The sequence below is a fragment of the Harpia harpyja genome, chromosome 11, assembly GCF_026419915.1.
Source record: "Harpia harpyja isolate bHarHar1 chromosome 11, bHarHar1 primary haplotype, whole genome shotgun sequence".
Lineage (NCBI taxonomy): Eukaryota > Metazoa > Chordata > Aves > Accipitriformes > Accipitridae > Harpia > Harpia harpyja.
In genome coordinates, this window is record NC_068950.1 from 4396862 (window position 1) to 4535952 (window position 139091).

The window sequence follows — 139091 nt, forward strand, 5'->3', positions numbered from 1 at the left end:
TAGGGTATCTTTCGTGTCTGAAATCAGCCTTGCCACACTGGACCCAGAGCTCCAGCTCGCCACCCTGCCTGACAGCAAAGAAGGCGTGTTTGCTATCCGCATGCCCTCAGACCAGCTTTCTGAAGACACTTGAGCCATCTTGAGCAGTGGGTGCAAATCTGGTTCATCTAAATGGACTCAAAGCGAACGATCACTGAGGTCTCTCTGATCAGAAATAATGGTGATGTGATCTCTGGAGATGCTTGAAGATACTTTAGTGCTGGGGATGTGGGGTGCCTGGGGTCTTGGGGAGAGGGGGGGGGTTGGCTGCTTGCAAGACCTGGTACCTCTGACGATGCACCTTGCAGTAGCCCTGCACTTGCTTTCCTATTTTTTTAAAAACTGGAATGTTTTTCCTGGTGGCCACCTAGTAACTTCCACTTGGATGTCCAAGTAAGTCTGATTCTTGCGGCTGTGAGCGTCTTTGCTGTGATGAGGCTTCTCGTCACCCCGTAGCAGCCTCTCCCTTTAGGAAGAGATAGGAAATAGCAGGTTAAGGGATACTGCACTTCTGTCAAACTCCATTTCGCACTGTACAGAACACGTTCAACCAGTATCACTGTGATGCACCTAACTCGGCGTTCCCCGGGAGACCGTGTTAGCCTATATATTCTCAGGGTCCTTCTGCTAGCCAGTACCAGCTCTGGACAGTTGCCTCAGCGCTAGCCTGGTATCCGCATCCTCCTCCTCTTTCCTTTTCAGCATGAAGAAATGTGCATTGATCAGAAATCCAGCTCTCTCCCACTCGTGTTTATGCTCTGCGGGAGCACAGATGGTGCCGCAGAGCGTGTGTCCCCCCACCCCGCGGTGGCTGGAAGGAGGAAGGGGTGGATTCAGCCAGGTGTAGCTCTCCGCCGGAGGGTTTCTGACCCCTTGCCCACCCTTCCTCTGCCTGGAGGTGTTCAGCCGGCACATCCGTTGGCTTCTGGGGAGTGCTGGCCCCGTGGCATCCAAGGGATGGTAACTGCTCGGTGCTGGGTGCTGGAGAGCTGTGCTGGGGCGGGAGTAACTGCTGTTCCTCCTGCTGTTGAGGCTCTCCACGGGTGCAGACGCACTGGCACTTTGTGGCGTTCCCGGTGGTTGCTCTGGGCAATCTGTCGGCACCCGGCGCTCGGAGGCGAGACTCGCAGCGGTTCCTTCAGAGGAGGGGTGTGTGTTGCAGCACATCCGAGTTTCTCTTGCTTTGTTCTGTCCTTGCTGTTGTCTCTTGCATTGTACAGTAGCTGTAACCATTCGGAGAAGAACTAGTCCTGTAAAATGCAAACTGAGTAACTTATAAATGTTAAAGGAATTTTTAAAAGAAATTTCAGAGCAGCAGTTACTTCTAATTTTTCCCTGCATTTTTAGCAGATCGTATGGATTTTATATTAGCCTAGTAACTGTCAGGTTTTGATTGGTCAGACTAGTCCCAGAAATAAGGATCTCCAGCCCTTTTGTATCTTTTGTTACAAAATTTGGATAAAACTTTTAATAAAGACTTCAGTTTTTAAAAATCCATTGCAATGAACGTTGTCTTCGCTGCCTCTGCTCTAGGAACATCCGAGCTGCAGCCAGCCTGCAGGAACACTTGGTGGAAGTTTTGGGGCAGTTTTTCTTGAGTCTCTTCTGGCAGCGGTGACCGTTCCGTGCCCGCAGCGTGGTCTGCTTTTGCTCTGAGCCGCAGCTGGGTGGATGCTTGGTAAGTGCAGCTCGGCTGGTGGGGCTGATTTGGACATGTCAGGGCTGCTCGTGGGGTGGGGATGGGGACAGAGCGGGGGCTCTGGCGTGGGCTGGAGTACCACAGACCGGACTGGTGCAGAGGAGTCCCAGCACGAGTGCGTCTGCAGGACCTGCGCAGGATGGAGCAGCCCCTGCTGTGCTCGCTGCCCTCGGATGTGGCTGTAGCTGGGCTCACAGGGTCAGGGAGAGGTTGGGGAAGGGTCCCGTTGCTGGATTTTAGGGTGGGCACCTCCACTAACTAGAGGAGGAAGCTGGGTGTTCGGGGTACAAACACACGGCAGGGAGGTGGAAACCTGCTGCAGGCTGGAAGGATCAGGGCAGCTGCCTGTGCCTGCTGGGGCTGGAGGGGTCCAAGCTGTGCCCGATGTCACGGTGCTCCCCCCGTCCTGGGGGCTGGGGTGGTCCTGCTTGGCTTTGTAATGAGTTGCTGCTCCATTAGGTCTCAGCAGGCAGGGGCTTCAGCTCAGGCTTCTCACTTCAGCGTGTCTGTGCCCCTGCTCAGAGCCTGGGGCAATGGGGGGGTCCATGCTGGACCGGGGCGGGGGGGCAGCCCCTGGCCCTGCGTGGACCGGAGCCAGAGCAGTGCTGCGGCTGCTCCCAGTTCCACTCCTTGCCGCTGGCTCGAGGGGCTGCTGCACCCCAGTGTTGCCCATGCAGCCCCCCCAGCCCTCCCACCTTGGGTGAGGGGCTCCCCTTTCAAATACAGCCTCGCTGCCCCCTCCCCACCCAGGTGGGTGGCTGCGGGGCTGCCCCACTGCAGTGGGGAGCAACTCGCTCCTGTGCACGGAGGCAGCAGTGCTGGAACTGCAGCTCCATCTGTCCGTCCAGCTGGCTCTCCGTTTCTCTCCATCCTTGTCCGTGGCCGGTGCTGCCTGTGGCCAGCGACTCCCCCGGGACGCAGTCCCCACTGGTGTCTGGGGAAGGCATCGTGGCGAGGGGTACAAGCAGGAGTGAACCGTGGCAGTGTGGGATGCTGCTCGGCCGTGCGCAGGGACTGCAGCCGGAGGAAGGCGCCTCTACTCCAGCCAGGCTGCCGTCGGACCCCTCTTGAGCCCCCATCAAGGGCAGAGCTGCAGGCAGTGGGGCTTGGCTTTGTGTCCCCCCCGGTTTGGTGTACCCACGGGAGGCTGCACGCTTGCTGCTGGCAGCAGGGGGTGGGTGGGAAGGTGAAGCTCCCCTCCCCACCTGGGACTTGTGTTCGGCGGGGGGGGGGGGGAATGTGTCTGGGAAAAGGGCAGCTCTGTGTGCAAGAGCCAGGGGAAAAAAAAACAATTCCCCTGGGATTTGTGTCCCCTCCTGGGGCTGGCGGCAGCACCCGACCCAGCGGTGCAGAGCAGCAGGGTGCTGGTGCTCCGGCGGCAGCTGGCGCCCGGCCAGAGCCAGCGTGGGCACTGGCATGTAGCGGCACGCCTTTGCTCAAACCAGTTTGGAGCAAACTTTTCACCTCGCTGGGATGGGGCTGGCACCTGCGCAGGCAAAGTGGGACCTGGGGAGCCCTGGGGTGAGAATGTGCGGCCGCTTGGCTCCCACGGGGGGGGTGTGTGTGTGTGTGTGCAGGGGGTTGTGCAGCCCCCCTAGGGCTGGGGACCAGGGCACAGCAGAGCTGTTGGGATGGGGCAGGGGCCCCGTATCTCCACTTGCTGCCCAGTGCTGAGTGGCCTCCTGGCACCTCTGCCTGTGGTGGGGTTGGGACAGGCACGGAGGCTGGCTGGGTGCTGGACAAGGAGACTGGAGCTCTGCCCCAGTTTGGGTGCCTAATCTGGGTGCTGGGATGCAGGTGGCAGAAGCTGCAATTCTGCTTCTCAGGAGCTCTTCACGGTTTGGAATGTGTTGATGGGCTGGGGGGGGCGGCAGGCAGCACCCCTTCCCTTTCCCATTCCCCAAACCTGCCCTGTGCAGGGCCAGCCTGGGAGCAGAGTCAGGCTGGGAGACATACCCCCTGCCCCCCCCCCATCTGCCCCCTCCTTAAGGGTAGCATCACTCCCCCATCACCCCCAGCTGCCGCAGGGACTGACAGAGGCTCTCCCAGCAGCTGCTCCTGTACAATTCCCATTTATTATTAGGAGACCTTATTTCAGAGAAGTCCACTAACTCCTGAGCAACCTACCGGGCTCCCCCCAGAGCCCCTGGAGCTGAAGCAATGAAACCTTTAGGGGAGGGAGACACGGGGTTCCAGGTGCTTAGAGTTTCCAAAAACAAAAGGGAGGGTAGAAATTCAAGAGAAAAAAAACCCATCCGCCCCTCTGCCACCCCGTGCTGGGGGATGCTCCTGGTACCCAGAAGGGGTCCCTATTCCAGCACAGTGGCATGGGGCTGTGCAGTGCCCCCGTGCCTGGCTGAGGCGGGGGGAGAGGGATGGGGAGGTGCAGGAGCAGTTCCATGGGAGCCGGGGGCATCAGAGCTGGGAGTACAGGGAGTTCTCCATCTCCGGCGTCAGCTTGGCGTGGAAGGAGGCGAGGCCCACCCCAAAATCTGAAGGGAGAGGGAAGAGAGCAGTCAGAACTGCGGCCCAGCCCCTTGCACCCTGGCTCCCACGGGAGGCTGCTCGGGGGCTGGGGAGGGCATACGGACCCTCCCGGGGCATCACTGCAGGCTGGGAAGCCAGGAGCCGAAGCCCAGCGTCCACCCCAGCAGCTGATCACCCCCCTCCAGGACAGAGGGACCGGGGTACGCGTTGTCCATGCGGGGCAGATCAAACCCACTCCCCACCAGTATCCCAGCAGTCGGGGTTCCCTCCTGCCACCACCCCCCCCCAGGCCGTACCCATCTCTGTGTCCAGGCGCCCAGGTGGCGGGGGGTTCTTGCGGTGGTCCTCGATGTGCAGGGTCATCTCCTCCCGCGAGGCGGTGGAGTAGGGACACTGCATGCAGGTGTAGCGGCCCCGCGTGTGCTCCCACACGATGCGGCTGTTGGAGGAGTGCCCTGCAAGGACGGGCGAGGAGGGAAGCACAGTGCTCGCCCGTCGGCCCCCCGCCACGGCCGGGGGGGGCTGTGCCCAGGAGCCCCCACCACCGGCGGGAGCCGTGCGAAGCGGTGCGGGGCAGGCGGCCCCGGGTGCCGGTTGCATCGTGCTGGGTGCCGTGGGGCTCAGATCGGCTGGTGCTATGGGGGCAGGAGCCCCCCTCCGCTCCGAGTCCCACATGCACGGAGATCCCGTTCCCAAGGGAGGAACCCCAAATCTGGGAGTGGGGAGCGAGGCTGTGCCCCCCGGTCCTGACCTCCCTTTGGCCATCGTCTCTCCGCATCCCATGGAGCAAAGGGCAGCGGGTTCCAGCCTGGCCTTGGGGCTGGGGCGATCGGTAAGACTCAAGCCCAAGCAGCTGCTGCAGCTCCTTCTCCTGCTGCTTCTGCCCTTGGGTGCCGGAGGAACCAGCCTGGGCGATTCCTGCGGCTGGGGGGGGTGCAGCTGGCAACCCCCCCCATCTCTGAGCCTACCTGGGCAGCATCCCCTCTCCGCTTGGCTCCCAAAAATGAGAGAGCCTGCCCTCCCCCTCTGCTCTCGGGGGAGCATCGCGGCACCTCGTGGGGCCTCTCCCATCCCCTGTGGCCCCCCCCTGCCGCCCACCAACCCTCCCCCAGTGACAGAAAGCAGCCCCCAACCAGTAGGTGCCAAACTAACCTGGAGTCACTCCTGAGCCAAAGCATGGGAGGAGTGGGCTGACACTCACACCTGCGGAGGGAATCGAGGGGCAAGACAAGCATTAGGTCTTCCCCTCCCTGGGGGGGGACACGTGGGAGGGCAGGCCTGGCCCGGCCCCCCCGCCTCACACCCCCAGCACGCCGGGGAGCAGCAGGGCTGGGAAAATTTAGAGGCTTGTTTTTAGTGGTTGCTGGTGCTTTCTCCAATTGAGCATCCCTATGGGTGGGATGGAGGGGTGGGGTGGAGGTGGGATGGGGCCAGGGGGGGGCCAGGGTGGCCCTGCGTGGGGCCAGGAGGAGGGGGATCCTCGGCTGGCCGACGGTGGGTCCTCCTCCGGGAGCTGCTGGTCAAGGCGGGAGCAGAAGAAGGTTTGCCCGAACGGCCCCGCGCGCTCACCTTGGCTTTTCTTCCAGACGGCGTTGGAGATGGGGGGGCCGTGGCCCGGCACGTAGGGCCGGAGGCGATGCTGCGCCGGGGGCTGGGGCAAGCTGTAGGGCGAAGGGTGCACGTAGGACAGGAACGGCCCCGGCACCGAGGAGGGGGGTGGCCCCGAAAACCGAGTCAAGGACGACGGCCCAAAAAGGCTGGGTTCCAGCAGCGGGAAGGGGTGGGGGGCCGGCGAGACCAGCGGCAGGGCCTCCAGCGAGCCAGGCAGCTCGGGGAGGCTGGTGGGGAGCGCGGCAGGGGCCGCCGGGGCAGTGTCCGCGCCAGGGAGGATGGCTTCTTTCTCCGGGGGCCGGATAACGCTCGGGAGCTTGGGCAACCCCTCGGGTGGCTTGGCCGGGGGTTCCTTCTCCAGGGCAGAGGTAGCAGGCAGGACGGGCTTGTCGGCTTTGGGGGGTGGCGCGGGGTTGCTGGCGCTGTCGGAGCAGACGTGCAGGTGCTTGAAGAGGGAGCGGTGCGTCCGGAAGCGCAGCATGCAGTTCTCACACCTGCGGAGCCGAGGAGGCAATGTCAGCGGCGACGCTCCCCTCTGCATCATCCCCCCAGCCCCGGCAACCCCGGCCCCGGGGGTCTGCCGCTGAGATGGTGGTGGTGGTGGGGGCGGTCTGCAAAGGTGGGAGCCCGTGTGCTTGGGGCTGTTTGAGAGCTGCCGGGTGCCCCCGGATAGGTCACGCCGTGGGAGGTGTCTGCAGGGAGATGGCAGGGTGGCACGGGATGGGGATGGGGACCAGCGGGACTCACTTGAAGTAGCGGTTTGGCTTGTAGTGCACCTTCATGTGGGCCATGAGGTCCTGCATGCTGGGGAAGGTCTCTGTGCAGCCCAGCGTGGGACAGTGGAAGGTTTTGCCTGAGCAAAGAAATAGGGCAGAGATTCAGCAACAGCCCGGCTGTGCTGCACCCCCCCGGGCTGGGGGTAGCCCCACCGGTGGGTCTCCAGCACCTCCCACGCTCTCCCCATTCCCATCTGGTGCTGTGCAGCATCTCCCGGAGGTACAGGCACCACCACCAGTGCTGCCTCAGCTTCAAGCCCCGCTTTGCCACCTCCCAGGCGAAAAAGGGCACCCTGGAGCGACGCGGGGTGTCCCAGCCTTACCCTCGAGGGACTGCGTGGGTCTGTAGTGGACCTTCAGGTGGTCCATCAGCTCCTGCATGCTGGGGAAGGCCAGTTTGCAGCCGTAGCTCGAGCACTGGTAGTGCTTCCCTGGAAGGAGACAGAACCGTTGGCCTCGTTCCCTTGCCCCGGCCATTGCTGTCACCTCCCCGGGGCAGGGCTGGGACTCGGCTCACCTGGGACAGGTCTGCGCTTCAGGGGCCGCAGGTCCAGGGCTGGGGTCCCTCCGCTCCCTGCCACCGGCATGGGGCCGCCGGGCAGAGCCACTTCGCTGCAACCTGCCGGGGAGAGGCCGTTAGGCAGCGGGCGCCGGCTGCCGCGGGCAGAGACAAGCCTCGGCCCCTGCCTAAACCACCTCCCTCTTTGCCCTCCTTCCTACCCTTTACAAAGAGGGGCTCAGGCAATTAGGGGGGGCTGGTGGGGCCTGGCTTGGAAGGGGCCAGAGAGGCAGGAGCCCTCCAGGGTGGTTAGAGACGGGCGGGTCTTTGCTCTAGAAAAAGCTGCTGGTATGAAGGCAAAGCTTGCTGGCGTCTTGAACACACGGGGTGATGCCACGTGCACACCCCTGCACAACCATGTGCACCCATGCACAGCCATGCAACCCCTCAGGGTGCTCCCAGCCACCCCTCTGGGTGGGATTTGGCCAAAGGGACCACACAGCAACAGGACTGAAGGCTTCTCCTCCCTGCCCTGCCCTGACTCCTCTCACCAATCCCCCCCCCCCGTGGCACAAGAGACTCACCTGCCCCCTCTCCGGCATATTTACCCCCCAGGGAGAAGGTGGGCACAGCCTCGTCCTTCTCTGTCTTCATGGTGGTGGGCACGGGGTGAGGCACGCACTGCCGACGGCGTCTTCTCCCGGCGATGCTATACCGAGCACAAGGGTGAGAGGTTAAAGCCTGGCAAGGAGCGATGTCGACTGCCTCTTCTTCCTCCTCAGTGCCCCGCGGCTGTGGGACCGACCCTCCTGCCTGGGCACCTCCAGGGCCAAGCTGGCAGGAGATCCCGGCTTCACAAGGCTCTGCAGCATCTCTGTGGGGCGGACGCGCTGCAACGGGGCTTTAAGTGTGGCCCCCCATGGGGAGCAGTGGCCCGGCTTTGAAGCCAAAGCTGTCATCATCCCTTCCCGCTTCTCCCGCCCCAGGGGTGGTCCACAAAGCCCCCAAAAGGTCCCCCGCCAGCTGCCATCCGGCACAGCCTGCCCCACGCATCACCAGACTCCCACTGTGTGGTAACATACAGCCCACAGCGTCTATAGTCAAAAATCCCCCCCCAAAACCACAGGACCCCCCCCAAAGCAGGGACTGCAGGAGCTGCTCCAGCCTCTCTTGCTCCCAGCTGGGCTGGGGTCTCGATGGATGCTCCCCCCACCCGCTCCCACCCACAATTTCAAAGGGTTTTCCAGCCGAGAAGAGCAGCAGGTCCCACTGCATGATCGGGAGCATCGGCAGCAGGGCCCGATGCTGAGGCGTGTGTGAGGACAGTTCCTTCACACAAGCTACGTCAGATGGGCCCCAAAATTAAATCGGCTTGGCCTCAAAGAGCCTCGTCACGAGGCTTCGACACACAAAAGCCAAACACTAACTCCCAGCAAAAAGCATCCAAAAAGTCCCTCACTTTGGGAGATTTCTCATAGTGTCTTAATGTCAAAGTTAAAAAGAAAAGAAAACAACAATAATAATAACAACAACAATAATAATAATGATAATAATAATAATAATAAATAATCAGTGCCAGGGCTGCCGAGTGGCCGCAACAAGTACATCTGCAGTTGGTTAGAGGGTTAATGTTTCCCCAAGAGCTCAATGACTCCCAAAGCAAATGTCCCTTGGGAATCTCCCCAGAGATCAGCCTTGCTGGGTGCAATGAGGTGCGCCCGCATCCAGCCCATCCCTCCTGGCCTTGCTGGACCTGACCTGCCCGTTAGCATCTATTCAAGAGGCATTTTCTGAGCTTTTCCGCTCCAGCCCAGCTCCCGGCCGGTTGCACACAGCCGGGCTTTAGCCTGGCAAAGACAGGCTCAGCGGCTGTTACTGCAGCAACCGGCAGTGCTGGGATTGCAACCCATCAGGCAATAAATCAGAGGCGGGGGGGGGGAAATCCATGTGGGATTATTTCTCCGGCTGCCCCCAGGCTTGCGGCTTTGTTTGGGGGTTGCATTGCTTTTTTTTTGTTTTGTTTTTGTTTTCTCAGCTCAGCGGCTTCTGCCGGCCCTGTGGGATGCAACCTGCACCGAGGCCGGGACCAGCTGGAGGGTGGGTCGGCCACAGAGAGGGGGGTTTGGGGCAGAGCCAGGGGCTGATCGTGTCCCAGGAGGGGAAATTCAGCCCTGACCAGAGGGGTTGGTTTGCTCAGTCTGCACAAAGCAGCACAGCCAAGACGGGGTAAACACGGCGCAGAAAGTTCACGGCAGTTTTGATGGACCTTTGTTTTATCAGGAGGGGGAAATGCAGTTTTTGGTGGGAAAAAAGGTCTTGGGAATCTTCTTTTGAGGGAAAAAGCATTAAAAGAGTCGAGGCAGGGCTGCATCTTCCTGCTCAGCCCCTTGTGCAGCAACCGTGCGGCACCGCCACGTTTCGGTGGCCGTCCCTGAAGCCACTGAGCTTCGGTGCTCCTGGAGCACTGCCTGATAGCACGAGTCCTTGAGACTAGTGAACCTCCCCCCAGGTCCCCACTTCCCCACTGGAAACGCTGACTCCGGATCAATCCCTGATGCCACTGCCTGTCCCCAGGGCCTGCTGACAGTGCCCCGGGGACCGATGGTCTCTGACAGCCTCCAGATGAGGCCGTAAGGCAGCAGGATGCCCGTGCCCACTCCACCAAGAGCTCAGCTGGAGCACAGGCAAGTTTTTTCAAGAAACCAGGAAATTCTTCCTTGGCAGCACTGCAGCAGGGCTGTCGTCTCCCGGAGCAGGGTGCTCCAACCTCCCGGTGGTGCTCCAGGGTCAAACCCAGCGGTGCCTTCAGATGTTACAGCTCTTGCTGAAACCTCCCTCCGCTCCCTCTCGGATGTGCTGTCTGATGCCGCTCTCCATTTCCCCGTTGCAGGCGGTACCCCAGTAATGCATTTTAAGCTCATTTTTTTTTCTCCAGAAAAGCTGGGAAAATGCTTCTTGAGCAGATGCTAATGGGCAGGTCCGGTGAGGGCAGGCGGGATGGATGCAGGCACACCTTGTTGCAGCCAGCATGCCTGCACGCGCCTGCACCCGGCTTGCGGCCCCACCAACGTCCCACCAGAGCAAAGCTGTTCAACGCAGGTGCGTTTTTGGCAGCAAACGTGACAGCAGCACCGTAGCATCGCGGTATGCTCGGCCCAGGCCCTGGTTTTCAGGGAGCTGGTGCCACCTGTATCATTTTGCTGTCATTTGTCACCTCCCACGGGATGGTGTCCAACACTTTTCATTCTCCAGGACCCTCTGTTCTGCAACCCTGAGCACGATGCTCTGGCCCAGGTGCCACTGACCTGCGACTGTCCCCAGCCCCAGTGACCCCACATGGCCACTGGAGATGTGACTCCCCCAGCGCTGGCGCAAACCCTGCTCTGGAAACCCAAATCCTGGAGCCACGGCAAATTCGGTGTTGCTTTTCGCAGGGTTTTCCTGCCACAGGTCCAGTCTCCCTGAAAACCCGCTGGCACCAAACTCTCTTGCTCTGGCTGCTGCGGTGAACAGGGACCCTGGAAAAATCCTTTCAGGGAGCTGACAGCAACGAACGTGAGCAGGAGGGTTTGCAGCTACTGGTCACCCAAGAGCAGCCTCCTGGTGCTGATTCAGTTAATAATTAATACAGCTCATCTCTCTCAAATGAACCAGGGGGTTTATACATATCGCCAAGCACAGAAGACTTTTACAAACCCTCTCCGGGAGGATAAATGGGACAAAGAATCCTATTTGAGCATCTCTGCGTGGTCTATGGCCAGAGGTTGCAGAAGCTTCCCAAAATGCAGCTCCTCAGCGTAGGAGATGAGAGACAAAGACTCCGAACAAGGGGCTCATGTGATCGCTCAGCCGGTGAGCGCCGAGCGGCGCGGAGGGAGGAAGCACAGGCTGTGACAGCAGCACGGCTCCTGCCAGCGCGGCGAGCCCCCCACCCACCCCGGCACACGCTCCAGCCACCGGTCACGGGGGTTAAAATGCATGTCATAAATTAAAATGTACATCATAAATTCTCCTGTTGCCTTCAGGCATCACAGAGAGCCCTGCAAGAGTTGCTGGGGGGTGGGGAAGATGCACTGGGGCATCTCTGCTGCCCGGCAGCCCCTGCTTTGCGATGCCCACTGCAACTTGGGTGCCCTAATCCCAACTTGGGCTGGAGCAAAGCTGCTGCCTTGATGTTTTAATGTTTTATCCCTCCACCTGGCTCCGAGGGCAGGCTCCCTGCTTTCCAACTCAGAAAATCTGCCCGGAGAGCCCCGCAGAGCCCACTCCGAACCCTGCCGCAGCTGCTGCCGGTGGCAGCGTGGGCATCCAAGGGGGTGAGCGCTGAGCCTCACGCACAGCCACCATGCCACATCCCCACGGCGGATGCGGGGGCAGCTTGGCCGAAGCCTTTCAGTGGTTCCTTGGGAAACATCTTTCAGCCTTCCCCCCAGAGCCACCCTGGGCAGCCTGGGGGTCTCTGCCATCCCCCCGGCTTTCTCCAAGCCATCAGCGACCTGGATGGCATGTGAATGGGGAAGAACCGTGCTGCCATTTCCCCACATCCCCGCACCATCCTGGCGCCCACCTTTACCTGCTTGCCCACGACCGGCCGATCCACTGGGCTACATCAGCTCTTCAGCTGGAAAAAAACCCCCTCTCTCCTTTCGGGAGCCATCTGGGGAGGATGGACCTTCCTCCCTGAGCCTGGACAAAGCTGCCCCCCCGAGCCGGTGACCCTGGCCCGGCTTAAGTTCACACCATGGCCAAGGTGTGGGAACCCCCTCGCTCCAGCAGCAGACGAGCAGCCGCATCCCCAGCCCCTGACAGCAACAAAGCGGCTCCCACGTGTGTGGGAAGATGGAGAGACCGTGGGGAGACCCCGGTGGGCGCAGCCCCGCGATGCTCGGGGTGGTGAAGCGGGTCCCGGCGCTCCCACGGGCCACACACGCCTCCAAAGACCGGGGGGCTAACAGCTCCCGTGGCTAGCTGTCCTTGTGCTACTAGCCCCACAGGTGGTAACCCCCTGGCTAGCAGCCCCCCATGGATAGCACCTCCACGGCTAGCCGTTTCTGTGGCTAGTAGCCCCCCATGGGTAACACACCCGTGGCTACTAGCCCCTGTACACAGCAACACAGCCCCCATGACTAGTCGCCCCACGGCTAGTGGCCCCCATAACCTAGAGCCCCCCCGTGGGCAGCAGCCCCACGGCTAGTGCCCCCCCTCTACGGGCAGGGCAGCTTTACCCGGACCCCCTCCCCAAATCCCCGGTGCACGTCCCAGCTCCCTGCAAAGCCCCGGTACCCGGGGCCCGGTACCACGGCTGCCCCACCACCCCCGGGGCCGGTACACCCCCCTGGGGCCGGTTCTCCTTTCCCAGTGCCGCTCACCCTCCCTTCCCGGTGCCCCCCCCCCCCCTCCACCTCCCTTCCCCTCACGTACCGGGGCTGCGGCGGGGCCGGCGCCGCCCGGAGCGCGCATCAGCGGCGGCGCGGCCGCGGGGCCATTTTCTGTGTGGAGCTGTCGCGAGAGCGGGGCGGGGGGGAGAAGAGGAGGAGGAGGAGGAGGAGGACCGGGGCGGGGGGGGGGGAGCGGGTGGTTCGGCCCGGCCCCGCCCCGGCCCGGTGCCCCCCCCGGCTGTTTTTCCTGTGTGTTTTTGCCCCCCCCCCCCCCCCCCCCGCCGAGCGGTTGGAACGTCCCAGGGGGCTCGGAGCACCCCGGGGGCCTTCAGAGCACCCTGACCCCCCCCTTAGAGCATCCCAGGGTACCCCCAAGCCTTCTGGAGCTCCCCCAACCCCTCAGAGCACCCTGGACCCCCCCCTTAGAGCACCCTGACCCCCCCCTTAGAGCATCCCAGGGTACCCCCAAGCCTTCTGGAGCTCCCCCAACCCCTCAGAGCACCCTGGACCCCCCCCTTAGAGCACCCTGACCCCCCCCTTAGAGCATCCCAGGGTACCCCCAAGCCTTCTGGAGCTCCCCCAACCCCTCAGAGCACCCTGGACCCCCCCCCTTAGAGCACCCTGACCCCCCCCTTAGAGCATCCCAGGGCCCTCTGAGCACCCAAAGTTCCTCGGAGCACCCCGGATTCCTGGGAGCACCCCGAGCCTGTCAGATCACTCATGGCCCCTAAGAGCAGCCCAAGTCCCTTGGAGCCTCCCAGGACCCTCAGAGCAACTGAAGCCCCTCAGAGACCCCCAAGTCCCTCGGAGCCCCTCGGAGCACCCGGAGCCCTTCGGAGCACCCCAGTGAGTGCCTGAGCTGGCCCAGCTCCCGCTTGCCAGCAGGGCCGAGTGGGAGCATCCCACTTGGACAGCACCCACTGCCAGGGTGCTGCCCCCCCCCCCCCCCGCCTCCCCCCTCTCCCCCAGCCCCAAGGACGGGCTGGAAGGCACAGGAAGGAGTTTCCCTAAATCCCCAGTTTCCAAAGCCCATTTTTTTCATTAAAATAAAACCAGAGGCTCTGACTGCTTCCCCCGCAGCCCGCTGCCCCCCCCCAAGCTCTGCAGAGCAAGGGCTCCTAAAAACCCGTGATTTACAGGAAAAAAATCACCCCAAGGACCACAAGGATTGTAGAAACCCGTAACGGGGAGGCCCAACCACCGTTTGCAGCGTGGGGCCGTGGAGGACTTCACATCCCAGCAGCCTCCTGCCCTGGGCCATCCTATCCTGGGGGAAACAGGGTCCCCTGAACCCCTCAACTGCCCCCCCATTTCTGGGGCTGGGGGTCTGCCTGGCTGGGGGGGGCAACCCCGGTGGGGGCTGTGGGAGGGAGAGAGGAAGAGGAGGGCTGGGACGTGAGGCCGAGGCAGGGCCGTGTGGGAGCAAGCTGTCGTCACTTCCTCCGGCTGTCCGGCGCAGCGGGGGGAGCGGGGGGCAGGCAGGGACGAGCCCCGACATGTCGGCACCGTTCGTCCCTCTCCCTGCTGCAAAACTCCTGGAACAACCCCAGGTCGGACTCAGCCTCCCCTCCCAAGACCTCCCCCCCCCAGCCCCAGCTGTCCCTCTGTCCTGGGGGGGTCAGAGCAGAGAGGGGTCCCCAAATCCCAAAGCCGGTGCAACCGAGGATGCCGGTTTCCACCCCATGCGTTGACCCTGGTCCCCCACAGATGAGACTCCCCCCTTGCCCTGCAAATCGTGGGGGTCCCAGCAGCCCTCTGACCACCATCAAAAAAAGCTGCTCCAGCTCGGTGGGCTTTGGCTAAGTGGTCCTCGCGGCTTTTCCTATAAGAAATCAGGGAACGGCGATGGCACCCCGATCCTGCTGCGCCCCGTTGCCCTGCTTTGCCTCGCCGCTGCCCCGGCAGCTCCCGGCCGGCCGTGCTGAGCGGCCCGGAGTCACGCTGGGATGTGGAGATGCCTCAGCCAGGTTCCTGGGGGAGTTGGTTTCCGTATTCAGCTTCTTCTGGAGGGTTCAAGGTGGGGGGAATGGGGCTGCCTCCGACGTGTGTCTGCCCACGTCCCCACATGGGGACATGTGAGTGCAGGGCTCTTGTCACGGGGCCAGCGGGAACCATGGGCTGGCACCAGGGTGAAATACAAACTCCAGGCTCAATTTCTGAGTCAGACTGAGATTTGCTGAGTCTGATTATTTACGATAATTATTAACAATAATCCTATTTATACCCCAGAATCACCGGAGCAGTTCCACTCCCAGGGTACGAATAAGCAGCAAAGAGCCAGTCCTCGCTGCAGGGAGGCCACATCTAAAGCAGCTGCGGGATTCAGTGGTTGGCACCGGCACAGCCCAGCTGCCAGCACAGGCCAGGGGGGCTCGTGAGGCAGCACCCGTGAGATGCCAACGTTGGCGGAGAGCCGCCGCAGAGCCACCACCGGCCCCTTCGGCACTGCCTCGGTGGAGGTGGGGGTGGGAGGATGGCGGTTCCCTCCTTGCCTCCGGCCATTGTGCCCGGCTCAGATCTTCTGCACGTAGTTCCCGGGGAAAAGTCCTTCCTTGCCATGTAGCCGGCCTTTCCACCAGCCGGAGATATCTGGGAAGGGGGGAAGAAAAGAGCCGGGTCAGGCGTGGTGCTGCCACAGGGCACAGTGGGGAGAAACTGGGTAGGGCAGGAGTCCGGCCGTACCTTCCAGCAGGATGTCGATGATGTCCCCCACATTGAAGCTGAGCTCATCCACGTCCTGCCCGATGTACTGGTAGAGCGCCTGGCAGCGCGGCACGGCCGCCTTGGGCTGCGGCTTGGGACGCCTAGCCGGGGGCGGCCGCTGGCTCAGGCTTCGCCGGCGCTGCATGCTGCGGGGCCGGGAGAAACGGCGTTCACACCGAGGAGGGCAGGAAGGCGCGGGATGCGCTGCACCCTCCTTCCCGTCCTGCTCTCCCCCACCAACAGGATGCTCTGTGCATGCAGCGTGGGTGGGTCTTCCCAGTGCGGGGACTGGGAGAACTGGGTTGTGCAAGAGCCTGGGAGATGATGTCCTGCCAGCAAAGCTAGATTGCCCGGACCTGGTTGGGCTGTTGCTCCATTGGGCAGTCAAGCTGCTCAGAGGGGAAAGAGCATCTCCCAGGGCTGGCAGTAGTAGAGGGGAGGATGGGGCAGGGAGGGGGATGCTGGCACCGGTACAGGACCTACCCAGCCACCCCCTGGTCAGGCACATTGAGGAAATCCATGTTCTGCTCGGACGGGGGTCGCGTCTTTGTCTGGCGGCTGGCGTTTCGGGGGGGAAGTGCCGCGGCCGGTGGCCCCCGCGCCTGCTTCTGGGGTGTCGTGTAGGTGTCCCGCTGAGCCCGGCTGTTGCTGCGCGGGAACTGGGGTGCCCCGTTCCTGCAGGCTCCTGGAAGATCCCGCCCCGGGATGGTGCATTACAGGGGGCCCATGCTCAGCCTACACCCCCCCCCAGGAGTGCAGCACTGGCTGGATCCAGGCTGGGGTCTCCCCTCCACAGCACCCCCCCCCCTTGGCACTGCCCTTCTCACCTCTGGGTGCTGGTGGGGCGCTTCGGGAGGGTGCTGGATACCTGCTGCCACCTCTGCTCTGCGTTGCTCCCTTCCTCGTGGGCTCTAGGGGGGACACGAGCCCCCCGTTAGGTGATGGTCTTCAGAGCCAGCTGGAGGGGGGGGCTGTCCCCGCAGTTTGTACCCAGCTGCCCTTTTCCCCGAAACGCCCTGTGCTGCCCCATCACCCAAGCAGAAGCAGGTCTCTCCTGGGTGAAACGAAACCCCGCAGGACCGGGGCACACGCTGGCTCACCCCGATGTTCCCAAGCCTCCAGCTGTGCCCTGAGGCCCCAGCGCTCCTGTCCCCCCTCCCCACCACCCCCCCAGGCACCCCAGCACTCACTGGCATTCCTGGGGAGCCCATCCCCAATGGTGACCGTAAGGGTTTTGCCTCCGGCTTTGAGGGTGGCCACGTCGCCCTGTCCTCTGACAAAGGTGACGTTGCGGGTGCCGCCACCGCCCCAGCCCTCCTTCTTCACCCGAAACTGTAGTCTAGGGGAGAGAGAGGCCGTGAGGCCACAGTGACAGGACTCTGTCCTCCTTTGTCACCTCTCCCGGCCTCCATCCTTACGTGTCCTTGAAGGAGAGGCACAGCTTGGTGTGGGTGAGCTCCTCGTAGCGTTTGCACAGCAGGCTGATCAGCTCCGTCTTGAAGATGGACTCCAAGAAATTGTCGGCATCGTTCTCGTGGAGGATGAAGAAATCATCCTGCCTGGTGCTGGAGGAGCAACCCCAGTGCGGGGCCATCAGCAGGGGGGGGCAAGGCTGGTACCAGCCAGTGCTGGGGGGGAGCTGACACCCCCGTTGGGCCTGGATCCACCCCGAGGAAATTTGGAGGGCGATTTAGCTGGAAATCTCCCTGGCTTCCAAAGCCCCATCTGCAAAGCACTCTGCGAGGAGCCTCCTCCCCACGGCCTGATGCCCGCCTGCCTCCATGGGCGAGGGGCTGGGGCCCGGCCGGTGGCACCAGAGGATGAAGAGGCTGGTGGAGCTGATGGGTGAAGCCTGACTGCGTGGACCCCCCCCGTGCGGAGCCCGTGCTAAGGGACGCACCTCAGCGAGACGCCGCTCACCGCCTGGAGCTCCACCTTCTTCTTGAGCACCTCCTTGATCTGTCCCTTCTCAGGACCTTTCTTCACCTTCTCCCGCCCGATCAGGTAGAAGTACTTGGGGGTGAGGATGAAGTCCCGCTTGATGGGCTGGGAAAGAGCAGAAGCAGGGGGTGAGGGGGTGTTTGGAGGGGGGGTACAAGCCCCCCACACACCCCCCACACAAGGGTAGCCACCATGAGCCACAGCTTGGTCTGTCCCAAGCCCCTGGCATGTCTGCGTACCTTGAACCTCCGGTCGTACTTAGTGACGGAGTCGGCAAAGTCTATCCGCTCCCGCTTGGCCAGGAATTGGCGCAGCTCCGGCCGCTCCTCCATGCCCAGGTAATCGCCCACGAAATTCCTGTTGATGCTGTTCCTCCTCCTCTCTTTGAAGTTGTAGAGGATGTTGGAGGCTGTGAGGGACCCCGAAGCGATACTGGTCAGACAGGGCTCTGTGCTGGCAGCTCAGCCCTCAGCCCCTGCCCACCTGCCTGGCCAGTGTCTGCTCTCCCAAACTGGCTGTGGGAGCTGTGGGAACTGTCACAGGGATCGTGGCAGCAAGAAGTGGGACTTGTTTTATGCCATGGGAGGAATCCAAGCTGCTTGAGCTTGGCTGGCTTCGAAACCCATTAATTGCCTTCAAAAAACCTTGTCCTGTGGGAGGGAGGGAGGGAGGGAGGCAGCTGCTTTCTGGGTTTTCCTTGATTTTTCACTGCACACTTGGGAGGGTGGGCTAACACCCATGATGGGGTCAGGCAGTGACCACTGGCCTTTCCCATCCCTCTGCAAATGCTGACTCCCAGCTACTCCTCTCCATCCCTTTGCAGGCAATGAAATGCAGAGTGAGACAGTGCAAGGATCTGGTTTCTGTCCTATGGCCCCTCCCAGGGCTGGAAATAGGAGCAAGAAATCCATGTCCTCCTTTAAGATATAGGAAAAGACCCCGGGCGTCTCATGGTCCGGTCCATCCTCACCCCCCTTCCTTGTTAGTGCCACAATTACGAGCCAGGCTGCCGCTTTCCTGCCGCTCTGGCAGCTGGGCTGTCCCCAGCAAAGGGCACCCTAAAAGGGGTGCTGGGGTGCTGGTGTCCCCATCCTTGCCTGGCCTTACCCTCCTCTCGCATCTGCTCATACTTCCGGATGGCAACGTGCCGGCGCCAGGCCTTCTGGATCACCCGGGCGAAGCCGTCGAATTTCCGCTCCCGCATCTCTTCGAGAAGGAAGAGCTGGGAGGGACACGGGGTGCTGAGCACGGCCGGCCGGGGGCCACCAAGCCCCAGCTGCGTTGCTTCTCCTGCACATCGGCACCCCAAACCCTCCCCAGCGTTGCCCAAAGCGATGCTCAGCTGCGTGCAGTGTTCCCCGGGGATGCAGGGATATGGGGCGAGGAGCAGAGCCGGATCACCTACCGATTCGGGGTTCTTGACAAACACCTTGCTGCGACCCATCTGGTACTGGTCTGGGTCCATGTTGACGGAGCGCAGCAAGTGCTGTACCCCTTGCCGCTCGTCCCCGCGCCAGGACGGCCACGTCTCGGGGGTGAGGATGGCATAGCTGTGGGGAGAGGGGATGTGAGTCACGGCCAGGCTGCGGGAACCTGCCATTCCCCATCCCGGTGGTCACTCACCGTTGCAGGAATTTGTGGAAGAGGCGGCGGTAGGCGAAACCTGCCCGGCGCACCCGGATGTTTTCCTTCAGCCCCAGGTACTCGACTTGGTGCTTCACCCTGTGGAGCCGGGAGGGACAGGCTCGGCGTGGGATGGCAGGTCGGTGGGGGACCTGCTTGGGCCCTTCAGCCGCTGCTTTGCACAGGGATGCCCGTGGCTGTGCATGTGTGAGAGCTTCTTTGGGCTCAGATGGAGCCTCTGGGTGATGCACGTAGAGGGGTATGTGTCCCCCCGCACGCTCCTCAGCACCCACCTTGTGGTCCCCTGGGTCTGCGGGCAGCACAAAGGGACCGGCCCGGGGGTGCAGTTTTTGGAGGAAGGCCAGTCCTGGCCACATCTCCACGGTTGGGTCCCATTCCCCGGGGCTCTGTGGGCTCCCTGATAAATCACGAGGGGCCTCTGTTACCTGCTCTCCTCCCAGTCCCGGGGTTTCTTGGTCTCGTTGGGCTTGATGCAGCGGATGTAGTGTGGCGTGCACTTCATTAGCGTGTTCACCAGGTCGTTGGCCTGTTTCTGTTGCAAGGATTGACCTCTGTAGCATTAAAGGCATTGGTGGGAGCCCATCACCCTGCTGCTGCCCCAGAGGCAGCTACTGTCCTGCAGCCTCCGGGACGTACCTTGATTTTGGAGCCTGCGGTGGTCGGTCGTCCCTTTTTGTCAGAATCAAGCTTTTCTGGGAAAAGCATCCGGATGAAACCGCTGAAAGGCAGGTGACAGTCCCCAGGTGAGAGCTGCCAGGGTCCCCAAGCTCAGCACGTGCTGAGCTGAAACCAGCTCCAGCTCTGCTTTCTGCTGCTTGGAAATCCTGCACCGTGGCTGAGCCCGTCCCCCCCGACTACCCCCAGGCTGAGCAGGATTGGTGCTGGTGGATGAGCACCCCTCCACCCAGCCCCGCAGCCCCTGGGTGCCACTGTGCTCGATGGGGGGATGCCGCCGGTGCCCGCAGGGTGATGCAGGATGCTGAGCACCCTGAGCTGTGGCTCTGGCAGAGGCAGGACCAGCAAAGCTTTATGGTCTGGATGTTGAGGGTGCTGCCCTCTGCCCCAGCCCTTTTGGGGTGGCTTCTGGGACCACAGCGCTGCCAGGACTCACTATTCACTGCTCTGCATGAGCTCGATCAAGTCGGTGAAGAGCACATCCCGGTTGCGCTCACAGAAGCCGTTCACGTCATAGGAGACCTGGGGACAAGGAGGGGAGCTCAGCCCCGTGCCGCTGTGGCCAGGGCCGTGGAGTGTGGGATGTGGGGCGTGGGATGTGGGGCGTGGGGTGCTGTACCTTGCCTGCATAGTGGTGGATGACGAAGCCTGAGCTCCAGCTGTTGAAGTGCTCGTGGGTGCCCACGGCCGCCTGCAGCTTCTGCAGCAGGGTCTGGTCCGCCCCCTCGCCAGTGGCGTGCATGGTGGCACAGACGTCGTCCAGGACGCTCATGATCCCGGGGGGGTTCTGGGAGAGGGTAAGTGAAGCCATGGGTGTCCAAAGGCTGTGGGCAGGGCCTAATCCTGCATCTGGCTGTGCTCAAGTGCCCCACACTGGTCAAAGCTGCTTCATGCTGAACTGCAGCTTAGATGAAGGATGCAGAGCTGCTGCTCTCCCAAGGATGCTCCCTGGCAGGACCGGTTTCTGCCACCCATCCTTGACAGCACCCAGCCCATCCAGCACCCCTCTCTCTGGGTGCCTCAGCTCCCTGAGAAAGCCTCCCCCGGAGGAGGGGACCCCACTCACCAGCTTGTTCTCTATCAGGTCGCACACCACCTTGTTGTTGAAATACTGGATCTGGGTCCACTTGATCCCCTCCTGCACGTATTCCTCCTGGGGAAGCACAGGGAGAGTTGGGTGGGCCCCTGACCCATGGCATATGCTGCAGCCCCCCCTGCTCCAGCCATGGTGCCGGGACCGGCTGGCGGCAGGGGTGCGCAGGGTGCAGGAATCGGGGCGCTGGTGCAGCCCCGCGGCCCAGCCCCCCATACCTGCTCTGCCTTCAGAGTCAGCTCTATGAAGATTTGCTGCAGCTTCTCGTTCACAAAGTTAATGCAGAATTGCTCGAAGCCATTTTTCTGCAAAAGGACAAAAGATGAAAGAGAAGATGAGATTCAGTTGGCTTCTGGTCCTCTCACCGCATTGAGGGGACCCCAAACAGCAGATAACAGCCCCCTGCTCCAGCCGCTCTCCTTGCTGTGGGAGCAGGGAAGGACATTGCCCAGCTGGGCTCCTACAGCAAAGCAACACATACCTGGAATATTTCGAAGCCATAGATGTCCAGCACCCCGATGCTGTACTCCTCATATGGCTTCTGCATAGCCCGGTTGATAGACTGCAGGGAGAGACGGGATGAGCCACCTTCATCAGGGCCGTAGAGCAGTGGGGCTGGCTGAACGCAGGAGCGGATGGTGAGCATCCCCTCCGCGCTGCAGCCACTCTTGGCCCAGCCTGCCAGGACCACACACCTCCACGAGAAAGTCGAAGATGCGTGCGTAGAGCCCCTTGGCCAGGGCATCTCGGGTGTAAGCCGCCTGTTCCACGTTGAGGGTGACGGTGATGGACTCGGAGCGGCCGCCCCACTTGCTGTCCATTTTCCTGCTGGTGACCTTCTCGTTGAGGCGGTCCTGGTCGATCCCCAGCAGGTAGGCAGGGAAGGCCAGGGCTGGGCAGAGTGGGGGAGGGCAGTCAGGGCTGCCTGCTACCTGTACGCCCCTGGCACGCTGCCCGCAGGCGCTGCTGGACCCCCCCAGCCCCATCCGAGTGCAAAGGACAGCAGCGGTGCAGCGACCGGGGATGTGGGACGTGGTCCTCCTTCTGCTAAATCACAGCAAGGGACTCCTGGCATCTGTCCCCTTGCTAATTAAGCGCTGGTTGTGCCATTTGCTTGCTGCCTCAGTTTCCCCATGTCTAACGTGGGGAAGATGCTGACACTGCCTCTCTCCTCTGCCAGGGCATTTGTGCTATAAAGAGTCTGCAATTCATTGCCAAGGGCCTCTGCGAGCGTCCCCACTTGCCCGCCCCGGAGCAGGGGAAGTTGGCTACTCACAGTCAGCATTTTCCACTCGAGCATAGTTGCCTTCCTCCCGAAAGCTGATGTTTCCCAGGTGGAGGATCCCAGCCACGATCTGCAGCACCAGCTGCTGCTCCTCACCCCGGATGCCGACGACCTGCATGGCGTTCTGGGGGTGGGGGGAGCCCGTCAGCCCCTGCCCAGCTGCAGCTGGTTTTGGGGACTCCCCCTCCCAGGCACTCACCATGGTCTCATGGAAGTCACTGTGGTCATCTGTGCCCTCCACCTGGTACGTGTCCGACTGGTTTAGGTAGTAGTAATAATCAGGGCTCATGACGCCCAGGTTCTGCCGCTGCTCTTGGGACGCCCCTTCGATGAGCTGGGAGAGAAACGGGAGCTGAGGTTACCCAGCCTCTGGCCCCCGCGGCAGCCCAGCTGGCTCTGTGCCCCCCATACCTGATAGTAGATGTGGAAATTCCTCTCGCACTCATTCTGGCTCACCACCCGCGACTTCTCCAGCAGAAAGTTGGAGATCTTCCCCCCGTCGGGTTCGCCGCCCCGGCTGAACTGGATCTCGAAGTACTTCCCCTGCCCCAGCACAGCTCCCGCTCAGAGCCATGGCCCTGGCCGGCGGGACTCCTCAACCCCCCCAGCCCCGGCTCCTCTCCCGCTCCTCCCGCCACACTAGGACCATTGCTGGGACAGATCCTGGCTGTGGCGCTGACCCTCTGCACCCACCCTGGTGACTTACAAAGCGGCTGGAGTTGTTGTTCCGGACGGTTTTGGCATTTCCGAAGGCTTCCAGCAGCGGGTTGGACTGCAGGATGATGTCCTTCACATGCTGGGGGCAGAAGAGGGAGAGGGCTGAGCAGGGGGGCTGCACGCCTGCACCCCACTGCAGCAGCCCTGCCTTGGGGCTGGGGACAGACCCAGGGCTTTGCACGTCCCCAGCCCTGGAGCTGGGGCTGCTCCGTGTGCCACCATCAGATGGGTGGTGGGGAGCGGTTGGGAGGTGAAGCGATGTGTGGCTTTAGGGGTGGGGGTAGACATACCTGTACTTTCTCGCCACCCCCAGACACTTTGGAGATGTAGCCCATGATGTATTTCGCTGCCACTGTTTTCCCGGCCCCGCTTTCTCCACTGTGCAAATGGCAAAGCAGAGGAGACATGAAACGGCCTCACCAGGGTCGCCCATCCTGGGGTGCTTCGGGGTGGGATGCTGGAGCAGGGCTGGGGGGTGACAGTGGGTGACAGCAGGTGACGGGGGCTGTGGCCTCCCTCCTGCTGCGTAATCTGAGCGTGTGGCAGCACTAATGCCAGGGACGGGGCTGCCCGGGTGCTCTGGGATGTAAGCAGGGTTGGAGCAAGGCTGGGTGAGGAGCTGCTCCAGGAGATGTTGGATTTCTTATTGCTGGATTTTGGAGGGGAGGAGGGACACTTGGGAGCCTCAAGGGGAAGTCTCTGGCCTTGCCCCACATCCTGACCATTTCCCTTGCAACACTCAGCCGGAAAGGTGCATTGCACAAGGCTCGGTCCCTGCCTGGGACAACCTGGTCACAGCCCCGGCTGGTGCTCATGGCTCAGGACGTGGGGGTCCCTCCAGGCATCCCCACACGCTGGGTCCCCCAGGACCCACCACTGGGCTTCAGCCACCTCTTGCTGCTGCCCAGCTGCTGTGTTTAGCCGGGGTGCCCCCAGGGTGTGGGGAGAAACAGTGATGGGGGCAGCCGGCCCCATAGTGGTGGCACAGGGTCCCCAGCTGCGCCCCGCGTACCCCCTACCTGATGATGACGCACTGGTTCTCCCCATCGATCAGCATATTGCGGTACATGTTGTCGGTCAGGGCGTAGATATGGGGGGGATTTTCGTACTGAGCCTAAACAGGGGACAAGGACAGCAGCGCTGAGCACAGAGTAGCCATCAGCTCCCCGCCCTGAGTCCCCTCCCCAAATCCCCTTAACTCTGCCCATGCGTTACACAAGGCAGTGGCACACAGCAGGAATGGGGAATTAGTCTCTTGCCACAAACATGAGCTAATCAGCAGCATGTCAGATGTTTTTTCGACTCTCCCCTCCTCTTTGGGAAGCTCGTTGTGGCAGAGCTAGTCACTTGGGCTGGATTTTACCATGTTTGGGTTGCTCTGGTGTGTATTTATGAGCTGAATTTCCCAGGAATGTGGATTTGCTCCTAAGTCTCGTTACTGACTCTCCATCAATATGTTTGGGAGCACTGACCCCTGCAGCACCCAAAGGGCTGGGGAGGATGGGGACACTCATGGGACAACCTTCAGGTGTTTTGCACCAAATTAAACCAAATGAACCCTCGGCCAGCCCCGCCAGCTGGCACGCAGCAGCCTCACCGCCCCCTGGTACAGCTCGATCTCCCGGTCGGTGAAGTACGGCATCTGCTTGAAGGGGTTGACGGAGATGAGCACCGGCCCAATGTAGGTCTGAGTGGCAGGTTAAGGTCTGTGTGTCCTTTCTTGTGTCCCCCCTTCCCGCTGTCCCTTCCTGCCCTGGAGGCAGCGTCGGTGAGAGCAATGGCAGGAAGGTGGTTGGGGAGAGTCCCTGCCTCATCCTGGAAGCTGCACCAGGAATACCACGAGGGTTTTCAGCTCGGGTGCAGGCAGAGGTGCTCTCCTGGCCACGGGGCCCCAGTGTTTCACTCCCTCGGCCCCGAGGTGTCCCCCACAGAGTGATCAGTGCAGCAAGAGTATCCCCTCAGCTTCCTGGCCTCTGGCTGAGGATCGGCCCCAAAACCGGCATTTCCAGCATCCCACATCCTCCTGGAATTCACCCTCTGCTCAGCCGCTCATGCTCCATCTGTGGCTTTTGCAGCAGGAGATCGTCTCCATTTTACAACGAGGGAAACTGAGGCACGGAGAGGAAAGAAACTGCCAGCTTCTGCCTTTCCCTGGCCATCCAGCCACTCCACCTCCCTCAGTCCCTGCCTGCAGCATCCCCCAGTCACCCAGGTGTGGGCAGGGGAATGGAAAAGCAGGGAATTGTGCCTGGAAATGATGCAGCAGCAAGATGGGGATGAGCCCCCAGCACCCCGGGGCAGGTGCTGGGGAGATGGAGGTTGGGGACAGAGCAGTGCCAGTGGGGTTACCCTGAGCCCTTGATGTCCTATTTTTGGCCCACCTGACAGTGCAGTGGGGAAAGAGCAGCTGAAGGGCAGGAAGAGGGGCTTTTCTGGGAAATGCAGAAGCGCGGGGCATTGAGTCATGGCTAGACGGGAGCCCTGCGTGGCAGCACAAAAAAAGGAAGAAAGAGGCTGCGTGGGGTATTTTTTTCCTCAAAAAAAAAAAAAAAAAAAAAGCCAACCCCAAACCCAACCCCTAAACACATTTAAAGCCCCAGGGCTGCCGAAAAGAGCGGGGAGGATGGCTGCGTCACTGATGGCCCGGGACAGAGCATCGCCTTGTAAGGACAGAGCCGCATCTTCAAGGAAACCACAGCCACTTGCAGAAGCGTGAGCAAGTGGCTCAGCCCTGTGCTCAGCCCCACTGCCACCCGAGCCCCTGCCATGCCCTGCTCTGCACGACAGGGATTTTGTCCTCTTCCCCATCAGAGCCGGCCACACACCAGAGCTGGGGTGCAGGCGAAGCGTGTGCAATGGTGCCGGGGTGCTGAGCCGGCCACATCCCCAGGCAGGTGTGGGGTGAGCAAGGCAAGGGCTCAGCACCTCAAATCGTGGGTGTGGGGATATCCCCCCCATCTGCACCGCAGAGCCTGAGAGCTGCCGAGCCTCGTGCACGGCGCTCAGCAGGGTCAACTCTGTGATGGGAGCCAGTGACTGCAAAAGCTTCTGGGCTGGGGGATGGCGCAGCAGGGGCAACACTGGGCAGGGTGGGAGCTTTGCACCCTGTGCTGGCTTGATGGTGTCCCATGTGGCCTGACACCAGTGGAGAGTGATGGGTGGCACCTCATCCCCATGTCTGCAGAGATGCTCCTGCTCCATCCAGGCTTTGCTTGGATTTGCTGTGGGTGCGGAGCTGCCAGGGCATGCTGTGGGCATCGGGGGGGTTGGGTGACAGAAACAGGGGACGATGGCCACTACTGCCACTGGGGTCTGGCCCCCTTGGCACAGGCAGGTGGGTCTCCAGTGTGCAGGAGCAGTGGGAAACAGCAGATGAGGGGCTTTGCTCAGTGCTCTTTGCCTAGGGCTTTGTGGCCACAAAGGAAGGACCAAAGTGGGTCCAGGGCACGGCAGGATGGGGGTCACCGTTGTGGTCTCTCTGTCGAGTGCAACTCAGCTTGGGAATGGTGGCATTCCCGCAGCCGATCCCAATCTTGTCCCACCACAGTGTAAGGATGGGATACTCTGCAAGCATTGGGGCAGCCCCAGTTTGGCCCACGCCCTGGCAAAGCCTTGGAGCACAGCCCTGTCGCTCCCTGTCCCTGTCCCGCTGCCCCGGGAAGGATACAAAGATGTAATCGTCCATAAATCGCTTCTTGAGGTTCTCCACGATGGCCTCCTCGGAGATCTTGGAGAGCAGGACCATGTCGTCCACGCCGCTCTGCTTGACATTGTGGCTCTGCCAGTGGAAGCGCTCCTTGCTGCCCTGCGGGGAGAGGGCCACAGTGACTGCACTGGGGCCACCACCGATGGGAATGGGGCTCCAGGCCTGGATCTGGCCCCAGCTCCCCCTGAGCTGCTGGTAGCTATAACTGGCCCCTGCTCCAGCTGTGGCTCCAAAAAAGGGTGCAAAGAGGGGTGTTTTGGCCACGCTGGGAACTTGCAAAGCTCAAAATCCCAGCGCTGCTGCGCCTGGGCTTGCCCCATTCCTCTGGCTGGATCCTGCCTCACTGCAGGTCCGGCACCCTGGAGAGGAGCCGGCCTGGCACTGACAGCCTGCAGGCATGTTTGTAACATCACCCCTGCTTGCTATGGCGGTAACGAAGGACTAACGAAGCAACTGCTGTGCAGGCTCTGCTTATGAGTCAAAGGGGCAGCAAAAATAACCCAGGGGAAGGGCAAAAATTGCAGCTGGTGGGGGCATCCCCGGTACTGCACATCCTCCGCACCCCCACATCCCCTTTGCACCAGGGCAGAGGTGCGACTGTATCCCCATCACCTTTTCCTCTCTGCCCAGGGAGATACCATCACCCGCTTTCCAGCCGTCCCCCAACTCGCCTGGCTCTGTCCTCCGGGGGCCATGGGGCAGCAGGAAAACTGTGGGCTATGATTTAAGCCATTGTGGGGCTAAACACAGCCTTGGGCTAGGAGGGGAGGGTAAGATTTCACTGTGCCCAAAGAAAATTACTCAAAGGTTCCTTGTCTTTGATGCTGCAGAGGAAACTTGCTGAACACAGCTGCGATGCCCGTGCGGTCTCTGGTGCGGTGCCCAGGAGGGGACACCTCATCTGGACCCGCCGGCGGCTCCTCTGTGCCTGTCCCGCAGCCCCCATGGTTCCGCTTTCACCCCAGTGCTCCCAGCACCGATTTCACTTCTCCTCTCCCCATCACCCCCGGCCTCTTACTCTTTCCATTTCCCTTTTCTTCTCTTCCCCTTTTGCTTCATTTTCCTGCTGGCTCTCAAGATTTGAGGCCTCCAGACCCCCATGCCTTTGCGCCCTCCTGTCGACCCCTGATTTTCGCAGGCTGCCTGCAGCCCGCTTGCACCCACCCTCAGATGCTCGGCACAACCCGGCACCATCGCGATGGGGGACGGAGGGACCGTCATGGAGCGTGGAGGAGCTCAGCAGCATTGTGCTGCTCCCCCCGACCGCCTCCATCGCCACTGGGCTGCCGGGCTTTGCAACCCAAAATACCATCCGTGCCCCCTCAAACCCCAAGTACAACTCAAGCTCCTGTAGCTGGTGGAGGGGCTTTTGGCTTCATTGTCCCACCACCTTCCCTTGGGATGCATGGACTTAGGTCAGCTCAGGGAGTCCAGAGGGGATCAGGGCTGCTCACGCAGCCTGAAACCACGTGGGGAGCTTCTCCTCTTCCTCCTGTTTGTTGTTTATGGGCCTTTTTCTTGCCTTCCCCTCCTCTTCCTCCCCTCCATCCTAATAAGCCACTAGAAACGCCACCCAGAAAAATGCAGGGGGGCTCAGTCATCCACTCCAGGTCACTGTGCTGTCACCCAGGGAGCTGTCAGTGACGCCAGGAGCTGCCCAGCTTCAACCCAACCTGGCCAAAATCTTGTGCTTCAGGTGGAGAGGAGTGGGTTGGGAGGAGCCCGTGGGGAGCCCGACACCTTGGTTCCCCGTCCCCTGCCTGCATTGCCCTGAGCCCTCTGGCACAGGCACCCTGGCCTCACGTGGCTGGTTATGGCACCAAATTAAGGCAAATATAGGCATTTCCTGTATTGCAAGCTTGGTGCTTTTGAGCTGACAACCGGAGTTTCTCCTTCAGTCAAATGACTGCTCAGAGCTGTCAGTGGCAAGTGCGTGCCCTTGCAACACCTCCTCTTCCTCCGGGCGCAGGTTAGGTGCTTTCCTGGCTCAGCTGGGGCACCTGATGCAGCACAGCTGCAGGGAAAACACCAGCTCACTTTAAACGAAGGTTTTGTCCCGGATATCTGCAAGGCTGTGGGTGTTTCTGCCCTGTTTCTGGGAGCACAAAGTCTGCCTGGCTTTCCTCAGCACATCCCGAGAGGCGGCATGGGTGCTTCGCAGGGCCAGGGCTCACTAAGCTTGGTAAAAGTCTTGTGGGGAGGATGAAGAGGAATGATGCTCCCTCAAAACTGTAGCATTGCCCAAACTCAGCATCCAGCGAGCCCTCGTGGGGTGGGGGCTGTAGGCAGCATCCCTGTGGGGAGCGGGGGCACAAACTGAATTTGTTTTCAGAGGTTTGGAGCAGCAGTTCCTCAGTCCCCTCCTCTGTCCCAGGCCAAAGCGAGTGATGAGCCAGAAAGCAGCAACTCGACAGCCTCCACCATGGGGGTCCCCAGGGAAGGGGACTGATGAGTGGCCTGGACCAAACACCATCCGTGAAGCCATTTAATCCTCAAGCCGAGTGGCGAGCAGCTTTCGGCAGCCCTTGGTCTGGGCTTCCAGGTGCAGTTTGCAGCCACTTTGCACGAGGGACTTCGCTCTGACGGTGGTCCCATGCATGAGGGGTGCATTAATGGGGACCCCCAAGAACACCCCAGCCAAGGGCTGCGGGATGGGGACTGTCACCATCACAGCCACCGCCTGTGCCCGGGGCTGTGGATGCACCCGGTGCTCATGATAGGATCGCTGAGGCAGGGAGTGGAGTAGCCCTGCAGCAGCAATTGCAAAACATCCTCTGTTTTTCTTCAAAGCTCAGGTCTGAACCATCAAAAAAACCCTGCATGCCCCGAGTGGGGAGCGGACACAGCCCAAGGTGGCACCTTTTTTCTCGAGATAGGGCAAGCCCAGATGCAGCCAACACCTTAAAACCACCGGAAGCCTTGAGAAGAGCGGTGCGGGGTGTTGCATTGCTGTCACAACCCTGCAAGGTCCCAGGCACAGGCAGGGTTTGGGGATGGGGCATTTCCCCCAGTGTTTTGGGGATGGGAGCTGGCCCCAGAGCTGGGCCCCGGCAGGGTTCAGGGTCGTGGCTGCACAGCCCTTCGCGAAGCCACAAAGCTTCTTCAGGTCTTGGGTGGCAGTGTGGAGGGGACAGTGTTTGCATCTTGTGGGGGACAGCATCTGAGCAGTCTCTCAGAAGTGGCAACCGCAACTATGGGTGGGAGAAGGCTCTGTTTCAGCCTGGCCACTGTCCCCTTCCTGGCTGGGTTGAAAAATTTGGGGACAGCATCACTCCGAGACACGGAGGGAGCAGAGCCATGGGCTGAAGGACATGGCTGCAGCCCCACCGTGCAGACCCTTACTCCATGCCTGAGCATCTCCCCAATTTTGAGAGCTTTCGCCTTTCGCTTCTGCCTCCAAATCAACTTCCAGCCCTGGCCACCACCCTTTCAGCAGCCCCACGTCCTGCCTGCAGCCCATGTTCCCTGCATGTTCCCGGGTGCAAGGTCCAACCCTGGGCACCAACACCCAGAGGGTCCTTCCTGGCTTGAGCTGGCCTGGAGGGTACAGCTGCCCCCAGCAGCCCCTGCCACCCCACTGCACTCTGCCTGAACACCCTGCCGGCACCATGAGCGCTGAAACCACAAACACTGGTGGGAAGTTGGGCCAAGAGGAACGCAAGGGTTCTCCTGTGGGTACCGTACCAGCAACAGCAAAATCAAAACCACTTTGTGTCAGCCCAGCCTCACCGCCTGGTGCCCTCCATCCTGCTCGGGTCAGTGCTCCTGGGAGCACCGACCCTGCACCCAGCACCCATCCCCAATCCCCGGCTGCTCCCCACCACTGTACCCTGCTCCAGTGCCTCACCCAGCCCCAGCTCTGCTCCCCGTCCCCAACCCTAGGTAGCACTGTCCCCACTCCAGCAGGGACATCGGGTGGGCTCCTGCCACCTCCCAGAAAGCAGCAAGGGACCAAGATGGGTGCAGTAGAGGACAGGGCTAAGATAGCCCTGAGGTGGCAGGAAGAGAGGGTGACATCCCCAGGGTGCCGAAGGGAGACGGGGTTGGGGGGGAGGCCAGCAACGGCCCCACTTGCACTCACCATGGTGTCCCTGTGTCTTGCCCCCCGGGGACGTGGCGGGTCGGGGCTCTTGTCACCGAGGGCCCAGGGCCATCCTGAAACACTTGGCTTTTGTGTTTCTGCTGCAACTACAAACCTTTTCCTCCTCCCACTTCCTCATTTTGTGCCGGTTTGCCGGGGGTGGGGAGGATGAGGGTGGCTCTCTGCTGCCGGGGGTGGCCCTCCCCAGGGTGACCCCATCTCTGCTGCAGACGGGTGCTGCCGGTGCCAGGGGGCACTGATCTGGGTAAGTGGGTGGGTGCTGGGTAGAGTCCGGCAGGGATGCTCAGAGCCTCCACAAAACCTTTCCCCACGCTCCGACGTGACAGCTTGAGGTGCCCCCCTCCAGCGGTAGGCAGTCAGTGCTAGGGGATTCTCTGCTTTAAGGTACTTCTAGGAGCATTATGCTTTGGTAGCTTGTTTTTTAGGTCTTTTGAGTAAAAAAGGCCATACCTAAGGAAATGTTATGGCTACAAATGGGCTGAAACCATTTCAAATAGACCATTGCGGGAGCTGTGTGAGGAACAGCCGCGATGGTGCCCCCACCACAACTGCAGAGCTGGTGCTGCTGCAATCCTGCGCGCACACACAGACCCATCTTCACGCAACACCCCTGGGGAGAAAATGAATCTCTGCAAGCCCTGGCTCATTGCGATGGTACCGCAACGCCGATCCAAGGCTATGCGTAAAGAAGGGAGCCCGTCGCGATGAGCAGTTCTGGCCCTACTCAACAGTCTATTGGTGTGGGCCCAACTACGTGACAGCGGTCAGACAATAAGGCAGCCCTGCACCCGCCAGCAGCACCAGCAGTGGAGAGGGACAGGAGCAGGGAAGCGTCAGGCAGCGACTGGCACCTTCTGGGTGCTGCGTCCCGACGCCCAAGGAAGCTGCCAAATGAAGTGCCGGGGCAACTAGAAGAGGTGCCAAAGCACAGAGGACGTGTGGAAGCTCTTTGGTTGGGACGACACGGAGCCCATGGAGGTTGACCCAGTGGGAGGTGGGGAGGAGCCCATGGAGGTCGATCCAATTCCAGCAGACCTAGCTGGGCTCTGCACTGCTGGTTCCAGGCGATGCCCGAAGAAGGGAGCCCGTCGCGCTGGGAAGATCTGGCCCCACCCAAGACTCTACCGGCGCGGGGCCAGCTCCTCGCCAGTGGGCAGGTATGCTTGGGGGTGGTGGGAAGCCGCGGCCTTGGTGGAGCCGGCCTGCGCGTGGCTCCCAGGCATCACTCGATCATCTCCTCTCCATCCATCACTCTCCCTTGAAACGTGGCGGAGCTTCGAGCGCTGCTTGGGCTCTTCCTCCCCACCCTGCACTCCCCTGCTGCCCCAGATATTCATCGGGTATCTCCCCTTTCCTTTCCAGTGTGTGGGTGGCACAGCACCGCAGGGTCACGCTACGGAGACCATCCGCGGCGAACACCCGCCCCGTGCTGGGCACCACTCTCACCAGCAGAGTTTGCAGAAGCCAGAGGATCAAAGCCTTCCTCAGATCCCTCCTCCTCAAATAAACCTCTTCTAACCTTGGCCTTGTGGCACTTTCTGGGGGGGGGAAGAGCTGGAACAAGAGGGGGCAACGCTTTGTCGAGGCCTAGCACCCAAGACCGGCTCAGGGCCCTGAGCTTTGGAAACGGCCTCTCTCTTCTTGTCAAGACCATCATCTCAGTCACTCGCAGCCCGGTTAGATTCGGAGAATCGTAGACTCACAGAATGGGTTGGGTGGGAAGGGACCTTTCAAGGTCACCTAGTCCAACCCCCTGCCATGAGCAGGGACACCTTCAACTAGAGCAGGTTGCTCAGAGCCCCGTCCAACCTGACCTTGAATGTTTCCAGGGATGGGGCAGCTACCGCCTCTCTGGGCAACCTGTGCCAGTGTTTCTCCACCCTCACTGTAAAAAATGTCTTCCTTGCAACTAGTCTGAATCTCCCCTGTTTTAGTTTAAAACCATCACCCCTTGTCCTGTCGCAACAGGCCCTACTGACGAGTCTGTCCTCTGGTTCTCCAGAGCACGAGACACGGTGCAAACCTTTGTGTCAATCCCCACGCGAACCACCCCAAGGGATTCAGGGAAGCATCGGCGGTGCTGCAGACACGTAGTTCTTCAAAGAGTCCCCCCCGCCCCATTAAAATCCCAAACCAGCACCACCAACACAGGGGGTCTGTGTGCCCCCAGGCTGGACAGCCCACCCGTGAGGGGTCTGCCAAGGGGAAGCCTGTTCCTACGTGCCACGCAGGAGCTCTGAGTGAATCTCCACCTCTCCGACCCGCTCCGGTCACTCGGGGCTGCCGGGAGAACCCTCCCCTGCTGCCCAAACCTCTCCTCCAGCGTGAGCACAAGGAGCACTGTGGTGTGGGGCTGCCCAGAGCCCAGGCTTGCTGCTCGAGAAACAAGACTGGGACCAGAAGCTGCGCCTGGGATGGTAGCTACTCCTTTATTATAAATCATGCCGTTACGTCGCTCCTCCTCAGAGTTAGTACGTTAAACATTTTTCATTATATATATATCTCATCTATATAAAAAGGTGAAAACACCCCCTCCCCTCACCAAAATGTCAGAAGGGAGCGTGGCACCGGGAAGGAAGACAAAGGAAGGCCCGCTCGACAGCCAAGTGGGATTTGCTGAGCACCAGAGAAGCTGCGATTGGCTGACGAGCGGGTAAAAATACAGATGGTAGACTAACACATGATGGCTGGTAGGGCAGAGAGGTTTGTTCTGGTTAAAGAGGGCTCTCCCCCTCCCTGCACCCTAGGGATGACCCCTAAGGGGAACAGAACATAGCTTGGACAAGATCTCCCGTCTTTGTGATGCAGAAAGGCCTGAAAATAATAATAATAATGACAATAATGATAACAAAAACCACATGCTTTGTTGACTGGTAATTCAGGTCTGCTCCGCAGGCCGTGGTGGCCCATGGAGAAGACATGTGTCAGCCCAAATTTGGCCAGGAGGTGTCCTGAAGGAATTTCAACCCTGCTCCTTTCCCATCACTGGAGGTCTCCTGGGGGCAGAGGAGCGGGTGGCACTGGGACCGATAGCCCAAGTCCACAGCGGCGTGCAACAAGGGTGCCTTTGGAGGCAAAGCACCTTTCGGAGGCAAAGCACCTTTCAGAGGCAAAGCACCTTTGGAATAAAGCACCTTTGGAGGCAAAGCAGCCGTGGAGGCCGTGGCGTTTGCTGGGGAGGGCCCTGCCAGGACCAGGCAGAGTGGTCCTGCAGTTACGGCTCGGCAATGGGGACACAGTGACCAAGACAGTTCTCGTCCTGCATCCTCCTTTGCTTTGCTTCCTGCAGCCCGGCATGTCCTTGATGCCCGTTAAGTGACTGCAACCCTGAGCACGACTGGGCCATGACCTCAGCTCATGCTTCGAGGTGTTTCTGGAATAAAAAATGGTCATAATAGTGATAAGGACTTTAAGGAAAAATAGGGGGACACCCCAATCAAAGTAGGTTGTTAAGAGAGTTTGAATAACCCCCTCTCCCAGTTAAACTGGTGTCACTGCTCTGCTCACTGAGTGACCTGCTCTCTGTCCCCTGCTGCACGTCCCAAGGTGACAGGATGCAAACCAATAAAACAAAATTCCTGCTCCAGCCCCACTCCCCACAGCAGCTCATCTTTATCCATCGCCCAGAGGCCACAAGCCACGCTTATCACCCGTGGCACCTGAAACCTCCTCCCTGTCTGCCTTGGGATCCCCGAGGGAAAGGCAGCAGCCCCCGGTGCGCTCAGCCTCCCTGGGGAGGCCCCGCTGTAGGCCACGATGCCCCATGATGCCCTCGGGACACGGGCGCGGAACAGGACAGGGCAAGAGCAGGGCGAGTGGTGCCGCTTTGGTGGCTGTCTCGGCGTCTGCAGGACCTGGGTCCGCTACTAATAAATAACAATGTCAGAATTTCAAGTAATGTCCCTGCTGCCGCGCTCTGCCCAGCTTCTCCCTCTCCCACCGTTCATCGACCGGCTCCTGTCACACTGGACCGTGGCGGTGTCTGCAGCGGCTGGCAGTGGTTTAACTGGGAACCTGCCATTGTGAAGCTCGGGGGCGAAGGGTGCATGTCTTTGGGGGACGGGTTTGGGTGACGCCGGCTCCCACTGGAAGCACGACCAGTGTCTGTGTTGGACCCAGGGGAGATTGCCGGGGCGGAGAGGAAGGGCGCAGCTCGGCAGCCCTCCGGCGTAGTTTTTGTCTTCCAGTTTTCCCATGGGGGTCACACTGTGTCCCTAGTGCCCCTGGCATGTTTTACAGCACATCTGTCGGAAGTAGGTCCGGCTGCAGAACTTGAACTTCAGGACGAGAGGGCAGTAGGCCACCTTGTTCACATCCTTGCACTCTGGATGGGCGATAGAGGGAAGCAGGGTTACAGCTGCCTTGAGGACCCCCAAGGGGGACTTCTAACCAGCACTATGCAAGCTCTTTTTGCACCCTGATGCCCAGCTCCTGGGGGCTTTTCGCCAGGAAGAGGCAGCCGTGTTGAAGAAGCTACTGAGAACCTCACTACTGAAAGCCTCTCTTTGCCAAGGTGCAGTTACTTCATTTTATCAGCGTCACGGCATGCCAGTTTGGCCTGGGACCAGAGGGGACAGCACCAGGTCTCCCCATGAGAGCCTCACCCCACAGCACCTAGACCCCAACTTGGGCTGTGCTGGCTCCAGTGTCCCTGTACCACATAGCCCCCCGAGGCTGGCAGTGCTCTGCATTTCCCTCCCCAGTCCCCCTGTCTCCCTCATACCTTCAGGGTTGTCCGTAGGTCCCGATTCGCACTTGGTCTCGCACTGCTGCATGCCGGGTGGCTGCAGGGTCTCTACACAGTCGCTGGACGGCTGCCCGGTGTGAGCCAGGCACTGGACGGATCTTCTTTGCTGGCCAAGGCCACACTGCGCAGAGCACTGCCGGGAAACAGCACAGCACGGAGCTGTGGTGGCTGCCATGGCTTTAATAACGTGGGGGGAGAGGGCACAGCCAGGTCTTAGGAGGTGCAAAGGGTGCTGGATGCAGTTGTCCCTTCCCTCACCAGCAGCTGCAGGGACCTCGCTGGTACGGCTGAGTGGGAGGCCCCACTTCCTGAAAAGCTTGCTTCGAACCTCCAGGACTCAGCGAGGGTCTCTCCATCCAGCCCTAAATCACCGGCCTTTCCCAGGCCTCCTGCACCCCGATGTCACCCTGCAGCTTGAGGGGTGTTAGAGGGAAGGGAGGACTGTCAGCATCGCCCCGCTGTAGGCACCAGGCTGGGCTGTGGCAGGTGGACCAGCAGCTGCCCCGCTTGCAGCCAGCCCAGCCCACCTTTGCAGCCCATCGCTCCCACTGCTCTGCACTGCTCCCTGTCCTCACTGCCCTGCTGCCCCCCAGATCCCCGTGGGGGCCCTCCAACAACTTCTGTGGGGCCCTGCTAGGCCCAGGAGACTCCCTGAACCAGCTGTGCACTTGGGCCACCACCGCAATGGCCTCCTGAGCTAATGGAGGGCAAAGAACTGCCGCAGAGTCCTGCTGCCCCCCAGATAGTTGTGGTGGCCACATTGGGTTCTGCTGGCAGGTAAAAGCCCTGTGTGACTAGGATTTGAGGGGCTGGGGAGGCAGAGTCTTCTTCAAAAACCTCATGGGAAGGATTGTCCCTACCTCTCCCCACTCGCCAGTCACCCAGCGCGGCGGTGGGCAGCGCCGCAGGTTGCACCTCATGCTGGTCGGCGGCTTGGAGCCTTCATAGCACTGGGAGGTGGGCAGAGTTGCACTGTGGTCACCACTCTTGCAGAGGACGATGCGGTGGCGGAAACCTGGCCCGCAGCTTGGGGTGCACTGCAAAGAGAGGACACGTGGTCAGGATGTATGGCAAAGAGCAGAGAGAGGCAGCACTGGCTCTCCCCACCAGTGCTCCCACCTTGCCTGTCTCCTGAGCTTCAAGACCGTTTCCCACATTATGCCCTCCATGCAGCCATCGCTAATGCTCTGGCCTAGCGATTGACTCTGTCCCCCTAAGGACCAGTGCTATCAGAGAGGTGAGGGCCGATGTTAAGCACTTACCTCAGACCAGTCCAGGGCGACCCACTCTGGAGGACATGTCTGGTTATTGCAAGGCTCAAGCATCTTTGGCCGTGGATGGGTGCAAGAAGCATCATCCAAGGTCTTCTCCTCAGTGGCAGAGATTTTACGCTTGCAGAAGACACTGCGTGTGCGGACGCCTTCATTGCAACTTCGGCTGCATTCAGACCAGTTCCCAATCACCCAGCTGGAGACAGGTGAAACAGCAAAGTTGTGAGGGGCACAGAGGTCCATGCTTGTCCCCATACTCCTGTACACAGCTCTGTTCCTACTCTGGCCACAGCCTCCCAGGCAGCTCTGGTTGAATCACAGAGTTCCTCCACATCTCCCTTTCCCCTTCAAGAGAGGGGCAAGGGCCAGCCAGGGAGGAGCTGGGACAATTTCTGAGGAACCGCACCGAGTATGTGCTCAGCACCAAAGGACCAGATGGGGAGGGCTCCTTTCTGCAAGTAGCTCAGTAGCGCAGGGAGGAGGCCACGCTACAGAGACCATCCTCAGCCAACACACCGTGTTCTTGGCACATCTCTCACTGAGCAAGGCACGGTGTAGCCTCGTGCACAGAGCACTGTGGTGGAGACAGGTTTCTGCTCTCTGCATCACCACTGCCCCTTCCCCACAGCAATGCACTTGGGCTGTGCAGGTTGTGCGCTGTATTGTGCTCATGATGGGGCACAGAGGAGAAAGCTGTCCCCCCTCCGCAGCAGAGCTGCTCCAGCCAGGTAGTGTTACCCCTGGGTACTGTGGCAGGGGACTCTGACTTGAGAATGGTAGAGAGGGGGCAATTTCACCCTCCTCCACCCTGGCTTTTCCACCCACACTCCCTCGATCTGCTCCAAGCTATGGTACTCACGCCGGGGGGCACGGTTCGGTATTGCACGGCCTCTGCCGCTCTGGCATTTTAGTTTCAGGGCTACAGAAATGGTTGAAGACAGTTGAGCCATCGGAAAGTTTCTTGCATACCACAGATTGGATCTGGCTGCCTGCCAAGAAAAAGAGGCAAGGGAGAAAGAGAGGAGCACCCTGAGGCTAGCGCTGAGCCAGGCTGCAGGTACAAGCCCCACAGCTCTGCTCCTGCGTGGGCAATGTGATGGGGCAGCCACTTGTCACTGCACTTCATCAAGCCTGAATCTGCTGCTTTATTAATAACCAAGGCCTCCTTTGCCTCTAACATCTCCAGAAAAAAATGGAGTGAAGGCTCACCAGCCAGGGCAAGACCTGGTAGAGTTTGCAGAGGATGGAAGATCAAAGTGTCCCAAGGACCTCATCCTCAGATAAACCTGTTCTAACCTTGGTCTTGTGACACTTTCTGGGCAGTACTGGGGAACTAGCTGGAACAAGAGGTGGCAACCCTTTGTCGAGGCCTAGCACACAAAACCGGGCCAGGGCCCTTAGCTTTAAACAGGGAACATTATTAAGCCTTGCTTTTGAAAGTGCCTCTTTCTCCTGAATACCAGCTCAGTCACTCACAGCCACGTTCTCCAGAGCCACGAGACATGGTGCAAACCTTTGTGTCAATCCCCACAAGAACTAGCCCAAGGGATTCAGGAAAGCATCAGTGGTGGTATAGTTCACAGACATGTAGATCTGAAGGCCAGAGGGGCTGTTGTGACCAGCTAACCTGTTATGCATTGCACAAGTAAATGAATTCCAAGCATACCATGCCACCTTCCATCACTTCTACCACCTACACCTGCGGTCCAGCCAAAGAATGGCATCCAGGTTGTTTGCCCTGACACTCTGCCCACAAGATCATGCTAACTGACACCAGCTTGCATGTGGCTGAGTGCAGGGTGGGAATATGTAGAAACTTGAGAGCTTCTTCAGAGCAAAGCAGATGCTAACATCTGTGCGCTGCCTCATGTGGCCCAGACAGTGTGCATGGGAGTCACAGGAGGGCAGACACACGTGTTCCCCCCAGCCGACATGGGGTCAAACCTCACCCCCTGCACACAGCACTGAGCATTTGGTCCACGGGGTGTAGTGCCAGGAATACTGGTTCGAGGCATCCCTGCCAATGGGTGCATTGAACTTGTACCGGATCCCCTGCAGCTCTGTCCGCACAAGGACCTGTAAAGAAAGGCACCACCAAGGCATCAGTGCCACTGAAGTCCAGCATGGTTGTGACTGTCCAGATGGCATCCCACAACCTCAGGGCACTCTCTAAAACCCAGGGCAGCTGAAATCTCCCGCCCCGCTTCCCTTTCCAGTCCCTTCCAGCATTGACATGGCAGCCACCAGTGATGACAGTAGTGCAGCCATGAAGGTGACATGATCAGAGAAGAAGCTCCCGTGCACTTAAAGATTGAATCATTCCAAAGCCTGGCAGATTAGGGAGGGAGACCTGAGAATTTAGCCCAATTTACCCCTGCCCCTTTACTCCAGACAGCAAGGACAGGGACTGATTAGCTCCAATTCCCATCTAGTCACAGCAAGGTCTCTTTAGTCTAGACCGGGCCCATACCAGGTGGAGGTATGAAGGAACCATGTTACCAACCATGACAAAGAGGGTGATGTTGGTGGGTCCCAAGGCTTCCAGGGACTCAGGCTCCTCTGGGGATCTCCTGTAGTGGAATGTTGTGCCTGCAATGTCAAAGCGCCGCGGTGGGTCGATGGAGAGCTTCCCATTGATGTAATACTCGCCGCTCTCCCCTCTCAGTGCTGTGAGGACAGGGGAGCAAGGATTAGCAGAAAGGCTGAATGCACCTGTATCCAGCTTCGGCCAGGCGCTTCTCATCTGCCAGGCTCAGAGCACTGCTACAACGGAGGGTAAATATCATCAGCCTCATTTTACAGGGATGGAATAGGCAGGGCAAATAAAGTAGGTGCGTGGGTCAGGGTCACACAGAAAATCACTAGCAGAGGTGGGACCCATCATCTTGTCTCAGCCTGCCCGCCACCTCACTGGTGAAGGGTGATACTGTGGGGAGCTCAGCCAGCTACCCGGGGTGGTGATGGGGACAACTGGCAGTGTGACATGCTGTGGCCATGAAGCCACGCTCAAATCCAGCTGCGCAAACTGGGTCTTGGCAGCTGGGGCTACTGGAGGAGGCTGGTCCCCAGGAGCCTGGCTGTGGTTGCCCAAGCGAGTCGCTAGAGGGGGATCGGCTCGCTTGCTCGTCCCCACTCGCATTCCCACGCTCTCCCTGGTTGCTCTCTGCCACCAACACCGCGCTGGCGCCCAGCTCTGCGTCGCTCCTGCCCTCGCTGCTGGCAACGACCTCATTGCCATGATGGTCTGGGGCAGGGAGGATGCTTTGTACCGATGAGGATGCTCCCTCTGCTCCCACTGGGGTGCACGGACAGATGCTGGAGTGGGAGAGACTGGTGGCAGCAATCAATAGTGATATGAACTTGGGCTGTGCCTCCAGTGCACAGAAATCCAGTCTGGATGGACACGAGGAGTCCCCGGTATATGTGGGCCGGGTAGGGAGGGATGTCGGCATCTCCGAACCCAGCAAAGAGAGCTGGCCTGGAGGGATGCTGTCAGGAGAGCCCCGTTGTGATCTCCCACCAGTGCCAGCATCCAGGCAGGCTCCAGCTCCTGCAGAGCCACTGCAGAGGCACCCAGCAGCAAGCCAGCAGTGAGCACCCCCCCCATGATCACTGTCGATGGCTTGGAGGACAGGGGAAAGAAAAAAGCCCATTGTAAAAATGAGCTAGAGTCTGGCTGGAAAATTAAGCCCAAGGAAAATGTGAGCAGGTCTATTTTTAATTCCCAGCCCAACATGCTGGCGGAGGGGGGAATGCCAAGGAGCCACAGACAGCGCCAGGAACGGCGGGGTGTGGGGTTTGCTCAGGGTTACACTGCTGAAGAGTGAGCGCAGGACAGAGGCAGCGCTGCAGCGAGACAGGGGCTGTGCGGGCCACACTGTTACTGTTACTGCGGACCCACGCTAGCCTGGGACACGCTGCCCTGTCAGCAGGCCCGCTGCCTTCCTCTGCCCCCAACCCCAAGCTGGGACCCCCAACCCCATCCTCTGCTGCAGTGAGAGGTTCTCCTTGCTGGGCCTTTCCCACGCCCAATTAACTGCAGGGAAATGGCAGACCAAGGGGTGTCTGGCTGGGATTTCAGTATCCCCCAGCCCCATCTCACCTAGGTAGTTGATGGAGAGGTTCAGCTCCCGGATGTCGATGTGGACGGAGCCCTTGGGAATCTGGATCACCTCCTCGTAACCTGTGAGACAACCCGGGGCTGGTGAGCAGTGATGCTCAGCCTCCGAGCCCGGAGCCAACCCTGCCCTGGGCTGGATGGGAGTGTGTGCCACCCTGTTACCCATGGGTTAAACACTAAATGAGATGCTGGCAGTGCAGAGGTGTTCGTGCAGCCACCCACCGCAATTAAACGGAAAAAGCACTATGGCCCGCCAGGACAGTGGCTTGCTTGCTTTGCAGTGCAGGCTTTCGTGATCGGACCAGCCATGCTGGGGAGGTGCTGTGGAGCTGGGATCTCCATGGGCATCTCCACAGCCTGGCTTGAGGGCAGCATAAGCTGCGGAGGAGGGAAGGAGCTTGGTGCTCTGTGCCAGGGACTTGGGTGCCAGGGGTGGCTGGGGCACAGCTTGGTTGGTGAACAGGAGTGATTTGCTCCCTGCTTGCAGCCTGGTCCTACCCTCTGGGGTGTTTCTCCGGGATATGTCCCTGCCTGTCCTGCACATCCCCAGGAGGAGGTGAAATTGAGGAGGGACTTGAGGGTGGGTGACGCTGGCTGCGCTGGCCAGGCCGCTTGCTCCCTACCTCCCTCCGGCAGAGACTGGTTGAAGACGCCCTCAACGGTCTCACAGGAGCTGCCGTCTCCCCCACACACGCGACACTTGTCCTCCTTTGAGTCAGAGCCCAGGACACGGTCACAGCCCACATGCTGGAGGAAGGAGCAGCAGGGAATTAGCCGTCCTGGTGGGGCCTTGTCCTTCCCACACCTGACCTGCAGCATCCCAGGGAGCCCATCCCTGGGCTCCACCTCACTCCCCTCCATTGCACCGTACAGCAGGCAGCGCTCAGCAACATCGCCTCTGCCCAGCCCCATCTTTCTGCCACTCCTCTCCAGGGACAGCCCTGGGATGTCTCTCTCCAGGGCTGGGGGGGGGTGAACGCAGAAATCCTGTGACTGTAAGGCAGAGATCAGGGTGCCTGCACTGAGCTGGTGGAGCTGCAGCAGCCCAAGGAGAGCTGTGTCTCTGCAGCACCAGCATCGCGGTAGAGAGCCCATGTGAAGCCTCTGGCTCTGCCCTGCTGCCACAGTACGTGGGCTAGCAAGTGGGTTACCAGCACAGCTGTAGCTGCCTATGGTGCAATCTCTGCCTTTGTTCCACAGTATGTTCAGCCCCATAGAGAAAAAAAGATCCCAGAGACACAGGAAGGGAGACAGACAGAGACAGAGAGGGAGCCTGTCTTCCTGCCTGCTGGGGGACATTTGCCACTCCCACAGCGCTTTCTTATAATTAAACTTTTATAGCCCTCCAGATCCCATTTCAAGGGAAGTATCAAGTGCCTGGGGCTACATAGGCTGTAAATGCAGAGACGCATTGCTAACGCAGGCCAATGTGGCAACCGGTGCATGGAGAGCGGAGAGGCAAAAGTCCAGAGGTGGATGTGCTCCTGCTCCCACAGGTCAACCAGGAGCCCAGGCAGAAGGATGCCTGTGTCTGTGTGGGCGGGTGGAGGGCAGCACTCCCCTGCCCAAGGGCCTGCCCTTGCTTTCCCATCCCGAGTCTGTCCTAGACCCCGGCAGCACCTTGCACTCCCCGTTGACGCAGATATCGTTGGAGTCCTGCCGGCACGGTGTCCCGTCCACCACGGCTGCAGCTCGTTCTGTGTAGAAGTTGAAGCCCTCGGCCAGGCAGTTGAGGGAACAGGCTTTCACACCCCCTGGGAAAGAAGCAGAGGTTCAAATGATGCCGCCAAGGAGAGAGAGGAAAGATGTGGAGAGCCAGACCTGGATAACAGCTGCCTTACCCTCAGCCTCCCCATGCCTCCGTCCTGTGCCTGGCCCACTGCACAGCTCCAGATGCTCAGGAGAATGTCCCTGTCTGTCCCTGCCAGGCAGAGGGACCCAGGCACCTTCCTTATTGATCAGCACTGAGTCAAGACCCTTGAACTGGACACCGACACACAGTAAGACATTGTGCCTTCTGCACAGCCTGGGAAACATGGGCTGTATGTGACGGGGAAGGAAACAAACTGACTTGGTCTTACCTGGTGTCGGTCACTCCTGGGTCTCCTGGCACTTTACAAGGGCTGTCGACACCCTTGTGCCCATTTTACAGACAGGGAAACTGAGGCAGCAGCTCTTAAGCAACTTGTCCAAAGTTTTTCAGCTCCTAGACCAGTTACTAGGCCAGAGCAACCCTTTCTTTCTGTTCAAGGCTGGTGGATACTGAGTCCTTCACAGCAAAGACGATGACAGCAGCGTGAGGCCAAAGGGGAAGGATGCTCAAGCTATAGCTAAACTACCAGCTTCCCAACACCCCTTGCCAAAGCACCGTCTAAGGAAGAGAGACTGGATATCTGTATATTGGCTTATGGTGCCTGGGAACAGGATGTGGGACTGGTTATGGAAGGAGACACCTGAGCAGAGCAGTTTCCTGCCTCCTGTCATTGGATTTTATCAAATGCTGGTGCAGATTGTGGCATTTGCTGCGTCTACTGAGCATCCCAAGGAGACCCAACAGCCTGCATGACCCTGGCAGAAAGATGCATGCCTGAGCTGTGGCAGTTCACTCCTGCAGGCACCGGCAACAGTTGTGAGCCATGTGCCAGAGGTGGGAAGCACCTAGGTCGGGAGCAACTGAAATCTGCAAAACTTGCAACTTGATACAGCACATCAAATGGGCAGATGGAGGGGAGGGGTGGCCCAGCTGTGCCTCGGAGCACCCGAACACAGCTGGGGGGAAGAAAGAGCAAAGCCAGGAGAGGGAGGAACAGGAGGAGACATGAGAGGGGAATTCAGCAGCTTGGAGGCATGCTGTCGAGCAGGATGCCTGGACAAGCCCCTAGAGAAGGTGCTCGATCAACCCTCCCCCTGGAGAGCCAACCCTTTCTGCAGCACCTCGGGCTCTCTCCTGCCTGGCGAGGGAGCTCCAGGGCCACCGAGGGTGACAGCGCAGGCATGACCCCGAAAACTCACAGCCATCTAACCACAGCATGCCTGAGCCCCTGGTCTGTCCAGCCAGACCTCAGGTGCAAAACATCACCAGCACGGCAAGAAAACATGAGTCACGAGGGACCTATGCTGGCTGCAGAATCTTCCAGCTTGGAGAGAGAGTGCCACCGAGTCCCACCAGCAACTGCACACCCCACGCATTAAACTGTCCCACCAGCCTGGGAGAGGGGCTTGTGCTGGCCCTTCCCGAGATGTATCTGTGATTTAGCCAGTGCTTGCTGGCTTGGGAGCATCTCTCCTGCTGGTGGCCTCGCTCCTGGCAGCCCAGCCGTGTGCTCCGTCGGCTGCGTGGGACCCTTCATCCCTGCTCACATGCAGCTCTAAGGCCGCGCTCAATCCTGCCATCACTGGAGTGCAGGGCAGACTATGCAATGAAGCAGAGTTGAGAAACAGCCAGAAACTTGGGCTTTTGTTTCAGAGTTCTCAGACGGGTTTGCTAAGCTATTCACACGCACTCCCTATTCCCTTCCTTGTCTCCAGCTACAAGGAAAAGCAAGACCCACTGCAGACACCTTGCTGCAGTTCCCTGGTGGGCAGCCAATCCCTGCCACAGCCTGTTTCTGCCTCTCTGCCAGCCCTGGTTCCATTTTAGTAGCTCCCAATCAGCTGCACGATCCTACTTTCTATCATAACTCCTCACCGCTGCTGCCCTATGCCCAGCCTCCTCCAGCAGCAAGCAGCCCTGAGTGTAATCATCACAGCCTTGAAAGAGGAGCCCGCAGGGAAAACTGGAATAAAAAAATATAACAAGTCAGAGGAAAAATAAAAAAAAAAGAAAGAAAAGAGAGAAAATAGAAGATTGGGGATTGGCGGTATGAGGCCATATTTCTTCCTTTGCCTTAAGTGCCTGACTTTGTTACTGGGCTGCAAAAATGGTGTGAGAGCATGAACTCAGCTCATTGCAGAGCGAGGGGTGTCCACAGGGGTTTCCTCATTGCCCTCCCCTTGCTGGAGCTCAGGAGGATCCATGTGTGTGCACATATGTGCATGCACACTTAAATCCCTAACAATTTAACCTTCTTTTGAGGTGAGATAGCAGAGATGGAGGAAAGCGTGTGGAAGAGAGCAAGCCCTCAATGCTGGGACAGTTGCCCCAGTTCCAGCCTGTCACTGGCAAAGACCCATCACTGCTGATGCAGGCCCTGTATCCCGGTGGCTCCAAGCATCTCATGTGCACAGAGGGAGCCTGGGTAGCAACTGCTGAGCAGGGGGAACTCAGCACCCATCACCTTCCTGCCTGCAAGAGCTGACAGCGGGTGCTGGACTTGAGGGTCCATGCATAAAGCTGGGACTTGGGGTCCTGTGGTCATGCTGCCACACAGCTGCTGCTCCACGTCGGACAAATCCCTACTGGCTCTCCTCATCCGGCCACTTAGGAAAGGCTTGCAGATGGAGAATTTCTGCCCTTAAAAGAAAAAGTCCTATGGAACAGAAATGGGGAGAGGGAGAATGAAGGAGGAGAGGGAGAGAGAAGGACAACCTTGCATTGGTAGCTGCATCCTGACTGCAACTGCTCCAGCGAGCCAGCTGGGCCACCTGAGCTCAGGACCAGTCTCCAACACACCTTCCCTGGTGACAATTTCCAGGCAGGATTTGCCTTTGGCAGCCAGGTCACCCTCCCACTGATCAGAGGAAAGGGGGGCTGGAATCACTGCCCAGTGTCTGTTGGGAACTGCAGTTTCCTTGGTGCTCAGCTGGCCAAGAGGTACTCAGATGGTCTGGGCATCACCTTGTCCTTGTTAAGGTGGTTCCTTAAAAAGGCAACTTTCTAAAGCCCTAGACCAGTGACAACTCCGTGTCCCCACAACAGCAACACTGACCACAGCAAACAGGGTGAATTTCAGACCCCAGAAAGATCCTTTGAAACAGCACGACACGCCTTGACATTCCTGGAGATGGGAATTAAGGACTGTATTTTCAACAGCAGCCAGGATCCAGACCCTCCTCTCCCAGCACGTGAACTATCTGGTGGGAGCTGCACTTTTTGGGGTGGAAGCGTTAGGTCTGGCCGAGCAAGGCAGTGCTCTACGTCCTCCCAGGCCAGCTCACTGCTGCCCAGTGATACCCACATCCACAGGGCACAAGTGGGATCCTCAGCGCAAGCCCCATGGGGCATTTGGCAGGAAAGAGGCAGGAGAGGCTCTACAGTGCCTGTTGTCACCTGTGCAAGGTGGGTCCACCACCATGGGAGAAGAGCCCACTTCCACAGAAAGAGTGGGACCCCCTTAGCCTGCCCACTGCTTAGTGAATGTTACTATTAATTGACTGGGAAACAAGCAGCAGACAAGACCATACAACCCTATAGAGCACAGGGCCTGACATAAACACTGTGCAGGTCCCCAGTCCCCTGCTCCCAGAGGCAAACCCCCCATGTCATGCATGGGCCCACAGAGAGCTGCCCACCCTTCGCTTTGGGCTGAGTAGTCCAAGGTACTGCTTTTAATCTTTAATATAGCTATTAAAATAGAATAGAATAGAATATTTTCAGTTGGCTACGCAGTGCCTCAGAGGATGTTTTGCTCCTCCTGCCTGCCCTGTCCCATAGAGGAATTAAAGCGCATTACAATTTATGATGAGCAATCTCCTGTTTTCTGTAAGCCCCTGCTCCTCCCCATCTCTCTCCCAGCCCCGTGAGCTGCTCCACTCTCCCTTGGCTCTTGCATCCGCCAAGAGCAAAATGAATAACTAAGCGAATAAAGCAAAATAAACAAACAATTAAAGCCGCGTTCCACGAGGTATCTGCTGACTGTTGAGCTCTGAAAGGCTGAGCTCAGCGCTTCTTGCTGGGGCTGTGTCTTGCGATCCCGGGGTCTGGGCTCCAGGACTGTTATAAATCACCTCCAGGAAAACACGCTGTACCAGCCCTGTGCAAAACCCAACCTCAACTTGCCAGTGACCCGGTGGCTGGCGTCAGGCTTTCAGTGGGTGGCTCCTTCCCTTCCCAAAATCCCTGCGGGATCGGTGTCCTCCCCCATCCAAGCCAGCAGGGTACTCTTTGTCTTCAGGGTGGGGGTGCTTCGTGCCTAGGACACTTCCCTGAACCGACGTGGGGCCAGTGCCTGATGGGCAAATGGCACAAGCACCCCTGCACCACCGCATCTTTCGGCAAGGGGGTGGCTCAATTGTGCAGTGCCAAAGGCAGCAGCTGAACTGAGCAGGGAAAGAGGCTCAGCAGAGGGCCAGGGTGGTGAATGGCTCCCGAAGCAGGGACACGTGCCCAAAAGCAACCTGAAGAGCAGGTATGCTACCAGCTGGAGGGCGGAATGCCCGGGGACGAGGCTGCCAACAGGGATGGATCCTGGGGGCTGCTTGTGCCAGTAGGGAGGGAGGGACTGATGTGCGCCACTCCAGAGCAATCTGGGCACCACTGGAAGAGCCCAGGAGGGACTGAGGGAGATGATAGCCAGCCCTCATTGCCTCCCCGATGCTGGGGTAGGGATGCCTTCTAGCACAGGGGCTGCAGGGAGAAAACATGGGTCCTGAGAGCAAAACACGCGGCAAGGGCAAGACAAGAGGGGGCTGTTCCCTGGGGGTCTGATCTATGACATGGAGAGGGTGGAGGTGCAAGGGACGCTCCCTGCCTCCCCCACACATGTACCTCTGACACCAAGTATCACAAAATTCTGCAGGAAAGTGAAGATGCAAGTACTCATGCTGGTAAAGTCATAGTCATAGAATCACAGAGAGGTTTGGGTTGGAAGGGACCTTCAAAGACCATCTAGTCCAACCCCCACCCCTTGCCGTGGGCAGGGACATCTTCCACTAGATCAGGTTGCTCAAACCCCGTCCAATCTGACCTTGAAAACTTCCAGGGATGAGGCACCCACAACTTTTCTGGGCAACCTGTTTCAGTGTCTCACCACCCTCATCATACACCATTTCTTCCTTATGCCCCCTCTAAACCTACCCTCTTTCTGTTTAAGACTGTTGCCCCTTGTCCTGTCACTACAGGCCTTGGTAAAATGTCTCTCTCCATCTTTCTTATAAGCCCCCTTTACGTCTTGAACAGCTGCAATCAGGTCTCCCCAATCCTGACCAGAGCATCCAGATTTGGGCAAAGAATTTTGTAGGTGGAGGGGAACAGTGATGACACCTTAGCACCTCCACAGTCCCAACTGATCTGAGGGTCCAGTGTGGACAGCCCATGCCATGAAGAGTTGATTCTGCTAATCCCAGCTGACAGCTCCCAGGCAGGTGGGTGTCAGCACACATGATTTCTTGAGAGCTGGGAGATGGCCACTCTGCTGGCCAGGGGCTTGGCTCCCAGAACAGGCTGAGGAGCTGCAGCTTCCAGCACCTCTCTACTCAAGTGAATGTGCCTCAGTTTCCCTACCTGGGCCACCTCAGAGGAAGATGGTGATACCCTTTGACACTGAATAAACAAAACATAACTGCTAAACAGCATGGCTCCTCGTGACCATTACCCACAGCCAACCTGGAGAGCTGAGACAGGTTGCTCCCAGATCCCTTCAAGACACGATCATGCCAACGCTCACAGCCTCCTGTTCATCACCTTATTTTATGGAAGAGGAAGCTGAAGCAGAGGGAGAGGAAGGGGCTTTTTTTGAAAGCCAAAGCGAAAATCCATGTCAGAGCCAGATTACAATTCAAGGGCTGATGTTCAACTGGCCAACCGTCCCCTGGACTCAAACCACTGGGCCATGCCTGGAGAAGAGAGAGGTCTGAGCAAGGGCAGATCCAGCCTGCGGGGCTGTCTTCCACCTTGGCATCCATTGGGGTCTTTGTGTGACTTACTGCTTTGCAATTTTATTACATTTTTATTGATCCATCCCCTGCAGCCTCAGCACATCTGCTCCAGCTGCAGGAGCCCCGCTGGGAGGTGTGCTTATTTACACAGCTGTGAAGGATTTCCCCAGTCAAGTTCATTAACTACATGAAGGAGACGCGCTGTTCTTTCTCATTATTAAGAGATTTCTGCCACAGAAGCCTCCTCCCGCCTCCTCTCCTCGCTAGACACTTCTGCAGGACACAGAAGGACTGACCTCGGGAAGAGGGGAGCACTGCTCTTTGGAGGATCCATCAGTTCGCATCCCTTCTGCCTGTGCAGGAGCTGGAAGCTTTACCTGCCTGTGCAGAGAGGGCTGCCCTGTTTTCTCCCCATCAGGTACCAGACACTAACAACTCCTTTTTCTTGTCTTCCTCTTTGCTCCCTCAGCAGTTAAGGAAACAGACTTGAGGAAAGAAGCTAACAGCTCCAATGCTGCTGGGATTGTTTCTGGCAGAGCAATGAAGTTAAAGGGCAATAGTACAGGGGTAAGTGACTCAGGATGGGGGGCATGGCAGGATGGTCATGGGACAGGCACCTGGAGGGATGCACATCGATCCGCAGTCGTGCAAGGGGGAGGCAGCACGCCCCAGGAACACGTAGTGGGCAGCCTGCGGGAACTGGGCTAGCGGAGGTGGTGACTAACTGCCCACCAGACCATGAGACCTGTCCTTGCAGAGAGTGGGGGACAGCAAAGCCATGCACAGCCCTGAGCCAATTCTGCCTGAGCCAAGGGATGCTCAGCCCAGCCCCAGCACTCACCTCCACGGTACGTCTTCCAGGTGTAGTACTTCCCTCGGAAGGGGACGTTATCGAATTCGGCACACTGCAGCTCTCGGAAGTCCTGGGAGCCCGGCGGGCAGTCCTGCAGCCACACAGCCAGCAATCAGTGTGTTGGCAGGAGCAGCCTGCCTTATCAGCTAGGAGGGCAGGAGCTGCTACAGAGCTCCCAGCTGCAACTAACACCAGCCCTTCAAGGAAATGGACACCAGCCCTGACAACTGGACACTGCTACAGTATGGCAGAAACATCCTTTCTGCAAAGCTAAACACTATTTGAAGATGAACGGCATGAGCCCTTGGGCCCCAGCTTGTCTGTCTGCAGATGCAACACTTGCTCTTGTGAGCAGTCCTTTAAAAGCTAGGTGCAAAGCCCAGGGGAAGCAATGGGGAGCCATTTATTTTCCTCACTACCAGCCTGCGGATGTTAAAGCTACCATTTCCCAGGTCCAAAGCTTCATTGATCTTCCCTGCAGCACAGCTATTTCTCTGCTCCCCTTGAGGTTTAACCCTGGGAAGCAGGGTGCTATACCGCATTTCATGAGCCACTCTCACCTGACCAGACCTGCACTTGCAGTGTGCGAGAGGCAATCGCTGTCATGTCAGTGCTGGAAGCCTCTGATCTCTCCTCCTTTGCCCTGTTATCTTTTCGGGCCCCTTCTTGATGCCGAAGCCCTGCAGGGACGTACCGCCCACCCGCCTTCTGAGCCAGCTTGCAGCCGGTGCAGGCGTGCATCGTCCTGTTTGGCTTTCCCCATCGCAGGATCGCTGCCGGCACAGTGTGGCTCACCCCTACCCAGCCGCCTCCTCCTGTGGGTCCCACAGCTGCACATAACGCCCCACATCCATACAGAGAGGGCTCATCCCCACCTCCTTGTTGTGACACAGCGCTGCCTGCCCCACTGGCAAAGCCCTGCTAGCCCACCACTGCTCCTCTCCCCGAGCCTGGCAGTACTCACATCGGTGTTGCAGGACCGGTACCGTTTCCGCTCTCCCAGGCAGTACTTTCCTCCGATTGTGGGCCTGCCAAACCAGGAACAAGATGGGAGAACCAGCTTAGGGCAGCGAGCCACGTTTGTGGCAGGTGGCTGCCCCAAGTTTGCAGGAGCACCATGCCTTTTCGCAACCCTGCTCTGCTGCAAGGATGGATCCCGCCTGGAGGGGCTGCTGCAGAAGTGCAGTGCCCCAGCTGACTTCACACGCTCAGCTGCAAGTGCACAGCGGAGTTGTACAAGTGGCTTTGGGTCTGTGGCTGCAGACCCAACACCAAAGCAAGAGCACCTAGCTGCTGTGAGAGCAGGACATGGGATTTGCATGCAGGAGCCAAGATCTTCCCAGGAACTGAGTGCAGAGCTGCACAGGCACCTGGCTGCTGCCTTCCCCATTGACCTGAACAGTGATGCCGTACAGCCAGGACAAGGCAGGGCCATGCCAACACGACCACACACATGTACACCTACCGCGGGCTGTCACAATGGCGAATGGATGACGATACGCCTCCGCCGCACGTCCTGCTGCACTCTCCCCAGGACGACCAGGCTCCCCAGGCACCATCCACCCCCTCCGGTCGGGTGCCAAAAGGCACACACTCCCTTTTGTAGCACCACTGTGGAAAGACAGCTTTAAACACCCTGAGCACAAGGTCTCCTCCTCCCAGAGCGCTCCCCAGCCTCCATCAGATATGGCAGCCAGTTCAGGGCTGGGATCTGATTTGATCCTGTGAAATCTGAACTCAGAGCTGCGCTGGCCTTGGAGCCAAGTTCTCCATTGCAGAGGGCATTCTCCTCTCCCTGGGTACCCTCTCCTCTGAGTCACTCTGTCACCATTTGCACACGCTGCGTACTCGGGGTTCACAGGGGTGGTGGGACCAGTGGCCCCCCCTCCCAAACCCCAGTGCACCATCCTGTGGGGAAGACAGCCATGGGCAAGTGGGTCACATTCCCACTTCTCCTCTAAAGAGGTCCTGGGCACTTGGGTCAATCAGGGTGACACGTTGTGAACAGGGACATGTAAAAGCACACACCTCACTGCCTATAAAAGCATGCGGCAGTGAGTCCCAGGTGGGACTTGGACTGGAGCTGCTGCTGCTGGGCAGCAGGGCCAGGATCCCTGGGGGGCACGGACACCTCCACCGCCAGCTGCTCCCTCCCAGGATGGAGTGAGTTTTGTATGTGTACTTGGAGCTCAAGTTGTGGTTAATATGTTAAAATGACCCGATCTGCAAAGGGTCCAGGTTAAAATAAAGTTTTGATTGTAATAACAACGTTGTTGTGTCATTGTTCTGCTGAGGATCCTTAAAGAATCCGCCTGCCCCCATCCTATTGGGTGACAGATGCTCACAGAAACTTGCCTATGAAATATTTCCCTTGGACCTGGAAAGCGTCCTGCACCCCCTGGAGTCAACAGTGATGCAAGGAACGGGACACTGCCAGACCTGCTGCCGTTCTCCGGGCACGGTGCCGGACACCATGCCTCAGGGGCTGAGATAATCCCAGGAAGGAAGAAACCGCTGTGCGCTCCTTCCAGGGGCTGATAACCCACCCTGGAGCTGCTGGCACGGCCTCTCCCAGCTCTTTCTAAGCCAGGCTCTCCATGGGCAGCAACAGCCAGCAGGGAAAAATGAACCATGACCTCCCAGGACACTCAGCTAGTGACCTCCTTGCACACCAGTGCCTTTCCAAAGGTGAGGACCCATGCAGAGGAGATCCTCTGCAGGCACAGCCTTTCTGGTGTCCCTGCTGTTGCTCCAGACTGGAGGTACTGGAGCAGCTGCTTCTGCAGGCAGGGCCCAGGAGCCTGACCAGCCCCTGCAAACCCCGCCATGCACTCAGGGCTCCTGCGAGCATCAGCGATGGGCTCTGACCTTGCACGCTGGCTGCTGGGAGCAGACCCTGGCTCGCTCTCCTGCAGCAAGCACAGACATGTGCTGGCTGTGAGACCAGATATGAGCTGGGGGCATGTGGGAAGGGAGGATGTGTAATGAAAGGCATCCTCACAGGGTGTGCTGATCATAACCTGTGTAACAAGTGCTTGATTAATGAAAATTAAAAAAAAAAAAGAGAAAAGAAAACCAAAACAGGCAGGGAAGGAGCCAGCAAGACAGTGAACCTGCTATCTGAGCAGCCAGGCTGCTGGGGGCACCCCTAAGGCAGCAGAAACTACCACCAGATCCAGGCCTGAAGTCACTCACTGTGGGTTGTTGGGGTAAAACAGGTGAAGCCATAACAACCACAGGGAATCAGTGAAAAAAAAAAAAAAAAAGGAGAATCTGGGAGGAAGAAACTACCAGAGGTCTGGGATGCGGGCACCACCCAACAGAGCTTGGCTCAGTCTTCCCCCCACACTGCTTCCCCAGCTGGGTGGCAGAGCTCAGAAACTCACCCTATCTCTCCTTTAATCTTACATACCTTAAATAGCTTCTATGCCCTGATCCTTCCCTCTGCTCTTCCCAGCTAGAAAGGGAGAAGCCAGGGAACACCTCAGAGAGCTTCTCCAGCCAAGGGTTGAGGTCTGAGGGCTCACCTGGCCGGCAAGCGCAGGGGCCACCAGCCAGGAGCTCCAGCTGGTGAAGGTGTAGAAGCTTAATAGAAAGGTGCATCTTCTTCCACCCAAGGATATCAAGTCACTTCTGAAGCATGAATTAATACCAAAGGATAAACAGAGGCACAGGAAGGTAACTGGGGGTTCAAACTGAGTCAGTATCTTCACTGGGAATAGCTCCCATGAGTCCTGGGCACTGTGACTGCTTGTCACTTCACTTCTCTTAGGACTTTTGAAGAACTCTGGTTAAAAAACAACTAGTAAGTGGGGGCAAAAAGAGATATTTAAAAGCTGGTAAAAAAAGATGACTAGTAGAAAAAAATTGCCATTGTATCTGGTGAATCAGGGGATTGTTTGATTGCATCAGGGATGTTCAGCCCCAGGAGCTACATACTCCTTTTCGATCTAATTTCCAGCAGAACTAAGATGACTGTTTGCAAAGAATAATGCATTTGTCAAAGCCATCCTCTTTCCTGCACATCAGCTTCTCCAGCTTCCTAAGAATTTGAAATTATTCTTTAATTTCTTAGGAATTATTTTTCCTCTAGTGGAAAAACACATGCCCATTTAATGGAGAATGTCCCAGCCCCGATTCTCCATTGTCCTAATTATTACTCAGTTTGCAAAGGCACTTTGTTTTAACAGCACTACACACTCGCTTTATATTGGAGCAAATGGGTGTAGGAGGTGCAGGGAACAAAGCGGTATGAAAAATCAAGTCAAAATTCAATTTCAAAATATGTGGTGATGAAAAATCCTACCCTCCTCTCTCAACTGAGTCTGAAAAATGAAGGTTTCATCATATCTAGCCTTGCAAGGCAATTTTTCACAAGTTCCTCTGAAAGCATGTTACAAACCCACTGTCCCTTCTGGGGAAAAGGGCAAAAATCGCTTTTCTCAGGACAGCCAGGAGACCTCAGCAGACCTGAGAACAAGATGTTCATCTACAGCATATGGCATTGCTTGAGGTCACCTTACTGTGCCTCCTAGGTGAGACCAAGAAGCTCACTGGAGCAGGGACTTCATATTCTGCATTTCCAGCAATATGCAAGATGATCTGTACTTCGGGGTGATTACGGACCCCTGGGCTCCTTGGCACATCCCAGCCTCCCCCTGTGCTGGCAAGGAGGGTGGGGGTGGCTCCAGGTTCTGGGAGGCAGGGGAGGACAGGCTGGTGGGTGCTCTTAAATCAACTCCGTGCCCACCAACGCAAACAATAATCCCAGTTATCGCTGGAGGAGGGGATTCAACCATTCACTGTCAACTCGCTGTGGTGCCCTGAGCTTCCTTACCCCCTTTTCAATGGTGTTGGTTTGGCATATGGTTCCCTCAGCAGCAGGGATGCTGTTGGTTATGCAGCGGTTGCTTTTACTCAGACACCATAACTCACTGCAGACTTCCTGGAAAGAGAAAAATTTGGGGGGAGAGAGGGGGAGGGAGGAAGAAAGAGACAAACAAAGCCAAGGTTAGGATTCACTTGTGCTAGGGGCTGCAAGGCTGGGGCAGCAACACGCCAGTGTGCTTGAGAAGCACCAGCTGGGCTGGGACACAGGGACAGGAGTGTTTTCAGCATGGTGGGGGGAAAATGAGATGAAATCTTGGAAGGTGTTGCCAGCTGCAGTCACCCCAAGGCCACTGACAGTTGACCCCCCCTCTCTGGACTAAGCCTAAGCACTTCTCCTGTGGCTGGGGTTCTCTGGATTTGGAGGTTCCACTGCGCTCAGGTACCAGAGCTGGTTCCGAAGCCAGCCCGCACAGCCAAACTTGGTCTTTGTGCCACAGAGGACACATCTCCTTGGACATCCCGGTGAGGCCCGAGCTAATCCTGCTGTGCTCCACCTGACCCCTCTCCCCAGGACTGAGGGATGTTCTCTTTTTTGGGTCTGTGCAGTGGAGGCCAAGCACAAGGGCCCATTCCTAGCACCTGCCATGAGCATCCCTACACCACCTGGGTCCAGATCCGCCACATGGATCCAGATCTGCCTCTGCGGGAAGCTGGGACTCCCTGGGAGCATCAACGCAGCACATCTGTCATCTGCTACAGGAATGTACTGCAGGTCACAGTGTAACTGTCTTGTGTACTGGCAATCTGCAGCCACCCTAACAGTCCTAAAAGGAAGACTCCTCTGGAAGATTTAGAGCCATTTTCAGAATAATCAGAATAACACCAGCTACTGAGCTAGCCCTTCAGCAGTTCCAGAAGAGGGCACTTCTGCTCTCTGCCTCTGCTAGGTGCAGTTGGGTCCACAAAGTGGGCTGGGCTGAGGACTCCAGAGCTCTTTCCAGGAGGTTTCCTGAGCCGCAGATCCTGAGCTTTCAGCCCACCCTGACCTCTCAAATCATGAGCAAACAAAAAGCTTCTCTTGGCTGTTCCAGAACCCACCCAAAAGTTAGGGTCATGACAGAGACTCTGCAAAGTTGTCACACCTGCTAAATCAGAAAGTCCAGGCCCTTTGAAACGGCTCTGCCACTAAATCAACCAGGCTGGACTTCAACACCTGCAAACTGCAAAGCAACACCTAAAATCCAGAGCTGAGTTTCCTGCCAGTCACCATCCTGCTCCTATTACTACTGAAACAAGCCTATGGAAAACTTGCTGCTGATTTCAGAGAGCAGCGTGCTGTGACTTAGGCTATACATGAAAGTATTGAACAGGCTCACATTGTCAATGAAGAAAATGATCTCGAGATGCGAGAGCAGAGCCCGAACAGCCACGGCTGCTGCTAATGTGCTCCCGGCACACACCGGTGCCACTGTCGGTGCACACCAATGCTGCGGCATGGGCTGAAGGACCCGGCGTGCTCTGTGCTGCATGCTCTGGTGCCGGCACAGCGACCGCCTAGCCTCCTGCTTGCCCCTATGGCAGCATGACCTACAAGACAGCTCCTGCAGGCTGCCTGCCTCCAGTCAGGTAGCAGCCTGTTCATCACCCCTCCGGGCTTGGTTCAGCCTTCCAGCAAGGCATTCCTCTGCCCCGCCAACCAAGGGCTGTGCTCTAAACATTAACTGATAACCCCACAGGACGAACTGACTCAACGACTGGGAATCCTGTGTGCTGGTACGAAGGAGGGTGAAAAGATGAGCTCAGGATTTCTCTGCTTCCCTCCTGTTCCTGGGGTTGTGATAGCAGAGTGCCACAGGGTGAGCCAGTAAAGGAAAATACTGCGGAGTCTGCGCTGAGGACCACAGCTCCGAGATGCAAAGGGATTTTGGTTCCCAACTCCTTTGCCAAAGCCCAGCTGCAGCTGGTTTTAATCAGTGAAAGGAGAAAGTCTTCCCATCTTCAAAAGGCATCTACCCCTCCATACTGCTCTTGAAGAGCCAGCATGACTATTGGGAAATAGGAGCTCCTGCATAGTCTCTTCTCTCTGTGTCACCAAGGGAGAGGACTTCCCAGCTTCAACCAGTGACATCTGTTCACTCTGTCCCCATTATACCTATTAATCATCTGCTCTGTATTGGCATGGAGGAAGGGATGCTGCTGTGTTTGCACCATCACCCTGGAGTTTGTTTATATGAGGCACAGGATGGGTGGACTTACACATTTACCCAGCTTTATCTGCACGTGCTTGAGCCCTTACGCCCTTTGGGTTTCTCCCAAACAGCACGCAAGACTGGGCTAGAAGGGTCATCACAAGGACATCTTGTGCTTTTGTGATCTTTGTATATATACAGGAAGCGTCTGCCCGAGTTAAAAATCAGCTGGGAAACAGGCATGTAAATGTGGAAAGTTTCCATTCCACTGCCTCTGGCTCAGCCAAGGAGGGGCACAGACCGCAGTTGGTAGCACCTGACATCAGATACCACGACCATGTTATTCGGACCCAGACTTCTGCTGCTGCTCTGGGTGCCTCATGAGACTGCATCTGCCCCATGTCCAGTGGGCTCTGGGCCCCTGGGCCATGTTGAAAGAGCACTGGACCAGGGAGAGCCAAACTTTGCCCTTTGTTCACCAAGATGAGCTGGTGAGAACACCAGGAGGTGGTTTAGTGTTTAACCATACTAAACAGACGAACACTCAGAGTGATAAGCTGGTTCACATCAGGTCACTTCAATGGCAGCATTAGGCTTATATTTACATGGTTGCAAGAGAAACTAAACTGTGGTCTGATATGTTTCCTCCTTTACAGCTTTCCAGGGCTTGGACTGGGGTGGGTACACATACATGTGTGTCCATCAGACAACACAGCTGCCCATGTATCTCACTGCTGGCTCCTCTGTTTTCTCTAGAGTAAAGTGGATGTGTTAAGGAGTTCAATTAGTTCAGTGCAGATGCTTCCCCCTCACCACTATGCTCAGATAGTTGGCAATGTCCAGTAGGTTAAGAACAGCAAAACGTCAGGCTGAGATCCAGGAAGACTCTTTTCTCCTGAAATAACCTTTCCTTTCAGTGGTTTCCTGGATTCAAAGATCAGGGGATGGCAGCGTGATGGCAGGGGTGGCTTAGGTGGGCAGCTCTCCCTCAGACATACCTACAGCACATCGACCCACCTCATCTGGAAGAAAGATGTTTCTCCTCCTAAGTTTGTGCGAGCAGTATAATGACTTCTAGTAAGGATTATGAAAAATATGTGTGTACAAAGCCTCACTGAGAGGGGAGTCTGGATGAGGGGACTGCAGCTTGGCTTTCAGCTGCAACCCTTGGGGACCAGCAGCAGCCAAGGTATCAGGCAGAGGCAAGAGATCTCTTCCCATGGGGCTAATTTGACCGAAACTGAGCTGGGGTCAACATTTGTGGATGATAAACAACTTCCTCTGTCCTCTCACAGGGAAGCAAGGCAAAAAGCTCACAGGGAACATGCTAGTGCCCTTCATTTGAAGCAGGACAGCAAAGCGATGTGGGCAGCAGAGGAACGGCCCCATGGCCTTTTGCCCTTGTAGCCCCCATCCTCCACCCCCTGGGAACCGATAGTAAAGCAGGAAGGCTCTCTACCCCGTATTTACACTGGCGAGATTTAACTCCGTACTGGAAACGGCACTGCTCGTCGGCATCGTAGGCCTGTCCTGGAGCCACGGTTGGGTAGATAAAGTCTTGCTTGGGAGGAGCATTGTTCAGGCATAATCCCATCCCGGAGCTGGAAACAAGAGATGAGAATCAGAGCTCAGAAAGGCTTGTAGGAGAGCGTCGCGGTGGAGGACCAGCAGCAAGCACTCCCAGCTCCGCACAGGGCTGAGCTCTCACATGCTTGACTGCTTGGGGGGGATATCTCTACCAGCCTCCTCTGGGCAAAACTGCTGCTGAGAAAGTGCTCTGAAGTCTTTCTATCTGTGCCCTCAGGGCTGGGAAGCACATGCTTGTTCCTACGTAAGTCTAGAAGTTTTAATCTGAGGGTTTTGCATGCTATTGCCAGCGCCTGGCTGTCCCAACAGGTTCCAGGGCCAGCAGACAGCGCGTGACAGCATGCAGGCAGGCGCGTGCCCAGGACCCTTGCGTGGGCAGCGGGTAGGCAGAGGGGCTGCAGAGCCCCAGCTGAAAGCAACCAGAGGTGCCGAGCACGGAGAGCCCCTGCTCTCCAAGCCTGTCCTTCTGCATGCCAGAGCTTTGTAGGAGCGTCCAAATTTTGCAAGGAACACGCCTTTCCCTCCCCCTTCCTTGCTGCTTTCTGAGCTCTCCCTAAATCAAGGCCCCTGTCACCACTCCCCCGGCCCCGAATCCCGGGGTCTTGCATGCACCACAGCCCCATCCCGGCAGAGGCTCTTGGGGCTGCGCTTAGGCGGGGGTGGCCAGCATAAACCGTGGAGAAGGACGACATGAACTCGCCGTCCTCCGCCAGCCCTGCCGAGACCTTGGGGTTACCTGAGGACAAGGCAGCTTTCCCGGCACTGTCCATGCAACGTGTTTTGCTGTGGTGTGTGTCCGGGGGTCAAGAGCGAGGGGGACAGGTTTTACTGTGGCCAAACGTGAGCCACCACATGCGGGATTTGGTGATGAGCCATGCGGTTTGGCTAAGCTTTGCTGGACAGTGAGGCAGACGGCAGCCCTTTGGGGAGGCTTGCCTTTGCTGCTTCTCTTGCAGCGTTCCAACAGCAGTGTCACAGCAGCGTCCACCAGTAGAGGTCTGGTATTCAGACTCCCTGGGGACTTCCCTGAACAGTGACACCACATACTTGCTTCTTCCAATCATGACTCAAGTCCTACCCAGTCCTTCTGTTAGGTAGTGCCTGTATCCTACCAAAAACTTCACCAAAATTGATCCTGACTGCTCGTTTTGTGATAGAAACCCTGGGTACTGTCTGAACCCTGGATGAGAAGCTCTTTCAGGTTGCAGAGGCATGACTCAGGTAAGGTGACAATATCAAAACTCTGGGACTTAGGAGCCTAAATCTCTTCTCCCGAATGCTAAAGATGCTTTGGAAAAAAAACCAAAAACCTTTCTCCCACATTGCTTGTTCACACCTGAAAACTCTCCCCAGTGTCCAGAGAAGCTGCCTACACCATGCAGACCCAGTCCTGTCTCCAGATCTTTCTTCCCCACCACACCAACTCTTCTCTGCAATTCCTGGCTGAACTTCAGGAACATCCAAATGCCTCCAGAGCTATTGACTTATTTGTGAAGTTTCTGGAAGTGGGGAACCTAAATAAAGGTCTCACAGCTGCAAGGTAAATGGGGTTAGTGTCCTCAGCAGGCAAGCAAACCATGGGAAAGTCTAAAGGAAGGGAGGAAAGCACATGCTTCTTGGGATAGGATGAGGTGCTGGGAGACAAGACAGAACGTGCATGGGCTGTGTGCTTTGGGGGCTTTTCTTTGGCTTTACCCACTGCTCACAAGTGACTGTGAGACGCTGGAGGTGTGTACTGGTTGTGAGGTAGAAGGAAGGGCAAGGTGAGATGGATTCCTTACTCTAGGAAGCTGGTGATGTAATCCCTGCTGCACGTGGACCATACAAACGGGTTGGTCTTCATGGTGATGTGAGCAGCCATGAGCTTGGCCGTTTCTTGCCCACGGGAGCCACAGCTGTTGCCGACTCCATCATGATTCATGCCAAACCTAGAAAGCATCACCAAGGCAATAGAGAGACGATCAGCTGCTGCATTTTTGACACATCTGGATCATCCACAGGAAGGATTTTTCAGCTCCTGTTGGCAGGAACAAACCAACAGGGGCCCTTCCCTGTGACAGCCACTCTGCAGGCACAGTACTCACGTGTGGCCAATCTCGTGGGCAATGGTGAAGGCTGTGGCCAGGCCAATGTCCTCATTGATGCTGCAGCTTCGTTCTCGTTCGCACATCCCGCCGACAGGGGCCAGGCCTAGGGAAGCCAGACAGAGTTGTCACATAGCGTCAGCACAAAGCATCTGCAGGGGCCATAGGTGGTATTTGGGAACTAACTGATGTGTTTCACACTCACTAACACTGAGCACAGCCTGCTGTCACTAACAAGTCTCTTCCCACTGGTTACACTATTGGGCTTTGGGATGGACCCATGGCTCTTATGGGCTGTGGGCACATGGTCACTCAGCACTGTCAACTAAATTAACAATGACAGGCTTGGAAATGCCAAGAATGGGTCAAAATCCTCTGAATTTCACATCCAAACCCCAGACTATGTGCAGAAAGGGAGCAAGTCCTTGTCACAACACCAGCACTGCTGGTGGGGGAACCTGAGATCAGCTGCACCAGCACCTGGGCATCCAAACCTGGCCAGGGCAGCCTGGACAACTGAGTAAGCCAGGATCCAACCTGTCCATCCGCACTTGGTTCTGGCTGACACCCACCACGATCAGGAATCCAGCCTGGCTCCATCTGGAGGGCTGGATCATGCAGAAATCCCCCTGAATCGTGGCAGCAGATTCCCCCAACCCTCTGCCCATACACTGTCCTACCACCACAGACTGTGCCCGCTGCACTGGGCCAAGGGAGGAACAGTCTCTGTTAAAGGAATGAATTGAGCCATCATGGCACCTCCGGCCTCAATTTCCCTCCCAGGCACCTCATCTGCAGTCGCATCAGGTCAGAGATCCACCAACTTTTCCTTTTTAACTGTGGTGATTCAGAGCAGTAATCCCTCCCTGACTGCTTAGTCTAGACCAGGGCACGACAAATTAGGAGCTACAGCCAGAGAGAACTGCAGGGTCTGTCTACGTCTAGCAGTTTAAATAAAGAACTCCCTTTATAGTCATCACAAAAAAGTCTTATTTCTCTCTGCTAAGCCAGGAATACTCCACTAGGCTATGGACCAGCCCTAGATGCGAGTGGTTCTTAATCATCAGGCTGGACCTGACCCAGGGATATAACAGAGAAGCGTTCCAGAACCCATCTGTCCTCCGGGTTGCTGCTTTTAGTGTTTACAGAAGTAAGGAGGCTACACAGTCAAGCAGGCTGGAAACCACTGGCCTGTTCCTGGCTCCGCGGCCGGTGCTCGCAGTAGCGTTGGGCAAGCGCTTCCCCTCAGCCTGATCACTAGGAAAGGGGGATGGCATAGCCCACCCTCGCCACGCTCCGAAGATGCGTGTGCTAGTGAGAAGTGCTGCTGAAGGGGCAGCAAAATCCTACCTACCCAGGGTGCCGCATGGTTTATTCTTGTAGATGCAAATGTCGTATCTGCAAAGAAAAGGCAGCATTAAGAACACTTACAATGTCGGTGGTTACAAAATAGCGCATCTCCATTTTACTGATGTGTTCACATTCAAAACACTTCAAAACAGCCCATGGCTCATGCAACACTTCTGGAATGGAAAGTACCGACTGTAACAGGTAAGATGCCTCTGATCTGTATTGTACAACACTTACTTTCCCCAGGCTGAGACTCACTGTGGATTTTTAATGATAGCTTCTGTCCCTTAACTATGGGGCAGTGCTGAGTGGGGTCAGAGGTTTGGTTTTGATGAAATGTGGTAAATCAGCAGGGACAATGCTATTCCAACCTTGAAGCTCTTTGGGTTTGGGTGGGTGGTCCAGCTCTGCTCACTAGCACCCAGTGCACTCCCAGGAGCTGGCCACTTCTCTCCCGGGAGGCACCAGGTTCAGGGATCTGCCCCAGCAGCACAGGGTGAAAGAGGACAGGGCCAGCCTCCTGTCTGTAAACTCAGGTCCCTTGCAGGAAATCATATCAATCAAATATGTAATTCCGAAAATTTTTTTGAAAAATAAGGAAAACATTTCAGTTTGAAAACATGTTCCATTTCAAAACCCACTGTGGTTTCATTAAAATGCTAAAGTGATTTTTTATATTTTTTTTTCAGTTTAGTTCTTTACTGAGAATTTTCCAAACAAATTCAATATGGGTTGATTCAAGATGACTCTTCCCTATGTTCCTGGCCTCGACTTCCAGCCATTGCATCAAGGAATCAACTGTTTGCACATCATTAGCCATGTACAAGGAAAAGCTAAACGAGGACAGCAAAGTAAAATCTCCTCCAAATTGAAATGCAGCACCTTTGCGATGGAACATGGTAGCAGCTCCAAAAGAGAACAGTTTGGGCCAGAGAGTGAATATTATCATTTAATTGCAGAGACAAATTGCATGGCGCTCCCTCCCTCTGTTCAAATACCTTCTCCAGAAGGTGAGACACCCCCGACATTTGGGTCTTTGTAAAACCCGGGCTGAAAGGAGCAAGGCTAACACTGAAATCCGCATAGGGCGGGCAGGTGGGAGGACCAGTAGCAACTGGGCTGGGACACCCCAGAGCTGGGTTGGGGTGTTGCTCCTTAGCCCTGAGGTGCATTTCAACCTGAGTGTGAGCTGGGCTCGGAGCACTGAGCATGCTGACCATGGTGCGGGTTTGGGGGACACCCACACGGCGAGCAGGACCATCTGACCCTGGCGGCCCCATGGGGATGAGAGTGGGGAGGAAGCAAGCTGAGAGCACACGATGGGTTAAGCATAACATGTTCCTGGTGATGGCTCCTGTCCCTTTGGCCCCTGGCGCTCTCTGGAAGCGTCCAAACCTCTCACCCCCGGCACAAAACCAAGCGAGTGAAAAACATTTGTTGCTTTGTTTTGAGTGAATACCATTAAAGGCTTCGGAGGCTCTGGTTTGACACGTCCCTGCAAGAGAAAAAAGCCCACAGCTCAGCAGGATGTTATCGGGAGACGGGGAATTTATTAGAGACGGGGCCGGATGCACTGGTGTTGTCCAAGCCTGGCGCGGCCGGCCCGGCGAGTCGCTTTGGGTTAGCTCAAACATCTGGTGGGAGGCCGAAGAACTCGGATCTGGCGTTTCCTTCCCTCCGCCAGGTGTGGCAGGAGGGAAGGAAAAGCAGACGCCGCAGCCCCGGCAGGGTGAAAAGCTGGGGCTGAGGGGCCTTTCTCTCACTCTTCCCCTGGTGCCTTTGGTTTCTCCCCAGGCTGCTGTTCCTCTGCCCAAGCAGGGTTTATGTGGGCACTGGAGAGCCAGTGTCCCAGGAGCAGCCGGCAACACTGCTGAGAGCTGCCTCTCAGCACCCTTCGTCCCTTCCATCTTTCCAGCTCTCCCTTCAGCATCCTTTGTCCTCCCAGCCACCCCTCTGTCCCTTCCACTGTCCCTGTTGTCCTCTCTGCATCTTCTTTCCTTCTGACCATCCATCTGCCCTTCCAACTGTCCCTCCTGTACCCTCTGCTGCTCCAGGCTCAAGCACCCATCTATTCTGATGGTGGTCATTTGTCCTGCATGTGAAGGTTCAGACCCCTTCACCCAGCTATGGAGGTCTAATTCAGCATCCACATTAAGCTTCTGACCTAGACCGTTGTTACAGGAGCACAGAGACACAGGCAGGGCAGGACTGCTCTTGTCCTAAGGGAGTTGGGATGAAGTCACTACTTCAAGGGTGTCCATCAGCTACCAAGGAGAGAGTTCAGCCCTACATGTAGGCACCTAAAATTGGGTGATCCAAATCCCGTACTGGCTGGAGGCACTCTGTCACTCTCATGATGCTCACGTCCCACTTGTATCCTCTTCCCCATCTTTCACAGCAGGGGCAGATGGGGCTCTCCATTCAGTAGGATGCCCGATGCTCCACGACTCCGGGGTGGGTTCCCACACAGGCCCAACACTGCTGTACACACTACGCCATTAACTTTTGGTGCACAAATACCCGTGGCTGCAAATTAAGCTCCTTGAGAGCACAAAAAAGACTGAGGGAAGACACTGGAGGATGATAACTATCTATCTCAACTGCAACAATCTGCATCGCTGCAAGGGAACCGGCAAGTGGCCAGCATGAGGGACAGCCACTGCCAGGCGGCTTGTGGGGGAGCACATGGGAAGGAAGCCCTGGATGAACCACTTGGACAGAGATAGAGGACAACTGCACAGAGGACACTCCCAATGAAGACAGTGCTGCCAGGGCCGGGCTCAGCCTTACCTGGTGATCAGCACTGCAGTGTCGTGGTTGGCTATGCCATTCTCGGGGATAGCATTCCCATTGCCATTCCTGTTCACAATGGATTTCTGCCACTTGCAGAAGCTGTCCAGGGATTTCCCGGCGTGGTGGTTAATCTCCAGTGTGGGCTGGAATGGAAGTAATATGACAGTGTGTTCCCAGGAAAGCTCTGATACGAAGGCACTGCCTATTCCCACGGCAGCAGAGCACTGACTCCAGTCCAGATGCCCCCACCTTTTCGTGGAGGCCATGGGAAAGGAAGACTTTAGGAGGACTAAAGCTACTTAAACCTCCCTAAAGCCACCTTACCACAGAAACAGTCCTCAGAGTCCCAGAGGTCTCCTCAACCCATAGCCTGAACCAAGTTCCCAGCTGCCACTGAGAGGATGTGGTACATGAAGCAGACTGCACTGGGGGGACCTCTCGGGGGTGACATCCAAGGGGAATACACAGACCCACAAAGGAAGCACAAACACAGGACAGAAGCGGCTCAGCAAAGCCCACCTTACCTGATCCTCGGTGAGGAGGATCAGCCGGGTCACCAGGATATTGACAATATTGCCCAGACTCGAGTCCTGGAAAAGTTTGGCAACCTGACCTCCAAGAAACAAGAAAAGACGAGTCTTAAAAATGAGCTCACTGGCTGGGTGACAGTGCAATCGGTGGGTGAGCTGGCATGTGCTGGGCACCTGGCGGAGGGAGACAGGACTGCTTCGTCAGCGTGGGCTGCAGGGTCTGAACACCATTTTTTTAGAAAGCAGAAATGGGTATGGGACTCCACGTTACCACTTGGATTGCAGAGCCTCCTAAACCATGTTCAGACCTCAGTGCCTCCTTCTGGGGAGATTCAAGCAGTGAAGCTGACATCCCACAGCACCTGGTCCTTTCCTGGAGCTCAGGTGGGGAAGCCCACAGTCCTGGCATTACGCAGCCACAAGGACGAAGCTTTGCTGACTGCCCATCAGCGGGGGATGACACAGCATCTCTCAGAAATCTGCCACCACATGATGGGTATTTTAGAGCAGATGAAACAGTTAGAAACGGTATTGTTTTAAAATCTGGCATCTGCTTTAGAAATGCAAACAGAGTAAGCCATGAAAAGAGATCCTGCAGGGGACAGGACAAAGAACCATCACAGAGGGGCTTTCAGCGGTTTGATGGATAACTTCCAAGCCTATCTCACCTCACAGGAGGATTCAGCATGGCCAATTCAGGCTGTTAATGCATCTAGCCTGGTATCCTGCCGCCAGCAATGACCCAAATCTGATGCTGCAGAGGAAGCTCCTCTGCAGTAACCCAGAGACACAGGCAGCATGGTATGGAAGAACGAGGGTATTTCTCCCTACCTCTCATGCTGATCAGCCCCCAGGCGTGAGAGCTCACTGTCCTTATGCTTTCCCATGTGTTTCTCAGCTTGGCTGGTCCTATTTGCAATGCTAATTTGAGATGAGAGATGCTGTTCAAAGAAAGGGCTTTGTTCTCCCAGTCCAGATCTGGCCTGTAGCATGCTCAGACAGGCCAGAGTTTACCTCTCCTACAGTGCCTCCCCTACACAACAAAGAGTCCCTGCAGGCTCCAGAGTATCACTGCTCATGAGCAGCAGCAGCATGTCAGGATTTTTGACCCAAACATCTTGCTCTGGAGATGGGGAGAAGCCACTGCCATCCTGGAACAGACCTGATTTCCCCACTGCGTTCCCATCCCTCTTGTCTTCTTGCAGGAAAAGCACATGGCAGCCTCTGCCAAACCCAGACATTCAGGGTGACGAACAGGATTTATTCCTGCTTGCTCTCTGCTGCTGGGTGTGTGAGCCCCTGGGGTCCCCCAAGGTTCATGATGTGGTTATAACACTTACAATATTCATGATGGCCAGGATGTACTGCTCTATGTCCCGCCGCCCGTGGTACCCCACCATCATTTTGTCAGCTACCACCAGGGTCTCCACGTAGCGCTCTGTGCTGACGGATCTCTTCAGGGGCAGCTGGCCTCGCTGGCTGTGGTTGCCTGACGGCTTCAGAGGGGAAGGCTTCAGCGTCCGCAGCCACCAGTGTCTCCCTTTCCAGGGCTTCTCATCTGAGGAGGGAAAGAGATTTTTCTGTTGTCCTCCAGCAGCAATTTGGCAGCACACAGAGGTGAGGGGTGCACAGTATGAGCTTGGTTTCAGGGAAGGAAAGGCTACTGCGAGGCTCTTTATGCACCACGTGCAGACCCAGCAAATGCCCCCACTGCCATCGGCTGGATCTGCTGAGCTCTTCCTACTGCAGCTCAGGGCTGGCCCTGTGCTCCTGTTGGCCCCGCTGGCATCCTGCCTGCCCTCCTGCCCTCCTCCTGCCCAGGTGCTGCCCACAGAGGTGTGCACCCATCCTGCTGCATCAGCCCCACACAACACTTCACTGCCTCCATGCTGCAAGGCCCTGCCCTCGCCTCTGTCACAGGGAAGAGCGGTGTGGATTTAGAAACTACACAGACATAATCTGAAAATAAAGCCATTGCAGATCATTTCCTCTTTCCTTTTCCTGCCAGGACCTGAATTTAGGACTTGGCTTTTCCTCCACAGAAATGGCTGCAGCCTCCAAAGCAGCAGCAGGTTTGTAGGACTTTGCTCCAGGCTTCAAGTGCTACTGATCTGACCCTAGAGATGTCCCCAGCAGGGCCACCAGCTCCAAACCCACAGCCTGGAGACCACCACAGGGCAGGAGAGCTGACTGGGAGATTACAACCACTCTCCTGCCCTGTCAAGAGAACCGGCTGAATCCCCCTTCTCTGCTCTGACGCTGGATCATTAAACATCCAGCAAGACTGCGAAGATAGGCAGATCACAGGTGGCCCCACAGCCTACCAGCTCCGGCCCCTCCGGCTGATCAGAGGGAGCTCATGGGAGTGCTCGGGACCCAGCTGTGCTGGGCAGGTCGGGACAGGTCCAGCCTGCAGGGCGAGGGGACGGGGTGGCTTTGCCGGGGCCAGCTGCGCTGTGGTTGTTCTGAACTGTATTTGGCCTGTGGCTCCCACTGCATGGTCTTTGCTTTCCAAGAAGCAATTAGGAACTGGCTAACTTTTGTCTGGAAGCTGGGGAATGTGGCAAAAAGTCAGCAGAAGGGGAGTCTGCTGGCGCTTCGTCCAACATGACTTTGGGAGCTGGGACGGGAGGAGCCAGGCCAGAGAAGCACAGGTTGACTTGAGAGATGCTGGCAGGTCTGGGGACACTCGGAGCCTGCTCAGAGCAGGCTGGCAGTGCCCCAGTGTCTCCAGAGGTTCCACTCCTTCCCAGCAGCGACTCCTCATCTGGTCAAGCGTCACCACTGGGGCACTGGATGAACATCCTGAAGTGACACACAAACCTGCCAGGAGCAACTGGGAACAGCTCTGCTTCCGCTTCCACAAACCCTAATCCATAAAATGCGAGCTGGCCCCTCTGCAGGGATGGCATCTCCTCTCATCCTTACGGAGCCAGGGGAAGCCTCTGTAAACTGATGGAGCAGCATTCTGTGTACATGCAACATTTTGGGTAGATGGAGAAACTTTGCACATTCACAAGGGCTGGGGATTTCAGCCAGGCTCTGGGACGCAGACGGACTGCTAGCAAGGATGAGTAGGGCACAGGCACGTGGGGAGAGGCCAGTGCAGACCTGTGTGAGTCCTTTAGGAAGTCAAGGCTTGTAAGCATAGAAATGGGGTAGATGTGCAATTGTCATCTTCTGTAAACATCTCCCAGAGCCCACTGTGACTAACCAGATCCCACATCCCACCCTAAAGGCATCTTTCCACCTGATCTCTAACAGCAGCATATATATCTCCATGTGGACACAATCTTCAGTGACTAAAACCCAAAGACAAGTCTCTGCTGAGCATGCATAAGCTACGATTTCTCAATACCTTGTAAATTGGCCAAATCTGGGAGGATTTTTCTTAAGAACAATAAGACACAGCTTTTTCTTTTCTATTCCATGCTCTATTTCCAAATTTAAAAGCCTTGCTGCGAAGAAGAGAGTACAAGAACTTTCCAAAGACCAGGCCACCAGAAATCCTTAACGTGGGTAAAAGTAAATACAGAAAACTTTCTTGAATGCAGGAGATAAATTTGGTTCTTTGCCATATAGAGCAGTGTGGACCTTCAAAGCCTGGTCTACTGGGACTTTACCAGCCTGCCCTGGGATGGATTGAGGATGTGTTGGCGGGTACAGATACCTAGCACGCCACAGGCTGCATCCATGTGTGGGTACTGGAGAGACGATCGCTTGTACACGACGTGGGGGCTGCCCTTGCCCTCGCTGCCTGTGCTGACATTGGCTCCCGGGCTCAGCGGTTCAATGAAATATTCCTCCTCATCTGCGACAATCACCCCATGCTGCAGAAGGAAAGAGACAGAAGGCAATAAAAGAGGTGGAGGGAGAACTGGGTGACATACTGGTGGCTTCTCGTAATGAGCTTTTTTATGATTAACCACTGAATTTCTGGGGACTGACAAATACTTTTGAGAATGTGAAAGAATCCTTCATTTACGCACAAACACTGAACTGTATGAACCTACAGACCAGAGAAAACTGAGACAGATGGTGGTGGATGCCTTCGGACATCTGTGTTCACCAAAGTCCTCTGGAAATCACAGTCTTTCCTTGCAAAATTATGAATGAGTTATTTCCTATTCCACCCACTCAGTCTAATTGAGAGCTGTCTGTGGGATTTTAAATACCATACCTTCAAATAGCAGCACAACTCAGCAGTGAGATCTACCTTGTATACTTTTCGACCTCACCAAAGAACCTTTGAAAGCAGCTCAGGACCATTATCACCAGCTGGGAAACTCAGGTACAGAGCTGCAGGGAAGTGTAGATGCTCAGAGGCTTTTGAGAAACACACTGAATCTTTAAAATCTGAAGTCTGATTAGCAGTGAGGTAACCAGCAGGAGCCACAACCTTTCTCTGCAGCCTGAAACCTGGGTTGTGCCCCACAGGCATCACTGCCCCTTTTACACCTCTGACTGGCCACCTCAGTCAGATGATCTTGTTTCTGCTCCCTTATTTGTTTTTTGTTGTTCTCCCTTATTTTATTCTTTGAATGAATCTCAGCTGTGAGCCCAGACTTTGCTCTCTGTGAGTGGACCCACTTGCGAGACAGTGATGCCTGGGCAGGAGCAGAACCCAGCAGGATGACCAGCCAAACCCACCAGGTGCTTGCAAGTTCTCTCCACTGCAGCTGATCCTATCCTCACAGCAAGGATACCTTCTACCTAAAAGGTCTGAGCAACCTAAAAAGTTTCTCGCAGCCCAACATGATTCAAGTAGAAGCTCCATTGCTGTAACAATTCCTGGCACTGAATCTCACTTAACTCCAAGAAACGTGGGCGTACTATCAGCTGAACGTTACCAGCAAGCAACCAAGGCACAGAAACATTCCTGGCATTGCTCAAGCAGGACAAGAAGTATCCCAAAAGTCTAAAACCCATGTTACCTGGCTGTCCTCCCGCTCCCTGTGTGCAACCATAGTTCTGGGCGCAGCCGCACCCCCGTCCTGCCACCAGGTCTGCATCGGTGTTGTCTTTTGGATGTCACAGCACTTTACCAGCTCCCCTCTATGCAAGAAGGATGGGAACCCTGATCTGCCAGGACAAGGAGTGGGGAAGCAGGTCTCTGTAAAACACCTTGAGGTCCTTGCATGGAAGGCACCACCTGCATAACTGCTTTATTGCTGGGCGTTCGTGGAGGAGAGCCTCTCTGGGGTGAACGCTGCCTCCGTAATAGGTTTCTCCTCCTCTCCCTCCCTGCCATGAAAGCTGAATTGGGGCAGTGTGTGCACAGCGAAGTCCCCATCTCCAGAGTGCCGGGGGATTTCCTCCTGCACCAGGCTCTGTTGCTCTTGGCTCAGCTCCACCTTTTCAAACACAAGCGAGGTACTGTGAGGTTAGCCTGGCGAAGGCTCCGGCGGAAAGCCGAGTGTCGGCCTGCGAAGCCAGCTGGCTGCCGGCTTTGTGGGATGGGGAGAAGGAGGTCACCACCGGCTTGGGGCAGAGCAGCAGGAGGGGAAAGCACGTCCTGCCTGAAAACCATGTACCACTAGAAAAGGGCCGTTCCTACTTAAACCCGGAGCCTCTGCAGAGCACGAGAGGCAGGAGGCTCCACCGCTGGCCTGGCATCCTTCGGCAATGAAGCTCGACCATCACAGGAGTCTGAAAACTGCCCCATTGCTGACCCCAAAGACCGAGCTCTGAGGTCCGGGTGCTGGACGTGACACAAGCCTGCTGAAAGGGGGCGGCGAGAAGCCCTTAGAGAGATCCCTGTGGTTTGTGGGGGAGCTAAACTGGATATCCTGTCTATGATTCACCCAGGTCATCTGCAGAGCAGGGATGGTTTATGCTATTAGCTTATAACCACACTTAAGAAAAGCACAGCCACATACTGCAATTCAGCAATTCCACCTCCTCGTACGTACACATGAGGAGCTCAATGTTAGCCTCGGCAGCGGGGCCATCTGCCTTGCTCCAAGCATTCAATGTTCATGCTGACTTCAGGGGGGCTTTTCAGGTGAAAGCACAATTTCAGCACAGACACACAGGGTTGAAAACCTGGCCTTTAAACTGTCCTTTGATGATCTCTGACACAGGAGGTAAGAGAGTGGCATTTCTCTCCTAAAGCTGCTTTCTCCTCGCTGTGATTTTTTTGATGGTAGGACAAGGGTCCTTGGGATCTCATGCAGCCATTGGGATGAAACATGGCTTTGCTTAAGACAGGTATTTCAGCTCCTGACCAGGCTGAGGCAAAGCTGCCCGGGCTGCTCCCTGCAGGCTCCAGCTGCTTCGTGCTTGGCCCTGCTGGCGGCCCACAGCTCTGCGTGTTTTGGAAAATGGACCATTTTGCCCTTTGATCCAACAACTTAAGCCTGGGTGACTTTCCCCCCAACTCAGCCTGAAGCTCAGCGGCGTGCCCTCCATGGGAGATGCGTGAGGTGAGCCATGTTGCCTGCCTGCCTGCCCTCAGGCTGGGGTGACAGTGTGTGTGGCCGGTAAGACGAGTCAATGGGAGCATGCCCAGATATTGGCAGTTCAAAGCTGGGGTGCTGTAAGGTGTGAGTTACGTCTCGGGCATTTGAAAACAAAGCAGTTTTACAGTGGTACACCTTCCAGACACAGAAATTGCTTAGGGATGTTGGCATTTGAGGACAGGAGGATGGCTTGGGGCATGTTACCCATTTTCACAGCTTTGTGTTGGACACCTCTGTGGATGCACTCGTCCCTTTCCCTCCTCCTCATGCACAGCTCACCCCGTAATCAGCACCTGGTCCTTGCTTGTGCCCATTCAAGAACACAACACACAACTCCCTTTGCATCATCAGTGAGTCAGGTCTGCACAAACGTGGGTCACCGTGTGCAGTCCCCCCTTAGCACGTGTCAGCATGAACCTGAACCTTGAGACCTCAGCAACTGGAGACCCTCTTCTGTCCCTATCTGTCCTCTCCAAAGCAGACTGATGCCTTCCTGGAAGGGAGCGTGCTGTGGCTGAGGGATGGCATGAGCGGATCAGCTGTTACTGATCAACCAGAGCTCTGCAACAGGTCTTCTCCGGTGGTAAATACAGCCCCCACTCTGCCAGCTAAAAAGATGACAGACTCCTCTTGTCCAAATTCCTGACCCTATTGTCCTCACTAACCCAGAAGACCTCCTCCCCTCTCCTTGCTGATGTCCGCAGCTCTCAAGGGCAGAAGGACAGAGTTCAGGAAAAGGAGAGGTTGTTGGATGACCCTCCATCCCTCTTTGTGCCTGGCTGCATTTTCCTCCAGACAGCCCCTGGTATCTCTCCAGAGCTAAACAGCCTGTGGACTAAATTATCCCAGTACAAGTGCTGCTGGGCCATTGCTTGCCCTGGACTTGCTGCCCTCTGAAGTGGGAAGGTGCCAGTTCCCTTCTGAGCCAGCAGCATCCAGCTCACCCTTCAGTGCTTTTGTGAACACCAGTAAATTGTCTAGGACTTCAGCAGAGTTCCCATATCTAAACAAAGGGCTAACTAGAGAACCAAGAGTTTATGCAGCTCTGATTTTTGGCTGTGATATAGAAACATTAGACTCTATGATATAATGAGTCAGATTCTCATTTCTGTTAATAACCCACAGCACTGTTCTGGCAGTGTAATTTAGCAATAAATCAAATATGAATTCATTCCCATTTGGAAGCTCTTCCACCCTGCCAGAATACTGCTAAGAGGTGGGGCTGTAGCATAAATATGAAGCTGGCCTACAGAGTCTTTTTCTACATGTTACCCCTCCAAGGGAGCCATCATCCTTGGGATTCGCTAACAGGGTATGTTTGCTCCATCCCTCCATCTGGCAGGTCATGAAATGTGCTTTGTGAGCCAGAAATATCAGAAAATCACAGAAAAATAAGGATGGAAGTCCTTAGTCTATTCCCAGTGCTGGAAGAGCTAATGAATCATACCTGGAGTATTTCTGAGAGGCATCTGTCTGGCCTATTCTTAAAGATCTCCAGTGATGTAGGGGCCACGTACTCTCCAAGCAATCTATAGTGCAGAGCTCAGCTATCCTTACCACTAATGTCTACCATTAAGCTTTCTTGCTGATATTTAAGACTACGATGTCTAGTCCTAGCTGTTAGGACATGCAAAGTCAATCATTCCCACCCTCTTTGCAGTAGCCTTGCTGGTTTTGAGGAATGCCATCTTGCCCCTCTTGACGTTCTCTTCATATTGAAAAACTGATTATTTCAGGTTTTCCCCCAGAAGTCACATTTTTAGCTCCTGAAATCTGGACAGAAGTGACTGGGAACCCCAAGAATGTATCTGCAGTTGGAAGGATCTGAATGCATTTTTGACATTCCCAGTTGTGCTGTGAAATTCCTGCCCTCCTGCACTTCTTCCTCACTAGCATGTGAAACATACCTTTTTCTGTTGCTGTTGGAAGTGGAGGGGAGAGTTCTGTGAGAGCCAGAATAATGGTCTAGAGTCTGGATTATCGCACTCCAATTAAAATCAATGGAAAAATGCCCACTGACTTTGGTAGAACTAGACTACAAGCAAAACATGGATCAGGAACCCCTACTGATGTAATGAAGGGATGTGGCTTTCTTCACCCTCAGCTGATGCCAGTGTGCAATATTCTAGCTTGACACCAACCCCATGCCTTTCCCACCACCACCTGCTGGAAACAGGTGCTGGGACCCAAACTGGGTTGCACTTCTACAGCAAAGATCAAAGAGGCTGCAATCAGCTCTGCTTTATGGGCAGCTCTAGTTGTTAGTATTGCCCTTGGCTGGCCAAAACACAGAGACTCACCAGTCCATTGCAGTTGCTGATGGCGACCTTTGAGTTCAGGTACTGATCCTGCAAGTGGCCCGCATAGTGGCAGTCTTCATGGAAATCATGTTGCCAGTCCACGCCATCTCGCTTCCAGTATTCGACAGTGAAGTGCTCAGCCAGTAGGTTGGAGTGCAGTGTCAGGTTGAGGAGGAACTGGGTTCGGTGGGCAGAGACTTTGTAGAAAACCTGCTGCTCAGATGGCTCGTAGGGCAAGGAGCCCAGACTGCGCCGAGGACGTTGCTTCAGCTGGCTTCTCACGTCAAAGGTGAGGAAATCCCCGTTTTGGTCCACTTGGATGGGGAACGCAATTTCATAGTGATCGAGACTGGAGAGGAACTCCTCTGGGGAGGGAAAGCAAACAGGAGGAATGACATTCTGCAGAGAGAGTCAGAGTAAAACACCCAGCGACTTCAGCATGGAGCCAGCTGTGCCTGAGCATAACTGAGCCGCAGCCAGCACAAGGTGGAGGGACAGGGTCCTGACACAGAGGGTCTGCTCTGTCCAGGCTGCAGGACCCTTAGGGTATTCCAAATAGCCTTCAGCATACACAGCCTTGGGGTATCAATAGGCCTTGAGCCTATGGAGCATAATCTTCTTCCTCTGCAGGTGAAGGGAGAGAAACACACTGGTCCAAGAGGCCATTCAGGACACCCACATTCTGGCTCTGGACCTGGACTATCCCCCATCTCTCCATCTCCACTGGGCAGAGGGACTCAAGGTCATGCAGAGTCACACTCTGTGGTTTGGAGGGTTATTTTAACCTGGACCCTTTCAGTAACAAAGCTAGCAATATGTTCTCTTCAAAATGAGCCAGAACAAGCCTTGGGGTGACAACATCTCAGGAGAAGACAGTCTTGCTAAGGAACTGTGGGGTTCTTCAGAACATCTACATCTGCCACGTGGACCTGCTAACTCTGCTTTGATAACTTGCATAATAACAGCACCATACCAGCCTCCCTGATCACAGCAGCATTAGTGCATTACGTACTGGGCATCCTCCTAAGAGTCACAAAGACAATGTCCTTGCAATACCAATCTTGCAATCAAAATAAAACAGAGGGTAAACATAATTGCCCAGCTGTGCTGAAAAGGCAGCAAGAAAAGAAGTCAGACATCCCGATTCCCCAGTCAGGTCTCTATCTGTGACACCATCCTGCCTTCCCACCTCACCAGCTTGGTGCTCTTTATCATATCAGCCTGGCTTAGCACCTTCTCTTGGGGCACTTGAGTCTTTGAGCCTGTCTCGTACCACTTAGGAAATGTGCTCTGACAAGGTCACTGTCCAAAACGTCTGCCTGCACTCACACGGTAACGCAACACTTTTGGCTGTCAAAGAAATTGGCACTCTGCAACCTCAACAGAAATTTCTCATTTTCCAAGCAAAATGTCACAGGGACTGCCAGATTGGATCTGACTGGAGGTCTAGCTGTCTTTTACAGCCCTCAGTACCAGAGGCTTCAGCAGAGCATGTAAAAAATCATGCACTGGACAGGATAGCTCCCCCTGTCACAGGGTGGTGTTCTGAACCCCTCGTGGCTGGAGGTTCATGGAGTGGGAGAGGATTTGCCCTCTTTTCACTCTGGAAGATTCTTACTGTGCTTTCTGCATCCTATTTGTAGTTGTTTCCTAAGCAAACAGGAGAGGCCAGGCTGCTCCAGGGTGGCTGCATTTTGCCTGGCTCCACAGCACCCATCTTCAAAGCCTTCCCAGCCATCATAAATTTGGACTCCAAATTACACTTTTACCACATGGCAGCACTGGAAAGTTTCCTTTTCCTCTAGTGTGTTTTCCAGTGTGGGAGCCTGACAGAGTGGTTTCCTTGGCCACCGGTAATGGGACAGTCCTTCCCACCAGCTGGGTTTAGGGGTTAGCTCCCATCCTTCCAAACCATAAGCACTTCTGGCACCTTTCCCTTGCCTCGACAAGCCAGAAGTAATTATTAGTTTTTTTAACTTCCTGTGCTCCAGCTTCTCCTGCATCACTCCGCCTCACGTGTGATGCAGCCGGGCAAACAAGAGTGACTATTTGCACTTAAGCAATGACCTCAGGCTTGGAAAAATTTGCTATCGGAAGTGTCTTGTTTTTCTTTTTCCCTCTCTGCAGTCCACGTGGGCTTGCAAAATAGTGAATTGGAAGGAGGTTTGTGCACACAGTGGCTAGAAAGGGCCTGGGACCCTGGGCTGCAGTCTCTGATCCTGACCTGCAAGGTACGTCCAGGAGGAAAAAAAAGTGTTCAGAGCCTGGGGGTGAGGCTGTGTGTGAGAACCTACTTTTGCTGTAGTGCCGGTCACGGTGCATCCTCTCAGGGATGTCACCCTGGAAACTGAGGCACAGGAAGAAAGATCTAAGAGCAGTCCCCTGCATCACATGAGTGTTTTAGGAAGTGATGCTTTAGAGTGGGGATGCCACAAATGGAAAAAATAAAGAAGAGAGACTTTCAACACAAGGAAGAAGCCAGTGTCCTCGTCCAGTATTACAGCTGGCTCCTTCCTCTCCTCTAAAAATGTAAAATATTAGATTAGGCTTTAAGAGATCAGGATCACTTTTACTCCCTAACCCTGTGTACTCTACCCAACATCACAGATGTTCCCTAATTCCTCATGTGCTCATCCCCATCCCTGCCTTGGTCATGCTCCCCATATTACAGACCATACTAGGAGCTCCCAACAGCAAAAGCGGCACTGTTTGGCCCTTCCTTTCAGAAAAGCCATCATGTACCCTCTGACCTCTCAGCCACTTCATACTGTATTAATAGATCTTGGCCCAAAACGTGCAGTACTGCATCCACTGTATCACAAGTGTTTGCACTGGTGATAAGCAGCCTGGTGTTTCCAGAGAGCTGTCAAACTGCTTTGGAAGAGATGCTATAAAAAGCCTTTCTCCAGGAAAACCTGCCCATGGCTCTGTGGAACTCTGGGCACCCCTGAAAGACTACAAACCTCCTAGGAGAGGGTATGGGAGAAAGCCGGGAAGCAGGAGGGATGGGGTGTGGGGAGAGGTACCTCGCTACCCCATTTTTGGTGGAAAGGGAGCACACATCTACAGGGGCAGGGACGGCAGAGGAAGGGAAAGGGCACAGGGGAGGCAGAGGGGTAAGCCGAACAAAAAGAAGAAGAGAGGGAAGGTGAAAGTGGAGGAGGGAGGGTTTTGTTCCCTCCTTGTATGTTCACCATTGCCTCTCTCCTTACAGAGCTGCTTAAAGGATGAAAAGGAAGCAGATGTTTGCTCTGGTCTTGTCACCAGAGCAAAGAGGAGCCCTGGCTGCAGCCCAGACACGATTCCTAAGGGATGGCTGTGGAAAACGCTATGGGATCCCATGGCTTCAGGCTGCCCTGGCATTGTGACAGTCTCACTACATCCTCCAAGGGTCCAGTGGTTTACATGTGAGCTGGGAGCACTGAGATTAGCCTCACCTAACGTTCTATAAAACAGGGAATGTCTAATCTATCACTACAGTTAAACTAAGGTACTAGCAGAAAATTTCCTTTTGATTAAAAACCATTGAGCAATGGTGAGCATGTGCTGAATACTTGGTCAATTGTTTCAGCTGCTGTTCCCTGCACTGTTCAAAACTGCAGCCTGAGTGTACCCGTTACATCTGAATCTCGTTACATCTTTGCTGGCTTGAAGAAGCCTTCAATGCTGGGCTGCTATTTCCCACAAAGATAATTACAGCTTATGACTATGATACGTTAATGTTTTTCCTGCATAAAACAAATACACTGATCTGAGTCGTGCACACAGGGCACGTGAATCCTGCTCCACTGCTAACTGGAGCAAGTCGCTTGGTCAAAATCAGTGGGTTGTTGAAAACGCTGGCCTTTATTCTCCATGCCTCCAACTCCTAAGAGGAGATAACAGCGCTTCACCCTCTTGAAAGGGTGTTGTGAGGATTATGTACTTACTATCTCAGTAGCGTGTTGAAGAGAAGTGTTGAGTAACCTCAATAGCCTGACGCCAACTGTTCCGGATGCAGGGAGCCTAAAAAAGCGCTCTGACAGCAAGAGAGGCCCATGGGGCAGCCTGACCCTTGGGACTGGACAGGGACTGGGGAAGGGACAGGCTGCAGTCCCCAGCTTGGAGCTCCCTTGGCACCACACTCCCAGCAACATCACAGGCTGAGATTCATCCCCCAGACCCGGTTAGGGGAAGCCAGCATCTAGGAGAGCATAAACGCATTAACTGTAATTTCACTGAGCCCTTGGGTTTAGACCGAGGTGTATCAGCAAACGGTGCGGGGACTCGTGAGCGAGGGAGGATTTGAGCTGCTGTGAGTCAGGATGGAGGCGATCTGGCAGCAAAGTCCCCATCAGAGCGTCGCTGCACTGTGAACGCGGTGCTGCAGATGGAGGGAGGTGTGAACTGACGGACGCGGGAGGCCCAGAACAGTCACCCCAGGCATTGCCAGAGACTTTGGCAAAAACGACCAGAAACCGTGTTTGTTTCAGATTCAAGAAAATCTGCCTGTGTAACCTTGCACGTTGCACAGCGCCTGCACAGCATGCAGCTCTGTGTCTGACTGCCTCTCGTTTCGCCCAGCACAAGCTGCAGTATGGCAGTGCCCCATGTTTAGCAATGAGACGGTGCTCAGACCCAGGATGGCATGTGGCTTTCGGTTGCTTTTCTTCCTCCTTCCAGTTCTGCTTCACATGACAACCCACGGCCATCGTAACTACAGCCTGATGGCGTTGCACTACTCAACAGCCCGGGTACATCGCCGACTTTGGTCCTGTTGCAATTAATCTGGGCACATGTGGTATTTCAGGATTATGGCTGCGTAAGTAACTGCCAAGGTTTTAACACCTTGCACAGATAAATGTCTAACTTCGGAGGTCTTTTTTCTTACCTCTGGTGCCTGATGGGATGTTCGTATTGCCTCTTAAAATATGGTCACAGAAGCAAATTAGTTTTAAGCAATTTAACTACCCTGTGTTACCTGCCCATGCTGTATTTGTACTCTAGGCTGGGTACAAGGCAGCCCACCTCACTTTCCAGTCCCTTCACTCCTAACCTGGAATAAAATAATGTACAAGAGAGCGTATTTGAACACAAGACCATTAGAAACACACAGACATACAAGACAGGTACAAAGTGCTCATGCCTGAGCAGGTTTGAGCATTTACTAATGGTAGCACTTACAGAAATGTGTGTGCAAACTAAAACTACTCCTCCAGCAGCACACGTCTGTCCAGATTCAGCTGTGTAGAGTATTTGTATGCTCCAGCAGAGACCTCCATCCCTGCACATGCAGAGGACTGCTTGCAAGCGCACCGGCTGGCTGCACACACACACAACCCTCCTCGTAACAAAGCCTCTATTCATCCGAGGATGCGCCGCTCCACCCGAGTGGAAGGGGAGCTTCCTCTATTGCTACCACATCTCCTTTGCTTTCTAAGCCTGTATGTGGCTCTCATCTTACACAGACCCTACTGCTCTGAATTCTGCAAAAAGTCAAGGAGCGTAACATCTGAGAGCAAAACACATCCTTCCCTTGGAGGTCAACGGAAAACACCTGCAAATTCAGCAGGAGGAGCTCTGCTGCAGTACAGCAAGCAGAGCAGAGTTTGAGGTGTCTCCACCTACTCCTCAGCACAACATTACCCTAATACCTCCCCCGGGGCCAGCATTACAGTTTCTGCCAGCGGAGGCGGGTGGATCCAGCTCCCCTTCCCACTGCGATCCTTACCTTGTGACTGGAACGTGTAACCGGGAAAGTTGCACACAGCTGCAGTGAAGATGACAGTCCATGTGAGAAGCCTCCAAGCTATTGCCATGGTTAGCGATGCTTGTCTCAGTGCAGGGAGTATTGTGCCAGCTGAAAGGGCGCTGTCCCAACATGTCTCTCCCTCGGCCACCGCTTATGTAGAAACAGGAGTCCTCGGTCCCCCCGCAGGCATCCTCGGCCGCTCCGTGCTCTCCCCAAAGCAGCGAGGCCGACGGTGTCTTTGCAGTGTGCTGTGCCCGGGCCAGCGCAGTGGGGTCAGCATGGGCTAATTCGAACCACAGGCTCTCGGTGGCATCGCCCCTGCGAAGGAAAGGGTGGGGATGAGTGAACGGGAGAGACGGGCAGAGGGGAAACAAAGGATGGAGGAGACAGACACGAGGGAGAAAATGGTGTGCAGGGTAAACAAGGAAAGCCCGATCTTAGAGAAGGGAAGAGTGAGATGGAAAGAAAGAAAAAGGGCAGAAAAGGACAAGAAGCGAATGCAAATGCAATTAACCACATCAGGTCACAGCATTGGAAAGCCACATTATCCTGCTACAGGGACACTGCACACCTGGGTGCTCTCTTAGGGGCGAACTCTGCTCCCAGCGCAGCCCCCACACCGCTCTGACAGCAGCAGTAAAGGGCTGGTATATACCTTTTACTTGAGGAAAGGAGCTCAGAATAAATGGGAACCCTTTGTCCTGTGGCAACACCCACAAGGAAGTGCAGACCGAAGAGTGACCTGGTCTCAGTTACCTGATCTCTTAAAGGAGAGCACAAAATAAAAGCATTAGCAGGGTGGTAGTGAGCAGCAACCTATAAATCCTCTCTACTCCAGTTTCCCTGGCTTTAAAATACAATTTAATGACTGTCACTGCACTGAGAGAAGAGCACTTGCTCTCAGTGTATTGGCTAAACCTAAAAAAGTGATTGAAAACAAAGGACCCATTCAGTGAACTCACCCTTACCCTCAGCTCTATCCACAAATGGATCGTGAGATTCCAATTGTATTTGTTATTTAAAATGATTTGCTAATTGCTTCAGTGAAAGATTTTTGGCTTGCAGATAATTTCCACTGAGTCTGAGGCAATTACACAAAACTCACATAGTGCTGGAGAGTTGCATAAAGCCTGTGGTTTTTGTTTCTATCCAGCGATTAGATGACGTATGCAATGAATATGGCACATACCTAACTACTGCCCGGAGAATCCCAAATACCTGAACAACGATGCTCTGCTTGAGAACAGCCCCGCAGCAAAATGCAAATGTTCCTGCAAAGGCTACAGATAAATACATACTGAAGTCTGACTTCAGACTGGTGATGCAGCTACGACTTGCACAGCAGCAGACAGTGCTGGAGCACAGCAGGGACAGGCAGGACAGATGATCCTGAGCTCCTGGGAAGATGAGGCTTGGCTGGAGATGGGAGGATTGTGCTCTTTGCAAAGGTGTCAATAGCCATGGCATGTGTGTGGTCCTCATCCCAGTAAGAAAACACTTGGAATAACGTCATTAACCCTTGCCTCACTCTGCTCTTGTGTGCTTTAAATAGCAAAGACTAACTACTGGCTAGAGTGCAGGGCAAGAGTTCCTCCTCAGCTCTGCCACACTTCCCTTCACCTTGTGTCCTCAGGGGAGTCTGCAATTTATTTCTACTTCTGTTTTCCCATCTCTACTATGCAGTCAAAGATATTTGTGCTGCAGGGGCTTGGAATAATACCCTTCACATGCCAGAGACTAAATAGGTGAGGTACAAGAAGAAATCGGAGAGATGATTCCTGCCCCAATAATTAATCTAAATAAGTTAATGATTTTCCCCTACTAGACAGAAATGTTGGGAGGAATAATGATGCATCTTTAAACCACAATTTGGAGTTCCATATTTTAAATGTTAAGATTTTTAACTGTTAATTTACAGTTAAAAATGGCCAAAGACCACCGGTGAGGCCTTGGGCTGGTCTCCCCAGTCACATTTGGTGCCACTTGCCAGGTCGGTTTCTGCAAAGCCTGGATATAACATCCACGGTGGCAGCCTCGAAGACTGCGCATGCTATCAGTAACCATGAGAATAAACTGCCTAAATCTCATCTCGGGCTGCTCCGCTCACCCATGACAGGTAAAGGGAAGCAGGCAGCGGAGGCAAGAGGGTTGGGGCAGGAATTCTTCTGCCCTCTTCCACCATGACATGAGGATGCTGAGATCGGCACCGTGGGTCCATAAGTCAATATCCACCTGGTGAAAGCATCCTCTATATTGTCACCCCCCAGCTGTGGCGCAGAGAGGGCAGGGCCAGGGCCACAGCAACACACGGCCAAGTGCCGTGGATGCTGCAAGCTGCTCTGTGCCCACTCCCCGCAGGGCTGCGGGAAGTGAACTGGAAAAGGGAGAAGGCGAAACGAAAGCTGGGCGTGCTGCGGCCCTCTCCTAAGTCAGCATTTTTCAGCATCTATTAAAGCTTGAGATTCCAGCTTTATATCCTGTCACGGCTCCAAGGTCTGCGGACAGAAAGCCGCTCAGCTGAAGTGTATTTTCTCCTGGGCTTCACACTACTAATTTTTCTTGTTTTCCAGCTGTTGAACCCGCTTCCTCAAGGCTGTCGTTATTTCCCGTCCTTCCTCCGCCTCTCCGCGACCCTGAGCTGCGGCAGTCGTGACTGGTGCCCTCGTCTCCCCTCTGCCCTTCCCCTTCAGTCCCAGTTCCTCGGCATCCCCTGGAACAGGGGCCGGGAGGGAGCTGCAGGCGCCAAGACCCCGCAGCCCTGACCCTGGGGGAAGGAGGCACGTTTGGAGCAGCACAAGTCAGGAATTACAGCTGCAAAATTCCCGTAAGCTGGGCTGGGGGAAGGGCCCGGCTTCGATTCCTCCCCGCACACAGCAAGGAAAACATGGCCCCTTCCCAGCGGTGCTTCACTTCTGAGACCCCGATGAGCCCGTCTCTTGCAAGAGAAGGACCCGTAACAAGGAGGAGAGAGCTGGAGGAGTGCGGGCTCCACGGCTGCTTCGATACGTATAAAGTTTTCCATAACCTCACTTTTCAGATTTTGCTTTCCGAGTGGCAGCGACCGGCAGGCGCGGACAAGCCCGAGGAGCCCAGGCCCGCACGGGGGGACAGCGGGACGCCGAGGTCTCGCAGGCCGAGATGGAGGGGCCACGGGGAGGCCCGGGGCAGAGGGTGACCTCTCCGGTCTCGTGCCTCCCTCGCTTGGGCCGGTTCCGATTTGCTGCTTCCCGAGGAATTCGTTGTCCTTGGCAGGCGCCCCGCGAGCGGCTGACGCTCCCCGCTCCTCGCGCCAAGGTGGCTTTCGCCGCGTGAACCCGTGGGCCGGGCCGGGCCGCCCGCGTGAGGAGGCGGCAGCGGCGGCGGGGACGAGGGGAGCGGGGGGCCGATGCCACCGGAGCCACCGGTGGTGGCTTTGAGGTCACCTCTTCCCACACCAAAAACACGCGAGAAGGCAGGGGGGTGGGGCTGGGGAGGGGGTTTAAAATTCAAGCTGGAATAAAGCAAAGAGAGAAGAGAAAAAAGAAAAACAGATGACAACTGTTACTAATTTCAACATCGGGGCTGCAGACAGAATTCCCTGAAAGCCCGGCTTTTTGGCCGGGGAGGCAGCTTTATGGGAAGGTAATAGGAAGCAGATGGGCTCTGCTCAGGGCCAAGAGGAAGGTTCAAGGTGCCTCCTAGTGCAGAGAAGAGGAATTTAACTGCTTTTAAAGATGCAGGGCCCGGCGGCTTCCAGGTTTCTCATCCAACTTTTGCAAATTATGAGCTCAGGTGTCCTTTTCCCTTTTTTGAGAGAGAAATAAATACAAACACAGATTTCTGCTTCCAGCTGTCCCCAGTGGGAGCAAATACTTGCAGTGCACCCCCCCAGCCCCCGGCCCTTCTACCGACATCTTCCCAACACGCAGCGGCCACACTGCTTCACCCCCAACAGCATTTCTGGACTGTGCTATTAGCAACGGCGTTAACGAATGAATGAAAGTCACCAGCCCTCACGGTTACTTCTTCTTTCTTCTGTAAAATGGGGTACCAGCACTTCCCAACCACGCCAGGGTTATCGCGATGCCACGTCCCACAGCTTGGCCAGCTTCGGCCCTGGCTCCCTCCTGACCCTACCAAGGGGCCGAGCAGCACTTCAGACCCCGCAGGAGGGCAGCTATGTGGCCTTCATGCGCAGCTCCTGCAAACACAGCACCATGGAGATTTCTGCTCCTCCATCCACTCCAACTTGAAATTGTCCTACCAGTTCAAAAGTTATCATCGGGGGGGAAGAGCTGCAAACACACGGCTTGCTCCACGGCCTTATTTTCTTTGGAAACTAAGCTAAATACAGTGGGGACTGCAGGGTGCTGGGATGTGTGGCTCACAGGCTATGCCAGTGCCATGGAGAGGCACTTGGCAGCTGCATCGCCAGACTTCTCAGGCTCGCCCACCACCCGCACGGACCCTCTGCTCCATGCAGTGGGCTCTTACCTACCACTTGTTATCACAGCTGCCCACTGCGGCCACACAGCAAACCTCGCAGTGCCTGTAGCTCACGGATGCCAATCCTAAGGTTGCCATGTTTTCTGAAAACACAGCACCGTCCACACCTGCTGTCTCTGCTTCGTGGAGGCCCACAAGTTTTGGCTGTAAACCCTTGGCTGAAATTTACTTCCCAAATACTGCTGCAAGGCAGAAGGATAACTAACTCCTCTGTGTGGTCTCTAGGGACTGTCCTGGTTTCGGCCCATGCTGCTCCACTCAGGGGATACTCGGAAAACCACCATGTGCCTGTCGCTGCCTGACCCACAGAGCTGGGTGCCGTTGGGGTCAGAGCAAGGGGACACCCAGACTACCAGCCCCATGTCTACCTCCCTGCAAGAGGAAGCACACAGGGGGGCTCACAAAAAGCACGAGGGCCGAGGACATCGTTTAATTGGGGACTGGAACATCTTAAAAGCAAAAGCCCTGGTGAACTCTGCAAGGCAGTGACTGAAGGCAGCCCTGCCCAGGTCTCCAGAGACAACTCAGTGGCACCTTTGTGTGGTCAGCCTTGCAGAGAGCTGCATGTGCTGCTGGCCACCTCTGGCACCAAGGTATCCAGCATCCATCCAAAGGCAGCTAGCAGAAAACACAGAGTCATATGGCTCCGGCCAGATATAAAAACCCCACATACCAAAACCAGAGTCCTCAAGGAAAATTATTTGTTTTCTCGCACTTTCAACCAAGCCCATCAAACATCAACTTCCATGCAGCCGATCTGCATGCCTAATTTAGCAAGCTTCTTGGTCCAGATCAGAGGAGCGGGCAATGTCGGCCAGTCACTACCGTAGCAAGAAATCAGAGCTCAGCCCTTACAGCCGGGGACAGCCAGGGCCTGTTTGCAATTCACATCCAAAGTGGACATCTCCTTCCTCTCCCACTGCTGCACCCAGCTGCTCTCTGTACTGCCAGCTCTCCCATCTCCACCTGCACCTCTGGCCTCTCCTCACCATCCGCAGGGGAAGAGGGAGACAAGGAAAGCCACCAACGACACTCCTGGCTCCTTTCCTTGAAACTGCTCCTGAATCACATCTCACCGTTTCTACATCCCTCCTTCTCACCCCCTCCACTCCGCACACCCCAGGGTATGGCAAGAGGCAGGTCCCTCTCTCCGGGCACTGGGTTGCCAATGCAGCTGTGTGCTTGCTGCTGGCTGGGGGCTGCTGGCCCGCTGCGCTCCCCTGGGGCGGCGGGTGTTTCATGCGTGCGCAGTCACCACCCCAGCTCCCGGCAGGTTCCTGCACGTTCCTGAGGACAGAGTAAACAGTGCTGTTCCCCCCCACAATGCTGCACCTCCTGCGGCAGGGGGTGAGAGGCCAGGCGGGTGGTGAGCACGAGGGTGGATGCAAAGCTTCCCGAGACCTCCCGGGCTTTCAGCAAGAGACCGTCCTGATATTCCTGACAAAATATTTGGCTGGACTGCTAAGTTGAAAACATGCTGAGTTGCAGATGGCAGAAGTCTTTTTGCAGTCATCCTGCCAGCATGACAGGACTTCCACTGGGAAGTCATTTCTCAGCTCTGGAGTAGCATTATGGGTTAAAACCAGAAAAATCAGCAGCTCACTGCTAGGAGCATCAGCTGCAGAATGCGAAAAATGGGTTAAAGTCACAGGTCTGCAGAAATGAAAACAAGAGCTTGAACGTTAATCTGCTTTGCTGCTCCAAGCCTGGCCTCTCTGGGGGCACGGCAAGCAAAGAATTAGAAACACGTAGTTATCACTGTTCACCAGAAAACAGCAGCCTCCAGCCATGGGATGGTTACTGCCTACACTGCTCTACAGCAACCCTTTAGGATCCCCTCGCCATCCGTCTGGTTGCTCCTGTTATCAAGCCCACAGTGGAGTAAGGACAAGGGCTTTTGCCTTTGCTTTTCCCTTTCTTGCTGGCATCCACCTGGCTGAGAGGGGACCTATGACACTCACTGCAGTCCACCTCGCTTGTAAGGGCTGTTTCATCTCACCCTAAGATTAGCTCTTTGCGGACACCCACGCCAGCAACTGTGGGGTCAAATATAGAGTTTGCCCGGAGGAGAGATGCTGCTTTCACACTGTTAACATAAGGTCCAACCCCATCCAAAGGTGCTCACCAGCAATGTGGGAAATCCAGACTGATGCTGCCAGTCTGAACCTGAGAGGTGAGGGGCCTAAGACCAGGTCTCTGTCCCGCTGCCAGCACCCTGGTACCAGCCCAGGCAAGCAGGGGAGAACACCCTCGCTGCCTTTGGACCACCAGCTCCCTCTCACAGGCTAGCTGCTGCACTCCACACCGGGCCCTGCTGTGCTCTAGCCGGGCACACCCTCTATCCCTTTGTACGAGCAAGCTTCACAGGGTTTGGGCTCACTCCAGTACTGTGTGGGAGTATTTTTTTTTTTTTTTAAAAACACGAGAATTGTTTTACAGTCAAGTCTATTCAGTGCAATCTTAGTGAGGAAAGGACTGCATTGCCCCCTTGCTCCTCTCCAAAATTCAGCAGGATCTTTAATTTCACCAGCAAAGGGGCAAAAGAAACCCATGATAAAGCAAAGGCATATGACTGGAGAGCTGGGAGCACCGACCTCTCTCTGACACCAACTGCTTTGCTTTCTGGAAATACTATCTCTCTGTTACATAAGGATCTGGCCCTATCTGGAAAGCTGGGGTCATTGCATTTCTCCAAGTGTGGTAAAATGCTTGGAGGTCCTCAACAGGAAAGCATAAGAGAAGTGCCAGCTCATATCATCATCAGGGAGGGGTGTTCGGCACGGGGCAGTGCGAGGCCCAGGGCTGAGCCCAAATTTAGCTGCTAGACCAGTCAACTTCAGCCTGATGTAAGGTGGCTACTGAGCAACCCAGTGCTCCCAGCGTTGGACTTCTTTTGCTTTAAGGAGATGACTCCACCAAGCAGGTCCACTTTCAGACGGGACTTATGCAATAGTCTGGAGCCACTCCATGTGACCCAGACTTCCTGGCCCCCTGCCACCACTCTCCTTGCTGGCTTCAGCCATGCACAAAACAGCAGAGTTAAAAAGACAACCGAGCAGTCATTAAAAGAAAGTGCATCTTGTCTACCATACGGTGCCCCTGCCAACTACACGGACCATGCATGTAAGTACGCACATGTTGTCCACATGCATGCAGACCACGACTGCAGCTGTTTGTGTGCAGCTGTGCACGACAACACATGCTATCTGTACGAGGATACACACTACTTGCAGGCATGTCTGTGTTCGGTACCCACACACCCCTCTGCATGCCATCATGCACCACCGATACCTCTGAATATGCCATGCATGAATACTGGTTTTATGTCTGGCATCTCCATATCTGTGTCACTGCCTTCTACTTTCATAAAACTACCCCTTCTCTCTGCGGGGTTCACTGCAGGCAGGAGAGAATCCAGATCTTCTGGGCCTCTGCACAACCAGCTCCCTCCCCTACCGCTGTTCCCACCGCTCTTCCTGCACCAGCATGGAGCAAGAAACACAGCTCTGCTGTGCTCAGGATGCCAGGAAACTGCCCCAGGCTCTCGGAAAGGCCAGGAGCACTCACACCTCTGAGCAGGCAGAGAAGCAGACACAGCCACAGCCACTGCAACGGCCCAGCACAGCCATCTGCATCCAGGCAGAACTGGCTCCTGCAGCAGCCCTTCAGCAGTCTTTGTGCTTACACAACACAGCAACACAAGGCACTGAGCCCTGGGGTTGCATAAAGACAAACATCCTCCTGTGCCAACACTGAGCTCCACTCACCTGCATAACCACCACCGGCTCTCTCCAGGAGGGATCTGCTCTGAGGAAGGGACATGCTGTTTGTCCCAGTTCAGGCAGTAGCATGTTTTATACAGTTATACCTTACAAAGACCTGTCACAGCTCATACACCAAGTGTGGCACCCTAAACCTGACTCCTTCGCCAATGTGGCTTTAGGGCAGGGCCATACCCCGCACATCTGTAGTGCTGTACCTGTGCTGGGACCCTCCAGCAAAGACAAGTCTGGTCATCAGACTGGAATTGCTATGCTAGAAGGCAGAGCCCCACTACAGCCGCCTGCCACGCCACGTGCATCCGTGGTACAGCACAGTCGCATATGCTGAAGCTGGAGAGACAAGAGAGTCCCACTGAGCTTCCTAAGAAGAGCATATGAGGTGACTCCTGTTACCCAGAAGGGCTGGGAGAAGCACCATGGCACCTGCAAGTGAGCACAGAGATCAGCAGCTCCTTCTACCACCACCATGGCACAGCAGCCCCACGGCACAGCAGTGTCTAACGCCGCACTGAGCAATAGCAGTCCTGGAGAGGGGAAGGGATCCACAGCATTGCCTGTCTCCAGCACCCGTTGCTGATTTGGTCCTGCCAGACTGAATTGAAGAATAACTGAGGTTGGAAGGGACTCGAGGGGATCTCTGGTCCCACCCCACTCCCAGAACAGGGTTACCTTTGACATTACATCAGGTTTGGATCACAAAACCCAGGCTGTCTCAGGGAGGTCACATACAGAAGTAACTTGGAAGAAATGCAGTGAGCTATGGAGTGGGACCCTAAAGCAGCAAAATCAGTTTGGACCACACTGTCCTTCCAGAAAATCAGAAACATGTCCTTTCAGAGAAGCGGCTGCATCATGGTGACACAGAGAAAGGGACAGGAGCCCTGGCTGGCCAGAGAGGGATCTCATCCTGATCTGCTCTACCTGCCTCGCTGCCTGCTTGGCTGTGTGCTTCCAGTGCCTTGGGACCAAGACTCCCCCTCTGCAGCCGTGCAGGCAGCACCCAGCCTTCCAGGGCACGGAGAGCACAGTAACGCAAACACACAGCCTAGCTTCTGCCACCATCCCTGTAGCCTCCCCACCTTTCCGAGTCTCCCTGCAAGCAGGTGAATGCTACTGGCTTCATTTCACAGCAGGGCAAACCAAGGCAAGTGGAGAAGTGATTTGGCAACAGCCAAGCAGGCAGTCTGTGCAAGAGCATGGGGGCCCGCCCATGCAATCACCCTGGGGCCCCCTTCATGCAAGGCAGCATGACCATGACAGCGAGCACCCACAGACCCCAAGACAAGTTACCACAGAGGAACATGCCAGGGGAGCTCTGCAGCAGGATGAAGTCTTGCAGACCACATCGGGCTATGGACTCCCTCCAGCCCTTACAGATCTGGAAGATCTGCAGATTGTTTCCAGGCTCCGGCTCCCTTAAGCGAGCTCCGTGAGATCTGCTGTGCAGAGAGTTTATGGGCCCTTTTTCCCTCCCTGCAGGTTCTCTGTTCAGGGAAACATATGGCCCAGATGGTTTGGATTTGATGGGGTATGGCAGGGTGCAACAGAAAATATGCCGACTCACAAGCATGTGTGGCTTCCTAACGAGGAAGCTGCAGCCCAAAGGCCAGTGAGTACATTTATCTGTGCCTGGCCATGGAGGAGCTGCCTTCGTTCATGTCCAGGGAATGAAGAGCTGCTAACCTCAATAGGACTGAACTCATCTTTTGCACTGTGGTTTTGACCAAAGCCACTTCAGGGTGAAGTCTTGGTCCTGTTGAGGTCAGTGGCACAACTCCCACAGCAGGAGGCCAGGATTTTACCCATGAGTTCAGCTCAGCTGGGACCAATATTTATGAATGTTTGACTTCAGAAAAATTTGCAGAACTGCACAGGAATAGATTCATTTTAAGTCATTTTCCCTTTAAAAATTAAGCTACAATGAAGAGTAGGAAATACAACAGCAGTAATGGTGGGTTGGGATGATAAGCAGAAGTGTAAAGACACTGAATAGTCAGACACGGCATAACCCGAGCATTCTTTTCCCAGCCTGGGAGAATGCAGAAGGTAAGAGAGTAGCATCAACGGAGCAGCCCAACGGAGACGCTGCACATAACACGTGCCACTGACATTGCTCCACTGAAGTCAGACGGAACTAAAATATTTTGGCAGAGTTTCTCAGTGGAGAATCTCTCAATCCTTGAATCGGTTGCAGACTTAATTGAAGGCACTCACAATAACCAAGATGGGAAAATTTGCTTTGATGGTGTCCCTTTAAAACCTCCTTCAGTGTTGAAAAATGAGTCTGTATGCAGGCTGGTGGTTTTCCGTGTTTCTCACTCCCCAATCACTGCATGAGATCCGACCTGCTTACAGATTCCCAGGAAATGTTTGTAACTACTCGCCCTGCAAACATTTCCTATGGTGGTGGGGTCAAGCGAAGATCTTTCTGACTTGCAAATCTTCAGCACATCTGAGCTGACATCATCCAAATCACTAGTGAATTGTTTCTGAAAACTTGACAAATTTGGTCCAAATTCTGTTTAAGTCCATTTATGTTAACTTGAGATCTAGGCAGGACAGGACGTGACAAACACATCCTGCGGTGTTTCTGGCTTAGAATGAACTAATTGCTGGAAACTTGGCAAGAAAAGTGGTTTTTGGAGTTGGGGGTTTCAGATAAGCTTTAGATAAGTGCTTGAACAGAATCATCCCCTGGGTGGGCCTGATGCAACCTGCCCTAAAAAGCCTTCCATGGAGCTGCTCCTCTGGGCAGCTGAGCCCATGCCATCTCTGGACCAGGGCTTCATGTGATGATAAGCACACTTTACTCCTCCCTGTAACAGTCTCTGGGTGGCCTTGAGCCATCAGTGATAACAGAGCCTCTCATGTTACAGGTTTGCATGTTGGTACTTAAAAGGCTTCTCGCATGACTAGCAGCCACAGTTTATGTTGAGCAGGCAATACCTTCCCTTAGGGCTACACTTCACCCCATCAACTGCTCGCTCAGTCACAGCTTATTGGGGTCTTCCTCTGCCAAATGAAACAGTTCAGCCCCCAAGTCTTATCTGGGAAAAGCATGATTTACAGGAGATGACAGGACCTTTCCCATTCCACCCAACAAGCAGCTGCTCGGGGAATGCAACCGGAGATGCACTGACAAGCGCTGGAGGTTTTAGGGATCTAAGGAGGAGAAGAAACGGAGAGGGTGCTGCCGTGGGGCAAAGCAGGAACAACGGGAAGCCAAGGATGGAGCAACCAGAGCACTCAGCACGTTCCATATATGGAGAAACTTTGTGACACTGGAACAACCTCCCAAAAACTGGAGGAAGCCTCACTGACAGAGGCATTTCAGACTAGTCCAGGCAAGGCTATGGCGAGCAGAGCAGAGGGAACACCCCTGCACCAGCTGGGGAATTACCTGGGCGCCCAACAAAGCATTTCCCCTTCTACCATCCACAGCGTGGGGGAGATGAGAAATGAACAAAGACTTCAAAAATCTTATTGTTATCACCCGTCATGCACTAGATTGCACGCTGTCACCACGTGAGCTCTGCTAACAAGAATATTAATGAACAGAATAAGAAACAGATCTCTGGTGTGGCTGAGCTATCTCCAGCCAATATGGGGATTGGCATGGACTGAAACAGGAAAACAAACACCCCCTGAGGTTTACATCCTTGCATATGCTTGACCAGAAAAGTCCCCCAAAACAAGCCTCTGTGTGAAATTTTAAATTTTGCCGCACAGCCACGGCTGGCGCCGAAGCAGGGTACCTGCCCTGGAGCGCGGCTCCGACCAGCACGGCTCCACGCTTCCCTCTTGGTGGATTCTTCCCCTCTGGAAGATATTTGCCAAGGTTATTTTATAAACTCCTTTCTATTTATAGCACAGCTCCTTCAGCTCTAATGAGATAATCTTCTGGCATTTCACCATCACTAATATTTACTTTGATGTTTAAAATAACATGTTCTGAGGGATTGATCTATTTAAAAAAACCTTTAAAACATAATCAAAGCAAAGAAATATATGACTAGTGCAACAGGGCCAAATGCCTGGTGATGCACACGAAGTTAATGGTATTAAACTTTTTCAGGGCAGACAGTTTATAATCCTCTGACCACATCGTACAGGAGGGAAAGAGGCATTGGCAGCTCCTGAAGATGGAGAGAGACAGCAAAAGACGGAGAGGGAGCGCAATATGTGTTTATTCTCAGGAATGAAGACAGCAAGGAACGTATAATTCTGCAACAGGGATTATAGCTGTTGCTTTCTGTAACTGAGAGTTTCGCCCACGGCAGCTCTGCATAAGAGAATTATATTTTACAGCAGCAAACATGCAATCAGATGGCTTAATGCAATAAAAAAAGTGGAGTGGTGTGGGGATAGGGGGAGGCGAGGGAGACAGCGCGCGAGTGCAGATGCCTGACTCCTGCTGTCTGCAGACACTTTGAAACACAACCCTGCGTTTTTATGGAAACTCTGAATGTTGGAGAAGGGTGAACATGGTTTTCATTCTCATAAATGTTTTTCCAGCGTGCAATGCTCTTTGGGCTCATTCCTTCTCCAGGGAGACGGTTCTGATTTCAAAGAACATTCGCATTCCCTCCACCCCAGACCACCCCACTCCAACCTCAAAGAGTCTTCTCTGGAAAAATTATTTTAAAGAGTGTTTTACCTTTTCTAGTGTTTTCCCTTCTTTCTTCTTTTTCCCCTTTTAATTCCTTGAGCTTCTTTTTTTTTTTTTTTCTTTTTCCCAGCAGCAGCCAAAAGCTTCTCTCTCCCCCTCAGTCTTGCGCGTGTCAGAAAGTTTCCAGGCTGAGGGTTTATGTCGCCTTCCTCAATAACCTTCTTCTGTCAGACCCAGGCAGCGCTGGAGCTAGAGGCTTTGCTAAAAAGTCTCCTTTCAGGAAGTGAGCAGTAATAAGAGAGCGGCTCGGAGGCAGCATGTATAGGGGCTGCTCAAAAAAAAAAAAAAAAAAAAAAGAGAGAAAAAAAAGAAAAAAAAAAGAAAAAAAACTTTGCTCAGGAATTTTGCCAGGATTACCCAAAAAAAAAAAAAATCCCCAAACCCACAAGGCTGTAAAAGTCCCGCCCTGACTGCTGACATCAGTGCAGAAGGCAGGTCTTGCCTGCAACAGTATAAAACTAATCAGCTAAGCCTTTTTGCGAAGGAGCAGGCAGCGATCTTCCCCAGGCAGCCCTGGCTGCGCGCAGAGCCCCAGAGGCGATGCAGGCGGCTCCCTGGCCGATAAAACATCCCAATAAAAGCGATAAAGCAAAGAGGTCATGCTGACGGTGGCAGACAGCAGACAAAACAGATAAAGCACGCCAGGATTTTTGGTTTTTCCCCCAATAACGAACAACACTCCCATCCTGCATTTTAACTGTAGCTTTCAGAATGCTTTTAAAAAGCCAGTGCACGTCTGATGAAATGGCCTTAACAAAGGCAGCTGTGCTCTGCACTAATGTTAGGTACTGGCTTTAAATTTAAAAAAGCCCTCAAGAATTTGCGAATGTTTTAAGAAGTCCCTTCCCTCCCAAGTTACATCATTTTCGCCCTGCTGGCTCTTGTGATGCCATAATTTCTCTTGTTCTGCTGCCACCATGGAGTATTCCACAGAGGACAATACATTTCTAAAGTAAAGAATAAACATTGCAAATAATAAAATACGGCTTGTTTAAAAACAAAGCCCTCTCAGGACAAATAAAACAATAAGCAACAATAAAGTGCAGGAGCGCATTTCCTTCTTCCTTCTGAAGTCGTCTTTGAGATGAGAACGCTGAATACGTAAGCCTTGGTAAAAAGAGAATTACCTGGCAATTCTGCAAATATTATAAAAATGGGCCCTTCCAAATTGCCATGTGCTGCCCTGTTTTTCTCTGGATACAGAGAACGGCCCTGGCGAAGGACACAGGGAAAAGACGGCAGCACCAGGCAGTGGACTTCCAGCCTGAGCCCATCTCTGAGGACAAAGGGACCCCAAAACTATCCTCAAGGAGCCTTTTAGTATAAGAGGATTTGAATGAAGAGTAAGGGGGTGAAAAGTTCCCGGGGGAAGATGAAAGCTAGGTCTTAGACGAAGCTCCCTGAACATGACACCCCTCTGCCCAGGAGCAGATCGCAAGGAGGGACTCTCTGGAGGGGGCTACAGGGTTTGCAGCCCTGTGAAGCATGGTGTGGATGCCAAGTCTGCAGGACAGCCAGCCCTTCCAGACCGCGTGTCCTGCCGTGGCCCTTCTAGGTGGATACATTGCCAAATCCACAGGATCCAGCCCTGGGGCAGGCCTGAGCAGCCAGGGCTCTTGGCGATGGTCCCGGGTGCCACCCAGGCTGACCCAGCACTAGTCTGTAACCACTGACCATTAGATGGGAACGGAGAAAGAAAAAGCCACAAAGGCCTGGCCAGCCCTACGTCCTAATCGGATGCTGGCCATGGCATGCCTAAGAAAATAGATTAAGAAAAAAGCAAGCAGTTGTGGTACTTTTTGCGGTATATCCTCCTACATCGTCCGCTATCAGTAAATAAAGTGCAGGGCTGAAACTAAGCCAGAAGCTGTATCTTTGCATTTAACAGCCATAATTAATTTTCTTCCATGAATTTGTGTAAACCCTTATTGAAGCCCTCTGAACTCTACTCCTTGGATGGAGCAGCAGTGTGACCTGAGCAGGAGATGCCCGGGAGGGACCTCCTGAGCCTCCACTGGTCTCGAAGGATTTGGTATTGCCTGGTAGGTGTGCTTGTCCTAATAGCCCTGAGAAAACAAGGGAAAACATCCTTTCCTCCCAGAAGGAGATGCCTGACAGTGGGAGTTCACAGCCCCCAGCTCCACTCTTGGTGCTGCCCCAGCCCCTGGGGCATCCCAACGCAAGGGCCACTCTTCCTTACAGGCATTCAGACTGGAAAGGCCTGGCTCTCCATTTGAAAACTGAGTTCAAAGGGACTGCAATTGCTGGGCTGGATTTTTGGCCGGTTCCCTGGCTGGGTGGAAAGAGCGGTTTCCTTCCTCCCCAAGCCGTGCTAGCCATTGTCTGAGCCCCCAAAGCACATACATAAAAGAGCAACTAAACAAAGTATTTGGGGTTTAATTGAATGGTGCTGCTTCTGGCCAGGGAAAAACTAATTGCTCAAAGCATGGCCCGGTGCCATACCAGGGGCTTTCTGTCTGCTGAAGCTTGTCTCCAAACACACTCAGTGTGTAATGAAGAGGGCCTGAGGTGCAGACGCCCATCTTCCCTGCTCAGCAGTGAGCAGCTCAGTGCTGCCTGTCCCTCTCCCTTCCCAGGGAAACTTACTTTTTCTTGATGTGCAGGCTCTCCAGTCCCTCCTGGATGGTAAATATAGTATTAGAGACTCCTGACATACAAGGATACACAATCTGTGTGCTTGGGGCCAACTCCCCCCAGCCCTGTACCCAAAACCAGTACTGCTCTGAGGACCCTCTCATACTCGTACCAGGCCAGCTCAAAAACTAGGTCTTACTCCAATCTCGACCTGTCTCTGAAGGGGTGATGGAGCCACCTCAGAGCTGCGCACACCGTCCCAAGCCAAGGCCTCCAACACCTGCACAAGAGCCTAGAAAATGGGGAAAGCTAAAGGGACCAGATACTCACAGAAAAGAGGCAGAGGGTATTGGACTCTGCCTGAAAAAAGGGTTTCACAGGCAACCGACAGCCACTACAGTTCATCTCCAACATCAAACAGTGCCAACCAGTTGCTGCCTCTTTCTAGGATGAGGAGGTGAGGATGCATTTCCAGGAGACACTTGAAATCCTCTCCCTCCAGCTCCTCTGCATCCTCCCTCACTCCTGGGATGGAGGGGAGCCCTGTGCTCAGCACAGCACCAGGACCAAGTCCCCGAAGCTCAGCAGCCCAGTGACACTGCACCCTCCTGTGGCTACATGTGGCAGAGGCTGCACGCTCGGATCCTGCGAGGTCCAGGCTCAGCAGCAGGCTGGTAAGGTCCAGGCTCAGCAGCAGGCTGGTAGAAACCCTGCAGGGATGATGCACCGAACCCTGGGGAAGCACAAAGAGCAACGCTTCCAGACAAACTTGGCGCCGTCACTTCTCGGTGGTGCGTGCCGATGCCCAAATGCATCCAGCGTGCCCAGCTGCAGGACCAGCTTGCACGATGCTGAGGCCAGCGCTCATTTTAAGGCTTGTAAGGCTGCAAACTCTGTCCTGGTTGCCATTAAAACACATAGGGAATGATGCTGAGGCCTGATGGGGTAATTTTGTATAACCATTTTGTACATAAAATAAAAAATTCTCTCTCTTGCTATGTCTAAACTGCAGAGCCTGGGCAAAGTTCCCAGCTCTGGCTCTACATCACAGCCTGGCCCCAAGTCCATGTTGGGACTAGCTACTTGGCCACAGACTAACCCTTTTTATGGTTGTACAGTACCTAACACAACAACGCTCCATTCAGTCTTTTAGCTACTGCTGTAATAAACAAACTACTCTGCTTTGTTTGTAGCCCAAATACTGCAGGTTGAGAACCTGCAAGTGAAACCAGCTGTAAACAAATGTTTTTGTTTCTCCACTGGTGTAGAGACATGCAAACTAATTGCCCAACAGTAAAACTCAGTTTAATTAATCCCAGGTGTTAGATAAAATTGGGTTGGTGTCTCCCAAACTTTAACTCCAGCTTGAAGGAGCCACCGCTAACTTTGAAAGCACCGCCATCAAAAAGCAATTATCAAGATCATCGTACATTGCATTAACTTTGTGCGGATTTTGGGCAAAGGACAAATGTGCAGGTGAGCCTTGCTGAGGGCTCAGGATTAAGAGCTTTCTGCTCACACTGCAAGGTTGGGTGTGTTGGGATGCTGCATTTTCATGGTTGTAAACTGCCTAAGTGACTCACCTCTTCTCTCTCAGGATCTCACCTTGTCCTTGGAAAAACCTTTAATACGGATTTCTGAGTAAACATCATGTACAGCTCCATGTGAAAATGTAAACAAAGGGCTCCTCAAGGGGGGTATGGCATTTCGTTGCCAAATGGTTGAGTAATGCTCAAGGATAGCTTGCATTTTGCATATCTAACCTTATTACTGCATGTTTTTATTCCAATCGGTCTTGAACATCAGCAAGCTCAACCTGCTACGATCAGGGCCCTAGTCCCAACTTCTTCTACAGTACAGTCTTCTGCCTGCAACAGTGAGACACTTCAGGATTCCCCATCCATCTTGTTGGGACATGTCTTTGCATTCAGCAGAAAGGAGTCATGGCACTGTAGCCTTTCTCCCCAGTCACCAAGAGCTGGCCCTGAACACTGATCCTTTACCCATCTCTTCCAAGCTAATGAGCTGTCAGGCGGCAGTGAGCCATTTACCACGGCTGGTGATGAAACATGGAAACTTTTCCCTTCTGGAAAGGGAGACATGCCCCTGAGGAGTAGCTGAAAACCGTGCCAAAAATAAGCACCATTTGGTGGGACTGGAGTTGGATGGTTCCCAGCCCAGCTGTTAGTGTTATGGCCATTTTGGCACTACAAAGATCTAATCAGAAAGCAGGGCAGGAAAAATAGGCCAAGAGAGGTTTCTTGTGTTACCGAGCCTAGGTCTTGACCATCACAAACCACAACTCTGAAGCAGCCCTACACAGAAGGCCCTTCTCAGTAGCCTCTGGCCTGGATGTGGAAAATCCAAAGAAACTAAGCTCTCCTTATCCCCTTGCGACTTCCACAGGACAGACCCTGGCATGGCAGAGATACTCATGCAAAAAGGCTCGCTTCCCCATGAACATCTGTTCAATGGGCAAGAAGAGAGCTTTGCTCTCCAGGCAATGTCTTCCTCCAACATGTTTGTTTAAATAACAGCTCTTCACCACCTTCTTATTTGTTTTCTTCCATAGAAGACCCATGCCCTGGCACTGAGAAGGTCTCAGAGCTCTTTCAGTCTTCAGAGCTACACAGCTTTTATTTTCTCTTCTTTCCTTTCCTGTGCAACAAGGAAATAGGTCACATTTCAAAGAAACGAGCAAACGGAGGTTAGTGAATGCCAGACAGCTTACTGGATGGTGTGGCCTGTTCCCCTCTCGTCTTCCAAAATCAAGACATTTCTCACTCATCAAAGAACATTTTCCCTCTTCTTTCCTTTCTTTCTTTAAAATTGCTGTAACGAAGCCCCGACAAGACATCCCGCCCATCTGCACACCAGGTAAGAGGCACTTCTTTTGCTGTTGGTATCTTCGGTAGCTGTTACATGACATGGCTGCTTTGTTTCTTGTCTCGTACATTTCTGCACACCCCAGTAGCATTGGGGGTTTAGTGGCAGGAGGGGAGATCCTGTGAAACGTTGGTGTTAATAGGCCCAGATTAATTCATCGTGTGACTCCTCTAGTTTTTCTACTGATTACTCCATTGGTTTAGGGAAAAAAAAAAAAAAAAAAAAGAGGGCTTCATATTCTTTTTGAAGTTAGGCGGGATTTAGATAGGTCAGAAGATGCTGAAATGATGGCTTGTAGTCCAATATTCAGGGCCAACCATTCTCTTCCCTTTACCTCTGGACATGACATCAAAACTTGTCTCCTTTGGAAGTTTCTCTTTAAACTGCCTGCGAGCCTCAGTGGCAATGTGGGAAGACTTAGGATACCTGGCACCTGCTCCAATGTGCTCCAAATACTTGAGAAGGACTTCAGAGGTTTCCTACAGACAAATACAACAGCAAGTATCCTCAAAAACAGAGGCCTCTGGCAAACTCACATTTACTTCCTTTAATTTTTTTGTCACCTCGTCTGTTATTGCTCTGCACTTTTCTGTGAAAACAGGCACAGTTCCAAGTCCCATCGATTCAAGCACAGTCCATGGTGTTACGGAATAAACTAGAACAAAGGAAAGTTGAGATTAAACCTCAGAAAACATTTCCTAACGGGCAGATCTACTAGACTGTGGAATAAACGCTGCAGGGACGCAAGGAAAACCCATCACATGGGCAGAACTGGAGAGGGGACTGGAGAAGGGATCAGGCAGAAGGCTCCTTCACTGGCAGGGGGATGAACAAACTGATCTACAAGGTTATACTTTTTGATATATTTATGATTTTTGTATTTTCAACCTTTCATCATCCTTTTTCCTCATGAGAAGAGAAGATGCCCAAGTCTTTGAAAAGCTTGTTGATGCTCTCAGGAACAGGATTTCCTAAAGAAACATGGATGATGCCACAGCAGTGTTTAGAATCCACACATATATGCATGTGTGCGTTTAAGGACTTTAAAAAGTTAATTCCCATTAAGACCTTAACCAAAAAGAGGGTTTCCTGAGAACTCGCAGATAGAAAGGATTATGCCACAGTCTCTGTACTGCCCTGTAAGGCAACTGGCCTCACAAAGAGCAGAAAACCTTTGAAGCACCAGGCTCTGTACATGATCTAAGCCCACTCAACCAGCTACGTAAAACTTGGCTTGAGCAGAAAAAGTCTGAGAGGGCCAGTGTGGTCAGAAAGGACAACAGATGTGCCAGCTAAGACAAGATTTGACTCATACAAACCCTGAGCAGGTGGGACCAGCAGCACAAAAGCAGAGATGCCAGTGGCAAAGGATGCCACTGAGAGGATTTTTTTCACCTCTAACAGTTGTTTGGGTCTGAGTTGAGTAACATGACTGGGACCAGAAAGATACATGAAGCAGCTAGGGCAGGCATTATCAAGGGGCAATGCAGAAAATTAATCTGGAGGGTTGGAAATACACAAAAGTGCAGATAGCTGTTACCAAGTAATTTAATGCACCCCCCCCCCCCCCCCCCGCCTTTGTTTAGCACTTGCTTTCCCAGGAATCTCTGCTAACTCATATGGTAGCATTAGATGGGCTACATCAAACAGACTAGGTTAGGAATTAAAGTATAATACTTGTTTAGTCCTTTCCTCACCAGTGCAGGAATATGCATTTTTAAACACAGTTTTGATCACTGAATGTGCTTACTTAGTCTTGAAATATCCCCCAGAGGTGCCAAGAAAGGCCCTGCTGGGTATGGAATTGAATGGGTACAGCAGAGACCAGGGCCAGGCTGGAGAGAGCCCAGAACGTAAGACAGATACCAGGGGCCATGGAGAACATAGGCAGCTTTCTACAGACTCCATACAGAGCTAGCAAACAGAGTAAAGAGGTAGTAAGGATGAAGCATGAACTAAGGTCTTAGATAACTCTACTTCCCTAAATCCTATTCAAATAATTGGAAGAAAAAGCCTTTGCCATTATTATTTAAAATAAACAAAAAGCCCTGTGTAGACCTACCCACTATTTCTCTATGCTTGTTTTATACTTGGAAAATAAGAGGCAGCAAGCTGCCTGTTAGTGGAGCATTTCAACACTCAGAACAGACCTTTTCACATAGGAAATGACTGATTGTGAATGCAAACTTCCACTACCACCTGCAAGTCACACGCTTTGCCCAAATGCATGCTGGTCACATGCAAACACGTACTTACCCTTCAAAGCTAATAAGCTTTTGCAAGAAGAGCAGAGCTGGTGAAGTCCAAGTCTTTAGCTTCCCCTGCCTCCAGCTGTATTAATTTTCCTCTTCAGAATTTCCTCTTCAGCAATTTCCTACGACCACCCTGTAAGACTGCAGTCTTAAGTTTATGTTTAATCCTCATTACACCAGTAAAGAATAGTCTCACCCTGCTTTGAAATGGTGTTCAAAGAAATCCTGAACAACAGCGATGAGGCAAAGTTTGTGCTCCCACTCTGATGAAGACTGTCACTAACCATCAGGACAACATTTTACAGCTGAAGTTTTGGAAGCTTAGCTGGATCTTGCAGAATTCCCCTCTTTGTTGCAGATTAGATTTCCAGCTCGGATTAATCTTTTGTCTTTTAAAACTCCAAACAGAACAACTGATGCTCAATAAACTTTGCTGTCGAGTTGCAGATGACTGTTAGGCTCTGAGCTGTCTTTCTACTTTATTTGCCTAGTTTATAACCTTAAAGCCACAAGTTGCCAGGTCTGCCACTGCAGTGCCCTTGGCTCTAATTAGACACAGTGTAGCTTACCACTGCTTGGGCCCTTTTCTACGGGGCTGGGAAGATATTTCCTGGGATGTTAAATATGCCCTTGGCAATACAAGAACCATCTCCCACTTCCCTGTGGCTACTTTAGTGAGTAGCACGTGCTGAAGAGCAAGCGTGGGGACCTTAAATTCATCACCTAACAGAGCATTTTCAGAAGACCCTGGTGAAGCATGACATCAAACTGCTTCTTACTGTTGAAAGGAAGTGTTGCTAATTGCCATCGTCTCCCAGTTCATACCAGGGCAGCTTAGCCAAAGACCTAGTTTCATCAGTCACAGAGGACTGAAGCCTCTTAAGCCAGCCTGCGTAACAGCCTGTGGCTTCTAACAGGATCAAGGTGCCTCATTTTCTGCAATTCTGCTGATCGATGCCTACCTCTGCACTATGTTCACCGTGCAGAAATATCGGAGCTGGCTTAGGGACTGGAAACATCTAGCTGCAGTCACCCAGTGCAATACTAATGCAGTATCTTTGCAGGCAATAGGTACTAAAAGGCAGCCGCAGCTACTAAACACTTCTCTGTGGTATTAGCCAGACCCCGCATGAGCTGAGGCAGCCGATTCACCCAGGACTTTCTGCAGGTGCATCAGAACACAGGGATCCTTTGCAGCAACCCAGTACTTGGGACACTACTCCTGAGCATGCAAAAAAACACGCTCACAGGACAGAAGCTATTAGCAACTGCATAGCTAATCTGGACCTGAAGGGCTGGCAGGAGGGTTTATAAACTTTCTCAGCTGATAACAGAATTACTTTAGCAGGGACAGATGCACATAAGCCACACAGTATGAATGCTATAGAAGTTGAAACTTTAGGCAAGACCTGTCAGTTGTATCTTGGGACATACACATAGCTCTTTTTATTCTGAAAGATCCTAAAGTACATCAGAAAGCAATCACTTCATCTCCTGGGTGCCCCTGAGGGGACAAGACAACACACAATTGTTGCAGCGAGTTAATAACTCAAACAGATTTAGGGGTCTGGCACAATAAATGGGGTAAGAGGCTTCAGATAATGCTGTATTTTTCTGAAAATTCCACGGGATTTTAAAACAGCACAAGAAACTTCAGTTCTAAGCCTCATTGGCCATAATAAAGCATGCATAAAGATGACAAACTGACTATTTTTCCAAGGCCCATCCTAGATCATCTAGAGATGCAATGTGCTTACTGTGATAGGCAGCATAATACGAAAGCAAGCATGTTACTTGGGAGAACTCCAGCCCACAGCATTACCGTGGCAAGAGCTCTTCTGCCTCCTTCAACCTCCTTATCTACAGGAGAGGGATCATTAATGCCATCCCTCAGCTGCCTAGAAATATAGAAGAATTGAAAGGTGGCACATGGGTGCAGAGCACAGTCACCATCAGCACATTTTCAAGGACCAAAGTTCTTCTCACCCTGGACAAAACCTGGGGTAAAGCCTTTGAAGGGACAGGGAACAGTCCCGGCTCTTCAGAGAATTGCTCGCTACCTGCCAGGTTTTCCAGCTGAGAGCACTGAAGCACAGCAAGGTTACAAAGCAGACGAGCAATTTTAAAGCCTTCCTGGACACATACTGAGAAAATCCTCTTCTGCAAGAGTTAAGAGCCTGAAGCAGAACATTGAGCCTTCCAGTTCGTCTGCTGGGAGCATTAGCAGGGCTGCTCAGATCTACACTAGCGCTGCAGCAGGACTGAGTCGATGGGGCATGCTGGATTCTGCCCGGGGCTGCTGGAAGGGCCCTGGGTCAGGCAGCGCTGGGATGAGCTGCAAAACTGCAAAGCAGAAACAACTGAGCAGCAAAACAACGGAGCTGCCATTTCTGGGGTTACATTATCCACTAACTATGAGTACTCAAGCACCTGGATAATATTTGCAAACATAGCCTCAAACCTTATTTTATGAGGATTTGCCCCCCCAAAATCACTCTCCCCAAGCACTTAGAGTTGTTTCTGCCTGTCAACAATTAACTGGACAGAAAAGCATATGAGAGAGACAAAGCTGGAAGAGATACCAGACCCATCATCTATCAGTCATTGATGCAAATCCTGAGCTCAAAGCTTGGATAAAGTCCTTCTGCATCTGAGATGCCTAACACAATCGCATTTGGCCAAAAAGAACAGGAGACTGAAGCCAGCTGAGTATTTTAAACCCTTAAAGTCTTTTTAAAAAACAACTTATTTGTACTTCTGAAAATCTTCTAAATAATCCCTTAGCAGAAGCCTATTAAGTAACAAAGTTATGATAGGTTGGGCCAGTAAAGAACAGATTATTCAGTTTTTTCCTTGCCCATCTGTTACCCTGCTCCTACCTGCCTCTTCTCTATCTCAATAGAAAACTCCCAGCGTGTGGCTCTGGAGCAGATCACACCGGAATCTAAAAAGTTGAGATCTGCAGGGCAGATGGAAAATTAACAAGTTGGGGTTATTTTTGTTGTTGTTATTTTTTGTTTGTTTGGTTGGGTTGGGTTTTTTTGAGTGAAAATCATGACCCTTTTCCCATCAGATGTTTGTGCAGATCCTGAAGATTACTTGTGAAGACATACATGTATGGTTTGCCCCTCATTTCTTATCTGAAGAGATTATAATCTTTCACGCCCAGAGCTAAGGCGGCAGAGGTAGGAGTACCCAGGATAAATATTACATGACAACTAGAGCCTTATTTTATTAAGTTAATACAGCTCTAGGGAGGAGTGTGAGACTATGCACTTTTCTACAAACCAATGGAAGAAGCGTCCTCCCCAAATCCTACATCAGATGTTCAAGGTCCTGTAGCCATTGTCATGTCAAGTGATAAAGGACAGAGGGGTATCGGCAAGGGTCCTGCCAGAGTCAAACTGTGCAGACGGGTACTCAGCACAGACTCCAGTGCTGTGGCTGAGCTGGGAAAGGAGCCAGAAAATACTGCCCTGAGGAACATAATTTTGATGCAGGAAGAGACAATAGTCTAGAGAAAAGCCCTACAGCCGCAGCAAAATGTGGCAATATGTGCCAGAGGCAAAGGCAAAATTTTCAGGGGTGTTCAGTGGTGCCAGCATCTCTCCAAAATCACGTTACAAGGCCAGGGTTAAACAGTATGGGGCACTTCTGGGAACTCAGCTGGGCCCACGCAGGGCACGACATGCCCTGCACAGCTGCCAGTGCCCTAGCTTCCCTGGGACCTGGAAGGATTTCCACTCTGTCTCTGCTGAGAGTGCTGAAGAAAAGCCTATTTGCAACTAATTGTTGCTGCTGAGACACACCCGCTATGAAGCAGGCTGCAAGAGCAACAATTCTGCTAGCAGTGCCCAAACAACTGCCAGGTGGGAACATCCAGCCTGTCCCACCATGGCTGGATGCAATCCAGCAGCCCAAAGGGCTCTGCAGCACAAAACCCCGTTCCTCAGACCACACTGTTCTCCTTGGAGAATTTGTTTTGATGGGTTATTGGCATCCCGCACATCCAGCTGACAAGGGAAGGTTGCAGGAGGGTGAAGCAGAAGCTAAGTGACCAGAAGGTTTTCTGTAAGACAGTGTTAACCCTCTGCTGCTCATTTTAGTGTCTTGCATCCAAGAGGGAAAAGAGGATGGGTGCTTGCAACAGGATGTTCAGCTGCAAGGTTAGTTCAAAGTTAGTTTTGCTTGGTCGAAAAGTTAAGGGAGATGGTGCGTTTTGCCAGTGTAAGAGCAGACTGAGCACTGGTAGACATTGATTAATTGAACCTCCTGTTGACAGTATAGAAAGGACAAAAGCTAAGAACTTACCAGACCATGGAGAATGAGCTATTTTTTCACCTTAGTCATCACGTAGCTGATCACTGAGCCACATTATAAAAATGTGCCAGAGAATATTTACTGCTGTGCATGTAACCCTAGTCTGCGAGCAAGTAGAGGACTTCATTCTCATTTCAGACACTGCTGTTCAACAAAAGACCACAAAAAATGTCAACAGCGGAAGCAAAATGCTTCTGCATTCAGTGTTTTTTAGTTTTCCACAGAACATTGGCTGAACTGGAAATTACATTGGCCAGAGAAAGAAATTGAAAGTATTATTTTCCCTAATGGAACTCAGAATTGCAGAACTTAAGATATGGGAAAGTCCTATTAGCTCATCCCAGTTTCTTCCTGCCTGTTGAGGATTGTTCCCTACAGTACATTTTCTGATCCAGTGTTAAGTGACTACCAATGGGACTCCCACCATTTCCCCCGTTCCACATCCTGATGAATCTTCTTGTTAGGAAACGTTTCTTGATAACCAGACTTACTTTCCACCGATTAATATCTTCGCCTTTATCCCCATATCATCTTATTGGCACATCCAAAACAGCTTTTCCTCTCTGAAAGATGATCATGCTTTTTAGATACTTCTACCTTGCTCTCAAATTTTCCCGTCACTCTAATGTGCGTACTCCATCCCTAAGAGCTGTACTCATTAATCAGTCCAGTCAGGCCCTTCATCGCTTTCATTGCTCTCTTCTGAACTTGCAAGGCTTCAAACACTTCTAGTATCAAATCACCTACTGAAATAAGCGATCTCAATAGCACCAAGGTGCTGGGATCATGTTTGCCACTGGTACTGAACCATACAGGTGGTATTTATTTTATTTTTTTATTTTTTAAACTGCAAGAACTGTTTTGGTCTGTTCCATGTAAACAAAACTCATCTTCATATGTCTGAGATGCAATGAGTGCACCCAGTGCTCTGCCAGCCTCTTCCCCACCTGGCAGCAGCTTTCACCCACTCTACTTACAGTAATAGTCTGTTCATAAAAGCCAGTGCTACGGCTGCAGCGCCGGTGGCAAACACCAGATGCCCAACACATTCATTTTGTCGTGTTTGGATCTGCTGCTAGCCCCCTTCGCCTGGGCTTTCAAAGTGAGATTGAGAAACCCTGTGACTCACGACCATTAGAGCCCATGGCACTTCTGCAAGCTCAGAGAAGTTGCTTTGGTGTCTCAGCCAACTTCTGAGTTGGATATTTATACTCTGCCTGCCTAAATCCCCTCTAGCAGTGCTAGAAAAGGTTGTCTCCCTGTTTCAGGTGCTCCTGTGCCAGCACTGCAGAGCACAAAAGCTGCTGTGTCCCATATTGGGGGTAGCTGCATTGGAAGGTGAGGATGAACCATCTCTAACATCTGCTTCAGAGATGTTTGGAGAGCCACTGCAGCAATGCTGGCTCCGTACCGGTGAGCCGTAACATACACCCGACATGCCCCCAAGCAGAACCCCCCCTATCCAGTGGCTGTGTACAGTTTTGGGGCAGCTCAGGGCACATGGAAGCCTTTGTCTGGGCCAAAGCCCAGGTGATCAACACATGGCACTGACACAGCACAAGTACGACCTAGCTCAGTACTGGCTTGAATGGCAACTGCCTGCTTCCCTGTCCCCATCCTCCTCCTCTCCAAGAGGGACTTGCGGAGCTCCAGGGGTGGCTTCAGAGGAGGACTATAAACCAGAATACACTTATGAAGTGCCACATCTGCATAACGATATTGTCCAGAGTGAGAATACCTTAAAAATACGACTTGTGTAGTAGACAGAGGAGAAGCCAGGCGGTTTTGGACAGACCAATCAATGTCTGACAGTATCTACCATATGAAACAGCCCAATGACCAAAGCAGAGGAGAGTCTATGCTCAGTGGGGAGATCTTACTGACAGAGACACAGTAACTGTTTCCTCTCCAGGTTAAATTAAGGCAGAACGATTAAAGGACTGAAACCCGACCAGCAGCTCAGCACTAGCCTACACCTCAGATGCAATGTATTTTAAGTGAATCAGGTTTTAACTCATATGAAGCATTTAAGAGGAACTCTTAACTGAAGGTTGGCCAGCAGGTGGGTGAGCCCTGAATGTTATCTCCAGACAGCTTGCCTCCCCGCCAGTAGACCTGATAACCCAGCACCCTACCAAGTACAGTACAAAAAGTCAGCGCCCCATCAGGAAGGCATCATAGCCCAGTGGCTGCAAAGCCCTGTACACCAGGAGCCAAGGAACAAGATTTTGGAGCTCTACACCTGACTTGATTGCAACTGTGCACACAACAGTCCTCCTGTCCTCAATTTGCCTCTCTCTCTTCCTCCCCTGTATTTTCTTCTTCCTGGGCTTTTGAGGACAAAAAGACTGAGCACTCCTGTGCCATGCAGACAGTGGCTGTTATCTTCCAGGGAGTCTCTAGGCAATGCAAAAAATAAATGCTGCTCAATTTTAAGCTCAGCTGTTACATTTATTTTTAAACGGCAAAGGCAAAGCGTAAATGCAGATGTTTATGTAACAAAAACACCATCATTTTGTGGTTGGAAACAGAGTTGTCAGCCACTTCACCACATGGAGCAGGGAGGGCGGCAGAGGTGAGGCGGCCACATTATTCAGAGCAGCATTGCACCTGCTTGGCAGGTTTCCGTCCTTCCAGAGAAGGTACCCACTGAGCACCATCAGAAGGACCCAAGGCAGTGCAGGACACAATAAAGTGATTTCCAGTAAGATGCATCACAGCCAGTGCTCTCACACCAATGCTCCTCAAAGCCCTCTGTGTCACCTTTACCGCACCCTGCTGAGGGCTGTGCTAGCCGTAGTAGTGCCAAGGAGTGGACTCAAGCCACAGGCTCACCACCAATCTCTCACGTAAATACCTCATTTAATCTTCCTGCAGCTTGCCACTCCCCAAATGCTCTGTACTGGCAGGAGTCAATCTCTAGGCCCATGATGTTGTGTCATTATTTAAGCAAAAGCCCTTCACAAGGTAATGCAGGGAGGCCAGGTAGAAGCAAGCAAAAAACCAGAGCCTTTCTCCTCCAACTTATGCACAAGTCACTGCAGTTTTCTGTCCTTGGCTCCATGAAACCATCTGCTAGACCCAAAACTCAGAGGATCCTGCTGGAGTACCGACTCTTCTCTCTGGTTAGTTGTCAACACCAGCTCCACCTTGGTGGCAGGGACAAGATCTGTGCTCATTCATCCCCAGGACAAACAACTTGACATCATTTTTTTAGACACAATGACCCATAGCTGAGTTATCAGACCACAAGAGCACTAGGGAATACCAGGCAGGAAACTGCATGTACTGTGTTTAACTATGTATGGTAGACCCTAATTAAAAGCTGTTCAGGATCAATGGGTCTGGAGCCAGGAGTGTTTTCAGTGGTTCTACAAAGGATCAGCAGGGTGTTTTCACAGCCTTCCAAATGAAATCCACATGCAACAGATGAGCACAAGCTGCCTTAGGACAACCCAGTGACTTTGCTTTACCCCATCACACAGCAGTATCACCCTGCTCAGGGACCCCAGCCCCACCTATTCCAGAGCCGCCCGGAGAGGGAAGCTGCTTGCCAGGGACATTTGGCTTGTGACAAGATACTACTACAAAGGAGTAGCAGGTCAGCTGCAAGGGCAGCTGTGTGTGGCACCAAAACTCAGGTTTCTGTTCCTGCACTAACCCAGCCACTGAAGCCTATGGCAAAGCTCTCCTCTCCTCTGTGCAGGACAGAGGGGTCAGGGTACTTGTGCCTGTCTGCATCACCAGATGTTCCTGAAATATTAATGTCAGCTTGAGTTTAAACAAAGAACCACATTCAGTTAAATTTTGTGTGCCCCTCATTGCAGCATTTAAGGAAAAATATGGTTCTTTACATTCTGATTTATCAGGGTCTGCCAGGCTTCTACCTAGGATAAACGTTTGCTCAGGGATCATTTCATGGAAGATAAGCACTAGATAAAGAACCAATACCCTTTTCTTTAGGGAAAGAGTCAAGTATTTAACCAAAACTCCTATAGTTGGTGGCAGAACTCAAGGTAGCTCAGTGGCCAGTGACCACCCAGTGCAAAGCAGACTAGGAGCAGCCATTTGCATTGCTCTGTGCTGTACTCCTTGGGTGCTGAGCAGCACACAGTCATCCACGTGCTTAGTTGTGTCTTTCCACCCACACTCCCCAAACAGAGTACAACCAGGCAACAAGGTTTTAGTAAGAGGCAGGTGAACTCTGCTAGAAAGAGCATGTGATACACCATGGGCATGACCACATGTAAATAAGAAACATATTCATGCATACAACAATTATCTATAAGTAGTAACGCACCATCTGCATGTTTCAGAGACCCATTGGTACTTCCTACTGCAATATTCTCACTGTGCTTTGGCTCAGGGGACTGCCCTCTGCCTGTTTGACTTCCTTGCTATGGCACTGCAGAAATATCTGCCCCAGTCTCCTGCGGGGAGGCACCAAGCCCTGCCTCATGCTACCCATAAGCAGCTGCATTGCAGGCTCACAAGCATCAGTGAAAAACCCAGAGGAAGCAGGGTAACACCAGAAAACTGCTTTCTGGGAACAAGGCAATCCCAGCCGTTAAAACAACAGCTTGAACAAAAAAGGCAGATAGCTATACCCACCAGGCCCCATGCAGGTGGCCTTCTCCCTCCCCAGCCCCCTCCCTGTCTCCTTCTCTCAAAGCTAGAGGAGCAAATTGCTTCCGCTCATTAGCATTTGACAAATAACCACAGAAGGAAAACAAGTCCCCAGCAGGATATAAATGAGCTCAGGCCTTTATTGCCATCTGACTGCACCAAACAAGCATGTCATCAATTTTCCACGCTCTGTTGCACTGTTTCTCCCTTTTGGAGAAGGATGAGCACCCTTGCCGGCTCGGGCAGGTTCAGAGTGTCCAAGTTGAAACAGAGCAGCAAGCAGGAATGATCTGAGAGCTGCAAGATGGGAGCAGAGGTGACCCATGGCAACTTCTGAGCCTCTGGGCACAGATACGAGTGTCAGGCTGGCTCTGCAGAAAGGGCTGTGAGCAGCATGCTCATGCATTGACCCCTCAAACACTAACTGCAAGAGCACTGGCTCGTGGGAATAAATGTTTTAACACAGCTGAGGGGACCCAAGGCAGTCCACCTAGCTTGGATCCTGGGTGGAAGGAGGCACAGAAAACCAGTCACCCATGAGCCCTGCCACTGGGTCAGCACTGGCTGCTACTAGCATACATGTACCATGAGACCAAGGCCACAAGCATTTGAGCAGAACCATCCCCTCTATTCATTTTTGATCTCCAGTAATACTGTGATGGGGTCACACTAGGTCTCTGGCCAAGGATTTAGAAAGGGGAAGAGGGGTACTGATCTCCACGGTACCAGCTTTTCTCAAAGCCTGTGTCTGGTACAGTCCTGTCGCTGTTAGGAGCCTTCACACCAAGTACATCACAGAAGCACCAAGTCCCTCTGTGGGCCTTGCAAGTGTTGCTGTAGAATTTAACATTTTTCCTTCCAAAAAGGAGTGTGGACTGTCCCTGGGGCCAAATGGCTCCCATGTTCTACTTCAAAGGGGGAGGAGGTATATGAAGCATTTCTGCACCTGGCCTGGGATCCACAGGCAGTGGAGGGGCGGTTTGGACTTACCTGCTTGCTTTGAGGACAGCGAGAGCAGACAAGGTCCTTAGTGGAAATCAGGCAGGCTTTTCTGTGTAGTTTCTGTAAACACAACCATTTCAGGCAGGACTGAGTCAGTAATACTCACTGAGACGTAGAAAAGATTATTATCTTCACATGCAAGCAGAAGGCACCCTGTTTATGGGTACAAACATAAATGGGCTCACACTTTCATAAACTCCCACTCACACATAGTTCAAGTGTTAATAAATGGTTGAGTAGCTGAGGTTTTAATGAGTAGTCAGCAGGGAGGTTAGGAAAGCAGTTATAGCCAGGAACGTCAGTGCTCATGAGGAAATCTTGGGAAGAGCTGCCATGGAGTGCATAAATAAAAATTAAACATTAGTCAAGAACAATTAGAAGAATGTAGTCAGGCCTATCCAAAGTTAAGTTTTTCAGGTTTTTCTTTGAACTAAGAAGCATTTCAAGTTGAATCAAAGTTATTTCAAGTCTTTTGTTATTTAAGATTTGACAAATCCTGAGCTCCAGGAATCAGCTCTTCAGTTCACCCTCTTGCATGGTACCCCCTACTCCTGAGAAGAATGACTTGGAAAGGGAACTTGTACACTGCAGACATTTTTCAGCTCTTCACATCTTCAACCAGGCTCTCCACTGTAAATCTAGTTCTCAGATCAAATCAGAAACAACAGAAGGGAATCCAGCAGAAAGGATGGGAGACTGCTGCTCCTCTGCAGCCCTGAGGAAGCCAGAACATCCCTGTACATGCTCATCACCTCTGCAAGTACAGAGGGAAGCAGCTGCTGCTTGAGACTCACTCTGCTTTCTGCCATCCCTCTGTTCACCTCATACTCTGCTCCCACCTCTAAACCCTGCCTACACCTTTGCTGTGCCACAGCCTCTGCTTGTCAGGCTCAGCCTGACTCGTAAAGCCAGCTGCCCCTCCATGGGGACCAGCAGAGCTCCTGCAGCACTCCTGGAGAGCTCAGTAAACAGGAGGGTTGAGATAATCTTGGGTGCAAACCTTTACTCAGTGCTCTCCTAAAGCACTGAAAAGGGGCTGCAAACAGCACCATAAGAAAACACATTTATTCTTGCATTAACTGCAGGTGGGTCTAGGCAAGGCACCATGAGAAGCATCTTTCTTTCCCATGAGGTGGTCAAAGAGGCCAATTCACATGAGGAGGCGATGAGGCAGCACAGGCCAGTTCGGAGCTCGGGTCAGAACTCATGCCCCATACCCTCCCAGCTGCCTTCACCCATGCAGTGCTCCTGCCTGCAGGGCAAGCAAGCCCTTAAGGCTGGGCTGTTCCCCCTGCCCATCAGCAATCCACCCAGATGCCTGTGCCACAGTTCAGACCCCCCCCCCCCCCCGAACAACCCCAGCCCTGGGGGGGGGGGGGCAAGAGAAGAGACCCATAGAGGAGCTCAGAGACCCCAGCCCCCATCAGAAAGGCTGACCTCATCTTTCAGCAATACCACATTTACCATGGCAGATCTTACTTTCAGCTACCTCTCCCCCGTCCCCAGTTAAACACCTTTTAGAGAATTGTTAAAAACACCCCTCCCCACATCGCCAACACAAACCTCAGCAGTAGCTCCCACCACCACCTCCAAAGCACACACCCACCCCCCGACCCCCTTTATACCCATCCAGACTGGTTCCCCATCACATAGTTCCCATCCTCCAGCCCTCCCTGGTCTCCCCCGGATATGTCCCTCCTCTACCCCAGGCTGACCCAGCCACCCAGGGTTGTGTTAGAGGGATTATTGCTGCCAGGACAATGATACGGCAAATACGGTCCTAACAGGATGCTAAAGTTTGCCAGTGCCTCCTCCGATTTCATCAGTGCACCCCGCTGCTCTCAGGGACTGGCTCCGGATTCACACAAAGTGGTTCTGCTGTTCTGAGAAATTATAAAATCAAACCAGTTCCTGACAGTTCTTGTCTGATCTAAGTAAAGGCAAGTGGCCAGCTATATATAGATCTGATTGACTGACATCTCAATAGCTTCCTGCCTGGCTTTCCTGTGTGTCTTGGTGTACAGATCTGACTACGTTTTACGTGGGTGTTGCTTTTTTCAGTGCATCTTCACATCATAATGCCAACTGGCAAACGTGGCCATTATCACAGGAGCCCTGGTTTTATGGCCGTTCTCCCTGAGTGCTGTTTCTAACCTGGGGAGAGCGCCCGAAGCCAACGTGAGCATCCAGCACCTGGACTGCTGCAGCCCAAGGGACAGAGATTAAGCAGGTGCTGGAAAAATCAGGCCCTATTACTTGAAATTAATAGTGGTGGAGAGTCTATTGCACAGCTTCTTCCAGGCACTAGTTTGTTATGTTCACAAAAGCAGTCCATGAAATCGGTTCTCATTTTTGTCTGCATTTTACAGCATGGGAAAACAAAGTTGTATGAGGTTTGCGCAGGTCTGTTGAGGTTGTATCAGGGTTGCTCAGGTCCACCGAGAGGCAGTGCTAAGGAACAGACCTGTGCTTTGGAAGACGAGCTTAGCTATGCCCAGAAGACCCTGGGCTGGTGTATGGGCAATAGAAAGAGCCAGGATGGTAGGACAAACTTTTTTAAAGCAAGAGCTTTAGAGGGGCTATAAATCATCCTGTTCAAATCTGCTTTCAGACTTCAGGGGTTGGCTTTCCCTCATGGCTGGAGACTTAGAAGTTTTTTCTAATAAGGGTAATTTTCTAATAGGGTTCATTTGTGGCAGCAAGGCTTGTATGAAATTGGTGGCATAGCCTGAACCAACCTCTGATCTCTGGGTTCACTCTCATATCTCCGTGAGGCTTTCTTGATTCGTAGCCCTGTGCTTGGAGAGGAAAACCAGTCTGTTTATTACAGAGCCACCTGTGTAGGCAGCTGGAAACTTTGTGTGAGCTTGGTGGTGATCAATGGCTTCTGCCATCTCATTTTCACCTGTCTGAACAATTGTCAAACTTGTTCCATTTGCTGTGATGTTCTGGTCCTGGACTTCCAAAAAAGGGAATCAGCATGTTTGGGTGTAGCGTCCTTGTACCTAATCACTGTTTATCCCAGGTTGCTAGCGGAAATTAGTAGCACATGAAGAAGGCCATCAAACTTCCACTGCCCACTCAGCGCTTCCACCTCCTTGACTCGTGAACGTGACTCACGAACCTGACTCTGCAGTTAAAACGAAGAGCTGCAATCCTCGCTCTCCACATCCTTCAACCCACCTTCCTGGGGCCTGCCCTCCCCTGGGACCAGGCTGAGGTCGGGAAGACCTGGCAGTCATCTTGTCTCAGGAGCTGAACCTGAGGGATACGCCTGTCCAGTGTCTGGGCTGCTTTGATGCCTGGAGGCATCAAGGGATTAGGATGTTTGCTTTGGTTCCAAGCACTGACTCCAGTTAGGGTTTGAGCTACAGGGTGTTTTCATTTGCCTTCTGTGTCCCAGACTGGCAGGTCTGCCAAGACCCCACTTTGCTTCATTTGATGAATTTGATGAAAGGGTCTTCACATCTCAGGCTTATTTGTGCTACGCCTGATAGGGTTTACGCTAGTCCCGCACCCGAGCTGCAAACGCCACTGACGGCTTCCTGTTGTGGTTTCCTGCCTCGGCTAAAACGCCTCCTCAACGGAGCCTGCTCTCCCTTCCTCTTCACATCAGGGCCATTTCTGGGCTTAATGAAGACAACAACCAAATAGGTAGAGAAGACCCTGGTTGCCATAAATCCAGCTCCCTGTGGGTCTTTGCTGTCGTGGGCTGAACAGAGCAGGGTGCACACAGCAGAACGGTTTCTCCTGAGCAGTTTCCTCCTGACCCCTATCCCGTTCCTGCTGATACAGAGCATGTATCCAGCCAACCCTTTCCCAGCTCCAGCGGGCAGCCCTGTCACTATGCTGCTGAGCGGGCTGAAGCAGGCTGGCTGAGACGGAGCAGGGCTGACCACCAGCCCAGGCACAGCTCCAGCCACTGCCTGAGAGCAGAGGCCGCTTCTGGAATAGCGTAGTGGGCCCGACCCATCGGCCAGCGACTTCTCCCATCATGTTCAGAAATGAGAGTTCTGTTGCGAAGAATCAGGGCAAATACCCAGCGCGCTAGCCAAAGACCCAGTGTTTTCTTTACTCTGAATGCGAGTGACGCATTTGTGGGAAATGCAGATGGAGACAAATACTCTGATGTTTTTGGGGTCAGCATCTGCGCAATTACAAAATCAAAGATCAGGCTCTAGCGAACAAATGAGACCCTTCGAATATGATACTGTTTCCATTAATCACCGGAAATTGGCTTCTGTTTGTGGGTGGGATTTTAGATGATTCGATACAAGACCTATAGCTCTTTGGCAGAAGGGGCTCTGCAGTGACTCAGTCAACAAAGTGCCATTTCTCACTGGATACCCACTGCGAGCTGGTGCTGCAGCAGCACGGTGGTAGGTTTGTTTCTGGTTTTAGGCTGTTCTGAACAGGGGGCTCCAGTAACGCTTGCACATTGCAGCTTGACAGAGACGGTGGGATTAAACTCACTTTGCAGCGATGGCTGGCCACATCTGAGCTCACGCTTTCTCTGGAGCATGTGCACAATGTAGAAATAGGAACTGCCAAATGGGATCAGAGTATCAGCCAAATTCAGAAACCAGCCAGAGTCAGGTATCGTGGGAAGAAATCCATAAATTTTTCAAGAGACAATTAGAGGAATGTTTCTTCTTGTTCCTGTCAACAGATGGTTAATATCTGCCCAGAAGCACTTGGGTTTATCTTTATCTCCTTTTGCTGTGTTTAGTGCAATTGTGTATCTAAATGTTTCTTAGACATTTAATATCCATCTTGTGTTTTAATCTTATTGCATTTAAGATTTTGGCCTTATATACCCTCATGGCAAAACTAATTTATTCAGAGAGGCAAAAGAATTTCCTTTTATTGTGAACAGGGCTGGAGAGAAAATGGTAGGAAATCAAAGCTAAAAACTTTGGGATGTGTGTAAGAAGCACATTTTTAATAGTGAAGGTAATTAACCATTGGAACTATTCACTGTAGGATTTGGTGCATTCTCTATTGCTTGAAATCTTTAAATGAAGATCAGGTGGATTTTTACGTACGCTTTCTAACTTCCAGTCAGGGCAGGATAGGGGAATCATTGTGGGATTCTCTGGCTGGGGATATGAAGGCACCCACCGCTACTCTCCATGCGATGTTTGAAATGACCATACAGATAGTCAGCTGAGGGCTGAAGAACCTCTAGACAGATGAGTCTGAATTCCAATTGAACCTTTTTGCAAAATTATGTGTCAGTGAAGAATTTTGCTTCTCTATTCCAGATCGAGAACCAGCAGCGCGTGAGCCAACCCAAGCAGTCCCGGTAAGCGCACAGAGATGCCAGATGCTGCTGCTCACCTGCCCTTTTACTACGGCAGCATTGCCAGGTCAGAAGCGGAGGAGTACCTCAAGCTGGCGGGGATGTCGGATGGCCTGTTCCTGCTGCGGCAATGCCTGCGCAGTCTGGGGGGGTATGTCCTCTCCATGGTCTGCAACCTGCAGTTTTACCATTATGCCATTGAGCGCCAGATGAACGGTACCTACGCCATTGCTGGGGGCAAAGCGCACTGTGGGCCAGAGGAACTCTGTGAATTTTACTCCAAGGATGCCGATGGGCTCTGCTGCACCCTCCGCAAGCCCTGTAACCGCCCCTGTGGTGTGGACCCCCAGCCCGGTGTCTTCGACAGCATGAGGGACAATATGGTGCGCGAATATGTCCGGCAGACATGGAAACTAGAGGTAACGGCCATTGCCAAAGGTGGTGGGGGACTGTGCAAGGAGTGCTCCCCGGGGGCTTACTGCCACTTGCTGCCCTGACCTCCTCTGTCGCTGTCATCCCCCTCTTACAGCATGGTAAAGCAAGGTCCTTCTCCTCCAAGGCTGCTGGCACTAAGAGCAGTCTTAAATCTGTCTTTTCCAGTTTCTTCTTCAGAAACAGGTCTAAACATCTTCCCAAGCCTTCAGACTCTTCCTCTGAACAGCTGGCGTTGCATCTGCTCTGCAGGGTATCAGAGGTCATTGCCCACTTTGCAAGCATTTCTCATGTGCCATTTGCTCCTCTGCAGCACATGGGACGCTCGCTGCGGTTAGACCAACACTCTCTGCGTGAGGTGCCTGTACCTCCATAACATTGCGCTGAAGATGTAATGAAACCAGACTTAAATTCTTGCTCAGGTTTTCCTCGCTGTTTGAAGTCAGTGGAGGTTTTGCCTATTCAGGAGAATATGCCTATACCAGACTGAGATACTGGGTACAGAATCAGGTCTGTCTGTTATTTAAATTTTAAAATAGCTACAGACAGGTTCCTGCATTTTATTGCAGACTGGAATATATATAATATATATGTAAGGCAAAACTCTGTAAATGATCACGCTGGCAGCCACGTAATTAATTTCCTTCTACCTGCTGTCACCTTAACAGTGGCTACTCAGACACTTACAAGTCCTTGCAGAAACATAGCTCAGGCATTCTCCTTATGGAGCCTTTCTACAAAAGATCTCTAAATTTGGCCTATTTTAGACCAAAGGTGCTTGACAGAATGAGGTATTCTATAGGGTTTCTCCATGAAGCTGATCTGTGTACACTGGTAGATAACACAAAGGACATTGCCACCTACTGGCAAACGAAAAACTACAGTTGTTTATAAAATGTGTGGGGCCAGTAAAATTAATTTAGGGTCTCCTAATTCCTAATCCTGATTTCCAGACTGCACTGCTCTTCACAAGATGTAGTGTCTGGGGACAGTGAGCACCCAGGAAGGCAGAAGCACCAGAAAGAGGTCCTGCTCTCCTAGGAATGCAAGGCTGAAAGACACCTCACAAGCCTGATGTCAAGATCCCCCATACAAGTATGATGAGTTCTCTCTTCCCTCACCAGCAAGTTAACGGACTTCAGCTGGATTCGAGGGATGGGACCAATTTAGATAAGCAAGGAATTCTGCTCTGCAGCAGAACAGAATTCAACTCACTATTCCTATAGGCATGATTAAGGCCACAGGCACTTCAATTACAAGACCTGCCAAGTTTCCTGTGCCATCTTCCCAAAAGGGTGCAAAATAAACTGTGCTGAACCATGCAACAATGTAGCGGAGTGGCATGAGGTCTCATTTCTCACTCTTTTCTAGGGGGATGCACTCGAACAAGCCATCATAAGCCAGGCTCCACAGGTGGAGAAGCTCATCGCCACCACAGCCCATGAGAGGATGCCCTGGTACCATGGCAGCATCGCCCGGGATGAAGCTGAACGGAGGCTCTACTCAGGGGCACAACCTGATGGGAAATTCCTGTGCGTATGCAAAACCCTGGCACATGCTGTGATCCCTGTACTTTTACCATTTCCCCACCTCCACTACCCTGTAGCTATTTGTTTCCATGAAGTGCCTGAGAGGAGGTTTAGCTGAATATGGTCAGACTGTGGTTACAGGTCTTTCAAAGACAGCTTCTGACACCCCAGACCTGTTATTGTCCAGACAGTGTCTGGCCTCCTTGAAGAGCCAGTCCTGAGCTTTATTTGTTTCTCATGTTTAGATATCTCTATGACGTATGCTTGTTAATGCACCGGATGGTATGAGATAAAGGGTTCAGTGGGTGAAGACATTTAACACTGACACATAGACAATGTATGGCCAATAAAATACAGGAGAAAGCATTGCTCTGCATCTCTGCTGAGGTGAGACAGCCCTTAATTTAATTATCTCCTGAATGAGTTAGGGAAAGAAAGAACTAGTTGGAGAGGATAGAGAAGAGGGGCAAGAGACTGAAGGTGAAGGGTCCCTCTTCAGCGTCTGCAGAGGGGTGTTGGGAAGGTGGCAATTCCAAAAGTGGGATGCAGGCACACTTTTCCAAGTGCCCACCCAGTGACCCACCACCGCTGCTGCCACAATAATTTGTAGTGCAAAACCTGGAGTTGTTTTTAATAGTTCTGCTTCCTACCAGGCTGAGAGAAAGGAAGGAAAACAGTGCCTACGCCCTCTCCCTTGTCTATGGCAAAACAGTGTATCACTATCGGATAGACCAGGACAAGTCCGGCAAGTACTCCATCCCCGAGGGGACCAAGTTCGACACGCTCTGGCAGGTACCGTACTGTGGGGTGCTGACCACTGGTGTCCTAATAAAGCAAAGGCACTTTTCCCTTGTTATAGCTGCCCATGCCTTGAGGGGCAGGAAGGGCCATGTGGAGCTTTAAAGGCTTTAAGACCGTACATGGGTGGTTGTAGCCCCTTCCAGAAAACCCTTACGTTCCCTGGGTCTGGCTGTCTACCAGCTCACCTCATTGCATTCATTTCTGTGCACTCCTAGCTAAGTAGATCTAAGTCTGGGCTATCACAGCAGCTCTGAAATAGTGCTAGCTTTACCACTGCCTTCATGCCTTATGCTGGTCTGGTGCCTCTCCAAGGAAACAAGAGGATTAGTGCTTTTCATTTCTAGCTTTAAGCCAGGGTACGTGAGATGGTTATATTAGTTACACTTGCACCCCATCGGCAAACATCACGCGTTCAGCCACAGCGTGCACCTCAGACCTCTTGCCTGCGGCAAGCCCCAATGAGATTGCTCATCCCAGGCTGTCCCTCCTGTGCATCCCCCACACTGCTTCTGGATCAGCAAAACTGTTGCATGCAGATTGCCACTTTATGGTCCAGGCGACTGACTTCTGTGCAAAGAAGAGGGGAGGCCAGAAGTCTTAAGCCAGCTGCCAAAATCTTTACATGACTGGAGATCCAAGTGCCAGGACACACATCCTATCATCCCTGAGAGTCAGGGGCTTTGGGAATTGGAGATGGCTGTAATGCCCCAGAAGTCCTCATGAGGGTGAGGCAGGGTTTTTAGGGAATGTGACACATGGTCCAGCAACTCTTGGCACTCCTGGGGAGTCGCATGCCCCCCCCAGAGCCCAGCTCTGCCGTGTGGCACACACCTCGGACCTGCTCCAGGGAACGGATACCAGTGCTTCCTCCTGGGCAGGGCTGTCTGGGGATCAGTAACTCTGTTTTGCTGAATTTTCCAATTCCCAGGACTGTTTTCACTCTGAATTTGATTGAAAACAAAGATTTTGGGGCATTTTTATGGCAACAGAACCGTGCCAGGCTCCCAACTGCAGATGAAATCTGAGACAGACAGGAGGGGAAGAGAAAGCCTTGTCTCCCTTGCGGTCCAGTGGCCAGGGGCTGGGCTGGTCGTCTCCAGCCAGAGTCAAGTCCCCACTGTGCTTGAACCAGCGGTTGCTGCAGTGAAAAACTGCCCGAGATCCAGAGAGCTAACCCTGGGGTTCCTCTGGGAAAGCAAAAGGTTTCTCTGAGGCTTTATCAAACAAAACATGACTTAAAAACCTTTCTGGCTGGGACAACAATAACATTACACTGAAAATGCCCTACCCAGCTCTCCTACTGGTGATTTTCCTTTTTGTCTTTCTTCAGTCCTTACCTAACTTCCCTAGTTCTTCCCAGCTCTGGCAGATATCCAGGTATGCAAGCGCTTACTTTAGGAGATCCCTGAGTGCCCAGATAGGAGAGGAGAGAAAGAAAGAGTTTAGTCCCTGTCTGACGTAAATCTGAGAGAAATCATTACCATAAGCCACACAAGTTGCCTGCAAAAAAAAGAGATGATTTTCTGCTCATGATAATCTTTTTCCTCCCATTCTTTTCCCAGTTGGTGGAGTACCTAAAACTCAAACCGGACGGGCTGATTTTCTACCTGAGGGAAACCTGCCCCAACCCCAACATGCCAGGTGAGCTGACATCTCTCAGTGTCATCCCTGGCCTCGGTTTACCACTAAGCGTGGTTTATCACTAAGTTTGAGCTGCGCCAGCCCAAGTTTCCTTTACTGTGTCCAACTTTGCTCAGACCTTGGTGGTAAGAGAACGGTGAGGTCTCTGCTCCTCTGGCAAACTGGGCAAGTCTCACATCATGTTGTCTGCTGAAAGTGGCCACTGTCCAGGCCTGGTCTAGGGTGGCCCAAAGACAGGAGCCTATGGGGGAATCAGTGTTCCAAATGGATTAGGGACTTCTGGTGCCAAACAGACATCTTCTGAAAAATGACCTGGTTTTTAGGCAGCAGGAAACAACATGTCCTGCAAGTCTGGCTCCTGGTGGGTCTCTTGAGCTGAACATTCAAAACCATGGGTCACTTTGTCCTAGTCCAAGTGTCACAAACATCACTTCAGAGCCTGCCCATGGGACCCTCGCTCTCCTGGGCAGGGAGCTCTGGGGTACAGCTCAGTCAGTCCCTGCTCTGGGACCGATGGAGACTGTAGGGTGCTCCAGTGGGCCGGCACCTGCCCTGAGGGCTGGTCTGGGAATAACACCCACATCTAGGCACGTTTCCACACTTTTTTTTGCTGAAGCTGTGGAAATGTCCTTTGGCGGGGGAGAATCAGACACAGGCATCCACCCAGTCCTTCAAGGACTGAAGCTCTGATCCTGCTTGGGGCATAGGCAGACTCTTAATAACAACTTCTCTCTCCTGATTCACAGCATCTGCAGCACCGGTTCCACCAACCCACCCCTCCATGAGCGTAAGTTTTGGGGAGGGTCTGTTTTATTGGTACCTCAGTGGTTTAACGTTACTGCATTTCAAGCTTGCTGATCAAATTCCACTCTTCTCTAAAACTCAATAACTCAAATGGAATACATTAAGCCCAGCTGCAATGTTGTCCCCTTTCCAGCTTGGATGGGGATGAGGAATAGCTGGGCACAGCTACTGTTAGAGCTGAAAATGGTTTCCATTCATACTGTGCTCCTTGCAACATGTGGGCCTGTCCTTGGGGAGCCCTCTCCCCCCTGCCCTCCTTGCCAGGCAGGAGCAAGGAAGACGTGGTTGGATTCTGGGAACACTCAGCCTTGCTGCTGGCCACTGGCCACCAGCCAGGTCTTTGTGCTCCCTCTGCGTCCCTGGCCTTGGGGTACGTCTGCGCTCAGTCACCGCTCCGAGTGCCGAGCAGTGTTGAAATCAGCTCGTTTGGGCTATATGAGCAGCCCATCCCAGAGCCCAACAGAGGCTAAATAAAGGCCTGAGCATTCACCCATCTTCTCAGAGAGCTTTCACAATCTGTGGTGAATGTCGTGGCGAATGTGCTGCAAGCAGCGCTGGTGTTCAAAGCTGTGCTGGACAAATGTGTACCACACCGCTTTGTCGCTGTCTGCTTTTGGGACAGTGGCTGTATACAGTGTCCGTACGTGCTCACAGGGGCCACTCTTCAGGCAGGCAGGTGTGCCGGCTGCAAGCTGAGCTGCTTCCAGGCTTCCCTTCGCTCCTTGTCTCAAAGCAAAGTGCAGAGGCTTGGCTGGGATGACCCCACTGCTGCAAGAGACTTATCACTTTGGGATGGGGAAAGCAGAGGGGGCAGAGAGCAAAATGCAGCCCTGTGTGTGTGCCCCTCACTGCTCAGGTAAACACAGAGCCCTCAGCACCTCACCCTGCACAGCCCACAGGCTGGGTTACTGGAGGGTGATGCTGCATTCAGGCTCCATGGCACTGAATACCCCCAGGGTGTGATTCCTGCTGTGCAGCTGCAGTGGGGGTACTTGCCAGCCTGGACTGGAAAAGAAAAGTTGGCTCGATACCACTCCAATCCCTTGTGCCTACCTCAGGGCCTTTTAGAGGGAATCACCAGCTGGGGCTCTGTTGGGCTGCAGAGGCTCCCCATCCCTCTCCTCTCCCATTTCAAACTGAAGCAGTTTCCCCTGGCTCCTTTATCCACTTTATCCCCATTTCTTTTCCAGAGACACCTTGGGTCTCTCAATGCAGATGGATACACACCAGAGCCTGTAGGTAAGCATCTTTGAAAGCCCTCTCCTCCTAACAGGAGACAGGACCTGAAGATGTCACAGGAGCCATGGGGGTTACCTGACACATCTATATCACTTTCTGGTCAAAGAGCCGTGCTACAAAGCCCCTTTCTCACAGAGGCACCCAGGAGCCTCCCAGTTGTTTCAGGGTCCTGAGACAAGAATATTGCAAAACTGTTTGTCCACACCCATATCCCAGTAAATCAAGCCCTATCCCATTCCCCATCGTACCCAGTAAATCAAGCCCTGTCCTATTCCCCATCTTCTATCCTGCCTACTGCTCAGTGTATTCAGTTATATTTCAGTGGAGTGAAGTCATGCACATGCCTGGGTCCTGCAGGGTCTGATACGTGGAGTGAGAATGCTCAGACACCTGTCCCCATCCTGGCTCCTTCAGCAGCTGTAACTAGGAGAGGCCATGGGTTGTGAAAGGAAGGGAGATGCCCAGGAGGGAGGCTCCCTGAATGCTGGAGCTTGAAGGAGAATTGGCCAAAAGACTAGAGAAAACCTTCCCAATCAGTGAGGTCGAGAGGGATGCGGAATCATAGAATCGTTTAGGTTGGAAAAGACCTTTAAGATCATCAAGTCCCACCATCAACCCACCACCACCATGCCCACTAAACCATGTCCTGAAGTGCCACGTCTACGTGTTTTTTGAAGACCTCCAGGGATGGTGACTCCACCATTCCCTGGGCAGCCTGTTCCAATGCCTGACAACCCTTTCAGTAAAGAATTTTTTTCTAATATCCAATCTAAACAACCCCTGGTGCAACTTGAGGCCATTTCCTCTTGTCCTGTCTCCAGCCACCTGACAGAAGAGACCAGTACCCACCTCACTACAACCTCCTTTCAGGTAGTTGTAGAGAACGATAAGGTGTCCCCTCAGCCTCCTTTTCTCCAGACTAAACAACCCCAGTCCCCTCAGCCGCTCCTCATAAGACTTGTGCTCCAGGCTCTTCACCAGCTTTGTTGCCCTTCTCTGGACACACTCCAGCAACTCAATGTCTCTCCTGTAGTGAGGGGCCCCAAACTGGACAGAGTACTCAAGGTGCAGCCTCATCAGTGCTGAGTACAGGGAAACAATCACTTCCCTGCTCCTGCTGGCCACACTGTTTCTGATACAGGCCAGGATGCTGTTGGCCTTCTTGGCCACCTGGGCACGTTGCTGGCTCATATTCAGCCGGCTGCCAACCAGCACCCCCAGGACTTTTTTTGCCTGGCAGCTTTCCAGCCAGCCTTCCCCAAGCCTGTAGCGCTGCATGGGGTTGTTGTGACCCAAGTGCAGGACCCAGCACTTGGCCTTGTTGAACCTCATACAGTTATCCTCGGCCCATCGGGAAGGGTATGTTGTTTACAGTTATAAACAACTGTATCTCTTGGGAAGGTGCAGGAAAGTCACGCCTGCTACCCATGGACACCAGTGTCTACGAGAGCCCGTACAGTGACCCCGAGGAACTGAAGGATAAAAAACTTTTCCTGAAGAGGGACCACCTGATGATTGATGAAGTGGAACTGGGGGCAGGAAACTTTGGCTGCGTCAAGAAAGGAGTCTACAAAATGAGAAAGTGAGTGCTGCCCTGAAGGATGCTGAGGAAGCTGGAGGAGGGTGCTCCAGGCTGAGCTCAGAGGTGTCCCCAGCTATCCTGCTTCTAGCTAGATGGACCCTAAAGTGATAATGGGGTGGAGGTATAAGAGATACTCTAGAAGGTCAGTGGTGACTTTCCATGGACTTTGAGTGATAGCTTCGTTGCCCTGAGAGTGTAATTTGCACTGCACACCCCCAGGCATAAGACTGCCACTTCTGAAGGCATTTGCTGGGCTCAGAGGAGCAAGTCCATGCTCCTGAGGTCATCTTGGTCCATGTCAGGGCAAAGGAATGAGACTGAGGAGATGTGCCATCCTTAGCTCTGTCGTTGGTTGTCTGTGAGTCCACAAGGATGGCCTTTTCCCACTTTGTGCCTGAGTTTCCCCCTTGAAAAATGGCAATGATGATGCAGATCTCAGTGTGTGAGGTGATGTACCTTCAGATCTACAGATGGCAAATACTGGCCTAGACTTATAAGGGTGAGGTGATCCTTTTCTCTTTGGCCTTCTATCAGGCCTGGAATACCAGTCTTGTGCAGGGCTCTGCCAAAACAGGCTACTGAGATTGCCATTGAGAGATCAAACAGTATCATGTGAGAAAGTGGTTTGCATTCCTGGCTGTGATACACGAGTCCAGCTGCTGTTTAGTTCATCCCATGTGTGTTCCTCTTGCGCCCTGTGCAGGAAGCAGATCGATGTGGCCATCAAGGTGCTGAAGAGCAACAATGAGAAAACAGTGAAAGATGAAATGATGAAGGAAGCCCAGATCATGCATCAGCTAGACAACCCCTACATTGTCCGCATGATTGGGGTCTGCGAGGCAGAGTCCCTGATGCTCGTGATGGAGATGGCTTCTGGAGGGCCGCTCAACAAGTTCTTGGCTTCCAAGAAGTGAGTACTGAATAAAATGTGGCTAGCTGATTTTCTGCACATCTCATCAAACTCTCTGCCGCTAGGGGATCCTAGCTTTGTAGGTGGAGGGAAGCTGATAACAGCAGAAAGAGATGTCTTTTCATGTGAGGTAACAGGGACTGATGCTTCTGGAGCAGAGATGTCCATGTTCATTCTCCCTTGCAACTAGGAAACTTGAAGGGGACCATGGTGTACAGAGTAATGGCAGGTCCTTTATTACTGCATTGTCTTTTCATCTTGCCCAGAGACGAGATTATAGTCAGCAATATTGTGGAGCTGATGCACCAAGTATCCATGGGGATGAAGTACTTGGAGGAAAAAAACTTTGTCCACAGAGACCTGGCAGCCAGAAATGTCCTGCTGGTCAACCAGCATTATGCCAAGATCAGTGACTTTGGACTCTCCAAGGCTCTTGGCGCTGATGACAGCTACTACAAGGTAAGTGTAAGCACAGCAAAGGATCCGGATAGCTAGCAGGAGCCGTCCTGGCTGGGGGCTGAGAACCCCAGAGGCAGGGGGTCTGGGCTCTTCTCAGGAGCCTTGCTGCATGACCACATCATGCTCTGGCTGGCCTCACTGCTGTGACATTAAAAGGGGCTTTGCAAAGGTCTGGGTGGCAAGGAGGAAATTCAGATGGATGCAGAGGCAGCAAGGGGGATGCAGTGCAGTGGGATGACAGGAGAAAGGAGAAAGGAGAGAAGCCAGAGCAGAGAGCAGGGAAGAGAAGGTGATGAAGAGTGAGCCAGGGCTGATCTTCCCATCAGTATGCACCAGTGCATGCCCGCACTGAGCCCTGGGGCTGGGGTGCGGGAGGAGAGTGGTACTGCAGGACAGCGTACTGCACCCAGGGATGGCTGAGCAGGGCCAACAAGACAGCAGGGCCTGGGATGGGGTTTGAGGCTCAGGCCTTAGGGCTCGGGGCCTTGAGCTCCTAGCCCAGGGCAAGGGGATATTTTTCAGCAGTGTGGGATTGCATTTGACACAAACATTCAGCAAGGCAGAATTCAGGTTCAGCTCATAGCAGTCTGTGTCTCAGGGTGGAAATGTTCGTCTTTGCTTTGCTACAGGCCAGGACAGCAGGAAAGTGGCCCTTGAAATGGTATGCCCCAGAGTGCATCCTCTATCACAAGTTCTCCAGCAAGAGTGATGTATGGAGCTATGGTGTAACCATGTGGGAGGCCTTCAGCTACGGGCAGAAACCGTACAAGGTGAGGCAGAGCTGGGTCCATCATGGATGGGTGCCACAGTCTAGTCTCCCACTCTGTAACAGGCTGACACACACTGAAACTACAATTTCCTTGAGTGGGTGGTCTTCCCACTCTTGAACAGAGGGGAAAGGAGACAGGCTCATTTCCACTTTACAAAAGGCACAAATTAGATTGTTTGGATCCTGCAGCTTTGTGTTCATTTAAGGGAGAAGAAACAGAAAACAAATTCATTTGGGTTTGAATCAAAGCAGATCTTCTCTTTGATCCTTCTGCTCACTTGCAGAGCTGAAAAATCAGTTGCTCAGCCACTGCTCTGCCCATGCTTGGGATGGAGTCTGCAGGCTGGGCTAGCCACAACGCGAGACATCGCTGCTGGGTGCCGGGGTTGAAAACAGTGACTGTACGGGGTGTGTGGTGCGTGGATCCAAAGCATTACCCTAGGCCCAGCTCTAATCTGTCTCTTCTAACCCTGTTGCCAGCTCCAAAAACATTAAAGCATTTCCCACTTGATCCTATCCTAGAAAATGAAAGGCCCAGAGGTCATCAGCTTCATAGAGCAAGGGAAGCGCATGGACTGCCCCATGAACTGCCCAGCAGAGATGTACGCCCTCATGCAGCAATGCTGGACCTACAGGTAAGGCTTTCACTAGTTCAACTCTTTGGTGGGTAGCAGGTCCATCAGAACAGCACACACTGCCTGGATGGTGACAACACAAAGCAAATGGTGTCTCCTGCCTTAGCCTCATTCTCCAGTCCATAATGAATGATGGACCTATTTCTTTATTATCGTACCCCTCCATTTGCCTGTACCAATCCTGGAAGAAGTCAGAGCCTCTGTGCCTTTGACCCTGCCAGAAAAGTCTCAGCTGCCCTCCTAAGCCCTGGTACAACTGGGCTGCTGTTCTGCCCCAGGTTCTTCTGCACCTGGTATCTTCTCATTGCATCGCTCCACTTTTGTCCTTTCTGCTGACTCTATTTGTTCCTTTCTGCCCTTGCAGATGGGAAGAGCGTCCAGGATTTACTACTGTGGAAAACATAATCCGCTCCTACTACTACAGTATTGCTACCAAGACAGAAAATGGGCCAGAGACAGAGGACAAGTCAAAAGCAGCTCTTCCTTGAGTTTCCTTCTCTGCTCCTGAACACACACCCTTCCTGCATGGGGCCTGGAAGGGCTCTTTGCGAATTTTTGCTTTAATCTCTCAAACGCCGGTTTTGTTTCTCAAGTAGTTCCAGAACCAAGAACCTGGAAGACGATGCTGTCACAGCAGACAAGGGCACTCAGCTGTGCCTCATGTCTCCAAACAGCCGGCCATGATTTACATCTCCAGCCTGACCCAGCACAGGACAGTACAGAGAATATTATAGTTCCTTCTCACCCACTTCCAAAACTATTCCAGGACCTCAGAGCTTAATGCCTACCAGACTCACTAAGGATGAACTGTGTTGGCTCCAGCAGACCTGGATTTTTTCAGATCCCTTAAAAAAACCATTCTTTCAGAGGAAACTGCCAAGTGTACATTTCTGGTGAGGTTTGCATGTGGTGTGACACAGGACGGGGAGCCGTCGAGTCCCCTTCCCCTTGGTTTAGGCCAAGAAGCAGCTGGTGTGCTGCTTGCTTCCAGGAGAGATGGGGAGGAGCAGTGGGGCAGAGCTGCATGGTGCCACTGCTTTGTCCTTCGTGCACCCTGCCAGCTGCAGCTCTTACACCCCGGGCACTGCCATGTACCTTTTCAGCACAGAGCACAGTGTACATCCCCCCTGCACTGCCACAGCCCTCCAAGGTGGTTATGGCTCCTGAAACAACTAAACTCCCAGGACCCATTGCTCACCTGCTGGATCCCATCTGGCCCCTCTGTGCTAATGAAATCAGCATCTTGCTTTTCAAGCCTGAAAATTGGTCATCCTGTAAATAAACTATTCTGTATTTTTTAACATACCTGTGGCTCAGACTATTGAACTATCATAAATGTTTGCAACTGCTTCAAGCTGACAAGAAAATAATTGTAATTTCCTTCCACTAGGCCAGGGTTTCCATCCTTGATGCTCTCAACCCTGCAGAGTCACCAACCTCGTCACCCTTGGGCTGGCTTCACTGCAGAGCTGGAGCTTTTTTGCAGCTTTCTTGCAGCTAATGGCATATATGGCTGCTCAGCTGAGTCCACTGTGGAAACTCACCTATCAGGGCTTGTACTGGTCTACCCCCACTCCCCGGATGCAGTGGATTACCCATGTTGGGGGGACTGTGGTCTGCCCTGTTGCAGAGAGCAGAGTGGTTCTGAAGGCTGGGGAAGTGGGGGAAACAGAAGATCAGAGCCCTGAGATACAGTGAATAGAAAAGCTTATCTCTCACCATCTTCTGGTATCTGAAAGCCACACAGTAGCTCATACAGAGTACCTTGTCCAGGAGGTAAAATAAACACCTACAGTACAGGCCAGGGCACAGCCCTTATCTAAAACCTTAATGGGAGGTGGATTCGATCTGAAGACAACAGTTTCTGGGGAGCATTCAGGTATGAGGCCTAAATTAACCTCTCAGTATAGCCTGTTCAGAGAACTTAGGTCTGATGAAAAACACGAGCGTTGCCCTCTCCTCGCTTAGACTACAGCCTCCAGTGACACCAACTATTTACGTGCCAAAGCTTTTTCTCTCTCAATCCCATTAGCTTGTCCTGTATGCTTGAGAACTATGGACATATTATCCCTACCAGTAGAGGGGAAAACAGAGGTATCAGAGGAGAAAGTGGCTTATTCCTCTTTGCTCAGTGAGTTAGTGGCAGACACAGGAAAAAAATTATCCCCTATGTCATGTTTTCCTCCCAGAGAAAGCAGCTGTTTTGCTGGAAAAGAAAGGTTCGTTGTGCTTTCTACTTGAAAACCACTGCCAAAACATTTTGTTTAGACTTTTCTTTCAAAACAAATCCATTTTCTGGTTTGAAATGATTTCTCATATTAAATTTTCAGCTAACTGGTTGCTGGTACTGTTTCAAATGGGGAAGGAAAGTACCAGAGAAGTTGTATTCCCAGAGGAGCTACTGGTTTAGTTGGAGACAATTTCAAGTGAGTGTGTGTGCCCACACCCTGACAGAGAAGACATAAATCCCTTGAGATTATGCCAGAAGAGTAAGGGGCAAGGGCTTCTCCTCCAGAAAGCTGTCTGGGCTGTGGATGTTGCTCTGGCTGTTCCAAGAGCACCGCAAAATGTCAGGAGTTGCTGTAGGGGAAAAAGGGAGTGAGACAACCAGGACCCAAAGTCACAGGGCTCTGTGACTCATGTGTCTTTGTGACTCCTGCTTTTGGCATGTGTGGGGTCTGACAGTCACCCAGAGGGGAATCCCCTTTGACTTCAGGCACTGCCTCCTTCCTGGGCATCCCCAGTCTGCAATCACAGAATGGGCTCAGCCCCTTCACTAAGACACATCTCCAGGTCCCACAGTGCAATGGCCCTGCAGACCAGGACAGCCTCTCTTCTTCCCCATCCACAGCATGGATATATCCAGCCCTGTCCTCTCTCCTTGCCCACTGCTGGCAGGTCCAAATACTGAAACACTCTGCTGGACCTTTTAGTCCTTTCGCTGACTGATCCCAGAGGCACTGAGTGAAAGAGCAAGAGCTGTGTCAGTGACAAGATAAAGGCAGAGGCTGTAGTTAGCACAGACTCAGAGCTCAGTGCTCTATGGCTGATTCTGCTCTCCCATAAACTTCCTCAAATCCTCTCTTTTCTTGCTGACCTCTCCCTACCTCCTTCTCTCCACTCGCTCATTTCCCTCTGTTTTACCTGAATCTTTAAAGCTCTTCTGATTCTTGCACTCTCCATCTTGCAAGGGAAAAGATGAACTGCATCTTCTAACTAAGTACCCACAGTGGTAACATGAGACATGATAAAGTACTGGTAATCACGTCTGATCAACACTATGTAACACTCCATCATATCACCAATGCTGATCTATCTCATTCCAACCTATCTTATCACCAATAAGCCTATCTTATCACCAGTACATGCCTATTTATCAACTGCACATATCACAAGGACATACTGACCTTTCTATCTCTTTCAGCTATCTAGGCACTTTCATTTTGTTCAGCAGCACAGCAACTACGTGACTAATGCAGCTCTGTGCTCACTGACGTTTGTATCACACCCCTAAGTAATTTACTGAACCAATGCAAAAGTGTATTTTCAAAGCTAGCGCTGGATATTTTCCCCTCTTTTTCCAAGAAGTGCAGTCTGTGAGGTTCCTCAGGTCATGGCTCAGCGCTGGCAATGGGACTCCTGCTTTGCTGCTGGGCTTTCCTCTCTCCCGTGAGCCTGGACAGCCTTTAAGCTGCTTGGTTTTGGCTGCTTCCTGGGCTTTCTGGGCCTTCTGTATGGTATTTCTGTATAGCACAGAACGCAGAACTAGAAGCACTGGGCAGAGAGAGGGGACCAGCCTGAGGGAAGAGCACTGGCAGGCTCCACGGCAGCTGTCTCCACGCAGCCCTTGCTGAGATGAGCTACTGCAGCACTCAGACCAGCTCCTTGTTTGGGGAAAGGGCAGGTTTGCATTTTCGAGATCTCTGTCCTGCTGGATGGCTCCAGCTGTTGGCAACTCGGAGACGCTGCAAGGGCAGGGCACAGACCTACTCATGGTTGTCACCCTTCTTGTTACAAAATGTCTGGCAACCATGAAGTCACAGAATGCTTTGGTCCTGCCCTGATAAAATACACCTCAAAATCACAGATTTCTTCATAAAAGTCAGGTCAATCACTGATCCTACACTGTCCCATTCACTCCTTCCATGATAGGAGATCAGCTTGCTTCTAATTACAGCAGAAGGAAGTGAGACAAGGGAAGGATATGACTTGTCAGTGATTGCACAGGGGCCTGGAAGAAAAGCTCCCATCCACCTTTGTTTTCATATTTTCATCTCCAGACGATGTCTTCTTTTTATGTTCAAAGGCCTTCACACTTCAAAGGAGCTGAACAAGCCAAATGATGCCCCAGCACAGAGTGCCATCCCGTGCATCGATATACTCACTCAGCAGTGGCCCAGAATTAGCCAAGTCTTATTGTAGAGGCTTTTACCATCAACCCATTGCACATGAATAAAAAAGGATGTGCTAGGTGCAAAATTAGATGCTCTTCACTGACAAGAGGAGTGCAAGTGATGGGACTGGTTTAGGTATTAACAAATATCCCAAGTCCTGAGGAAAAGACACTCTCTTTTCACAGCAGGAGGAAATTACTTATTTTTCCACCAAGAAATCTGGTAGAGCATGTGAGACTTGGACTGAGCCAAAAGGCCTTTTCTTCTTTTGTCTCTAGATTTTTAACGTTACCTTGGTTTTGCCTGTCAGATAGAAATCTCTGTGCTGGCAGGGGAAACTGTAAACGTGTCTTCACAAGTGGTTTTTTTGATCAGCAACAGAAGTCTTGGAAAATAAGAGAGGTGCTGGTACTGGCTGGGAGGCTGTTGAGGAGCAGTAGGCAATGCAGCATCGCTCATCTCTTCAGACTTCAAATGATCCCATCTGAGGACAGGAGCATGCCTGCGGTGTGAGGACAGGCAGCGGGACCCTGCCTGCCTGACCAGCTGGAGCCGCGGCACAGTCAGGCCCTGCAGTGAGCAAGGAGGTGCAAAGAGGCATCAGACACACACCATGTCACGAAGAGAGGCTATTTTTGTCCCTAACTGCCAGCAAACAGCTCAAGCAGTGACAGGTGGTTTCATCAGCTAATTCTCTGTGTTGTTTTTTGTGGCCTTAAGCAATCAGCTTTGGTCAATGTAAGGTGTTGCTCTGTTCGATTTGCGCAGGCAAATCAGGGTACGGTGGCTGGTGTTCCCACTGTCTTTTCAAGGCTTCTGCTCTGCTAAGATGGCAGTTTTGGGGCCTTGTTCATAAAGCCCAGAGGACTTGTGGGTACCCACGAATTTGACTCTTGATCCAAGGTCCCTTTATGTCCCATCCTCCCTATCTCCTCCACTCATGGGCCCTCCCTGCCTGTGAGCTCCAGCCTGTGCTTCCACTTGTAGCTCTTGGACAGGGTGAAGCATGCTCACACGGAGCAGAGAAATCACGGTCCAGAGCAACTGGGTGTTGAAACGTTAAATAACCGACTCCTCAGTAAATATATTTTACTATTAAACTAATCTATTAAGTAATCAACCAGTTTATTGTTGCTGTTGCTGTAAAGGAACTGCTTTTCTTTGGTCACCCAGCTGGGGCATTAGGCTGTCTGCTACATTGTCTGGGCAGCAAAAGAATAAACAGCTCCAGAAAGAAACTGAAAAAACTGAAATGGCATTTGATCCATTTCTGTCCTTTTTTTAAATCAGATTTTGTCAGAAATGTTGAAAGAGGGTACAATACAGGGTAATCTGGATACTCTCTGTGGGTACATTCAGCACATCCCAACTGTGCAGAGGCCAGCGAGGGCAGCAGTCTCTGGGAAGGTCGATGGAGCTGGCAGAGAAATGAGAGCAGTTTTCTTCCACCGGCTAAGCATAGCTGCAGAGAGCCCTGTGTGGCTGAAGGAACTTGTGTTCTGGCCTTCATGGGCTGGAGGGCTCTTTATATGTGCTTCCCCTTGCAGACCAAAGCCTGAGCACATCCCCTGCAAAGTCCTACCCTCCAGCAGAGTCCTGCACCTCACCCCCCCTGAGGGACCTCAGCTCATGCGGGGCTGTACGGTGACTGCTTCTCCAGAACGAAACCACCCACTGCAGGCCCAGCAGCTGCACTATTGCTATTACTCACAGCATTCTTCTAATAAACTAATCAATGTGGTTGTTTTGTGTCCTCCCAAACACTCCCATCGTTCAGAGCTTGGCTGTGTTCCTCCTAAAGCTTGTACATGCATGTGCTTGTCTGCAGAGAGATTTTAAATCCAACTGTCCTCGAGAGAAGGCAGCCGGTGGTCTCACAGTCTGAAGGCTGTGGATTTTTGCTGTTGGGAGCCCACCTGCATCTTGCATCAAAAATGGAATGTATCGTTTGCAGTTTCAGAAACAGTGGTGGTCTTGGCATAGTGCAGGAAGGAAAGGCAAGGCTACGACAATGCAGCACTTTTGGCCTGAGGCTGAGTTTGGCTTGTGGTCCTTGCCCTCACTGTTGAAGCCCTAAGCTTGGCTGCAGAGCCCATTGCGGTCAGGTGAGAGCTAGCCGGTGTGCTGCACCAGTTGCGGTCCCTCTGACATGCAGAAGGGTGGAATGGCAAGTGACAATGTTACTCAAACCCATCTCTCAAGTGCTGGGTGGCAGTTCCCAGTTTAGATTGGAGTGCAAGCCCACAAAGGCTCCCTGTGTGTAAAGCAGTTAACAGCACCTCTCTGAGCTAAGGCTGGGGCTGAGAGTCCTGCAGGAGCTGAGAGGTGCTCAGCTGAGAGGCCGCTGGCTGTCCCCTCCCAGCAGAGGCAGAGCCAGGTATGGCTGCTCTTCTCCAATGCTCTGCTCAGGATCTGCGTCCTGCCATCAGAGGGTGGCAGATGGACCATGGCAAGGAGGAGTGAGCGAAGCAGGCTGGCACTCACTGGTATGAACAGAGAGACAGTAACCACTGCTGGTGGCCAGCAATTGCTGCTTCTCTGTGAGTCTGGTGCCTCTCACAGTCAAGAGACCTATGGGCTGCCTTCTCACCTGGATAGGCCTGCAGCAGGTCAGTAGTCTCATCAGGCTTGAACACAGGTCAAACACACCATGGGCAGCTGCCTCCACTCGTAGTTAGAAGCTGGCAGGAGTCAGCACCTTGCCCTCCTCACTGGTTATGTATGGGCCACAGAATGGCAAATTCTTCATTCTTCTCTCAGGCTGGAATTTGACTAATCCACAGAAACTCAGCCCATCTCTTGGGAAGACTTCTCAGCATTGTGGTGAGGTTCAAATATTTCTTCCCCTGAGGATGAGAAGCACCAACCTCCCTGTGCATGTCTGGACTTCCACTGGCAACAGAGCAGAAGCATGGAGTGGGGTTACGCAGGAAGGACTGAAGGGTCCGAAGCATTAGAAGACATACTGTAGGTGGCAGTTGTGAGCAGGCAGGGTAAAATGGGGAAAGAAACCACCTCCCCCTGCTTTGTTTTCAGAGCTTGCTCCTGGAGATGGAAATCATGTTACCCACACAGACAAATGGATACCACTTTCTGCTGCATAAAACACGCACTACTGACAACTATAATAACTTTGAATTGAATGGCAAAATAAAACAAGGGCAATTTTAGTGGGATGAAAAATCATGACAAAGGAATCAAAAGAGATTTTAAAAACCAAACATCTGACTCTAGGAGTCAGAGAGTGCATGGTCACAGAGCTGTCCTCACACAGCGAGAGAGCTGCGAAAGCTGGTACCTAACTGGTGTCTTGGCCTCCATGAGCCAATCATCTGGGAAATCTTGTAGCCACAGAGCCAGAAAGTCCAGGCACATGTAGGCAGATGGGTGAGCTGGCAGGATTCAAGGCAGGCTTGCCCATCAGATATCCTGGCCAAGGCCTGCTTTGTTTCCACTGAAAGCTTTGACGGAATCAAAACCTTTCCACAGAACGCTTCAATTCAGTCTAATCAGCATTTTCAGATGGAAAACTCTTCTGTAGGAAAATTTCCATCCAACTCAAGTCATTTACTCCTGTGGCAAATGAGTATGATGTGGGTGTACAGCACGGTCATGTCAGAGATGTAGCAGTTGCCACATCCTTTGGCATGATGTAAATAGGGATGTGGTGTAACAGGTGATGGAGAACCATCTCCCTCCCCAGACCTACAGCATCAGTGTACCATGTCATCTTGGACAAACTTAAGAAATTGTTTTTGGCCACCCATCAGTGAATTTTGGGAAATAAACTGGAATGACAAACAGTCAAGAGCCCTGGACCTAAAGTGAATAGGAAATCCTGTCTAAGCATGGAGAAGTATGTGGACATCCATCTCTGCCTCTCAGCTATCTCTCTGCCTCTTTTGTTCCCCAGAGCAGTGCTTTCCAGACATATACAGTTAACATAATCATTTGCAAATTTGCTTCATTGTTATATGGCAATGCCCTACTCATTTGCAGTTTTAACACAATGTATTCTACCACAGCAAATCTTACAGAAAGTAATGGTTTTATTTGTAAGTAAGAAGCACAGCAAGTACCTACGTGGGAAATGCTAGCAAGGGCAGGCTTGAATTTCCAGAATGGGAAGCAGCATTGTTGCCTTCTCCTCTAACAGGAAAGATTAGTAAGCAAACTGGCTTAACTAATGGTTTAAAGCAAGGATCACAAACTCGGTCCTTTATCAACTCTGACACCAGGTGTAAGTGTAATATTTGCACCAGTGCAATTGTTTGATTATGTTACAATTTTCACCAGCATGCTTCTAAATGTGTATACAACTACATTGTTTAAAGGCTTCATAAACCAGGACATTTTAATGCCACTTCTGTGCAGGTGCTTATATTACACACATGCTATGGTGCAAGTGATAAAGTGATCTTTTTTGCACCTACGCAAGCCATACCTTCAAAAAAGAACTTAAGATCTTTGTGGCAATAAATAAGGGAATCACAAAATATACTGTCTTGCTCCAGCCGTTTTAATAGAAAATTTAACTAGTAGATATTTAAACACTTTAACAAAGCAAAATAAAAGTACTGATATGGAAAAAATTTGCAATGATTAATAAAAGATAAAACATATCATACAATCAGTGGAAAAGGGGAAAGTGGTATGTTTTGAGTGTTTGTGCTTCAACTGATATGAAGAGAAACAAGGATGGAAAAAATGTTTTATGGACCATAAATGTGTTAAAAAACAGACACAGGAAGACAGATATTGAATCATGCTAGTAGTTCACCTAGTACAGCGTCCATTTTCCCAAATGTAAAGCAGCAAAGAATCAGCAAAGAGAAAGAAACTGTACAGAAGCCTAAGACTTGATATTTATGGCAACCTGTTTTAACAACTCCAGTGCTGTTTTGACGTATTCAGAAAAATCACAAATAAACTTACACTGGAAGGAGCTGCAAAGATATAGCAAAGGTGGAGAAGAGTCAGAGAAGTTACTAAGTAGAAGCAGAAATAATTACTTGGGCTTAGATACAGAAAGTGGAAGGTAAGGAAGTCTTCTTGTGATATAAAAAATTCAGAACAATCTATTCTCAGAGAGGGCTAGGAATTTAGCAAAGGGCAGTTAAGACATTGGCACAGTGAAAATTTCAGATTATATTCTGAGGCAAGTATAAACTATAGGAACCACATTTTAAGGGCAATATTAAATCCCACCTTGCCATCTTTAATCCTCCATTTCATGTAAAATCATCTGTTTTGTCTCCATTAATTTGACTTTAGAAACAAACAAAAATCTTCCCTCTAGGTTTTCTTAATTAGGTTTTCTAAATCAATTACCTTACTTGATTGTAGCTTCCCCTAATCAAGAACTCCTGCTCTTTTCACTATGATTTAGGGATTTTTTTACCTTGCTTCTCTGTATACTGACAGTAGAGCAAGCAGAGGCCATGTTCCTGAAAGGGGCCTCATTTCCTTCCCATACCCAACCTGGTTTGCCCTCCTCTGTGCAGGGGTCAGAGCCCAGAAGAGGATGGAGAAAGCCAGCTTGACAAGATGGAAATGGGAGCTCACACTGATGGAAGAAGGACACAGCTTCCATAGTTCTCCCTCTGTCATTGGGATCAAAATGCCTTAGCACAGTTGCAGACTCTAGAAGACCAATGTAAGGGAAAATAGATTTCATAGGTAGAGTTCACATGAAGAGGGAATTAAGTGATGGGAATTTGTGGAGGTCATTCTTCCCACCAAGTCAATGGAAGGAGGATGTAAATGTTCCTTTTGAACAGTTTCCAAAGCACAATATGACTTACAGTCAGAACAAGTCTAATCTTCATTTTCCCTTTCTGTATTTTGTTCAACTGCAGAATAACATCTCTGTGGCACTTCATGCATGTGCAGAAATTGTCAGGCATGTTCATGCCCTGGTATGTATAGATAACGTTTCATGTGTGTGCCTACATACACATAAACACAAGGACACTCTTGTGCAGGTCTGTTTCCATGCACACAATAACAAAGGCTGTACTTTTGTTTGCACTGTTTGTACACTAGTTATTATCTACCCAAAGTGGAAACCTCCCAGTCCTTTTAACCTCCTAACTACACTGGATGTGAACTCCTGGGCTCTCCCTGGTGTCTGTGATTTAATTTTTATGAGAAAAACTATTTGTTTCCCCATTTATACCTGCACCCTTCCCAACCTTTTCATTTTTTAAAAACCCTGTTTACTTTATTGAGCTGCATGAACTGATTAATAAACTGCCCTGATGCAAGTAATAAAAAGTCTGTATTTCCTGTATATTGTATTGTATTGATGTGCTGCACAGAATAAGGCAGCATATTTCAAATACAATTATTGGTGATGTAGCAGTAAAATATACAAGTTGGTAAACTCAGCTGTTTAGCATTTAAAAGAAGTGCTAAATGATATATATCCCAGTTCAGAAGAGGACAAATGCTGGTACTTACTGGTGAACACACCTTGGGGATATTCATGTAGTCACCCACTATGCTACAGCCCTGTCTGAGAGAGCAGTCAGAGCTCCAGGTTCAGGTCCTCACTTTCCACCTAGCTCAAAATCTCGAGCGAATCTTAATTCTTTTTTGCTGCAAGTGGAAGCAGAATTTGGCCTCTGTGTTGTAGCACTAAACCACATCAATGGAGAAAAATAATCGAGTATTTCAATAGGCTATTCGAATGAGAAATGCAGGAAAGGTTTAAGGGAACCATGGGGAGATATCACTAATTGGAAATAGTATCTATACTATTTTCATTTAAAAATCCACAAAGTAACCATAAAAAAATCCTCTTATCCACCGAGATTCTTCTTTTATAGACTCCAACACTGTATTGTGTACATGCCTGAACACAGGGCTATGGGAGTCCTATTTCTCAAGGAACAGAACAAGTATACTTACTGTCTATAAGGTTATTGGTTTTATTTTTATTGCAGTTTTATGAATCTAAATACGCAAGACAACGGGTAGGGATTCTGGGAAGCTGGGTAGATCAAACAATAGTAAGGTGGGAACTAAGTCAAACAGAGACTAACTTACTTGATTTACATCACACAACGCATTGAAATTACTACATGCCAGATTTATACCTTAACCACAGCGGCATCCTTTTTCCCCGTATAGCTGTCTTATTGGAAATGCTCATGGCCAGCTTTTTGTACATTACCTCCTACACAGATGGGGCCAGTTTTCAGAACAGCAACACGCTCAGCCACAAACATAGGGAAGAGGTTTGCAGAACAGCTCTGCATTCACACTCGCAAGTTTTCTTTGTCATGAATAAAAAGTTTATGAATTTCATTTTGGCAGTTGGCTTCCTCTGAAAATCTAGCCTTTACTATTAGACAGGAAAGGCAGTCAAAGACTGGTTTACTCCACAGCTTTCTTAGTCCTGGTATGTGACCTTGAATAACTGCTTCCTCTGTCTGAGGTTTTTTCCCTGCCCCATTCTTGTTCAGTCTCATTTGTGCAGTTTTGAAGGGCTGTTATCCCACATATGTAGAGCTACTACAATGAATGCCTACTTTAATTTTCTCCTAGTAAGAAGTGTCATAAATACTGATGTTTGGATGTTTGGATGTTTATCATCGAACTCCCTTGCCTAGGATCTTTGGCCATTCTCCATGCAACCATTCTGATGGTTCTCATTTTTGCTGGCCATAAAGGATGCAATGAAATTCCTACTCCATATCAGCATGTGTACACACATATACAAACTTCAGTAATGGCACAGAAGTGCTAATTTTTTTAGATGGGATGCTATAATTTCGTGCTTTGACTTCAAGGGGAGAATTGCAGAACCGTAAGTGAAACTTCAGGCCCCAGCTCCCATATTAAGAGGATCTTAAAGTATCTGTTCCTTTAAACATCTACGCTTAAGTAAGTTTTTGAGAATGTGACTCTCTCAGAGTAGGCATCTGTACACAAAAGGAGTAGATTCTCAGTTCAACCTCAGGTCATTACCAGAATATAGAGTAATGAGTGCATTTCTGCTGAGCAGAAAGTGTGGTCTGTGTCTGTGAAAGCCAAGAAGGTGAGGAGAGGTATGGGGAGGATGGAGGAAGAATTTCCTAAAAGAATAAGAAGAGGAAGAGTGCAATCTTTCTGATTATGCTTGGGTTTGACACATGGCTCCCATGTGAAGCAGCTTCAGTCCCTTTCCCTATAGCTGGCAAGCTTCCTGCAGCACCTTCATTCTTGTCTCACCAAGTCTACAAAATCCTCTCTGCTGGAAAATGGCAAAGGGGACTCTTTGGGTGTCCTGTGGGTATGAATAATCCAGTGAAAAATCCTCCTTCTGCTCTTCCTTGCTCCAAGAGCTGCCTGCTGCAGTCAGAAAACCACATGCCTGTTGTGCTGCCCCCATTTCATCTTGAGTTGTTAATAGCATCATCCTTTAGCCTAGCAACGAAATGGTAAAATGCTGGCACACCCTGGTCCCAGAGTGACAGTGCTGACACTACAGATGTCAGAATGTTTTAATACCAGAACCTGCTGCCAACTCTTAAACAATGGCTCAGGCATGACAGAAAGGACCAAGGAGCTTTCCACCTCCTTAGGCCAACTACTTCCCAGGGATGAGTCCTGCCAAAATCTTTGACCGAATGCGCAGGACTGCAGTGATAGAAGCAAATCCATCCCAATTCCAAAAACCTCCAAGACCAGAGTAATGAGAACCCAGCTAAGTGTTATCATCCTTTGCAGTCCAAATCCAAATCGCCATCCATCCTTCCCCAGTTCTGGCTGAGTTTTCTTATTTCATGTGGCTGCAAGTTGAGAGCTTACTCTTATATGAAGGTTTTTACTTCATTTAGGCTAAAATGCATAGTGTCTCGTTATGAAGTCCCTGCAGCAATTGGCAGAATGGTATAAGGAGCTGTAGACAGGGTCTATTCTTCTTGTAGCTGGGGTGAATGACCATAGAAGGCAGCTATCCCCTAAAAATGCTGTTGTGGCACTTTCTACTCCCTCTCCCTCTTTGCTGCCAGCATGCAAGTAATTCCTCTTGAA

General features: G+C 53.0%; 5 protein-coding genes across 9 annotated transcripts in view; 2 read left to right on the plus strand and 3 right to left on the minus strand.

Moving 5' to 3' along the window:
- LOC128148083 (acidic leucine-rich nuclear phosphoprotein 32 family member B) overlaps positions 1 to 1542 on the plus strand; it is an 8610-nt gene extending 7068 nt beyond the window's left edge. For both annotated transcript variants that reach the window (XM_052801509.1, XM_052801510.1), the window contains exon 7: positions 1 to 1542. This exon is cut by the window's left edge and continues 391 nt beyond it. The gene's annotated coding sequence lies outside the window, so the exon portion shown is untranslated.
- Positions 1543 to 3794: 2252 nt separating this feature from the next.
- On the minus strand, positions 3795 to 12632 carry LOC128148324 (zinc finger protein 414-like). 2 transcript variants are annotated; one of them, XM_052802031.1, is made up of 9 exons: positions 12533 to 12632; positions 7696 to 7820; positions 7130 to 7231; positions 6936 to 7043; positions 6584 to 6689; positions 5795 to 6330; positions 5378 to 5428; positions 4522 to 4680; positions 3795 to 4230 (listed from the first exon to the last, which is right to left on the minus strand). In XM_052802031.1, the coding sequence occupies exons 2-9, from the start codon at positions 7763 to 7765 to the stop codon at positions 4154 to 4156; spliced, it is 1209 nt and encodes a 402-aa protein (XP_052657991.1). In that variant the 5' UTR covers positions 7766 to 7820; positions 12533 to 12632; the 3' UTR covers positions 3795 to 4153. The 2 variants fall into 2 exon arrangements, with proteins under 2 accessions (XP_052657991.1, XP_052657992.1); XM_052802032.1 differs by lacking the exons at positions 5378 to 5428; positions 12533 to 12632.
- A 2024-nt stretch (positions 12633 to 14656) lies between these two features.
- On the minus strand, positions 14657 to 30490 carry MYO1F (myosin IF). 2 transcript variants are annotated; one of them, XM_052801865.1, is made up of 28 exons: positions 30335 to 30490; positions 26215 to 26352; positions 24145 to 24234; positions 23567 to 23661; positions 22838 to 22925; positions 22537 to 22626; positions 22242 to 22373; positions 22030 to 22164; positions 21822 to 21954; positions 21241 to 21437; positions 21027 to 21107; positions 20764 to 20850; positions 20519 to 20605; positions 20072 to 20239; positions 19889 to 19974; positions 19414 to 19495; positions 19203 to 19309; positions 18757 to 18855; positions 18539 to 18683; positions 18241 to 18355; positions 17373 to 17542; positions 17093 to 17238; positions 16611 to 16757; positions 16383 to 16531; positions 16020 to 16103; positions 15676 to 15877; positions 15172 to 15338; positions 14657 to 15078 (listed from the first exon to the last, which is right to left on the minus strand). In XM_052801865.1, exons 1-28 carry the CDS (start codon positions 30335 to 30337, stop codon positions 15002 to 15004), a joined length of 3300 nt encoding a protein of 1099 aa, XP_052657825.1. In that variant the 5' UTR covers positions 30338 to 30490; the 3' UTR covers positions 14657 to 15001. The 2 variants fall into 2 exon arrangements, with proteins under 2 accessions (XP_052657825.1, XP_052657826.1); XM_052801866.1 differs by lacking the exons at positions 14657 to 15078; positions 15172 to 15338; positions 15676 to 15877 and having other exon boundaries at positions 16020 to 16246.
- Positions 30491 to 32765: 2275 nt separating this feature from the next.
- ADAMTS10 (ADAM metallopeptidase with thrombospondin type 1 motif 10) lies at positions 32766 to 92160 on the minus strand. 2 transcript variants are annotated; one of them, XM_052801656.1, is made up of 25 exons: positions 91881 to 92160; positions 78936 to 79274; positions 73226 to 73590; positions 68135 to 68294; positions 65805 to 66022; positions 64459 to 64542; positions 63932 to 64077; positions 61146 to 61189; positions 59792 to 59897; positions 59489 to 59635; positions 57580 to 57721; positions 53939 to 54046; positions 50567 to 50712; positions 50066 to 50129; positions 49090 to 49192; positions 42114 to 42247; positions 41117 to 41240; positions 40476 to 40556; positions 38877 to 39040; positions 38323 to 38449; positions 37233 to 37362; positions 36365 to 36569; positions 35963 to 36139; positions 35079 to 35235; positions 32766 to 34679 (listed from the first exon to the last, which is right to left on the minus strand). In XM_052801656.1, exons 2-25 carry the CDS (start codon positions 79021 to 79023, stop codon positions 34570 to 34572), a joined length of 3330 nt encoding a protein of 1109 aa, XP_052657616.1. In that variant the 5' UTR covers positions 79024 to 79274; positions 91881 to 92160; the 3' UTR covers positions 32766 to 34569. The 2 variants fall into 2 exon arrangements, with proteins under 2 accessions (XP_052657616.1, XP_052657617.1); XM_052801657.1 differs by lacking the exon at positions 40476 to 40556.
- A 22687-nt stretch (positions 92161 to 114847) lies between these two features.
- Positions 114848 to 126934, plus strand: LOC128147995 (tyrosine-protein kinase ZAP-70). Its single transcript, XM_052801336.1, has 12 exons — positions 114848 to 115294; positions 116679 to 116839; positions 117490 to 117628; positions 119200 to 119278; positions 120025 to 120065; positions 121273 to 121321; positions 122723 to 122903; positions 123607 to 123813; positions 124080 to 124272; positions 124902 to 125042; positions 125564 to 125676; positions 126041 to 126934. The coding sequence occupies exons 1-12, from the start codon at positions 114893 to 114895 to the stop codon at positions 126162 to 126164; spliced, it is 1830 nt and encodes a 609-aa protein (XP_052657296.1). The 5' UTR covers positions 114848 to 114892; the 3' UTR covers positions 126165 to 126934.
- Positions 126935 to 139091: the final 12157 nt, after the last annotated feature.

Bases quoted from the DNA above. Each gene is read 5' to 3' on its own strand.
- LOC128147995 (XM_052801336.1), top strand. From the start codon at position 114,893: ATGCCAGATGCTGCTGCTCACCTGCCCTTTTACTACGGCAGCATTGCC. The intron at 117,629-119,199 runs GTACCGTACTGT...TTCTTTTCCCAG, and splicing joins AGTTCGACACGCTCTGGCAG to TTGGTGGAGTACCTAAAACT. The intron at 124,273-124,901 runs GTAAGTGTAAGC...GCTTTGCTACAG, and splicing joins CTGATGACAGCTACTACAAG to GCCAGGACAGCAGGAAAGTG.
- ADAMTS10 (XM_052801656.1), bottom strand. From the start codon at position 79,023: ATGGCAATAGCTTGGAGGCTTCTCACATGGACTGTCATCTTCACTGCA. The intron at 64,078-64,458 runs GTAAGGTGGGCT...CTTCCATTCCAG, and splicing joins TCCTCCTCACCGAGGATCAG to CCCACACTGGAGATTAACCA. The intron at 50,713-53,938 runs GTAAGGAAGCTC...GTCTTTCCACAG, and splicing joins CCAACACCATTGAAAAGGGG to TGGTGCTACAAAAGGGAGTG.
- LOC128148324 (XM_052802031.1), bottom strand. From the start codon at position 7,765: ATGAAGACAGAGAAGGACGAGGCTGTGCCCACCTTCTCCCTGGGGGGT. The intron at 7,232-7,695 runs GTGAGTCTCTTG...TCTCCCCGGCAG, and splicing joins ATATGCCGGAGAGGGGGCAG to GTTGCAGCGAAGTGGCTCTG. The intron at 4,231-4,521 runs GTACGGCCTGGG...CTCTCCCTTCAG, and splicing joins GCGCCTGGACACAGAGATGG to ATTTTGGGGTGGGCCTCGCC.
- MYO1F (XM_052801865.1), bottom strand. The intron at 24,235-26,214 runs GTATCCTTCCCG...CCTGCCACTCAG, and splicing joins TTATGGACGATTACATCTTT to ACCTACATTGGGCCGGTGCT. The intron at 22,926-23,566 runs GTAGGGGGTACG...CCATTTGCACAG, and splicing joins AACCAGTGCGTCATCATCAG to TGGAGAAAGCGGGGCCGGGA.